The following is a 142,828-nucleotide window of genomic DNA, read 5'->3' on the forward strand; positions in this document are numbered from 1 at the left end:
CGTTTGTTTATACAGAAACGCAACACCCCCGATCGGAGGATGGTACTTCGGGAACCACAGTGCCCGGTGGTACAAACCGCCTGAATGGATGATCATACCAGAAAAACAAACCAAGCTGGGAGTGGTGGAAGAGGGGGATTTGGTGATTTCCAGGGGAAATGCCTCTGTGTTAATAAGGAAAGATGGCTCCATCAGCTTGTCCGGTGTAGTGGCAGTGCTGCTCACCCCGGTGAGCTACGGGGAGTGCGTTTCGGTGGACTCACAGGGATGTGGTACAAACAGCACCGTGTTAGCCCACAGGGTCATTGTTGTATTTCAGTGACGTTGTATAGTGATTACGTATAAACACCTTATGTCACAGGGATGTGGTACAAACAGCACCATGTTAGCCCACAGGGTCGTTGTTGTATTTCAGTGATGTTGTAGTGATTACATATAAACACCTTATGTTAATTAATCAAATGTGTACTTGATGATGTGACACGAACAAAGGGTTTCAATAAAAATTGCTAACAACCTCCTGCTGTCCCTTTTTCATCAGTGTAAACTCTGCTACGGTTCAACCTGTTACCTTTCTTAAATCATGTCACCTTGACATGAAAAACATGTGGAATAGAGGTTGTTATTATATACGTTTACAGAGCTCAATGGTCATGTGGTCATTGATCATATTTAAACCAAACCATGAACACAGTGGTGACATAACCTGCTTCATTTTATTGACTTTTACGGAATACACAGTGTATACAGATTTTTCACCTGACCCTCCTGGGTGTATTGATAGTGAACCGAAAATTGTCATCACTCGGTACCTGGACTATCACTCCTCAATCCCTGAACAAATGGCACAGAAATGCAAAGTGCATTTGCCACAAATGTATTTCTTGCAACCCATGCAGACGGTGCATGTTTTAGCATCCTTGGATCTAGGGCACAGTTGGCATCTCTGTCTCTTCCGTGAAGACACGGGCGACTCCGAGTGTATGCCTCTCATTGTCATCACCAGCGTGCGAGCGGATTCTGCTCGGGGTGTGTGTTCTCTGCGCAGTATGAGCGGCGTTACCAGAGCCTTTCCCAGTTGTCCCAGAAACACCCTCCTGCGATTACGTTTTCCATCCACCCAGGGTGCGTTTCTCTCCATATCACAGAGGCGTTGTAAGCTGACACGTCCAGGATGTTATGGAACATGCCGACGGGCCAGGGTTTGGTCATCCGCCTGCAGCTGTAGGTGGCAAGCAGTTTGTCTAGGTTATCCACGCCGCCTTTGGTGTGATTATAATCCAGGATCGCCTGAGGCTTCATTTTATTGCAGTCGGCGTTGATTTCAGGAGTCGAATGTCGAGTGCTCAGCAGCACAACCGTCTTGTTTCGCCTGGGTACGTACGATATCAAACTAGCTACTTCTGTGAAGCGAACTTCGTCGAGAGGACTTTCCGCCCACGTGCCAATGTCAGTTCTTGGGGTAGCTCCACTCAATTATTTCTGATGGTGCCCAGTAAATCGATGCCGTCACAGCGCAGTCTGCGCGCAAGCTCGTACGACGTGAAGAAATTATTGCATGTAACGAGACGGTGTTCCAAGCCTCGTGTAAGATCAAGAACGACCCTCGAAGCCAGGTTCACCTCTGGCTTAACCGTCGCCCTCTTGCCGGACGTTGAAGGCGTCGCTGACTCTTTGCCGGTGTACGCTTGCATCCTCCATGCGTAACTAGACGCAGCATCGCATGCCACCCACAGGTTTGAGCCCGTACTTAGCAGGCTTGTTAGGCATATACTGACGGAAGGAGCATCGTCCTGGAAAGGAGAAAGGGAGAGAAGATATGAGTAGAAGACATGAATTAGAGCGACTGATATACCTGTAGTGCGAAAGGAAAGGAAAGGAAAGGAAAGCGAAACACTTCCACCACAGTACCTTTGAAAGGGACCATGCGTTCGTCCACTGTAACGGCTGGTCCGGGATTGTAGAGCGCAGGGAGTCGCTCCGACCACTTGTTCCACACCTCTCTGATGGCAGCCAGTTTATCGGGAGGGTTCCCGGCGACGCCTCTGTTTTTCCGATCATCAAATCGCAGTGTTTTCGACCAACGATAAAACTCCTTCAGGGACATGGTCGCTCTGAAAATCGGCCTGCCTTGCTCTGCATCCCATAGGCTCGAGGTCGCTTCGCCTCGAGACCTGTACATCCCTGCCAGAAGAAGCAGACCCACGTACGCTAGCAAGTTAGTCTCATCCATGGTTTTCCACCTTGATCCCTTGCACGTACTCAAACCCTCCCGGTTCGTCTCATGTAACACTATCTGTTGTAGCTCAGTCGTGAAGAACAACATAAAACATGATATAATATCATGGGCGCCGGCGAGCGCTTCACTCGTAGGTCCCTTAGGATACTCTACGACCTTTCTTTCAACCCCTTGGTCTAGAGGCTCTGAGGACCATTCGATTTTCTTGTCCTTAGACATATACGTATCTAGGTGAACGTGAACACTTGCTTCTTCTTCATCTTCTTCTCCATCTTCTTCTTCTTCTTCTTCTTCTTCTTCTTGCCAGTCGCTGTCTAGGTTTGTGTCTGCGTCGCTACAGTGTCCGTAGTCACTCTCATCTTCCTCCTCTGTGCTCTCTATCACATGGTTGTCCTCTACGATCCTTTCCCTAACATCATCACCCTCTGCATCTGTGTAGTCTTTGTCGATAAGGTCTCCGAGGATGCACCCGTCCTGGCCGCTGTCATTTTCACGGGCCTCTGCGCTCTTTTCCCCTACATCACTGTCTTCCGGGCTATCTGCAGTATCATCCTCCTTACGACCCCCCCTATTACACTCAATGCCATGACCCTTTCTTCTAAAGTTGGGTGTAGGTTGAATGGTCTCAACTCCTTTGCACAAGTCATCGTTCTCTCCACTTGAATCCTCCGAGTCACTCCCGCAGGGATCTTTGTTATTGGACGGAGCAAATATCCTATCCAATCTACGTTTTGCTTTCGCCACCTGATCGGCTGTACGATACATGGCAAACGAGACGTCTCAGGACGGTTCGGCTGCAGCACTCAGGCTCTAAATGTATCAACGATGCCTACGAACACATGTAATGATATGGGGCAAATATAATATTGTCTTGGAGTATGGAATGAATGTTATCAGATCTTTTCATGGTATTGTAGTAGAGAGCACAGAGTTAAATAGGAACCCAATACGGGTTCGTGTCATCCACTGCCAGAACATCACAGTCATTACGTGCTATGAAAACCCACATTGTATAGCTTTAACACTCCTGTTACAGGACGCACGTAGTGTACGTTTGAACACATGTGTCGTTCCTCGAGTTTCTTCTTCGATATAGATGACACAATCGAAAGCAGACCTTGTACAACGAACTCATTGCGTTTATTGTATCTTTGTTTCATTTTACTACAGTGCATGCATACACAAAAACTACGAAAGGTCCGTCACGGTTCCAGAGGAGAAGCAACAATCGAAAGCAGACCTTGTACAACGAACTCATTGCGTTTATTGTATCTTTGTTTCATTTTACTACAGTGCATGCATACACAAAACTATGAAAGGTCCGTCACGGTTCCCGAGGGGAAGCACTCGTCATCGGGTCCATTTCCTTCCAGAAAGTGCACCATCCCATCTCGGATGGAGAAGCCGTATTCAGGACTCATTGACGGTCTCTTTAGCTTCCAGAGATCACATACATATTTCAGTGTCTTGAACATCAACTCGCACTTGCTTTCCGTCCAGTGCGTAGAACGGGTCTTAGGCGGTATCTTGGTCAATGTAGCCAGCTCCACCCCAATCTTGTGAAAACGAGCTGATCCTCGAACCTCTCCGTCGACCCCCCCGTCCGCAGGCGTCCACAGTAGACCTGCGAGTCGTGAACACCACTCGGAAAAGAGCTTTCGCTTCTCTATCGCTCCGATCAGCAATCGTCCAATCGAAGTCACACTATAATCAGTCCCGCAGAGTGCCATGAACATGAGTAGCTCCACGCGAATGTTCTCATTGAGCCGAACTTCAGGTTTCACGCGCAGAAACAGATGGGGGCCGCCTCTACACAGCTTGAGAAAGCGAGAGTGGCTGCAAGGGGGTACCCTTCCGTCCATGTATGCCTTAGCTACTTGCTTAAGGCCGCACGTCACCGACTTGTTCGGTTCAGCGGGTACCGTTTCGCGACCTCCCCCTTCTTCGCAGTTCTCAGTGTCACGCTCGTTTGACAGGGTGTCACAATCAGCGCTGGAGTGTTTCCGTTTCCTCGACACTGCTGCAGCCGGGTCGCATAAGGTCGACTCCTTTGTCGACTCGAGGCATAAGGTTTCGAACAGAAACTTCACCGCGCCGGTGTCTGAGCGCTGTTTGGATTTGCTCTTCCTGACTTTACATTCTAAGTCCACAATGCTGTTTTGAGAATGGGACTCGACGAACCTGTCCAGGAAGGAGACGTAAACCGAACCTCTGATCCCACCTCGATAAAGGTATTCAAACACATCATATATAGCCAAGCCTCCGTCGTCTCCTACAACATGTTCGAAAGCCTGGTGTTTTTCCAGAGCTTTGGTCAGCATACAATGCTCTCCCCTGTCCAGGTCGCACAGGATTCTGAAACACTCATTCTGAGGGTCGTGATCTCCCGGGTGAAACTGAACGGGGCCTCTGGCGCCTCGGTGCTTGGCTCAGTGAGCAATCCTCCGAAGATAGAGTCGTGCATCACCCGATCCTCCCGGTAGCTCAGGTTATCCAGCTGGAGGACCAGACCCTCTCGCCCGCTCGCGGTAAGTACCCGCGACTAGATCCAAGTCTCCCGTACACACCGTAATCCCTCCTTCCAATACGTTAGCAAGCTCCATGAGAAGTGTGTCGGCTTCAGATGTCTTACATTTTAGGCACGCGTCGCGTAGTGCCACGACGTCCTCCTGTGTCACGCGCTCTTGATGGAAGGAGACCAGCGCCTCGTTTCCGTTGAGCGAAAGGTCTACGCTCGAGTCGCCCCATTCCGAGCCCGTGACCAGGAACACATTTTCTTTCATACCCATGTCTGCGAGGGTCTTCAGCACCCCGTATTCTATGTGGCGTACATTTTGTCTGCAGAACTGTACATGCGGCGCTATGACACGAGCAGATCTGAGCTCTCTCACGCTAGGCTTCTGTACTCCCGGTCCATCCTTCACCAACACTAGGCGACGGCCGCTCTCAGCCTCTTTCCTGTAATACTCAGCCAGTCTTTTGGCCATGTTCAGCACCGACACTCCATCCTCGCCTTCCACGTAATCCTCAGCCTTCACTTTGTGAATCACCATGAGATGATCTAACAGGATCCAATCTTGCAGATCCTTGGGTTTACGGATCACTTCGAAGGGCGCCACGCTAGGATTGGCGAGCATGGCGTGAATCGCCTGGTGTTTCAAGCCCATGGTGAATGTTGTAGGTGAAACCTTTTACCTTTTGGTTACGCTGAACTGTTTTCATCTGACACCCCTCTTTATAGTCTCAAAGAGAGTCTATCCTGTCCCCGCCTAGGGGACGGTAGTTTCCTATACTCTCTTGCACACCCCGTCATTGGACAAGGAGGTCGCGACCTTGGCTTTTTCTTCATTGAACATGGCGTTTCTGTAGCATAGGTCGTCGGGGTCCACTCGGAATGCCTTGGTGTGTTTACTGTTAGTCACTCGAGCGTTTACGCATGCTGGCGTCAAACAGTTGAGCACATTTTAACCATGGGAACGTGTTGCATAGGCTCCTGGATATCATGGGTCTAAGGCAGCTAGTGATCGTGACCGTATTCGTCCCAGGCCGTATTATCACCAGATAAGCGCTCGACCGTTCCGCTGCGCCTGGGTACGTGAGCGAAAACATCGTCCACGTCAGCCACAGCTGGGCATTGTAACGCCATAAGGTGTGTTTGTGCAATATGTCGTTGTTTCTGGTTTTCAGTTCCAGCAATGCCAGGGTTCCTTTCACCTCATCGTAAGCCACCAGATCCACTTCGGTGTAGAAGCTTTTATCTCCACACAGAGATTCACAGCCGTCGACGCAACCGTTGTGATACGTGTAAAACGAGCTACTGTCTCGGCGCCTGTCAGGTGTAGGCACACCTGCCACTTTGAGCCCCGCGCATACAGGCCGGAGACGCAGGGCCGCCAGTTGAGTCAGTATCACCCGCGAAACGGGGCCTACGTCGGCTGAGGTTTTTTTCCCCATTGAACACGTCTTTGCACTGCGCGTCCACCAGTGTCCCTATGCTCGCGGACATGCTATTTGACGCCCACGCGCGACGACAGGCCAACAGGTTTATATCTCTGTGGCAAAGCGACTTCAATAGGGATTCCCTTAACTTGTGGGCACAGGCTTCCGGGGCGTTCAGACTAACGGCGTACTCGTGTGCCCAAGGGAGCGACGTATCAGGGTTCTTGTTCACCTCCAGAAGGATCTTGGTGAATAGATCCATGCATATCATGTTGGGGCGAGCACGCGTGCGTATACGCTTTCGGCGAGACGCAATCAAGTCCAGTGCCCTGGTAATCCCCTGCACCTTATACCAACGGTGATCCGCGATCGATCTTGCGGTGTCCCCTGGTTTTGAACTCGATGACCGAATCAGGCAGCTTCATCGTATTAAATGTTTGGCGCCGGACAACCGAGAGGTGAGCTACGATCTCCTCGGTCCACACCTCACACGTGAGAAGCTGAAATTGAATAGCGACCGTTAAGGTGTCACATAATCGGAACGACGCGAGTAAACTTCGCGCAAGCAGGCCACTTCAGGCACGAAGAAGACGGACTCCCCAAGAGCAGGCATGCAGCGCGGCAGAACAGGTCTCGTGGGAGGCTTCGAATCCCTGATTTCCACAGGGAAGGAACTGCTAGGTGGTGCGAAGACGACGGCTTCGTCTCATTCCATCCTGAATTCAATTCGATTCAGAGGAAAGCTCGGTGCGGCCATAACCATGATCACCTCCATGACGGTGTATTCTGTATTTGTACGAAAAACGGCCCATAGGGGTGCACTGTGTTGTTATTGCCAATTGGCAAAACAAAGTCCTTATAACTGCCATTACGCCCCAGTATCTCCCAGGGCTCGCGTTCGTAGGCGTCCGCGTCCGCATACTCGCACAGCCGGTACACTCTCAGAAGCAGTGTTTCATCATCCTCATCATCGGTCTCGACCGTTTGTAATTTCCTCGCAATCACCTCGGGTACGTACTGGTGCAGACGGAGCTGTGTGAGAGTGTTCCATATAGAAGACAGACCCCCGGAGGCTCCCTGCGTAGGATGATACTCGTTGGCCCATATGTGCAACGTGTCAACCAGGCATCCTAGCATGTCTACCCTAAACCTTCACCCTCAACCTTCCAGATCCTTGCAGGTTGTATACATCTCATGGTGAATCCCAGAACCCTGAGTGATAGGATCTGCACTCTCAACAGGCATTTGGAGCACGTGGTATGTCAAAGTAATGGTGTCATCGTAGCTTGTGGCTGGTGAGAAAGCCAGTCGACTGTCCCAAACTCATGGAACCTGGAGTCTCGCTCACAAACACCCCCACTGAGTTGTCAGGTGCTAACTCATCGGTCAAACAGTGCAAAGCGAACGTACGAGGCACGAAAGAGTGTACTTGGAGACGAGTGTGCATGTCTAATGTGTTCAACAGACAGCTGTACCCCGCTTGTATTCTGTGCATCATCAGGTTTGGCAGACCAAACGCTGTGCACACTACTCCCAAATATTTCGTTTTCGGTGGCCTTTATGAGCTCATATGCGGTACGTCTCGCCTGACTAGGTAGGTAGACTGTCTATCAGGAGCTCTGTGTGGGAGAAACCATCGTGAGGCGGTGTGGAAAGGTTTATCGCAGGTACGTCTGTTCACCGATTTTGCCGTCCAGTGTTTTTGGTATTTACTATGCGCTGGTAGTGCACCCCCTGGGCCACTTTAGGGTGCAGTTTCACCCCTCCTATTTCCAGGTAGCATCTTTGCCTCCGGCGTGTTCTATCCCCAACTGCCATTGAGTGCTAAGGTTCATATTATTGCCGCTCATAACGTCCAGTATCACTACTTCGGCATGTCCCTGTGTTCTGACATGGTGGTCCCATACGCCGTTGCGCGCGGGGCGGGGTAGTCCTTGCGAGGGATGGCCGAGGTTTTCCGTACGCTCCCTTTTCTTAGCGCTGTAGACAATTGGTGCTCTGGATAGCATTTCGATATTTCTTGATACCTGGTAATTCATTTTGTGAAATGCAGCCCTTTTGGACTGATGTCGCTGTTGCTAAGAGAAACCTCTAGACTTCCACCTGGTACACTCCCCCCGTGCGTTTGAGCGTTCAACGCTGTGACTAGGAAGAGCATCACCGCTAGCGTGAGCAGCTTGCACTGCCAGTCGCCCCTCCCCGTCGTGTAGCTCGACATAGCGCGGCTGCTCCGGGACGATCACCGCTTCACGCTGGGGGGCGTTATCCTGCAAGCCATCATGGAGCTCTTGTGTGTTCAACTGTATCTCCGGCATAGACGCTCCGCCGCCTTCCGAGGTATGGGGATGTTCATTGTCGCAGGATGGGCCTGGGGCGTGCTCGTGGCCCGCATAGGATGTGTGCTTAGGGTAATACATTGCCATAGCACGCTCTAGTATGTTGCCGCCATACATCTCCTCAGTGCTGCTGTACTGGATGAATGGGTTAGATGTGTTGAACTGTGTATCGTGCTCCAACAGCTGTTTCACTACATCCGATGTGTTTATGACTCGTGAGCTTCCTGCACCGGTGCTGCCGCTGGCCTCAGCCCGCTGGGTGTCAGCTCCTCTACGGCTATATGGGCTTTGGGGGTCGTAGAACATCACCTCGTTGGTCGTGAAGTACAATGCCTCAGAGAATCCGCTATGGACTGGTTTACTTACAAATAGGCCGGGGTCGTTGTTCATTAACGTGTCACCGGCCACGTAATCCTCGTCCACACGTTAGCCGCTTCATAGAGCCTCAGATCCCTTGTGCCGCTTCCTAACATGACGCTCAACGTCGACCAGTGTTCTGCATGTGACAACCCTGTACTGCAAAACGCTGATATAGCAAGCTCAATGGTCGAGACCCGGGGCGACAGTGAGTCCATGTCATGATATTCTCGGCCCCATAGGCTCCGTGCGGCACGGCTGCGCTCCCGCTACGCGTCGGTGCGGACGTGTGCTACGCTCATGGCTAACTCCATGCATGCTGTACGGAACTGCAGTTCGTCGCGTTGTAACTGTGAAGCCCTGTAGGTCTTAGATATAGACATGTATGGCAAGAGTGACAAAATATCACCCGTTTGTCTCTGTGTACTAGCAGTGCTCGAGAAAGCGCCGGGACTCCACTCTGGGTGTCGTCCGTATACAGTGTGGAACAAGGCCTCTGGTGTAGCGCACACAGGTCCTTCAGAGAACCTAGCACTCCGATCAGCACCCTGTTCACGATCTCCGGTGTGTAGAGGCGAGCGTAAGGATTTGTGAGCCAAGAGCTTAAAGTGAGCCAGCCTGAGTCTAGAGTGCTGACCACGTGCAGCATGATCGACCCTGGTACGTTCACCTGCTCCAGAACTATGCAGTCCAGCCGAGGTTGTAGTGAGTCGCTCAATGCTAGTGCTCGAAGTGTATGGTGAGATGCTTGCGGACTGAGGTGCATCAGCATGACTTGTTGTCGTGCCTTATATGTTCTCACCGCATTATGAAGAGTTTGTTCCAGGTACAGCCTGGGGATCAACGTGCTCAGAACAAGGTCACCGTATTCAAGTGTGACATTTCCATTTCCCGTATCTTTACGGGAGAACCGTGCCAGGTCTCCTGTTGAACACGGTGGTTTAATGTACGTTGAGCATCCTGTGCCTCGTGATACAGACAGTTGGCTTCCACGAAAGAATACAGGGGCTCAGGTTTTCTAGTTTCGAATGCGTCAAAGGTTGGTGTCCATGCTGCTCCGCTGTGTTGTCCTGTGCCCACGGTAAAGTAAGATGGTATGCATATGCCTATCCCCGAATTACTTTGTCTGTCCTGATATCTCCACCAGAGTTTAAGGAAAGTCATGTTGGTTCTGAAAGGCTCATCCGCTCCATACTGAGCATCCCCCGTGTGACAGGCAGGTCGCTTCGACCCACTCAACGTCCGTAGCAAATGATGAACTATGCCGTTGGTCTCCTGCACGCTTCCGTGAAACGTATATGGTTTCCACTCAACCAAGCTTACAAAAAGCATCACAAAGTATGGTGTGTGCAATGTTGCCAGATGCTCCAATCTCTTCAGGTCACCATCGTTCCACTCTTGTCGAACATGCCCGGGCTTGATCTCCAGTTTGTACTGTGAAGCATTGTCGCTGAAGTAAACACTAGCTCCATTGCATAAAACACAGGAATCATTGCCATGACCTGTCCTGAAAAAAACACTCAATCCCATGGTCTTAGAGAGACCTGCATTCTCTGAAGTATAGAAATAGTCACGGGCTTTGGCTTTCCGAGCATGTTGTTCATCATACATCTGTCCATCGCCGGCATGGAAATTGCACAGATACGCAATTGCTTCTTCCGTTGACCTAAACGTAGGTGCAGTGTGATTATAATCCAGGGCTCTGATATGTAGCGCATTAGCTGCAGTGAGCCATTTTTCAACTTCATCCACCTCAGCCATGTCGGTTGTCATTGCTGGTCTTGGTCATGAAAGCTACTGTGCTTCTATCAATTAAATACTGCAGAAAGAGGACTCTCTCTCTCTCTCTCTGTCTCTCTCTCTCCAATTAAATACTGCAGAAAGAGGATCCTCTCTATATCTCGCTTTCTATGTTACTATCAATTAAATACTGCAGAAAGAGGATCCTCTAACATGATATCTCTCTGGGTGCTGTAATGCAAACCCACACTCTCCTGTCCTGTGTGCAACAGCAGATGTATGGCTCCCTTATGTTGTTGTTCCACATAGAATCTGTTTAATATGATTTGTGTACAGCACTCAGTTCATGGCATGAGGATACCGAACCTTCATATATTTAAGTGCGTTTCAGGTGCTTGTAGTACTGGCGATAAATCAAGGCAAAACAACTGTATCAGTTAGCTAGCCTTTTATGTTTAATAACACATCACAACACAGTACAGGTATTGTATGTAGATTGAGTTATATCAGCAAATGGATTTACAGACACCCTGGGTCTACAAATCACATAAAGACATTACTGCGCTATTAGTTTAGTTGGCATTTGTCTTTCGCTTTCCCCTGACACCTTTACTCCGGTTTGATCTCATCACAGCATTGTTTGTGAGGCGTGTGACGCGCTTCTCGTACCCGACCATAAGTACGTAAAAGCACATCATCTGTATAGCGTCTCGTATGGGCTTAGGGTCTACAATAACAGCCTTTGATATTAGTACGTCGTGTAGTTCTGTGCTTGTGGTCATGAGTTTGATCGTCGGCACTGTATCTGCATTGACCTCTGTTGCAGTCACCATGTCGTAAGGGTCCAGGTGTATCCCTGCCATCAAACCCGGCACTTGTTTTAGCAGGCCATCCAAATCGAGTTGAGACATTTCCAGTTCAAACCTGCATGCTCCTTCCTCCTCGTGGTGGTGAAACAAGCTCCAAAGCTTTGCCTGTGAAGGGCCGGCTGCCTCCTCCTCCTCCTCCTCCGAGCCCTGATGTGAGTGCTCATGTTTGAGCCACTTGGTGTTAGGTTGGATAGAAACAGACTGAACCGCATCAGTCATAAACTGAAAACTATCTTGCACAGTTGACATAAGTTTCCAGTACTGGCTGTGGTCGAAGGAAATGTTATAGATCTCATCCAAGGCTGCCTGGATATCTTGGTTGCTCCTTTCACGGTTCACCGACATTCTGTATTGTAGTGAGTGTTCCGTATGCATGCATGTATAGCGTAGGCTGAATTGGTCTCCAGTCGTCTTCGCCCAGGTCAGCACCTGATCTAGGATACCCAATAGATGTTGATCCCTGAAGTCTTCCGTGTTATTGCTCCTGACACAGTCTTATATGTGCAGTGAATGTGCTGAATACAAAAGTTTGTATACTGTATACCTCTACAGGGCACTGTGGTCGCGGGCCCGGGGAAGAGGGGAGGGCGATTTTTAAAACGCCCCCCGTCTCCGTCCTCAGTGTCTGCGAGCTTGGATTTTCCCTTGGAGGACAGCGGTAGGGTTACTCCTGTGGGCCTGGTACGGGTTCCAGAGGCCTGAGGTGATCCGTCCCGACCTAACTCCTCCTCCCTCTCCCCTAGCCCTCGCGGGTCAGAGAGACCCCGGCCTCGCCGGAGAGGGGAGAGGAGAGAGATAGAGAAAGAGAGGGGAGGAGGGGATAGGGGGGAGGAGGAGATAGGGCGGAGGAGAGAGGAGAGAGAGGAAGAGAGGGGAGGACTAGGCCCGCCCGTCCTCCTTCTCCATGTGTGTGTGTGTGCGTGTGTTGGGAGAGCGGAGAGAAGAAGAGAGGGGAGGGGAGGATAGAGAAAGAGAGGGGAGGACGCAGGTCCTCCTCCTCCTCCTCCCCCCACCTCAGGGTCCTTGTGTGTGTGTGTGTTGGGAGAGCGGAGAGAGGAAGAGAGGGCGGGGAGAGGATACTTGTGGACACACCAACATATTTAATTGTTTTTCAGCTCATTTTAGCAATATTATGACTGAATTGAGCTGTTTTCATCATATTTAGTAGACTTTCACTCAGTTGCAGCTGAATTTTTAGTGTATTAGTATAGTATTGTATAGTGTATAACCGTGAATCAGCAGCATATCTTTATTGAGAGGTCACGTTGCCCCCTCCTATTTATAAGGTAATATATTCCTGTTTAGGCCTACTTATGAGGTAATCATCAGGAAAACTTCTTTTTTATTTGTATCAACATGAGCTGTTGGAGGTTTTTGCCATTTTATTTTTACACAAGCGAATTTTTTTATTCACTTGTGCAGTTATAAGATAATCTTTTTATTATGTTTGCGCTTCCTTTTAGATAAAATGCTTTTATTTTGAACAAAACTCTAACCGGAAGTGTTGCCACTTGCGGCGGAACCAATGGGCGGAAAACGTTTTATGATATTAGCTAGCTGACAGGCTGGCCGTGTGTGGAGGTAACACACAGTCGTACTCTCCGGTGTATCGTCTGCTTTATACAAACGTAAGTAATCAATAATCAACTGGGCTTAATACGCTTAACATATCGTTTCTGTATTTGTATTCTTTTAGCGTTACATAGCAAACGTAGCACAACAGTTCTGGTGCCAGGATTTTAAGTGTATCTAAGTTAGCACGATCTTGGCTGTCACATTAGCACTTTTGTAACAACTCATGCTAACTTAATATAATATGTGGGATAATAGCAAACAGTATTTCTGAGATTTTCCTTGTGTTTTCACACTAAACACACGCTTGTGTTAGCAATGTTTACCTAAGAGCTAATGCTAACGGGCTCCAGGAAGCCAGGTTAATGTTTGAGGGAAAAAGAAAAACAATAAATACGTCTTTGAGGATTAGCGTCGTTAGCTTCCTAACTGAAGTTTAATCAAAACACCACGTCAGTTTTTAATGATAAAAATAAAATTATTCAATAAGCGTCTTTTTCCCGACACTGCAATGTTAATTACACAACTGCTCACTAAGGTGGATGCAGTATTATAGTAATGGAGTTGTACTGGCAACATTATAAACTGAGAACTATTTGAAAGACTATAAATCTGACCAGGCATTCAGTGATAGCTGATTCATGTATATACTTAGGATCACAAGAGTACACAGATTCACCTGTTCTTATTAATTGCTAATATAATAATTATTATTGCGTTACCCTGTGAGATTAGGCACATGTGGGCATGTTACGTCACACATCATAATTTGACTTTGCACTTAGCATTCTTACTGCCAGACAAGTATGTGGGCATTCAGGATGTGCAGGCCCATTCAAGTGCTCATTTTTTCATCAGCTCACCTTTTACACAGATAACTCCTCTCTCAATGAAATCACATGCAGCAGAACCTGATTCTCTGAATCAGTTTATGCTGAAATTTAGGTATTTAAGCAAAAACAGGCAAATGTGTGACAAGGAGCAGCTTGTCACACATTTGCCTGTTTTGAAGTTTCATCAGATTGCTAAAGAGATTGAGTTATGTAAGGTTTGAAAAACATGGGCTCACTGAGTTCACTGACCCCCAGCTCTAACATTACGCATGCACTGCAATCTAAGCTAATCCATTTGCACAATATGGAAAGGCCTTACCTGTATTGTACAATGTTTAAAATGGGCTTCTGTTGTTTTTTCTAGTTTTGCACAGACACAGAGGAGGATGTCTGAGACTGTAAAAAATCCTTTTCAACACCTAGTTGAGCCTCTGGACCCTAAAGATCCAACACGGCAGTTTTTCAATCTCACCAAACTTAAAGATGCCAGATATGGTAATGGCAAATATTAAAGTATTGTTTACATGTGATTGTATGGCTTGGTAGTATGGCTTAATAGCTGATACCTGAAATGAGCTTGACTGTTCTTCTGCTCTTCAGACCGTCTGCCGTTCTCCATCCGGGTCCTTCTGGAGTCAGCTGTCAGGACCTGCGATGAGTTTCTAGTGAAGCGTTCGGATGTGGAGAACATCCTCAACTGGAAGCACACCCAGACTCAAACTGTGGAGGTGCCATTCAGGCCAGCTCGTGTCATCCTCCAAGACTTCACGTATGCCTTTTTTTGTCCTGAGGGTCATTTTTGCTTGAAAGAAAAGGAAGCACTACCAACACAAATGAGTTTTTCATTCTAGTCTACACATCAACTGTAGGGGGAAAAAATGACCAGATGAAGAATCAGAGCAGTTGTCATTTGAAGTGACACCCCGTGGTGACATACTACACTTTACACATATATGCATTTTTTTTGACTGATGCCCTATGTAGTTTTATTCTGCAGTATGTTTTGTTTTCCTCCCTGCTCTGTGCAAACACATATTGCAGATTAGCTTGCTGTATTGTTGTCATGTGACTGCTGGTCACAAGTGAGTTAAGCATTACTTAGAGCTTGTCTTGTGAGGGGTCCTAGTTAAATTTATTATGAGATATAATAAATCCCATGAGGGTCCCATATTTGCAGCTAACACTTGTGATATCCAGCTTCTTTTGGTTTTGTTCAGTTCTGACTAGGAATGGAACGGTTCACTAAATCCAAGGTTCGGTTCATATCACGGTTCTAAGTTCACGGTTTTCGGTTCGGTTCAGTTTACAATGTTTTTTCAACTTTTAACACTCTTGAAATATCAGATGAGCATAATATACAAAGCCTAATCATCCAACATTCAACATATTAAGAATCAGTCCAGTGTTTCCCCTATCCTGCTTGTGAATGCGTTGAGGTGGGGAAGGAGCTCATGGCCGCTGCTTGCCGAGGACAGTAGCCTGACTGCAGAATGATTTCACGTCAGTCTCCTAAAGTCACCAGAGAGAGTCACTAGTTGATTTTGACAAAAAAGGTTTGGAAAGCCGCCAAATGTAGCGAGAGAGACGCCAAGTTGGCAACACTCGTCTTTATGTTGTGGTAAAAATGCCTCCCTGCATTACTTGATGCGCATGTCCAGAACTGAACACAACACGCGCCCCGAACCGAAACACGTGTACCGAACAGTTCTGATTTTTTTCTGAACCGTCCCACCCCTAGTTCTGACAAATAAAGAATTACTCTGTAAAGTGGTGCCTTGACCTTTGCTGTGTCTTTGCAGGGGTGTTCCTGCTGTAGTGGACTTTGCTGCCATGCGTGATGCAGTGATGAAACTAGGTGGTGATCCAGAAAAGATTAATCCAGTTTGCCCTGCTGACCTTGTCATCGACCATTCCATTCAAGTGGACTTTAACAGAAAGTAAGGCCAGGTGTTTCAGAATCACTCCATCATTGCGGCACCATAGCACTGTCACTTCATAGATGATTTATTATTCTCTACTGAGCCTTTAATGACTGCCTAAATCACTTGTTTTCCTCTAGGTCTGATAGCCTTCAGAAAAACCAGGACTTGGAGTTTGAACGCAACAGAGAAAGATTTCAGTTTTTAAAGGTATGGAACTGTCTTAGGATCTGTTTTTTTTTTTATTTCAATGTGTTTTCTAAAGTGATCTCTGTTCTTCCCAGTGGGGCTCTAAAGCCTTCAGGAACATGCGAATCATTCCTCCTGGTTCAGGAATCGTTCACCAGGTGAACCTGGAGTACTTGGCCCGGGTGGTGTTTGACCACGAGGGGTTCTTCTACCCTGACAGCCTGGTGGGCACTGATTCCCACACCACCATGATTGATGGCCTGGGTGTATTGGGCTGGGGTAAGATGACAACATAGGTGTCTGACATATCCCCTTTCAATGTCATCCTATCTTAGAAACATAATATGCACGTTATAATTGCGTAATAGTTCACATAGTCATATAGGGGCCTTTTTACATTGGGGACTAAACCACTGACATCTGTTTTTTTTGTCTGCAGTAGGTAATTAGTAGGGGTGGGGCGGTTCAGTAAAAAAATCCAAACTGTTCGGTACACGTGTTTCGGTTTGGAGCGCGTGTTCAGTTCGGTTCTGGACATGCGCATCAAGTAATACAGGGCGGCATTTTAATCTAAAGCAACTACTGATTCTCTCTGGTGACTTTTGGAGACTGACGTGAAATCATTCTGCAGTCAGACTACTCTCCTCCACAAGCAGCGACCGTGAACTCCTCCCCCGCCTCAAAACACTCACAGCTGGTCAGTCACTGTGGCTTCACGCAGCAGGTTTAGCTGCAGGCAGAGCAGATAAACCCACACCACTCTGCGTCCAATCGTGCGCAAAGCTGCTGCTGGTCCCATCAATGCTTACAGAGCGGGATGTAAATAGCATTTCAATGGCAAAAATAAAAAGAAACCCACGGACATCAGCACCGTTAGCTTAGCCTAGCGTAGTCATAGAGTTCAGGCTATCCAACTAGCATGTTGTTCTCTGTCCGACGGTGGGAGTTTGTGCGCACACATGTCTCCATGCGTGTGTTTGTCTGTGTTGTTTGTGCGCAGACAACAGCGCTGAATTGTAAACGCACAACCACACAGAGACAGAAATGACATGCTGCTGTGCAAATAAGATGAATAACATGAGTTGTTTAGTTTGTTTAATAAAAGAACAAGGTGTAGACCTGTTCTATAGGAAAGTTTATCTTAAAAGGCTTCTGTTAGGATCTGGTGCTATATAGAAATTAAAAAGAAATGAAATTGATTTGACCTGATATAATGATAGGGGAAACACTGAACTGATTCTTAGATATGGTAAATGTTGGATAATTAGGATATATATTTTGTGCTCATCTATGGTATTTCCAGAGTGTTAAAAGCAGAAAAATCCTCAACAATGTGAACCGAACCGAACCGAAAACCGTGACCTCAGAACCGTGATACGAATCGAACTGTGGATTTGGTGAACCGTTCCACCCCTAGTAATTAGCATTCACTCAGGACACAACATCCAATTAAACAGTGCTCACATCTGACCATTCAGTGTTGACTCAAATAAAAGATGTAAAATGTTACCAACATACACATAGTTTCTGGTCTACATACTGTTTTCTGCTCACCTTCAGGTGTGGGTGGAATTGAAGCAGAGGCTGTCATGCTGGGTCAGCCTATCAGCATGGTGCTGCCTGAAGTGATAGGTTACAAGCTGCACGGGACCCCAGACAAGCTCATCACCTCCACTGACATTGTCCTCACCGTTACCAAGGTGATTAAAAATATTTATTACAGTTTGTACAGCAGGGTTTGTCCTACTAAGCATGAATGTTTAATTGCTCTTTGTGTTTCAGCACCTCCGCCAGGTGGGCGTAGTTGGGAAGTTTGTGGAGTTCTTCGGCCCGGGTGTGGCGCAGCTGTCCATTGCTGACAGAGCCACCGTCGCCAACATGTGTCCAGAATATGGAGCCACAGCAGCTTTTTTCCCTGTGGATGACATCAGCATTCAGTATCTGGAGCAGACAGGTAACTATGAGTTTATGCTTTCTTCACATTTAAATCAGGACTGATGTGGGATTATTTACTTTATACCTTGTTTGTGTATTTCCAGGACGAGAATCGGAGAAGCTGGCCTACATCACAAAGTACCTGAAGGCAGTTGCCATGTTCAGAGATTATAATAATGTTTCACAGGATCCAGATTTCACTCAGGTCAGTCTCTAACCCCGCTTTTGATGGTTTCAAGGCAAAGAAATGTGAAGTAAAATGAACCACCATTGGTTCCTGTCTCTGTCAGGTTGTACACTTGGATCTCAGCACTGTGGTTCCATGCTGCAGCGGACCCAAAAGACCTCAGGACAGAATCCCTGTTTCTGACATGAAAGAAGATTTCAAAAGCTGCCTAACAGCAAAGGTAGGTTCTACTACAGCCTCATTTTTTACATTTAAAATCAGAATCAGAATTCCTTTATTTATCCCTGAGGGGAAATTCTTTCTGGCCAAGTGTAAAAAAAATAGATTAATAATGTAAAACATTCATGTTGTTTCCTATATGTGCTGTTTTCAGCAAGGATTCAAAGGTTTCCAGGTGGCCCCTGACCGTCACAGCACTGTAGTCCCCTTCCAGTTCAATGGAAAAGAGTATACACTGAGTCACGGTTCAGTGGTCATCGCTGCCATCACCAGCTGCACCAACACCAGCAACCCGTCTGTCATGCTCGGAGCAGGTGGGTATACACGTATTGATGGATTATCACATTTGATTGTGATTGACTGACAGACTTTTATTTCAGGACTCCTTGCCAAAAAGGCAATAGAGTGTGGTTTGAGTGTGAAGCCGTACATAAAGACCAGCCTGTCCCCTGGCAGTGGAGTGGTCACATACTACCTGAAGGAAAGTGGAGTAATGGACTACCTCTCTCAGCTGGGGTAAGATGCACTTATTTCTATAGCATTAGAAACAAGATCTGACATGCATGCACTGAAAAATTTAAGATTTTGGAACTAAATAGTGACATCAGCTGAGCTATCATAGCCATTCCAGCTGTATTAAATAAGTGACCTTATTAGTGGTCCCCATAGCTGCTATTTACAGTTTAAATATTTAAAGATATATTTTTAGAGTATTTTATTCATTTATTTTTATTCTGAGACCCATGTTAGGTTATATTTTTTTGACAGAGCTTGCATTCAAGGACCATTAGGAAGTTTCTATTCTATGGTATGCATTTTAACCCTAAATAATTAACCTTTGGTGGTTCTTAGGGTTAAACTGTGAAACTAAAACTTATCTACTCACAGTCCAATTTTACCACTTCTAAAAAATCTCTGTTTGTCTCTCCTGTTAGCTTTGAAGTCGTTGGCTACGGTTGCATGACATGTATAGGCAACAGTGGTCCACTCCCAGAGCCTGTGGTAGAGGCCATAACACAGGTACTAATTTTATGGGCACGTCTTTGCTGTATCATTCCACTTGTTTGACTCTTTTCTCCCATCATTCTTATTTGAGAGCTGCTATGTTTTTTTGTTGTTCTCATATTGTTTAAGGTGTTAACATGCTCTCTACTCCAGGGGGATCTGGTTGCTGCAGGCGTCCTGTCTGGAAACAGAAACTTCGAAGGGCGAGTCCACCCCAACACCAGAGCCAACTACCTAGCTTCTCCTCCACTCGTCATAGCCTATGCAATAGCTGGTACTGTGAGGATAGACTTTGAGAATGAGCCTGTTGGTGAGTAGGGTACTGTGCAGTCTTTTTTTTTTTTTTAAATCAACAAGAGCTTCAGGAATTTATTCATCTCTCCTTTTGTAGCCATTAACTCAGAAGGCAAAGAGATCTTCCTGAGGGACATCTGGCCCACAAGGGAGGAGATCCAGGCTGTGGAGAGAACATTTGTCATCCCATCTATGTTCAAGATAGTCTATGAAAAGATTGAGGTAGTGCAGTCAGTTAGGAAGTGCAAGGTTTCCAATTTGAAATACAGTGTGACTGACAAGAATCTTTTTGTTTCTGCAGAAAGTGAATGAACGTTGGAACTCACTGGTGGCTCCCTCTGACAAGCTGTACACCTGGGACCCCAAGTCCACCTACATCAAATCTCCACCATTCTTTGATGGCTTGGTAATTTAAATTTGACCACTATTACCTAGCTAGAGGCGAGAAAACTTTGGGACAGAACCTGCTTTGCAAAGCAAGAATAGAAAGGGTGGTATTAAAATATCTTCTTGTTCTCATGAGCCCCAATATTGGGTATCATTGCATCCCTAAACCTTGCTGCCTTCTCACACACTTGATGTCACACTGTTTTCATTCAGGTCATGCAGCTGCAGCCTCCTAAGTCTATAAACAAAGCCCATGTGCTGCTGAATCTCAGCGATTCAGTCACCACGGATCACATTTCTCCTGCAGGGAACATTGCCAGGACCAGCGCCGCAGCACGCTACTTGACCAGCAGAGGGTGAGTAAGCTCACTGTCATTTTTTCTGTAGGGCATTTTTGATGAGCTACTGTAACTGTGATTTGTAACAGTAAAGTCAATGTTATCTTGGTATTGTCATATTCCTCTCCGTTTCTACAGTTTGACTGCTCGAGACTACAACTCCTATGGCTCCCGTAGAGGTAACGACGCCGTCATGGCCAGAGGGACCTTTGCCAACATACGCCTCTTCAACAAGTTCCTCAACAAGCAGGCACCACAAACCATTCACCTGCCAACTGGAGAAACGGTGAGACTGAAGCACCTCTTCACCACTGTGTTAAACATGTGCACATGTGAATGAAGAGCTCTGTGTGGGTCCCAGTTCCTTTATTCAACCATCACTGAAGTTTCTAAACCCATGCAACATTACTACATTAGACCATCTCCTTACAAACCAAAACAAAAATTCACATTTTTCCGGAACTGTTAACCATGTGATCGCTGTCACAATTAAAACTTCACCGCTGCCTAAATAAATAAGGAGTGTGACAACTGGTTGTACACTAGTTTTTGTGATTTGTGATTCATCATTAATTTAAAAATTAATCATTTTAAATGTTAGCTGTTTATAGTTATTGGGCAAGGCACTTTACCTGCATAGCCTCCAGTGTACTCATTGGTGTGTGCGCTTTTTTTTAACAAATTGCCAACTTTTGTTAGCTGTTGCAAACAAGAATGACATTTTGAGGAGTGGTACAGGATTGTTGCCAAGATGATTAGTAAATATGAGCTGCATGTGATGTGATGGCTTACTGACCTTTTCTTCCAGCTGGATGTGTTTGATGCTGCAGAGAGGTACCAGCAGTCCGGCGTCCCTCTAATAGTACTGGCAGGGAAGGAGTATGGCTCAGGAAGCTCCAGAGACTGGGCAGCAAAGGGCCCCTTCCTGCTGGTAAGTGTCACTCCTCATCAGTCCCTCTGTAAAAACATAATTTCAGATGATGAGTTGCAGCTAAGAACATGTTTGTTTGCAGGGTATTAAGGCTGTTCTGGCAGAGAGCTATGAGCGCATCCACCGCAGTAACCTGGTGGGCATGGGTGTGATTCCTCTGGAGTACCTACAAGGAGACACCGCTGAGAGTCTGGGGCTGACCGGCAGAGAGCGTTATACCATCATCATTCCTGAGCAGCTCACGCCAAGGATGCTCGTTGACATCAAGGTAAGTACGCTGTGGACAGAACAGAGACATGGCTGTAAGTGTGGCACATCACATGACCTGGTGTCTTTTTGTCTCACAGCTCGACACAGGGAAAACATTCCAAGTGAGGATGAGGTTCGACACGGACGTGGAGCTGGCATATTTCCACCATGGAGGAATCCTCAACTACATGATCCGAAAAATGTCTCAAAACTAACATGTTTAACATTTTAATCCAGGAGAACACCGTCCAAAAATAATCTAATCAAGAACTGATTTACATTCATCACAATGTAATCCCTTGTTGGAATGCTGCTACGACACTCAGTGTTGCGAGTGACCTGATATATGCAATGGGACCATGATAGATTGAAAAATGACAACCAATAGTCCTGAAGTATTTCATTACAGCTGATCCAATGTAAAAGATCTGACACAACTGCTCACTGACCTAAAGGTGGCAGTAAAGCTCCAACTGAAGCTGTATCAAATTTGAAATTAAATTTGGGGAAATTGCTTAAGGCAATTATAGTGTCTTGCCCAAGGACATGCAACAGTGACTAGGGAGGAGTTGGGATTGAACCACCAACCTTCCGGTTATGGGACAACCCTGCTATACCACTGAGCCACTGCTGCCATCAAAGTTGTCAGTGGCTGAACACATAGTGTGTGTTATCTAATCCTTTGTGCACAGTAAGGAGCAGATAAAGCACAGTTACATGTGGTGTGGACCTGTAAATCATAAAGGAAGATAATAATACGATACTGATCATAGTAACGGTTACCTGCAGCATTAATGCCATTCCCATTTGTTCTTTATACATTCCAGGTGTCATTGTAATTCTTTTTTTTTCTGTTCATGTCATCGCCTTAACTGAATTGTACCCTGATTATAAAGACTGAATATCATGTTCTTTACAGTCAGAAAGCAAAATACTGATACACTGAATAAAAGCTGATTCTTTTTTGAACATTAATTTCCCTTGTTATTTTATTTTGAAGGGCTTCTTATTCAGCAGTGCTTTGATCATTATTAATAGAAATGTTTTTAAAGTGCTAAGAATAGGAGCCTCAAAATTGTATGTTTTAGTTCCATAAATATCCTGGATCAGTGTATCAGTCCTTGAACACTGATCCTGGAATTTATGTCAAACAGATTTAAAAAAAGCTTTGCTGTCTGCAGTACAACTGCTGACACATAAAGCGGAAGTGGGTACTTTGTGGTTTATGTATACTTCCTGTTGTGAATGTAATGGCTCTTTGTACCTACTAGACTAGAGGATGATTGACAGACATGTGACTGAGGCCCGCTCCCACATGAATACACACTAAACAGATCTCTTTTAAAAATCATAATGTTCCCACCTTAGCTGCACATTTGTAGCTAAACCAGGGCACATGGACTGATAATGGGAGGGTGCATTATCAACTGAAGCCTGGCAGGCAGGGCTCATCTACTGAACATCTGTTACTTCCCGTGGTCATTATATGCACATATTTTAGTTTTGTTCAACAGAGTTGAAAGAAACGATCTAAAACTAACACCACAGCTATATTTACAGTTTGTCAGCAACAGTGCCTCTGCTAAAGGACAAGAAGATGGAGAGGTTTCTTGAAGAACTGATGAAGCTGCTCGGATGAGCAGCACAACATCTTCAAGAAAACTCTACAAGTCCTACTCCTCCTCTACAAGGAGTGAAGATTGGTCTGGTTGCTCTGTAGGTAGTTTCCTATAGGTAGATTTACAACAACTCTGTGTTAATGCAATGTGATTGTGCTGGGTAGAGCCTGCCAGGCTTCAGTTGTTTCTGTTCAGTAGGTTTAGTTTGCAAAGACACAGGCCTGCATTGTTTGCATTTGGCTAGATCAGGTTTTGTTTGTGTTCCACAAGGATGTAACAAGGATATAATCCTAATCCTGTTCTGCACACAGCCAATACCTGCTCTACATCTCTCACCTCTATATTCTCCTTCAACACACCATCTCCCTATATTGTTCATATATGTTTTTTTTTTTATAGAATCAACCAATTTAATTCTTATTCACATGAATTATTATTATTATTACTATACATTTATTCTCAACTCTGGCAATGTCCTATGAAAAAAACACTCAAATCTAAATTGTAATAAATTCTAATAATATAGTTAACATAAGTCAAATATAGATAGAGAAGATTGAAGCAAGGCGTGTATGATGACCTGGATGACTGAGAATCTTCATCAACAAGTCAAATATAGTACATTCTTATAGTGAAATAGACCCAAGCTAATAATAATAATATATTGATATAGGCAAACAGTTAGGGGAACTCTGGCAGATAACCACAGCGAAAACAGAGATGGATACCCGACTGTTATGTGAGGTGTAGGTTTTTAACAGGACCCAGACACAGACAAAAGTAAAGTTCAACAAAAAGGGAGCTTTAATTAAAGCTAAACTACAACAATGATCAGAGGAGCGGGAGAACAAAAGGAGGGCTACTGAACAACAGTGCCAGTCAAAATGCAAAAGACAAAAAATACCAAAAACACAAAAGAAAGGAGGTCAAAACCAAACCTGAGGATGATGGGAGGATGAAGGACATGGGAGAAAAAGGAAAAAGGAGGACAACGAGACAGTGGAAGGCAGGAAATCACAAGGAGAGACGAGCAGGGATTCACACGAGGTTCAAAAGGGGTTCACATGGGAAGAACAGGGCTTAAATAGAGGAGAGACAGCACAGGTGAACACAATTAGGGAGGAGCTGGGAGGAAGTAAAAACTTGCAGGGAGACAAACAGGGAAGACAGGACTACAGAATAAGACAAGGGGAGCACAGCAACACTGAGGACAAGAGGGAGGAAAGAGGGATCAGAGGAGGAGGAAGGCAAATAACAGAAAAATCATAACAAATGGTGAGGGAACAAAATAAACATGACAATCCACAACTTCCTCCTTTATGACTCTTTTATACAACCATCCTCCTGCTCCTTCTCATTCATTTTGTAAAATCCCACTCTGCTGGGCTCACTCACATTTGATCTTAATAGCAGAGTTACCAAACTGTCGTTCTATCAGTTTTATCGGGATCAAAAAAATCTGATTCAGATTCAGAAAACTTTATTTGTCCCAGAGGAGCATTTAAGGCATAAGTGAGCAGCTTGACATATAAAATACAATAAAAAATAGATACAAATATAAAATATAAAGTATGTACAGGTTACCATGTCATAAATGTTATGACTGTTTAAAATGTCCATAAACAATGTAAACAGATTGTATAAATAAAGTGATGCTCTCAATAAAATTGAGGTAGAAAGTCCGTAGAACATCTTTACTGACTCCAAAGGAGCTGAGTTTCCTCAGGAGGTAGAGACGGCTCTCCTACATTAGGACCTATATTTGCCTCATATTTTGCTAGTGGGGAGGCATCCAAAATCTTAGCATACCCTCGTTGAGGCAGAACAAAGCACAACAATCTTTTTATATTGATTCCCTAATAATAACACTCAAACTGCAATTTCATAATGCTCTGATTCTGCCAAATTTAGTGTGACAATGGGCTGGTGGTATATGGTGGAAATAATATCTATTCTTCATAGCTGTCGTCTTAAAATGTCCAAAGTAATACAACCATCCTGCTTTGTTCATATTAACTGCTTGTAGCTGTGTCAGATGTTTTGTTAACACAGCTATGTTTTTGCTGGCTGACCTCAGCTTTAGTTCTTCTTTAAATTTATTTAGTGATATTTTTGACCATACCAAGCTGATTGAACTAAATTACCACAGTATAGTGATTATTATTATTATAGTGTAGTATGTCTTTTGTTTGGTTTGATTACTTAACGAAAATAGATTTTGCTTCCAGTCAGATGTTGTCGGACATCAACCGCACAACCACCAATTCCCAGAAGGCAAGCAGTGATTGGTGGGAGAGCCAAAACAGTGCTACATCCCATAAATCTGTATATTTATGGGATGTATAGTACTGTGTATATTTATTATTATTATTATTATATTTTTAACTAGCCACATGTCACAGCCAGTAATGGGAATGAGTAATGAGAAGTGTGTGGCTCAGAGTAAAAAGAGACAGAGGGATGGAAAAAAAGCTTGAATGTGGGAGGAGGAGCTCAGTTTGGCATAAAAAGCCAGCTGCACTGTCTGCACACGTGCACGACTGACCGCTGCACAAAGTCCAAAGCCCCTTACTGTGTACACGCTCCCACAGGAATACATACCGGGGAGTGCCAGACTGCAAATTTAGAACTCATTTAAAAATATTTGCATTATTCAAACCTTTTACTTTGCATCCACGTCTGCTGTGTGTGACCACTGCTTAGTGCACAGCAGGAAAACACAAGGCAGGGCTGGAGGCCACCTGTCAGCCTCCATGTGGATAAACTTTCATCAGATCTGACCAATACATGACCGTAACAGAGCCGTAGCTCAGCATAAAGCTAGGTTAATATGTTTGTAACAGTAGACCTGCTGTAACTGTGGAAGTCATGGGGGACAGAGCTGGCAGTTATTAAGAGATGTGCTATACATACAATGTATCATATATATATATATATATTATATATTATTTATAATTAAATAATTTTATTGGCCCAACAAACATTTTTATGTGCTTTTAAACAAAAATAGGCATGTGCATACATTTGGGGACCCTCTTAATCACATTGATTTCAAGACATGTGGGGATTTATAGGTTGCAGCACAAAACTGCTTTGATTCGCTCGTTAGAACTTCAGTTACAAAGACAGGTGGAATCAATCATGAAAAGGGTTAATTAACATAGGTAACTGCTGGCTGTGCTTGTCTGGGGCAGCAGTGGCTCAGTGGTATAGCAGGTCACTGTTGTGTGTCCTTGGGCAAGGCACTTTATCCACATAGCCTCCAGTGTACTCACTGGTGTATGGTGCTATTTGCTGGGCTGCCTTAAGCAATTTCCCCATTGTGGGACTAATAAAGGTTTAAATTTATTTATTTTTATTGATTTATTTCTTAGAGACACTGAACTCCATGAGAAGAACTTAAAGCCTACTGTGACATTTGGTGGAGGGTCCATCATGTTATGGGGCTGTGTGGCTTGCACAGGTACTAAAACCTTGTTAAAGTTGAGGGCCACATGAATTCCTCTCATTATCAGCAGATTCTTGGACAATGTTCAAGAGTCAGTCTCAAAGTTAAAGCTCTTCCGGAGTTAAATTTTTCAGCAGGACAATGATCCTAAGCACTGTTTAAAATCCACCAAGGAATTCATGTTCATTCATGTTTCTGCTCAAACTGTCACAAACAGACTCCATGCGGGCCTGACATCCACAAGTGGGGCTTGTGCTTACAGCCCAACACCGTGCAGGGAGATTGGCATTTGCCAGAGAACACCAAGATTGGCAGATTCACCACTGGTGCCCTGTGCTCTTCACGGATGAGAGCTGCTTCACACTGAGCACATGTGACAGACATGACAGAGTCTGGAGACGCCGTGGAGAACCTTCTGTTGCCTGCAACATCCTCTAGCATGACCGGTTTGGTGGTGGGTAAGGTAAGTAAGTAATGGTGTGGGGGAGGCATTTCTTTGGAGGGCCGCACAGTCCTCCATGTGCTGGCCAGAGGTACCCTGACTGCCATCAGGTACCAGGATCATCAGGCGCATGTAGGGAGGTCATACAGGCTTGTGGAGGCCACGCACACTACTGAGGCTCATTTTGACGTGATTATTTTTAGTTAATTATTGCGGTATGTGGGGTAAAATAAAACTTAAAGACATTCACATTTTCAGCTATACAACACACAAAAAACAGCACAAATAGCATTGCTAGCTTGTGCATGCTAGGTCAGGAACATTAGGGTACACCATTTTTCATTGCTATCTGAATGCATGTTGAGTTCATTAAACCTGTACCATGTACTGCAAATGCACAATGCATTATGTTATGTATTGATATTATCATTTTATTTGCTGGCATCACGCTACCTTTCAGTTTACCACAGTGCTCTATAGCATGCCACCATATAATATAATACACAAGTCAACTTTACACTAAGCTTGTTTGATATGTAGCAACAAGCTAACTCTTGAGTTCATCCTATTAAAAAAACAAAACAAAACAGTGATTTATGGTGACAGAAAATGACTAAAAAGCCACAATGCTAAAAGTTGTGTGTGTAATTTATTCAATCAGATTCAAATAATACATACTATTAGTGCTATTTGATAAATCATTGAACATAGGAGGAGGATGTTGTTACCTTTTCAGCATTAACAGAGTATAATTAATCTCCCCATCTAGTAATCCATAATTAATCGCATGTGTAAATAATGTATTAGTTGCTCTTCGGTCACCCCTGAGTACTTCACTAGGTAAGATAGAGCAATCTGTAAGTCTAACATTCACATACTGAATACTGCTTAAACAATAAGAGAATCAAGTCTGACAGCCACAGTCTAGATAGGGGACAAAACCTCTTTGAACCATGGTTCTTTTCAGCAATAGACCCATTTAAATGGGGGATGTGAGGTAGAAACATCGTTATCTGATGAGCCCCACCTGAAAAGTGTTAAAAGGATACAGTGCTTCAGGTTTGACCCTTAAAGGAAGAGGAGCTTTGAAGTTTACTACAACAGCACGATTATCATAAATACCACTCCAGTCCTTTCTGTACTCCAACGTTGCAACAAGCAGCTCCATATTACATCTTTGTGTGCAAAGATGTGATATGTAATGTAATAATTGTAATAATAATAATTGATGTAATAATTCTTCTTTACATCTTTGTGTGCAAGTGAATGCATGTGTGCAGAAATGTGCAGATTTTTTTAAATTATACCATTAAATTATGGTATCAATATACACAGAGACTGTATGACAGGACATGACAGATACACACATTCCCCCAGTTCAAAACACTCATGGTCCAGTGTCAGTGTGTTCTACTTCCTCTTCCCTCATTGGCTCAGGTAGCAGGAGGGGGTCCCTATGAAACACAGCCATGTTGTTTTTAAAACTGAAGCTAAATGTGACACTGCAGATTAAACACACCCATGTATTCTGTGGATCACATTAATGCCCATCGTACACATAATCCAGGTATGCGTTAGACAATATATATCCTTTGGAAAGGCTTACTGTGCTAACATCATTCTCCTCTAGACACAATCCATACTTAAGATGCACAACAAGACGGGATATGATTCCAACTCACAAATAACTATTAGCAACAAAGCTAAACGTAGCTTCATGCAGTTAAAAGCTGAATAAAATAAAGGTGTTAGCTTTCAGATTAGCATTCAGCCTCAGTTTATACCACTGCTATATTCAAGTCGTAGAATTGCTTTCACAAGTAAAAAAAAAAAAAGATCAAGTCAAGTCAAGCTATGCTCCCATGCTAAAATATTTAGCATGGGAACAGTACAACAATTGTTGTACAGTTGTAATTACAACAGAAGTTGTAATTCTTAACTATTTAAAAGGAAACAGAGTTTAAAATTAAAGTTTTAGAAACTTCTTCTTTGTCATCTTTGTATATGTCAAAAGCTGTGTGCAAAAAAAATGCAACTAGGCATGTGTGCTGGATGAACATGCTTGTGTTACCAAAAGATGTAAAAAAAAAAACACTATAGATTCCATGCTAATTTCTAATGTTGTTTTGAAATTCAAAGGGCACTTGCACACATAGGCCTGCATTTCAGTATTATTTGTGTAAATGTGAAATATTTATGCTAACAGTAAATTTTTATGGAAGCCAATTAAGGCCAAATATGACTTTGTTGAATTCTGAGATTTAAGTCTCAAAATTAAGTCATTTCACATTCCAACAAAATTAAAAATAAAATGAAATAAAAAATAAAAAAAACAAATTGCTGTCATTGCAAAACTATTCATTAAGTTCTTAACAAGGAAAACTACGATTCTTTTTCTATGGCTTTTATCTGATAGGCTCGTGTGGATCACATGACATGCCAAGCCATGTCACATATAATGAATACGTCTGTGATACATTAGGTGGATTCTTCTCACGTGTTTTTCCCCCCAGTGATTAGGTCAGTTCCCTTTTATATTTTGTATTTTTTTTAAAAGACATATAGTCCCAATTTATAAATAACACTTTTGTGGTGCATATGCAGTAATGCAGTAAGTGGCCTGTGACATAAGAAGATGGATGGATCGGAGCCTCGTGTTAGATGACAACATTTGCCACGTGCATTGTGGATAGTGTAAATGAGGCTTAAGTAAGTTGTTTCTTCTTTCTGTTTTACTTTATCTTTATGACATAGAAAACACTACTCTGATATATCTTTCACTGGTTTTTCAACCTTAGCTGTAAGCCAAAAAAAGATATGAATGTGTCACTTCTGCAGCAAGCTCTTCACACTGATAAGAGAGCATCGGCTCCAAGTCGTGTGAACATAATGTATGTATGAGGAACTACACCTCAGTGTGAGTAAAACCACACAAACAGCAGATATATTCAGCGCACCATGAATTTACATCACATCCTATCAGCAGGACATTATTATATGCTTTAAATCAAAATGGCTTCTTAAAGACTGAAAGGAGTCTGAAAGGTCTCCTGAAAGTGCTTCACAGTAAAGACTGCTCAGCTATTTCTGTTGTCGCCTGATAGAACGCCCCACTTCCTGTTTCCAGGGTCACTCAGAAAGGGAGGAAGTGAGATGGCATGCCACTGCTCAGGGTGAGTAAGACAAGGTGTGGTTAACAAATGTCAACTAAATCTATGGTCACAAGGAAGGAGAAATGCAAAGGAGAGAGGACCCAACAGTGATCATCATCTGAACTGTTCCCGAATGTTAAATGAATGTTCTCCTAGATAGCAACACAAGAGGTAGTTATTCCCACTGCTCAGACATCCTGTCAGGACATGCAGGAGCAGCTCCGGGGGGTGTTTGAGAACACTCTCAAAAAGGGGCTGGGCCATGTGAGGGATTCAGAATCAGACTATATTTTTGTGCACGTGTGGTTGTGATGGCTCTGAATGTATGTGCAAAAAATGTCTCAATGACATTTCAGGTGCTTCCTGTGGTGGTCCTTTTCCAGCTGCTCTCTCTGGCCTCCATAGATGCAGTTGGCGCGCCAAGAGAACAACACAATAACAGAGACTATAGTGGTCTGGAGAAGGAGCATCACCCCGTAGGTAGAGGCTACGGTAGGTCCAGATAGGCAGGATGGAGCGGTGGGGGGCAACAGCAGGGCCGGGCTGAGCAGGATGGCCCTCACCTCAGCCTTGATCATGTGAAGCTCATCCAGGATGGACAAGAACGTGCAACAGTGGAACCACTGGTGGCTGTGTCCCCAGATGTCGAAGCGGCCTGGGGCGAGCCGTTCTGGGAACTTGCTGATGTTAAATATGGCTGAAACCAGCAGCCAGAGGCAGTGGCGATAAAAGAAGCTGGGCATGGAAGTAGATGCCGTAAAGGAGGACGAGGGGGCAGAGTATGGCGATCTGGTGAGGAGGCGGTAGAAGACAGGCGTGGATGAAACCAGGAACGGGAGGAGGAAAACCAGGGTCCGGATGATGTATCGGTGCTTCCTCCACTGCTGGCGAGTATTGCAGCATGAAAGGACACAAATGATTGCAACGACACACGCACAGGGGATGTAGAAGGTATCAAAAAATGTGCTGAAGTCCGGGCTTGCATAGCACGATGTTGACGAGTCCTCCTTGTCTACTATCCCGGCTCGAGGGTGGATGTAGTAGTAGTATGCCAAAGATGAGCCAACAGTGTAGGCGCTGATTGTACCGTAATCCACGAAGAAACAAACTTCTCTTACCACCAGAGACATGGAGTTCAGCAGGTGGGCCATGCTGCTGGCCATCAGCAGGCAGAACACCCCAATGAAGTAGTTCCACAGCGGATAGAAGAATGGGGCGTCACAGGGAGGTGCGCCTTCCCAGCCAAACACCTCCACAAAATAGTACAAAAAAACGAACACAGGAAGGAAGTGAGTCCAGAAGTTTCCTGTTTCGTTGGTAGGCCTGAACGCCGACAGTAAGCAGTCCCTCAGGCTGTAGTTTGGAAAGCGGTAGCCCGTCAGGATGAAATTCTCTATCACCCGCGGTGGCACGTCCGTGTGCCTCAGAAGAGGCAGCGGCTGACCACAGTTCAGGAGCATAATGAGGACTGGCTGTAGACTTCTTTTTTTAGCTTTTATTGCTTGGATGTTATTGCGATCGCCACCGTGGAACCATGATTAGAATAAGTAAGGCATCGACACGACCTCTCAGCGCAGCTCCGGTTGAAGATTTGATCCCAGCTTTCACTGCAGGCCTCATGAACTCTAATCCACACAGCAGCAGGAGGACACAACACCCACAATTCTCATGACACTAGTTAATTTTTCTGGGTTAATTTGTCCCTTTGGTTCAGTCGTTGACCCCTGAGTCATCCAGACCTCCATCACGCACTGATCCCTATTGTTTTGCATAGGATTCTTTGATCAGTCACACTCACGTGTATTGTCATGCATAGTTTTGCACATAGAGATGAAGGTCACTTGTTACTGTTTTTTACAACAGCGTGTCAGTCAGTCATACAGCAGGGATGTTCTGGAGATGCGTCCATTAAGCCGTGCGGTATGTAGGTCATGCTGCCCGTTGGCACCGTGTCAGGCTGCTGCAGGCTTCTCCGCCAGTGTCTCCGCTACTTTCAAGCTTGTATTCACGTCCGACTATCAATTCATCCAACTCTCGTTCCGTTGCAATGCGGGGCGCTGCCGAGAAGAAGAAGAAATTAAAAAAAAGCGTCGCGCGCCGGTCTTTCAGTCGGTCTTTCAGTCCTGTAACTGGACTGCAAGGTCGCGTTTTATAACCGACATTATGTTCCACGCGTGAGGCAAAGTACACCGTGGAGAGCGCCGTAGCCCGGGAGGGTGAAGGCAGCCGGCATATCTGCGTAAAACGTTGAGCAGAACGGGACTGTTTGACAGCAGGTACAAGCGTCAAGTTAGGTCACTGCAATACTGCACTTCCGGTTAGCACTTTCAAAATAACAACACAAGGATTGTGACGTAACATTTCCTCAAAGGTCAATTTAAAAGTCTCTTCTTTAACACAACTAAATGCATGTAAAAGAAATTCTTTTCAGTTTCATACTTTATTGTAAATTTTTGGGGAATTATTAAGATTAAGATAAACTTTAATAATCCCCATTGGGAAATTAGATCATTATATTTTAGATGATTGTATGTTATTACATGTAAAACCATAAAATAGTTGAAACAAGTAAAAAATAAACCTAATAAAATATAATAATAATAATAATAATAATAATAATAATAATAATAATAATAATAATAATAATATATAGGCTAATAAAAATCTGACTAACACTAAAATAAAAATGTTTAGGGTTTCTGTTTTCATCTTATTGTTATTATTGTACCACAGTTATCATTTATACTGTTTCTCACGTCACGTCAAATGAACATGCACAAAATTAGGCCGACACAAATTCTCCCTGCTTTATTTTGAAGGTAAATCCCTCTAGTTTCTGGTGTCGTTCTGGCTCACTGCGTGCCTTGAGGCTGAGCGGAGTGTTAAACTAATTTAAATATTTCTCTAATATGCGTGTTTTTTTTCTTTGCATTGTGGTCAAGTTTTTGTTGGCAAAGAGACAGACAGGAGAAGAAGACGAAAATGCCGAAGAACGACAGCCGTAAGCCCTGGCCGTGCTCCCGTTATCTGCTTAAAATGCACAGTCCGTTCCTGTTCGGTAATCTTGTTACAGCATCATCTGCTTCACCTGGCTTCCCGCCAATCAATACATAAGGCGCGCCGGATTATTAGGCGTACGGCTGATTTTTAAGAAAATTATAGGCATTTACATATACGCCTTATAGTTGTGGAAAGAGTCATCATCTTTTTTCATGTTTTCCAGCCATTAAAGACACTTTGATTATCCCCCTTTTTGCTCCTGTTGTTTGAGATACTAGCAAAAGAAAAAAGAAGCAGGCCACACTTCAGTGCACAGCAGGCTGAGTGAGACTGCTAATGGATAGAGACACGTCTTTAGTATGTTATGATAACTTAACTTACTCTACAGACTCACTGAAAGGCATTTATAACATTGTAATGATCTTGATCACATTCTAATCTAACAGTATCTGTGAAATGGAAGGATGTAGCCTCTCCGTGATCATGTGATTTCTTCCGGCATCCATGATATTCTTAGAAAGCATGAAAAGCCTCTTTGACTACCAGGTGGCATCTCATGTTCTCAAACACTTCTGGCTACTAACAGCTGATTCTTTGTGCAGAGGCCATGTGTAAACAAAACATCAATTTGTCATAGCAGCGAGAGGGTCACATGGCAAGTCATGTTTTAGGGGACAGGCTACATTTATATATTTATTTTCAGTCCCAAAACCAGTATCACATGGAATTTCCAAGCACCCGTCCACCAGGGCTGACAAAATGAAGCCCGTGTGGAAGTGTTAAAAACTGCAGTTAATGCCACAGTCTAGGCACTTGCTTTTAAACTGAGTGAAGCTAATAGATTACCATGTTAAAAACATCCCACTTTACCACTAAAATAAACATGTTTACAGCCAGCTACTAAAACTTTAAAATTCAATCCATGCGACAATGAAAAAACAAAAATGAAACACGAAGCACAACTAAACACCAGGGGGCACCAAAACTTTTAACTGTACGCTGACCAATTAGACACTTTGAATGAATCAGTCATATTTCTTGAATTCTCTTTTTTAAGGCTTTTTATGTATGCATTTAGAAGACCTGGAGACAGATTACACGTGCTGAAAGTGTGTCATTTGGTCACAGAGATGTTCATTTGGAGAAAGAAAGACGAGGCATTATAACCCAAAGCACACGGTTCCTACAGTCAAACACGGTGGTGGCAGAATAATACACTGTGTGGATGCTTCAATGCATCTGGAACTGGGTGGAAGGAATCATGAAAAAAGACAGTCAGCAGCAAATCTGGGTCTTAGTCATTGTTTTCTCTTCAACAAGCTGAAGCATATGACTATATATTTGATATATATATGATAGTGAAGAACTGCCTCCAGGAGAGCAAGCTTGTAATCCAACTGATAATCTGTAGAGCGGACCAAAGAGGGTCCATGCCAGGAGACCATCATGTCTGGAGGAAGAATAAGCTAGGATTCATAGGAAGATGTGCCTCTAACATGTTGTAAACTACACCAAATGAGTCCAATCTGTTAGCAAAAGAAATAAGACAAAGATACACATGCTAACTGACTGTTCGGGGAGGCTCGTCTAACTTTAGTTTCTGTGTTTAAGGCAAAAAAATATATTCTTTGAGTAAGAAGTGTTTGTGGTTGAAATAGTTGTATACTTGTGTGAACATGGACTAATAAATCATTTCATAACTGAGAGCATTCCTTTGCTGATGACTGCAGGAACACGCAGGGCAGTCAGAACATGTAAAGTAAAGAGTTTAACACAAAACACACCCCTTTTAGCCTGCTGCATTAGGAATCCATGCTTAGGGGGGAATGGGGTAAACTGAGCCACTTGTTACTCTTGCTGTCTTCTTGGCAAGGAATAACATTACAGCATTAAAACAAAAAACCCACCTTCAGTCCAGGGTGTCCCCTATTAATAGAAATGACAAGTATGCGTCTATGTCATAGACTCTATGACAAATGACAATGAAAAAAATAACTGTTCAAAAAAACTTCCCCCACCTTAATCAAGGGTAAGATGATCCAACTAAGCGGTTACATTAAGCCTTTAAGTGGCTTAATTTAACCACTTAGTTGGATCATGGGGGAAATTGACCAGTCCACCCTTTCTCATGTAAAACTTGAGCATAATTTAAACCCAACACAAAGACATAAAAGTCATTCTTTTAAGTCCTACTGTATTTCCCCACACAAGATCAGTCTAAGGCCCCGTTCACACTGGAGAAAGTCAATCCAGCTAGAGTAGGATTTAATCCGGACAGCCTTTAAACTGGATACGTTCAGACCTATATTCAAATCTGGCTATCACGCATACATGTACGCACTCAATCCTGTTGAATTTTTGTTTGTTGTCCTCGGAACCACTAGGTGGCGCCTCATAATATACAGTCTGTTCAGGCTGCGGTGTGTGTGCGCATGCATCGTGCGTTTTTTTATATATTTTCCTCAGCATGCACTATAAGAGACAACATACGCTGAGATGCTATTAATTTAATCTAATCTAATCTAATCTAATCTAATGAATCTATTAATCTAGCTAACAAATCTAGGTGTAATGCTAATTAGCAGTTAATGTATATGATGTATATGTCCTATTTTAGCAAGATTTTAAGAAGTTTTGACAACTTATTATCTCATACAAAACCCCACCCAATATAAGAGACAGGATGTGTGTATAGTAGCTATATGTAGCTCTTAGCGTAAGTTCAATCAGGAAGACTCTGTTTCCCATCATTCACCATTTATCCCTATCCGCTTCCTAATCTTTCTCCCTCTATCCCTCACTCCTCTGCTCCCCCTCTCTTAGTCAGATCAGAATCAGAATCAGAATCCTGTTTATTGCCATATAAGTGAAGGGGGTTCACATTACTAGGAATTTGCCTTAGTGATTGGTGCATACAAAGAACATATAATAATTAACATGCAATAAGATAAAAACTAAGATAAAATTAAGTAAATAAACTAAAGTAAGGCTAAATTTACATGACAGACATGACATAAGAGACATACAATGAACAGAACATAAAATACTTGGCGGATGTAATGGTAAACATAGACCCTTATATGAACGAATGGAACAGTGTAATAATGTAACAGGTACCACATGGATCGGTGAGGTGGTACTCGTGTGCAAGTAGTGCAAGATGGAGTAAACAGTGCAAATAGTCGTCATTGTGCAGTGACTATACTAAAGTGACCTTCTGAAGTGACAGTGCAGAGCAGTGCATTAATTACAGTTTAACAGTCCAACAGCAGAGGGGAAGAAGCTGTTCTTGTGGTGTGAGGTTCTGGTCCGAATGGACCATAACCTCCTGCCTGAGGGGAGTGGCTCAAAGAGTCCGTGTCCAGGGTGAGAAGGGTCAGCTGTGATCCGACCTGCACGCCTCAGAGTCCTGGAGACGTACAGGTCCTCGATAGATGGCAGGCTGCAGCCGATCACCTTCTCAGCAGAGCGCACAACATGCTGCAGTCTGTGCCTGTCCCTGGCAGTGGCCCCAGCGTACCACACTGTGATGGAGGAGGTGAGGATGGACTCAATGATGGCCGTGTAGAACTGAACCATCATTCTGGCTGGCACCTTGAGTTTCCTCAGCTGCCGCAGGAAGTACATCCTCTGCTGGGCCTTTTGATGAGGGAGCTGATGGTGAGCTCCCACTTGAGGTCCTGGGTGATGGTGGTACCCAGGAAGCGGAAAGAGTCCGCTGTGGAGATGGGGGTGTCTGTCAGGGTGAGGGGGGGGTGATGGAGCTGGCACTTTCCGAAAGTCTACTGTCATCTCCACTGTCTTCTGGGCATTCAGCTCCAGGTTGTTGTCAGCACACCAGGACACCAGACGGTCCACCTCCATCCTGTAGGCAGACTCATCCCCGTCTGAGATGAGTCCAATGAGGGTGGTGTCGTCAGCAAACTTAATCAGCTTGACAGACTGGTGGCTGGAGGTGCAGCAGTTGGTGTACAGGGAGAAGAGCAGAGGGGAAAGTACACAGCCTTGGGGGGTACCGGTGCTGATGGTCCTTGTTTCCGAGACATTCATCCCCAGCCTCACATGCTGTCTCCTGTCTGTCAGGAAGTCAGTGATCCACCGGCAGATGGAGTCTGGAACATGCAGCAGGGACAGCTTGTCTTGGAGGAGAGCTGGGCGGATTGTGTTGAAAGCAGAGCTGAAGTCCACAAACAGGATCCTAGCATAGGTTCCCGGGGAGTCCAGATGCTGCAGGATGTAGTGAAGAGCCAGGTAGACAGCATCGTCCACAGATCTGTTAGCTCTGTAGGCGAACTGCAGGGGGTCCAGGAGGGGGGCTGTGATGGTCTTGAGGTGGGACAGTACCAGGCGCTCAAAGGACTTCATGACTACAGACGTCAGTGCCACAGGTCTGTAGTCATTAAGACCAGTGATCCTTGGTTTCTTGGGAACTGGAACTATGGTGGAGGATTTGAAGCAGGCTGGCACATGGCATGACTCCAGAGAGGTGTTAAAGATGTCTGTGAGCACTGGAGTCAGCTCGTCTGCACAGGGAGGAGGGGGACACACCATCAGGTCCAGGAGCCTTGCGGGGGTTCAGTCTCCTGAACAGCCTGTTAACATCCTCCTCCAGGATTGAGAGGGCAGCTGAGGGGGAGGAGGAGGGGGGCAAGGAGGACTCTGATGGGGTATCTTTGATGTGGATGTCCGTGTTGATGGGGTGTGGAGAGGTGTGTGGAGAGGTGTCAGGGCTGGCTGATAGTCCATCAAAGCGGCAGTAGAACTCGTTCAGACTGTTGGCTAATTGCAGGTCGTCAGCTGAGTGGGGGGCTTTGGGCTTGTAGTTGGTGATCTGCCTCAGTCCTTTCCACACAGAGGCAGAGTCGTTAGCAGAGAACTGCTGCTGGATTTTCTCAGAGTACAGTGATTTAGCACTTCTCACCTCCTTGCTAAACCTGTACTTGGCTTGTTTGTAGCAGTCTCTGTCCCCACTTCTGAAAGCGGCCTCCTTCTCTAGCCTCAGCTGTCTGAGTTTAGCTGTGAACCAGGGTTTGTCATTGTTATAACTCACCCTGGTGCGTGTTGGCACAATACTGTCCTCACAGTACTGTATATATGACGTCACAGTGTCTGTATACTCATCAAGACTATCACTTATGCAGTACAGACTGTCTCTGATAGCAGGTTGTATGCAGAAGCATGTTTAGTCTCGTAGTGAATTGTGTCGAAGTGCTGAACCGGTGTTTTGCCCCTTCTGAGCCCTCTGCGTAGCTGTAACCAACAACCAAGCCCTGCAGCACCGTGTGACGCACCACGATGCAGACAGAGAGAGAGTGACAATGTTCTGCTCAGAGAATCATGATGCAAACGTTACACAATGAGTTAAAAACAAAAACAAGAATTGCCTGTTGATTTTGTATGATTTATGATTGTATGATATGTTTGGCTGGCGGGCCAAAAATAACACATTTTAAGATAGAAGCCGCGGGCCATAGAAAATCCGACCGCGGGCCGCAGTTGATTTAGAGCCACAGGCATATTTGCTAAAAACGTGAGATTTTTCATGGCCTGTACTTTTCAGTGGCAGACTGAGCGCACCTCTTGCATCCACTGTAGTTGAACCAACCATATCAAACCACACTGCAGTTTCATTAATAGCTATGATGTTCTTCGGATGGAATTATCCGTGTAGTAAAGTAATGTTTCAATTTAAAGCCACAGGCATATTTGCCAAAAACTGGGGCTGGTTTTGTACAACTCCATTTCCTAAGCTATATTTTGTATTCGGATGGCTCCCTGAAGCATGGTTATAATGATTTGCCATGGATCCATTTGTCCATTTTCTCCCTCCACCACACAGTCTGGCCCTCTTACTGTCTTCTTCAGACAGACATTGAAGTTAAATAATTTTTAATACAAAAAAACGCACATTAGGCTTTGAAGGTAAGGTGTAGGACTTGAAAGCATGAACTTGAAAGATTAAATTCTGGAGGGATGTCAAGCAAGCAGTATCTATCAGACTTTTTTGCGCAGGGTAGAACTGGCTTAAACAGGTGAGCTTTTGGAGAGTTTATACAGCCAAAATCTAAAAAACTCAGACCAGGATTAAAATTGATGCCTGCCTTTATATGTCCAAATCCATAATCGGACCAGGCCTGTAAAAACGACCGGTGTCAGTTCAGGACTCAGCTATAAGTTATAAGTTTTACAGTACTTTTCTGTCAAGCATGTCATGCACATCATGGGAAGTGGGCTTCAGAGAGAAGGTTGGAAAGTATGGGAGGGCCACATTTTTCCAGAGCAACAGCGGGCTCAGCTTCCCCACCCATCTCCCTCCCACACTTTATTTTGCCCTATAAACTGACACACTCCTCTAGCCACCCCCTCCAAGTCCAGCCAAATGGGCTGAGCAAAATGCACATGTAGTGCCGGGGGATGACTGGAACACCCGTGTGGGCGAAATTTACCTGCCCTTTCACCACCCCAGTGACATGTGCCCTGGGGAGAAAATTAACCTGCTCAGGTCTCGACATATCAAATTAAAAAAAAAAATCAGACAAACACATAACAGGTTCAGAGTGTGTGAGCGTAGAGCAAAGTTTATGTTTTCCGACTGACTAGCAATAGCGCAAAGTGTCTGGTTAACCTACTTATGAATTTGTGTTTCGCTTTTGACTGAATGCTTCCACCAATCTGCTGCTGATCTGTGGAAGAGTTTATAAGATTATTTCCAAGAGCCACTCCCCCAAGTGGCTTCTTCAGTTTAAAAGATCACTTCTCTTTTTAGTTTTCTCTTTTAGTTTAGTATTTTAGTTCAGCAACAACTATTAAAGTGTGTGAATCAATGTATGAATAGCAAGGGATCAAGCTCTAAAATAACATCTAGCTGTATATAAATAACATCTAGTTCTCCTTGTCCTTGTCCTCCAGGAAATAAATAATAATAATAATAAATAATAAACATTTTCTTTGTGAAGCTATGTATTTGTGATCTAGGTATATTATAGTCATGTACTAATGTTTCAAAAGTATAGAATGCGTCCCTTGCAAATATATCAGTAAAAAATAACAATCCATGTCTGTGCCAGAGTTTGAATGCATCGTCTGAAACCGAGGCTGGGAAAAAGAAATTATTTGCTATGGGAAAGGACCCAGCTATCTCTCTTAATCTAAAATGTCCCCTAAACTGCAACCATAATTGTTGTGTTTTTACCAGTGATAGTCGCTCCACACAGTTCCCATTTCTATGAGCACACCTTCTACCAGCACCGCGTGGGTACGTCAAATGTGTGCGTACGTCCTTACGTCCTTGTGAGGAATTACTTCTGATTGGCACTCTGATTTGTCCCTCCCTCCCACAAACAAAATTTCCTCCGATTGGATCTCGTCTCCATCAATACATTCCATCTTCATTTTTGGCATTATGCGTTAGCTTATATTTAGTTATCGTCTCATTTTCATCAGCAATAAAAGGTTGTTAATGAAAACTATGATAGCCGTCATTGCCTCTGAGAAGTCCATGGTCTTTACCAAGTTTGTTTTACACATGGCGTGTTCTAAATTGTTGGCAAAGCAGTACAAAAATTGTAGTAAGGGTGCCGTTTAATAATGTGAGCCTGAGGCCAGTTCTACCAAGTGTTGGTCCAAGATGAAAACATATAATATGTACAAAAGTTCGCCCTAGTAAGGAGAGCAGGGAAAACACGTCTTCACATGTCGCCGCCCACTAGCGTCCCCCCACCCCAAAAAAAATACATATATATTTTTTTTTAAATGTATTATTCACAAAGACATGTTTGAGTTTTCTGTACTTGTAGTCATGACTGATCTGTTTCCAGTGAGGTGCAGGACTTAACAGCAACACTCAAAAGTTCTCATTCAAAGGTTTATTTTAATTTTTATTGTTTTCTACATTAAAGACATCAAAATTGTGTATGGATTTATGTGGTAAACAAAAAAGTGTTAAACAAACCAGACAATGTTTTATATTGTTGGATTTCTTCAGAAAATTCCACGCTCTTGGAAATCTCTCAGTCAGCTCCATAAAGCGCCATCATGCCTGCCTTGCTTTCTTAAAGGTAGGGTAGGAAATTTCATTCTGATGCACTTTATGTTAAATTAGTGTAACTTCTCTAGTATATAGTCCGATAGCAACCAATTAGTTAAGCAGTTTCACATTAAAACGAAGAATATTAATCATCTGTGGAAGCTATAAAATGCTAAAAACATCAGCCAATCCTCCAGGACGACCCTGTGCGGAGTATTGGCTGGTTGTCACTCTCTTCCTGCTCTGCGCGGCCATCATGCATGTACCTCTCTGGTGCATGAGAAGTCACAGACCGCAGCTCGTCTACAGGTAATGTGCGTCTATGTGATTGGGAGGCGTGGCTTCGGGGTGAGCCCCTAGAGAAAGGGGCGTGTGTTTACTTTAGAAATCTGGCTGACTCTCACTGAGTTTTCAAAATCTCCTACCCTAACTTTAGTTTAAAGTTTTCTGCAGTGAATAGCTCTATTTAACTACTGTTCAAATAGGTCACTGTCAGGTAGCCTGTGTTGTGTAAAATATGTACTTAAGGATGCATCTCATTTTAATCTTTGTGTTTGTCTTTTCAGTGTGACATCCTCAGAGAAGGTGGACAAGGCCCAGCGCTATGCAGACTTTACATTGCTCTCTGTGCCTTACCCAGGTGAGGAGTAACGTTTTCTGTCATTCATTGTTAGTCCGCCCAGGAAGGCACTGGGTTTTTACTGCCATATTCCCAGTATGTTGCTTGGGAAGAAAAGTATATACATTTATCAAAAAGTATCTTAAAAATACACAACTGTGCAGTGACTTAGGAGTGTTTCACAGATTTTTGCACTGTGTGTTATGTGTTTGTGTGTTTTCTCATACTCTTTCAGGCTGTGAGTTTTTTAAGGACTACAAAGACAGAGATTACACAGCTGAGGGTTTGATTTTCAACTGGAAGCAAGTACAGAGAAATTGTGCTTTGAGTCAGTTCAGTTGTTGATGAGAACTCTACTCTGGTGTATTGATCCAATGCGTCTGTCTGTCACTACTGTCAGGACTATGTGGATGCTCCTTTGACAATCCCTGTGTGCTTTACTCAGAACTTGAACATTGATTGGACTCAGTACCAGGTAAACCTATTCTCTTCTACTCTGTACTCTGCATTTTTGGGACAGGTACTATTTCGTTTGTTGTTTGACCTGTTAAGTGCTTTGTAACAGTTTCACACTCTTACAGACAGTAATAATCTTAATCTTTGTTTGTTTAGTCGTGGGACCTGGTGGAACAGACCCAAAACTACCTAAAGCTACTTCTCCACATCATCAACAGTGATGGTAGGTAGTGGTTATTATAAATCCAATGTGATGCAGTTCTTACTTTTTCCCAACTCTATTAAGAGGTTTCAGAAACAGAAATACTTTATTGATCCCAGGGGGAAATTGCTTGCATTCCAGGTGCTCCATGTATACTAAAAAATATAAAATAAGGTATAATAGTAAGAGTAGAATAAAAATAAAACCTAATAAAATTCTAAACATTAATAAACATTCAAGTTAAATCCAGGCAAGTGAAAACTGATAGTCATATATAATACAATTATACTGTGTGCAGTAAAATCTTACAGTGTCTACAATAAATCCAATATGGATATAATTAACAAGACAGTGTGTTAGATCAGATTGTCTGATCTCAGAGGGAGAAGTTGTATAGTTTGATGGCCACAGGAAGGAATGACCTCCTGTGGTGCTCAGTGGTGCTCAGTGGTGCATTTAGGAGGGATCAATCTAGCACTAAAAGTACTCCTGCACCTCAGCAGCACGTGGTGGAGAGGATGGAAGCTGTCTCCAGGATCCCCTGCAGTTTAGACGACAGCATCCTTCTGTCTGACACTGCTGTCAGGGAATCCAGCTCCACCCCCACAACATCACCGGCCCTTCTGATCAGTTTATTGAGTCTGTTTGTGTCCGCTGCTTTCAGTCTGCTACCCCCAGCACACAACAGCAAACAAAATGGCACTGGCAACCACAGACTCATAAAAAATCCTCAGCATAGTCCAACAGATGTTAAAGGACCGGAGCCTCCTCAGAAAATAGAGGTAGCTCTGGCCCTTCTTGTAGAGGGCATTAGTGTTTTTAGTCCAGTCCAGTTTATTGTCCAAAACCACTCCTAGGTATTTGTAATCCTCAACAATGTCTACACTCTGCCCACCTCGGGTCCCAACCAGCTCCCTTGTCTTTGCACATTGAGCAGCAGATGGTTCTGCTCACACCCTGTGACAAAGCTGTCCACCACAGTCCTGTACTCAGACTCTCCACCTTTGCTGATACATCCCACTATGGCAGAGTATCAGAAAACTTCTGAAGATGACATGACTCTGTCTGGTAGCTGGAATCAGAGGTGTATAGCATGAAGAGGAAGGGAGAGAATTGCAGGTCGTCAGCTGAGTGGGGGGCTTTGGGCTTGTAGTTGGTGATCTGCCTCAGTCCTTTCCACACAGAGGCAGAGTCGTTAGCAGAGAACTGCTGCTGGATTTTCTCAGAGTACAGTGATTCAGCACTTCTCACCTCCTTGCTAAACCTGTACTTGTTTAGCTGTGAACCAGGGTTTGTCATTGTTATAACTCACCGTGGTGCGTGTTGGCACAATACTGTCCTCACAATACTGTATATATGACGTCACAGTGTCTGTGTACTTATCAAGACGATTAATACAGTATCTAAAAAAAAAAAAAAAAGCAATTTCACATATTTCGTTTGTGTTAAACTCATCCATGTGTTTCATGGATAGTCCTGACACAAATTAGCATGTGTATTAGCATGCTAATATTGTGCTACACTAAAAGAACATCCAGTACCAAAAGCAGGAGTCCAGCACCAGCTCCAGAGGAAGGAACTGAGATAAGATAACAAAAAACACATGAAAGACAGAGCGTTAGAAAGGGGTTAGAAAGAAAGTTGGGAAGAAAGTTGGAATGTGTCAACAGGAGAGACAACAATGCATGTAAATGGTCAAAATTTCCCAAGAGGTTTTCACAGAGCTTTTGTTTCTCATTTTTCACCAGAACCTCTGTCTGCATGCAGTTCCCCAAAAAGTCCTAAAGTTCCTGAAACTAGTGATTATGTAAATCAGCCAGAAAACCCGACAGGAGGTGGCACAGTGGCGCAGTGGGATAGCAGGGTTGTCCAATAACCGGAAGGTTGGTGGTTCGATCCCAAACTCCTCCCTAGTCACTGTTGTGTGTTCTTGGGCAAGACACTTCACCCTAGCCTGTGGCGCGCCTTGCTAGTCATTGTATGACACTGCTTGTGCAGCAGCCGTAACGAATTTCCCTCTGGGATTAATACAGTATCTAAAAAAAAAAAAAAAAAAAAAAAAGAAGCAACCACCTCTGATCCCCCATTACATGAAGCTCCCACTGGCAACCAACACCGGAGTTGCTCTTTGTATCAAACAGAAAAAACTAATTCTGAAGGCTGGCCAGGCTAGATATGACTAATGATTTCAAGCACCATTGGCATTGACTTTAACGCATTTGTACAAATCTTCATCTGAACACTATAGCTGCTAAGGGAGGGAGGCTTGACCACCATCTATTAGCAGAATGCTAGATGTATTTTGTTAGGTGTGAGACATCAAAGTGCATTAAATACCAGCATGGGTATGTTGAGGTGCAATACCTATAGAGACCACCAGAAGGAGTTGTGCTTATGACAGCCACTGCCGCATACTATTCTAAATCTGCCTTCTAAGTCAACTAAAGAGTGTCACCCTAAATATAACAGTAACATTTAAATATAGAGCAACATGCTGTAATTTCAAATAACTGTTGACACAAGTACACACACAATAAACATATGTTGTAATTAATTATTCTAAGAGGAGGGGGTTTACACAGCCTTCATGTGTCCCTGTTGTCTTATAACAGCCTTTTTCTGCATGTGTGTGTATCTCCTGGAGGAGTCCTCCCTCCTCTTCCTGCTGTTGTGGGTGCTCTGTTGCAGCCAGTATGTCCTTTGAGCTTGGACCCTCTCCTTATCAAGGACCTCGGTGTCATCCAGGATCTTCAGGCCTGGGATCTGACTGATCACATAGAGCCTAAGAGGCCAAAAGGGAAACAGGCTGTTCATACAGGTTTAATGCAAAGAACTGTATGTAAAGTAAACATGCATATGTTTACTGGATTGGTATAATAATGGTTAATCGGTGATAAGAGTACATAATGTTAGTGAGTGTGGCAATGAGTTTGCTCACTAATGACATCAGATTAGATTAGAAACAAAATCCTTTTTTTGGCCTTGTGTTTTTGCACTACTACACCAGAGGGGGGAGCTATTGTTCAAGTAACAAGTTTAACTTGTGGGAATAAATGGGTTTGAGTGCTGTTTCAGTGGTCTGATTTTAATAGTCTGTAAATAAAATATGACTGTATATGATAGACATTAATCTTACCTATTGAGTGTGAATCTTCATAACCTCACCTGTAGTCTATATACTGCGTCAGACTCCCTCCATTGAAGTAGCTCGGGGCTGCCTTGTTGTTCATCATGCTGAGGATCCTGCAGTTAAACAGAACAGTTCTGTGAGTTAAATTCAGCATTATCTGTACCTAACCCTACAGACACAGGCTCACTTGATGCTGGGGAACTTCCGCCTGATCTCCTCCACAAACACGGGTAGGTTGGTGACCTTGTTCTTGTTGATGCACAGTGTGGTGATGCTCGGCATGTAGGGAAACTTGACGTGAGACGTGTAGTTGTTGCAGTCCAGGATGAGAGTGCTGAGCCTTTCCAGCCGCCCCAGCAGAGCCGGGTTCCAATAAGGACTGAATGAAGGAGAACTCACACTGCTCGGGTTCTGTGCAGCTAACAGAATGAATACACACCGATGTGACCCTGATAGCATAGAAAAAGGTACTACTGGAGCTTGTGTGGCTGTGTGTGTGCGGGCACCACCCAGGCCAACGCCTGGGTTAATCTGGAAAATGTGCCGGGATTTTATCCATGCACTTAATTTAGAGCTGCACTTTTTCATATTTTTACATTACCTATCACCAAAATGATGAAGTGTAATGCAATGTGTGTCTTGTAGTTTCAAATCTACAATGAAAAGAACCCATCCTAGCATCTGTATGTTCAGATTTACACATTGCTAATACAAACTAGCTGGCGATAACATCACTATATTTATCACTATTATTCTAAGAGAAACAGCTTTATTGCTGTGATGCAGCTATTTCTCACATACCCCACATTCCTTCTATGAAATTTCCAGACCTTTCCACATCACGTGATTCTCCAGCAGCATTCCTACTTTTCATTTAACCAACCTGAACAGTATATATTAAGAAAAGGATACTCATCCAGCAGGTTGTAGCTGAGGTCCAACACCTCCAGTGTCTCTGTCTGCGTTAGGATGCTTTCATAGGGGATTTCTGTAAGGCCCTGGTAAGCAAAGGAAAGCCACTGATAGCTGCTGGGGGTGTTGCTGGGTTGGCCGGAAGTTATGCATGCATCCATGACCAAACCACGCACTCCTCTGTTCCTCCCCACTTGAAATGATGAAGGTTAGGAAGAGCAGTCAGATGTATTTCTGGCCATGATCCGCCCTGTGATTACAAAAACAAACAAAGCATGAATGGTTTACAGTGCACCCGGGACAGACTTCTAGATCATTTGGAATGAAAAAACATGCAGGTTTTCTTGTATTAAGAATATCAAGAGATTAATATAGGTTGTACTGTATTACACATTCATGACAACAACCAGGATATGTATACCTGTGCAACTGAAATTAGGACATCCTGTCTGGCATGGATGAGAACATTTCAGGTTTTCTGACGTTTCCAGACCTCAGAAGGACGATCTGATCTTGGAAACAGCTAGCCATACAGAAGGTACTAAATAATATCACAAACCATCTGTCAGCCATTGTCTATCAGAAGCTAAACTAACTGTGAACTAACAGATCACAGAAGAAGCAGCACGGAAAGCTGCAGAGGATCTTTGAACACTTAGTCGTCATTCCCAAGATAATGATTATTCAGAACCACCCACGACTCACCCACAAACACTTAGCTTAAAGCCTTATAAGATGGATTTTTTGCAAGTTATATGTGGGACCTGGCATTAAGTATAATCCTGTTTTGTCTGAAAAACCAAAACTCCTCCCTTAAACACTTAAGTTTTTTTCTAATTTGTGCAGACACCCACAGTGAAATCCAGCTAATCGGGGAATTTTAAGGTTGGAAGTAAAGGAGTGCTACTCCTACGGGCTAAGCTATGCTACTAACCTCCAGGTAAGTATTCAATGAAATGAAATGGCAAAAAAAACAGTACACATTAAATAGTTATATGCTAACATTGAACTAACGGTTGGCTAATAAAAACACTAAAAGTCGATGTGTCACAAAACACTGCTGCTACAGGGAGGATTCTGTACTTATTAGTAAAATATGTTCATACCTGCCAGCAAAGGTTTGATTTAATCATCAGAACATTACAGAATTTCCTCCTGATGCTTTAAATGCTGCAAACAACTTTTTTGTCTGCTCAGTAAATAACAGAAATCTCAAACCTTTATGTGGCTTTATCTTAAACATGTGTGCTGAGTTTGAGCGAGACTCACCGAGCTGCAGAGGATGTGGTCTGGTGTGTTGTTTCACTGCACGCAAAACATCTGAGTACTGCTCACTGCTCAAATAAAAGGCCCCCTTTCATACCCTGGCTTTAGATCACATGATGAGGTTAATCACATTGCTGCACACCTTGTGCTTCGCAGGACCCACTAACCTCAATCTAAATGAACACTACAGTCCTGCATTCTCAAAAACAGGGGTGGTCCAGCAGCTTCTATCCAATTAAAAACTGAATATTTTTAATGATCACAAACACAGCATTAACTTACCTTATTCTGCTTTTTACTATGTATATTGTAAATGCAATATTACACTAAATAAGCAAAAATATTCCCTAATATCTGATCTCCTTTTTATTTTTATGTGTCCAGTTTACATGATCAATAAAGATGTTTAAAAATGAAATAATTTAATTCAAATTCATTTCGTTTTTTTCCTCATTTCATGCATTTTATGAATAACAGTGGAAAATATGGCCAGATCAGCCTTTTTTTATGGACACATGCCCTTTAGCATGTGACGCCTCCTTCTGGCAGTGTGTATCTTTCCCTTTGTCTACACACCAAACCTTTTCTTTTCATTTTTACCTGAAGACACAGCATCCAAAAGGAGTGTGGTTAACTGAAACAAATTTAACATGTTCATTTAAAAATATCTACGATGTAAGCACAATATGAAAACAAAAAGTCTAAAACTCACTCCAAACTCATCACATTTGGATGCTTGATTGGGCTTGTGGTCCACATTCATTGACAAATAGTTCATCCAAATAAATGGTCATCAGATTAGGTCAATGTCAGCCAATGTTGGGGGTAACTTCTTCAGTAGCCTATGAGGCTGGATTTATTGCTGTAGTAACCATGACTGACCAGGAACATTTTTTCTCAACCTAACCTAGTTATTTTGTGCCTAAACTCGACCCAGGAAGCAACTCAAAGTGAAAGAGGGATGCTGGAAAGAGAACCTGACCAAGCATTCATGTGTGATGAGCCATGGGTGAGAATACACACAGACAGTAAATACATTTACACTTTAGATATGTAGCAATACTTTCAGTGGTTATTAGAATAAATGCAGTGTAAACAAAAGCACTTAGGTACTCAGTGTAGCAGGATATGTGACATCATAACTGCCACGTACAAGTTCATAATAAATCACAGGAACAGTTCCCACTGCCCTTTATAGTAGAGTTTAAGCATCCTGGGGTGCAGTCCTTCCTCCTGAGTCTACTGTGAAACAGCATTTTAAGTCTTTATTGAACATACAAAGCGGTGACCTCTGCTCGTCTTGCAGTCCCTGATTTGCCACTTTGCGCGTCTCCACACCAGCACGCACTGTTGCCTCCCTCTCATTTGGGACCGAGGCGGAGTCTTCCTCAGTGGTATAGCTGACAGGTCACGCCAGTCCCCACTCCCAGCGTCCTGCACCCTCTCTGTCATTCAGGCCTGACACAAGGAAAGACAACTCAGCATGTAGCATCTAGGCTGTGAATTTATGTAACTTCTTCTTTCAGACTGTACTAATACACTGCTATTGCTGATCACTTCCTGTATCTCACCATGTTACAGTGTAACTGCTAGCTAGTGTTTCCTTATGCATATTTACTGCCTCTTGAGCTAGTCTGATTTAATTAGGATTACCCTGATAATGTCACGACCTGGTGTTTAGTTCTGGTTTTGTTTCCCTTGTTTTGGGTTTTCCTCTTTATCCTGTGTCCCTAATATCTGTTAGGTTGTTGTTCTGTTCCCTGGGTTTCTGTTTTTGTGATGTTGTCTTGTCTTGTGCTTCCTGTTTTACTTTGGTAGTCCTGTCCTCCCTGTGCATTGTCTTGAGTTTTACTTCCTGTGGTTTCCCTCCTTGTTTGATTACCTGCACTGCCCTCATGTGTGTCACCTGTGTCTCGTTGTCTTCCCTGGCCCTTGTGTATTTAGTCTTTGTCTTCCCTGCACTCCCTGCCAGTTTGTCTTGTCGTTCTTGGTGTCTGTCTGTTTAGTTGTTTAGCCTAGTTTACCTTGCCACGCCATACCTTTTGAACCTGCCTCCCATGATTCTTTGTAAGTGACTTTGTTTTCGTCTTGGAGAGTTTTTTGCCATGCCAAGTGTGATTTTTAGTTTGCTTTGTTTGCCCTCCTGGCTTTAAATAAACAACTGCTTTTTTTGCCTTTTAACCTGCCTGTGTCCTGCGCATGAGTCCTCCCACCACTCAAACCCTGACAGATAAAGGAACGGACATCATTGTGTTATCCCCATTCATCTAGAAGCGCACAAACACACATCCAGGTTAGCCTAACTTCAAGATTTCTAAAGTTCAATCCATGGGACAGTTGTCATGCTTTGAAGTGAATGAGTTGCAGTTTAAAGGGTATATACTAATTGGATTAACTTCTAAATTCCAAATAACCTACCAATCCAGAATGATTTTCTTCCACTGAAGTCCCAAAGCCAGTCCATGTTGACTTTAGAGAGAACACTTGCAAGTGTTCCTTTATATCTGAAGAAAGGACAAAAAGCTGTGTTCATTTTTAAAGTTGAATTTATACCACCACCAACCAATTAAAATATTAGTGTGTAATTAGAGTGTACCTTTCCCTGCAGGCCCTGTTAGCTGTGCTCCATGTGGCCTTGGTCTCAGTAATGAGGATGTAGCAATGGCCCCCATGAAAGGTCCAGCCCTGAGGACACAACTGGGAACCCACCATCTGTATTTTGACAGTAAATTGTCAGACACGTCAACATTTGTAAAAATGGACAATTTCTCTGTGAAGATCCTTACAGAGTCCTGCCGGGTTTTATCCTTGATCCATCACTGTTTTATATGTTTATGTTAGAATTATCCATATGCAGATGACAGCTCTATATAGCTGGATCCCGATTACGTCACCCCTCATGTTGGTGTTACCACAGACTCTGATAATTTTTCTCTCATCTAATCTTTTCACTTGACCAGTGGTGGAGGAAGTACTGAAGCTTGGTACTTAAGTAAAAGTACAAATACCCAGCAAAATATATACTTAAGTAAAATTAGAAGTGCTACATCAACAATCCTACTTAAGTAAAAGTCTTAAGTACTTACTTTTAAATGTACTTAAAGTATTAAAAGTAAAAGTACTCACGCACCGAATATATATTATTGATTTCCATTGCAAAGGATATCTGAACAGGTTAAATAATCAAAGAAATCATTTAAAAGGTAGGGTAGGAGATTTTGAAATCTCAGTGAGAGTCAGCCAGATTTTGGAAGTAAACACACGGCCCTTTCTCTCGGAGCTCACCCCGAACCCACGCCTCCCAATCACATGGACGCTCATTACCTGAAGACGGTCTGTGACTTCGGCCATCATGCATGTACCTCTCTGGTGCGTGCAGAGCAGGAAGAGAGTAACAACCAGCCAGTACTCCACGCAGGGTCTTCCCGGAGGATTGGCTTTTTAGCGTTTTATAGCTTCCACAGATGATTCATATTCTTTGTTTAATGCGAAACTGCCTAACTAATTGGTTGCTATCGGATTGTAAAGAGAAGTTACACTAATTTAACAAAAAGTGCATCAGGATGTAATCTCCTACCCTACCTTTAAAATTAAAATTGACGATGTGTAGTTAATTCACATTTCCAGTACAGAAATCTTTAAAATGTACCCAGAACCAGCTATGGACAGGTTTGTGTGTCATGAGGCAGGCTGTGGGCATCAAGTGAACAGAGAGGCTGGTAAAAAAAATAGGCATTCACCAGTTTTACTGTGTAAGTATTCTTGCTTTAGATTAATGTAATGATTAATGGATGGATTTGTGTTAGCATACAGTAGCTAACCAGTTATAACTGAGCTAGTGCACCGTCATCATGATTAAGGCACATTAGAGAAACACAGCTCGCAGCATGACACCATCTTCATGTCTGACCTGACATCAGTCCAGCAGTATAGTCCAGCACAGCTGTATGAACACAACTGTATTCATAAATGTACTTGTAAAATTTGTAGTGGAGTAGAAAGTACAGATAATAGATTCAAAATGTAATGGAGTAAACGTATAAAGTATTATTTTTACTTAGGTATAAATACATACTTAAGTACAGTAATGAAGTACAAATACTTAGTTACATTCCACCACTGCTCTTCACAGACATTTACCATTTTGTGTAACTGAATACCTGATCAGTTGGTGCCCATGGTTTCCAGGAGACACCGTTGCAGTGAAAGAGCTGATTAGTGGTTTGGTTAAAATGCAGAAGTCCCATCAGTTCTGGCACACATGGCTTGGGGATGTAGGTCTCAGCTGTAGTCTATGGTCCACAGAATGGCACATGGAAATAATGGTACTTTTCCCTTTAAATGGAAAGAAATGAGCTCTTTATTTGTACTCACGTGTTGTTTAGTCGGTCTTTTTTGAGGTTTCAAAGCCTGTATTTGGGAATCCGGCTTGGTAAGCACTACTGACGCCTGCTGCTGTGACCCCATGCTGAGCACCCTGATGTTTGCCTTCCTGCCCTTCCTGGAAGGGGAAGTGTCATCCTCCACTTGCATTTGCATGATTCCATGATACTGTAATAGAAAAGACAGTGGAAACTGACTCTTTTGTTGACACTTGGATCAGCTGCTGTTGCTACTTACAGTGTAAACTACGTCTGTCTCATTGTGAAAAACTGATGAAGGTGCAATCTGAAAGACAAAACAAAGGTGTGATTAATAAGTCTGTGCTAAAAGGCAAAAAAAGAAATAAAATGTCTGAAATACTTACTGATTTTGGAGTGTCTAGAACTCGGACTTTCTTTTTTGAAAGACTTGCTCCTGGCCTCGAGATGCTGTCTCCACGGAACTGGATGGATCCATGCTGGGGATACAAGTCTGACCGGATCTCCGTCCCTCCAAGAACAGGAGCCTTCCGGTCCTCGATAAGCCTGCACTGCCCTGTAGTTAGGTTTTAATTTCTTTAGCTTCTAATGAGAAAAATCTAATGATACAAAAAATTATTATTATTATTATTTTCACCTCTTCCTGAGTCTCTGATGGTGACTTGAGCTCTGTTGATGCTGCCAAGCACTGTGCCTTCAGGAGAGACCAGCAGCACTTCAAATGTCTCATCAACCTCCTCAAGGTGGTCTCCAATAATCTCAGTTTGCCAGCTCCGCTTTGATACTCCTACACACAGTAAAATGTATTTATATTTATTTATTTATTTTATTTTAATTAAGCACTTTAACATAAGAAAACATTGATAATTGGACAGAGACGTACCTTCTGACCACAACTGATAAGGAAGGTGAACCTTAAAATTTAAAGCACCATACAAAATCTCTACCTAGTACATACCTGGATCAAACTGAATGAGGGAAGAAGGATTTATGAGGAAATCTTTTGCAGCTGCTGCAGTCACTTTGTTTACCTGTGTAAAGAAGCGTGTTACAGGAATCTTAGGATCTGCTAATATAATATATATAAGTATATATAATATAATATATATAATATATATAAGAGCTAATATAAATCTGTTATAGTAAAAAATGACTTGCACCTTAACAGTGACATATGACGACTCCGCCAAGTTCCCCTTTCGTTTGACACTCAGTGAAATAGTTCCCTGTTCCTCACAGACAGAGTAGTGAGGCTGAGACAGCTCCACAGTGGACCACCTGAATTCAAGTCTGAAATAAAAAAGGTCAACAATTGTAAAGATGTTGATGTCATGAACAATATGGGTGTATCACTCTTTTTCTTACATATGAGAGGGCCCTGTAATTCCCAGAGGATCGGACACTCTGAACTCCAGGCTGTCTGAGAGGGACTCCCTGTCCTGACTTATGATATAGACAATAGTTCTTTTGTTTAGCTCTGCCTGAGAGAAACGCTGTGGCACGAAACCTCCTGTAAAGGGCAAAGAGGAAGACTATTTTAAATTGAAGTGTAGATGTGAAGTGTAGAAACAAAAGTCTGTTCCACCTGTAGTAATGTTTTCCAAATAACCAAAGTAGGGTGGACGAATGATGCAGAACATGAGCTCCTCTTCTTTGCTGTTGGTGTCCTGAGCCTTCAGCTCTCGAGATGACAGAAAAATGCCATATCGGCCATCAGGTAACAGCTCTGCTTTCCAAAGAGGTAGCAGCTTTACAACCTCAGGGGCTGACTTATCCAAAGGTTTGATCTGAAATTATACACAGCTTGATGAAAAAGAACAGAAGACACACACAGAAAGAACAGTGAACACAACAGAGCACCCACTTGATTCTTCTGATGGAAAACTTGGCTTTAGATTTAACGACCATAACAAAGTTCTAAATCCCACCAATCACTGAATCGACATTCTTCTGCCATCCTGTTGCTGGCTTACATTTGTGTGAATTAGGCATAGGCGTCGCTACCATTATATCAGAGGGGGACGTGTCCCCCTCACATTTTAATACGGCCCGTTTGGAACCCCCCCCCCCCCTCCCCCCACCACATTTAGTGAGTAGGAAACTTTCGATTGCTTGTGAAACACTCCGTTCCACTTGGTTCATAAGAGAATAACCTCACCGCTGAAACCCACTCCATGTTTTCCTGGTTACCACAGCGCTGCAATACCGTTACTATAGTACGGACCTAACAAAGCCAGTGGCTTTCTTCGAGCGAGCGTAAAACACCGTAAAGAGAACCGTCAGTGCTGCTCGAAGCTGGAGGAGGTGACGTCAGTGTCATCCCACAAAGTCCAGCTCATGCTAAAGCCATACTGCTTTGTCACATGGCCCCAGGTGACGTTAGGTTGATGTTAAATCAACTTAGAAAAGTTGGGAGGAAGCTACTGTTTACTTTCAGTTACAGTAGACGGTATTATGTGTCTGACGACATGTTGCCTTTTCTGCTCCCTCCCCACACACAATGGACATGAGGAGATTCCTAACAAAGACACGGAGAGTTAGAGTTATTTTCAGCATTAACCCATATTGTAATAAGGCCAGGTTAGCCCCTGTTAGCCTGCTAGCTTCAGCCTCGCCTAGCCAGTGCACATAGCCACCTGCTCCTATTCTTATCAGCAAGAATAAAACACATGTGATGGACCGTCAGGACACAGTGGAGCATTATATGAACAGGGAAACACTGATGTAGCAGATAAGGCAGTGCGTAACACATCCACAAGGTTTGTTGTGAATTCAGCAGTTTTATAAGCAAATAAAAATAAAGACATGCATCTTTTTGTAAGTTAGTATTTTAGTGTTTCAGTATTATCTGCATTAAGCAGTTTGGTTCATTTTTCTATGGGATTTGCCAGTTTTTTGTCTCTGTAAATGAGATAAGGCCTTAGATATGGAGGCTGTTAGTGTAGTAGCACCAGTATGTTTGACAAAACTGTTGTTTCACTTGGAATTAGTTTCTGTTTGACACCCAGTTTTTGTTGAATCTGTCACTGAAATAGTCATTAAGTGTTTACTTCTGTAGGTAAAATAGTTTAACAACCTGTTAAAATCCACAGGAAATTGCAACTACTTCATATTATTATATTATATTTCATAATATACTGATGTACTTTTTTTCACACGCTCGTCTTGTCTGTGGACAGGATCTAGCTTGTTAACCTGCTTGTTGTTAATGTTGATTTTATTATTTGGCTAGTTTTTAGTTGTCCTGTGGATTTTTTTCTTTTCTTAACATTAGAGGTTACTTGGCACAGACCAATATTACAGCTGAGTGAAAGAGCGAATTCTGATTGTCCTTTTCTTGCACAATTCTCTGAATTGTGAAGGTGCTATATAGGAAAACATACATTTCCTGTGACTCAAACTATATACCTATTACCACCTACCTGAATAGCGAAGAACACAGACTCTGTATGTAACCGACCATCCAGCAGAAAACCTTGACGAGTGCTGTCAAAACCTGTAAAGGTGAATCGATCAATCTGTGACGGGCCCCCATCGTGTTTGTATGTCACATCCAACTCTTTAATGTCTCTCTGGGTGAAGTTTGAACCAGCTGTCAGGGTGGTACCAGCTACCAGCAGTCTGCCATACTGTGGAGGCTGCACGAGGACAAAGGTCAGGGCGCTGGGAGGAGTGTCAGGGTCAGACAAGGACAGACAGTCAGGACCCAGGATCATGGAAGAGCCCTGGGGGACAGTGAGGCCTTTGTTTGAGGACAGGGATGGCAGGACACGATCCACCATTTCCACACCGATCTCAAAGCTTCCGTTTCGGCTGGTCTTACCATTACTCACAACAAACCTGACAAAAAATACAGACAAACAGACCTGGTGTTAAGGTATCTGGCCTCAGAACTGTCTGAGTCTGTAGTGTAAAGAGCTCTATCTGCACGTACTGAAAGCTTTCGGTTTGCACGCTGGCACGGTTGTCATGAACATAGCCTACAAGATTTGCTGCTATGTCCATCTGGCTGAAGGTGGAGATGACCAGCCCCGGATGTTTGATGTACTCTATGTGTCCATGAGCAGGTGGGTTGGTGATGACATACTGAAGCTCCTCTGGCTTATCTGTACCATCTGTAGCTAGCAGCACATCTGTGGTTAGCACCACACGATCACCTCGACTGACATTCACTGGCTTCACAAAGATGGCGATACTTCCTGAAAAACACAATTGGGACATCATCAGTCACCAAAACAGTGTGCCAGTGCATGGAATATACAAGGCTCTCCAATAGGTTAATTCTTAGGAGGACTGGTGGAAGTATAGACATGCTGAACTCTCTACCAGGAGATCTGGGTTACATTCCCATCTTGTGTATCTATACTAAGAGAATCTTACATCCACTAATCTGTCAATCATATTATCTGTAAGAAGTCATATTTTGGCTCCCAAACACTAAGCATACAAACACTGGTTATGTGACCTAGCAGTCATGAGAGTGTCACAAGTCAATAATTTCTAACAAACCAAAGTCCCACTAAAAACACATACCCTTTTCAAGATCTTTCACAGAGATCTGAAACTGCTGCGGAGGTGATTGATTCTTTCCATCCAGCAAGTGGAAGACAAAGAAGTCCTGTGTCTTGCCAGCACTGATGCCCGTGTGTACGTAACGTAGAAGGTTCATGTCCACCATTTCCTGCGTACAGTTTCCCCCTGCTGTCACTGTCACCCAGTTCTGACTTTCCTGAGACGGGATTAGTCACAGTTAGGAGCACAGCACCTCCCTGTATCAGTTTTTCTTTAACTTGTTTTGTGGTATACTATGTAAAATGTCAATAAAATCCTTCCATTCCAGTGTTTACAGTCACAGCTCTTCAAGGTTCAGGGGAGATGGTCTTTTAACACCGTTTTGCCTCAGTAAAGATATAGAATTCCTGATTCCTCAAGAATTCACAACACGCTCTAAAACCCAAACAACTATGTAGTTGTAGCTAAAAATAACTTTACCCTTGAATGATATATGAAATGTAAGGGGTATATACAACATAAAGGTAAATTGTTAGGTTTGTTTCCCCCTTTTGATACTGCCGATAATGACAGTAACATGTATTTAATGTATGCTGGTGAATTTACCTCTGATTGGTTACAAAATATAATCAGGACAGATTATATTAGAGGACAACATACAAAGCTAGATAGCTTGCTAACATTGTAGTGAGATATTGGTCTTATACTTGCTGCAGCAGAAGCTGAAAACAAGGATGTTACTGCAAAATACATGGGCCCAAACACCAAAACAATGAGCCAAAAAAGCTGTGCAGAGCTGGGGGGAACTAGAAAATTCAAAATGGCGTTAGAAATAAATGTCACCTTTAAAGGAACAAGTCACCATTTTATGCAATCGGCAAGTTAGTAAGTTAACAAACACATTTTTGTGTCAATGCATGCATTGTCTTGGTCTGGCGGTGCAACCGTTAGCTTAGCTTAGCGTAGTAAATGAAATCCAGTCTATTCAACTGGCATGACATGAGCAAAAAACCCTTTTTTCCCTAACTACACTGTGTAACCTGTGTAAATACCAACAAGTATAAATGGCAATGCAAATTAACAGGAGGCAATTTTCTAGGCTGAAATAACTTGTGGCTATAATCTGACGACACACTGACACATGGGCACAAACATACCAAGCAGCTGTTCCTTCAAAAGCTTTATGTACCAACCTTAAGCTGAAGTAGTCCCTGTGTTGGAACACTCTCAAATATGTACATGACCTCTGAAGATGGAGTGTCACTGTCCTGTGCAAACAATGCAACACTGGATATTAGCCTGGCCTCCCCTGGTTCCAAGACCAGTCCATTGTTCCTGAAGGCCACAATAACAGAAAATGCACTTTCACACAGCCAGTTATATGGTGACTTGCATTAAATAGGAAGTCTGATGAAGTTATTGGTCTAACCTGACAATGTGAGGCTCCTCATCATTCACTGGCAACACTTTAACCATCACCTGTCTGTGAAGTTGGTGTCTGCCATCAGTCAGCTGGATGGTGAAACTGTCCTCCATATTCTCTGAGTCATCGTGCATGTACATCAGATCCATACCTGTGTGATAATGATGATATACATACACTGGCAAGTGTGATAATGTTCATAGGCCACTTTATAACCCAATCTAAAGGTACTTTGGGATCGCTTCAGTCAGGAGGAGAAGTCACAGTGGGAGGTCAGTTTAAAACCTTCAACTGCTGACCTATTTAGTGCACCCAAACTTTTCAGGTGCATTATGACAAATTATGACTACTGCTGAAGTACAAATGGAGGTCCCATTGTGCATTGTATATATGAGAGATTGGGGTTGAGATTATCTCTAATCTTCATTTAGTAAAATTCACGAAAAAAAGATTAATAGTTTAACATCAAAGTCATAAATGTACAAACACACATGGATAAAAAGAACAAATCTAATGTCTGAAATAAACTTGAAGGCTTACCTAAATTTACAACTTAAAGGTAGGGTAGGAGATTTTGAAAACTTAGTCAGCCAGATTTCGAAAGTAAACACACGCCTCTTTCTCTCAGAGCTCACCCCGAAGCCACTCCTCCCAATCACATGGACGTTGGCATTATGGCATTACCTGAAGACGAGCTGCGGTCTGTGACTTCGGCCATCATGCACGTACCTCTCTGGTGCGTGCAGAGCAGGAAGAGAGTGACAACCAGCCAGTAATCCGCGCAGGGTTGTCCCGGAGGATTGGCTGATGTTTTTAGCATTTTATAGCTTCCACAGATGATTCATATTCTTCGTTTTATGCGAAACTGCCTAACTAATTGGTTACTATCAGAATGTAAAGAGAAGTTAGACTAATTTAACAAAAAGTGCATCAGAATGAAATCTCCTACCCTACCTTTAAATGTCAGAAAATATCAAAAGTTTGCTGCTTATGTGAAAAAGTACCATTTATAAGATCTATCATGGTGAATTCGACCACAAGGGACAAGAGGTCGGCATTTCGCTTCTTGTTGATTTGTTCTCCACTTCTGTAGTTGATGATGCTGCCATGCTGAGGAGGTTTGAGCACACTGAACCGCAGAATGTTCTGGGGGACATCCAGATCCACTGCGTGCAACACTGTCAAGTCCAGCTGCCTCATCTCTCCTTCTTGTGCCTTATGACACAGGAAAATTGGTTAATGTTTGATCATATACAGTGATTTATGAGATTATAAAGACCTACTGTGATATTGTAAGCCACAAACTCTGGGATCTCATCGTTTGTTGGGTTAATAATGATGTAGAAAGGAACGTGGCCTGAACTGTGTTTGCCATCTGATACAGAGAGCATAAACTGGTCAGCAGTGGGCTCAATCCTCAGGTGCCGGGACTGTACATAGTTTACATGGCCATCCATGATGTCTTTGTATGAGAAAGAGGCTAGGGAAAAGAGAGACATGTGAAATGATTACTTTCTTTCACCTGTCTTATGATAATATCCAGTGTATCATGATGCTTACCTATGCTTATGCCTGTGTTGCTTTTCTCAAAGCCGGGACTGGGAAGGACATTTTCAATGTAGCCAAACTGGGGAGCAGAAATCAGACTGAGCACAAGCTCATCCAGGGCTGTGTCTATGTCAGAAGCTTTCAAATGAGACACAGTAATTGGAGCAGTTCCACCTTCATCCACCTTAAAGATGTCACCTGAAAACAAGGAGAGAAATCACGCCAGAGCAGTGGTTCTCACACCTTTTCTGTCATTCCTCACTTAAAAGAAAAAAGTGTCAAGCCCCACCTGTCTTTAAAAAGTAACAATATAGACCTATTTACTGAAATACCTAGTTCTAAACTTTACAAATACATATTTTTTTAGAAATAGTGTATTCTTTAGAAATAGTGTCTTCCAGCAGTTGAAAACAGAAAACACACATTGGTCTCTCCTCCACTCCGACCATCACCATCATTAATCTAAGAGCAAGTCTTGACCATGTCCTTCAGGCTGGCGCTGATTTGTGTGTGATTCTGTTTACACTGTTCCGCCATTATTAGCATGCCACCTAAACTCCCAGTTAATCCAAATGTAAGCAAAGAGGTGGACTACAAATGTAGCTTTTAGCATACGTTCAAGCAGGAAGACTCTGTTTCCCTTCAGTCACCATTTATCCCTATCCACTTCCTAATCTCTCTCCTTCTATCCCTCACTCCTCTGCTCCCCCTCTCTTCCGCTCTCTTAGTCAGGTGCTTAATAGAAAGCACCTCCCTCACCAATCAGCTGTCGCTTTCCATCCCTCTCCTGACCAATCACAGCTTAGCACGAAATTTAAAAGTCTTCGTCTCTTCTCCAGCTGTCTTCTGATCAAACCTGGCAACCCTCCTCCACCCCAAGCACCACCAGATCCATGCCAGTTAAGGCCTCCTATCTCCTGCCCTCCAGCTCTCCACCACCACCAGGTCTAGACCCCGGGGGGATCTTCTGATCCAGCAGCCTCTCCTCTTGCGTTTTCCCCCCTTTTCGGATGTGGTCTTCACGACGGGGTCTAGGACGCCAATGCACATTCAAACTTTGTACTTAATAAATCTTTCTCATTCAGTTCGCTGAGTCTCTCATGATTGAAGTGTAGCCGGCATAAGCAAGCTATTATGTAAGATGTAAGCTTGTGCTGTAGCTGCCTGTCACTCAAATCAGTCATTTTAAAGAGACAAAAGCTCCAGCAAAAAGGATTGTACTAAAATGTTGTCGTCTGTGTGCTGGGTAGACCTCCAAACTTTACTTACCAAGGGCAAAATCTACCTACATTTGGCACTTGATGGGTGTTAATTTTGTACCCTGGTTGCGACCCACCTGTCATGTTTGTTCCCCACTAGTAGTTAAACCCCTACACTTTAAGAACCTTGATGCTAGAACATTATGCTTTACAAACTTTTTCACTTTCTTTGTGGGAAATCACATTTAACAGCCCACCTGTAACCAGTGAAGGTGACTGGCTGTCAACAGGAAGCACTGTGATGTGGAGATCGTACACAGGCAGACTGTCCCGATGCTGAGCTGTGCCTCTGGTCCTGATGGGACTCCCTCCACTGCAGCATAAGGCTGACGTCGCTGTCTCTCCATCAGAGATGACAAAGGTGATGGTGTCATGGCGAGGAGTGAGGCCTATCTCTAATCCTGCAACCAAAATCGTAAAGACAGTATTTATTAAATACATGGTGAAATATTTGTCATTAGGCTCTTGTTTTTAGCTTTTGGAATAATAATTAATTCATTTCAGACAATTACAGCCTTACCACAGCCAACCATTCCATTTTTTTCTCAGGTTGTTATCAGAGTTTACAGTTTCCGGTGTCTACCTGTGTGTTTGTAGGTTATGATGCCTGCAGTAATGTCTGCCTGGATGAAGCGATCAACCACTACACCATTCCGCAGCACCACACCATGAAATGGCTGCCGGGCAATGAGAAAGGATAAGCTGGTGTTGTCACTGTCAGCGTCTGTAGCGTAGATATACTCTGCTGTGATGACTATTTCTTGTCCTTCCTCACAATTGAGAACTGGTTTCAAACCATCAGCTACTACTGGAACTTCATCATTAACAGGCATGACCTGAAATTATAAAGCAGGAATGATAAAGGTGCTATGTAATTTATCTTTACATGTACTTTTTTATTGAATGACAGATGTTACCTTCACTTGCAGAATAAAGCTGGCTGAATTGATACCATCTGTCGCTGTGAATTCAATGCTGTCCTCTGTAGTTTCTGAGCTGTCGTGATTGTACCTGCAGGGGAAATAAATAAAGCTTTGGTGAATCAATATGTATCAATAGGTAGCTTATTTTTTTAATAAGACAAGAATAAAACAAATAATAACACTGATCCAGAGAAAGTAATGCTTCAGGATGTCTGACCTAACTTTATGGCTGTTCATGTCATGCAGACTGAAGGCCTGGCCTGGTTTTAGTGGGAGACCATCTAGCTGCAGAGCCCCATGCTGTGGTTCAGTCTGAAGCTCAATATGCAGGGCTTCTTCTACAGAATCCACATCTGACAGCAGCACATGTTCAGGGCTGAGCCAGCACTCCCCTCCCTCGTCCACAGTCAGAGAGTTTGTGATAACCTGAAACGGAATGAATCCTTCTGATAAAATATATTTCCATAACAACAAAACAAATAAGATTTGGTCTTTTTTCTACTTGTGGTGGCTGGTTGTCCACTGGCATTATGGTGATGTTAAAGCAGATCCCTGTGATTGTTTTGCCCAGATGGTTGGTCACAGAGAGGACAAACTGGATATGTTGAGGGTAGGGACCAATGTCTGTTATTGGAGGCATATAGGCTACTTTCATGAAGTTCACTGCATGCTGAAAGGAGGATAACATGGATAAGTTTTGATTGGACCAAACAATATAGTCCTAAAACAATAAAAATAAAATGATGTACCTGTGTGAAGAGCCTCAGCACTGGTGCATCAGGGTCTTTGGTAAATTTGGGCGTGCTGTCGACCAGGAACAGACTCCCTGCATCTGGGCTGCTGCTGATTAATAAAACATCTCATGGCTCAGACAGAATGTTTACCTATAGTGTGTTTTCTGAAGGCAAGGATGCACTCACCTGTGAGGGCCAGTGTAGAAAGGTGGAGTAGTGATGGTAAATGTTAGCTCAATGTCTGTTGACTCCTGGTCCACAAAGTGCAGCTGTTGTCGTGTTATATGGACCACTTCTGTCTCTTTGACCACAAGACATCGAGTGGACCCAGGAACTTCTTTAGGTGGTTGGTCTGGAACAGGTTCTATATGCACCATCACCACCTTTAGACAATTAGAAGCCAATGAAGAAAATCTATATGAAATTTCATTGTAAGTTCTTTTTGTCTTGTTTTAGATTTTGATTAAGGTTAAGATTTACTTTATTAATCTAGTTTCTAATTTAGTCCAAGTTTGTGAGCACAGCTCTGACAGTCACAGATGAGTTATAGAGTCTGATGGCGGACGGCAGGAATGACTTCCTGTACCGCTCCTTAGAGCAGCGGGGCAGCAGGAGTCTGTTGCTGAAGCTGCTTCTCAGTCTGTCCACAGTGTTGTGGAGCTGGTGGTAGGGATTGTCCATGATTGACAGCAGTTTAGCCAGCACTCTTTCCCTCGCCACCTCCTCCAGGTTGGCAAGCTTAAAACCAACAACAGACCCTGCCTTTTTAATAAGTTTGTCCAGTCTGTTGGTGTCCTTTGCTTTAATGCCTGATCCCCAGAAAACCACAGCAAAGATGGTGCTCGCCATGACAGACTGGTAGAACATGTGGAGCATCCTGCTGCATACATTGAAGGACCTGAGTCTCCTCAGGAAGTACAGTCTACTCATGCCCTTCTTGTAGACAGCCTCAGTGTTTGTTGACCACTCCAGTTTATTGTCCAGTTGGACCCCCAGGAACTTGTACGATGAGACTATGTCCACATCTTTAGGGTGGCGAGGAAAAAAAATTATTATGTCTCGATGGTATTCAAATTTTTTAGTCTAGTTTGCAAACTAGATAAAAAAGGTCAGATTATGGTGATTTAGTTTCTTCGGGCAGGTTTTGTGTCAGTACCTCTGACAGTCAGCCGTCCATGCTGCAGGCCAGGGTGATGCAGACTAAAGAGGGCGGGGGCTTATCCCTGCTGTAGTCCACCACCATCTCCTTTGTCTTGGCCACGTTCAGCTGCAGGTGACTCCCCCCACACCACCTGACAAAACACTCCACAAGGCACCTGTACTCATCCTCCCGTCTGTTCTCCACACAACTAACTATGGCTGTGTCATCCAAGTACTTCTGAAGGTGACACAACTCAGAGCAGTACTGGAGGTCAGCTGTGTAGGTGATGAATAGAAAGGGAGACAGCACAGTTCCTTGTCCAACCCCAGTATTGCTGGTCAGGGTGTCAGACACACAGCTCACAGCCTGTCAGGTAGTCCTCAATCCACAAGACCAGGGGAGCATCTTCTCTAACTTAGTCCTATCCAGTCTCGGCTGGATAGTTTAATGCAGGATGATTTAATGCAGGAAAGAGCTACTGGACATGATATAAGGCAGAAATCTGGAATCCTTGTCTATGGATTTTTAGGGTATGCTAGCAACATGGCTATATAGACTGTTTAACTCCCAGGCCATCATTAAGACCCTCGATTTTAGTAGCATGTTAGCTAAGCTGTTGTGCCAGATGGTGGGTCAGAACTCAAGGCCTGTGGGCAAAATTCCGGCCCACTGCGATGTTCTACCCGCACCACAATATCTACATATACACACTAAATAAAACCACAGTCATACTAATACAAATTATTTATTTTGTGCAGCAAACATAACAGCGAAGAATATGGTGGAAACAAACCTGCCTGCTGTGCAAAAAAAATCATCAAAAATCGTCATCCTTAAGGAAAATAATCTCAAGTGTGATTACTCGACTAAACACAGAGAACAGAAGGATCAGGGAGACAAGAGGAGAAACAACGCACAGTACAGAGTACCAATAATAGTGAGTGATAACTGCAACTTCAAATCCAGTACATCCTGGTTAGGGCTACTCTTTGGTGTTTATCCAAAGAGGTAGAGAATGAGAGATAGTTGTATGCATTTACGCACATGGCACAGCAGCATGTGGCCTCCTGTCAATTTGAGTTTGAAATCCCCGATATACCTTCTTTGGTATGCATAGATGAAGATTAATGTTTCTAACTCCAGAGTATGTTTCTATTTTACTGTTAACTGTTACTGCTACCCACCTGAGGCTCTGACAGGTTCGGGGGATCATGGAAATCTGACAACACCACCTCAAAGGAATCATGGAACACCTTGTTTCCAAGATGTCGATAGTAAACAATAGATTGTGCCAGGTCCTTCTGCAGAAAGTGGCTAACAGGGTATCCTGGATTATATAAATAGAAGCATAGCACTGTGTGGTTAATACAGAATGAAACAAAAGTAAAAAGTAATTAGATCCATTCTCCTGACCTGTGAGCCCTTGTCCTGGGATTTTCATGACCTCTCCTGCCTGTGGAGGACGTGTGATGTTGAAAAGGATGTAATCATCACTGGAGTCCATGTCTGAGGCTTGCAGGGTGCAACCCCTCAGCAGAGCCATCTGGCCCTCAGAAACCTCTAGAAGCATGTTGGCGATGAGGAAAGGTGGGCTGTCGTCTTTAGCAAGGATCTTGATGAGGAATTTGTGTCGGGTCTGGTGGCGGCCATCGGTAATGCGGAAGATAATGAAGTCTTTTGTGGAGTCGCTGTCATCATGATGATAGCGGACTACGCCTGCTCGGATGTCCCTGATTGTGAACATGAAGCCTTTGCCACCTAGTATACACATAAGCGAGGAAAAAAAATTATTATGTCTCGATGGTATTCAAATTTTTTAGTCTAGTTTGCAAACTAGATAAAAAAGGTCAGATTATGGTGATTTAGTTTCTTCGGGCAGGTTTTGTGTCAGTACCTCTGACAGTCAGCCGTCCATGCTGCAGGCCATCCACAGTGATGATGCGTACAGCATTCAGATTGTCGTTATCCACAATCTGGAGCTGCTCCCATGTTATTGGGCGACTCTGACCTTCTAACAAACTAAGACCTACAGTACAAAACAAAATGGGGTTAGAGAAGGTACACTTAGCTAGGTTATACTGTGTATAATATGTGGCTTGCTAGGATTATGGAACCACTATGTAGCATTAAGCGTTGTGCTCAACCATGTATTTATAAATCAAGGATGTCATTTTTGCTTGCCATAACATCACCTACAATGAACTTCCCATAAGTGAGCAGGCACTAGTGAGTGAATGGGTGATTAAAGACACAGCAACAGTGTTTGGATATAGAGTTAGCTCATCTGACACAAAAAAGGTAGCATTTATTTGTACAGTGGTGTATTTTCGGGAAATAAAAATAAATGTTCAGTATTCATGCTCTTTGTATTTAGTCCAGCTTTGGTCTCCACTCTCTCCTGGGACATCATCTTCTAAATGTTGAACTTTTCTTCCTAATGAGCCGAGTCCCTCTTAAGGTTTCTTCCCATTAAGCAAATTGCTAAGTTGTAGTCAACTATTGCATATGAATATGCTAACATACCCATGTTCCAGGACACTCTGGGTGCATTTGTGTCTGCATTTCGTACAGACATGTGGACAGTCATCAGCTGGCTCATCTCAAAGAAAAAATCGTGAACCTCAAATTCCACCTGTATAGAAAAAACTGCAGTGATAACACATAGGCTGTTGGTTGGTTTAGTGCAAATATACATATCAAAAAGGGTTGTGCTACCTCGTAATTCCTACGCTGGGTATGTGAGGAGTTTGGTGGTTGATACCCAATAAGCATGTCATTCAGATCAAGCCATGTAAAGGAGCAGATGGGGCGAGTGTGATCTGACAGATGGGTGATAAAGCCTTCTGCAGGAGGTTTGGTGATGTTGAAAACTAAAAGCTGTTTGGGAGTCTCTTCATCTTCGGCATCTACTGTCGCAGTGGAGAGTGGTGTGAGGATGAACTGGTCTACCTCAAGGATAAACATAGACATGAAGGATGGTTTGGGAGGCTGGTTGGGCATTGCACCGACTATCCGCACTGGAATCCAGGCCTGTTCAGACTACAACATGGTATAGGAAGTGTTTTTTTAAATTGAACCCATACAAGAAAATGTATGTCAGGCATAAGCACAGTGTCATAGATATATGCTAACCTGATATATGCTGCCACTCCGGGTGTCCTTGAGGTCCAATCTGATTGCAATATAGTCTATTTCTGGAGATGGAGGGTCTATGTGCTGATATTTTAGCCCCATCATCAGGAAGTCATCACAGGGAATTTTGGTGAACTTCACCAGCTTCAAACCCTTCAGGCAGTCTTCAGTTTTACACATTGCTTTCTCTTTATTATCTGAACAATGACACAAGCGTGCAGAGGTATAAAACCTTTCAGACGCATCTATGTCAACCTTACAGAGATGTATACTCATGCACAAATAACAACAATGGTTTCAGAACAGATTATGATGCTAACGTGTTTCTTAACTAGTCTTTCCTTCATATTTTATGCATTAACTTACAGATCTGCTAATACAGCGCTACATAAACACCAGTTCTTTTCATCAGTGGTATGATCTAGTTGGCTACAGCCATTGGGACCCAATGGTCAGTTAGTATGGTTTGTATGGTCTGCCGTAGGTCCCCCAGTGTGAGCATCCAGTGGCAGTTGTGGCCAGAGATGAGAGATAATACATATCTAAAGCACTTGTTCCAGCTGATCTATTATAATCACCTTAATAAGAATTCAGGATTTCATAGCTTACCAAGCTGCTGACGGAGGTGAATAAAGCTCTCCGGCTCGTCCCCTCTCTTTGTGGCTTTTTCCAGCTCCCCAGTGACCAGTTGCCCGTGGGCTGGCAGGTGGGTATTTTGGATACTGATGTGGATGCTGCATTCCATGCTAGACCTTCTTTCATAGTGAAAGGACACCACATTGCCGTCGACAGTATTAGAGAGGCTGTAGAATTCAGGCACCTCCAGAGATTTGGGGCCCAGCCTGATGATGCTGCATTCAGGTTCCATAATCTCCACATGGAGGGTAAACACCTCCATATATGACTTTGTCTCGGTTAACCTAGACAAACATTTTTTTAAATAATTAGACTTTCCACTAAACAAACTCACTCTGTCTGTATTAAATACTTATCCAGCATTTGTACCTGTACAAACGAAGCTTGACTGTGTCCTCCTTTAACAATGGACAGCCATTGTGGACATACTTCACCTCATCAGCCAGATAATGGCAATTAAACACCTAAAGAAAATAATGCAACACATCTATAAAGTCAGTATCATGACAGACAAACATAAACATAAACATATGGTGGAATAACAGGAAACTAAAGTACTGCTCATGTTCATATAAGTAAACAAAGTAAGTCAACTACTGTATTACAGTACAGCAGAAGCAGAGATTGCTGTGTTGAAGTACATTCATAGATTACTATAGCAGAGGACCTATATGCTAGCTGGTTTAACTCAAAGTAAACTCCTCCAACAGATAGGGACACTAAGCAGATGACTGTATCCGTCAGCAGAGAGTTATTAGACAGGAGACGGCCTGTCTGCCTGAAAAACAAAAGAAGAAGAAAAAAAAAAGAACTTTCCTCTAGACTCTCAACCTTAACTCTGGGAATATTTAAATGTAATGTGCTGACATATTTACACAGTATTTTTTTAAGAATCTGGTAGGAAATAGAAATAATAGAATCTGCCTGTCTAAAAGGGAAAACAAATAAAAAAACTGAGTTGTCATCATTACAACAGATGATGACATGTGATATATGGTTTCCTACATGTTAGCTGTCAGACAGTGTTATGGAAGTGTAATGTATGCCCTGAAACTATACAGCCATGTTTTAGTGCTCATGGTAACATGCAGGTTTTTATAGAAAGGGGGATTTTTTTTTCACTACCTCAGGCATGAGTTTTCCCACACGTTGAGTTATGGGCTCATTTAAAACCACCTCCACCTTGCACGCATCCTTCTGCTGTGGAATAAGGAACTTCAGGTCCCCCTCCTGCAGGTAGGACGACTGACCCCGTTTCACCTTTAAACCCTTGTTAACTTTCACCAGAGACCCGGCAGATGAGCAGATCAGTCCCAGCAGGATTGGAAGCAGTGTCCAGGACAGCATTTGACCCTGTGAGACCATCACTGTCAGCCACAGCCTACACGGCCTGTCGGTGCTCAGGTCCACACAGACAAAGGGTCAAAAGTCAGAGACTTGGTAAAGCATAGGATGGTTTTCCTCTTAAGAAGATCCAATTTCCTCTGTGTGCATGATGAGCATGCTGCATGTGGCTATGGGTTTTTACCAGGTCACATGATCCTTCAGTAGCTGTAAAAAAAAGTGTCAACAAGTCATATTTTGGCTAGCAGGTTAGCATGAACATTTTAGAGCCACATTTATGATGTTACTAACATGCCAAATTAACAATAATTTATAGCTGTATTGTATTTTCTGACATTTAAATGACACATGTGTAAGAAAAAATGCTAATTTACATTTAGAATATTATTTTAAACTGTCTTTTGGACAATTTAAAGCTATTTACAAGAAAAAAAATGAAAAAAATGTTTTCTTGTAGATGTATTTTAGATGTACTTTATTTATGGCCATTGTAATATTTAAGACTTTACTAACATTAACAATAAAGGGCTGACCATTTATTTTACATCATAGAGAACAGCTAACATCAATGGTATTGCATGTGTTAAAATCTGTGTCTGTCTGATTTGCTTACTCTTGAGATTATCTCATCTTTACTTCCATCATAACTTTTCAGCAAACAATGTCATTAGATGAGACTTCTGAACAAGCAGCGATATGAACACACAGACCAACACTGGTGTTTAATAGTACCTGGAGTTTTTGTAATTATAAGTCAGGAAATAGCAATAGTGGGAATTTTTATTCAGCTTCAGGCATGTTCCACATCTTGTTTTGTTACTGCTCAGCAAGGAAATATCTTCACTATAAACAAATGTTGGCTTTACCCTGAAGCTAAACACTCCTATAATGACATGATGTTTGTCAGTGACCTCTGACCTCTGACATGTTACACCCAACATGGGATTCACAAGACTCGTCTTTAAAGCAGGAAGGAACAAACTTCCTATAATTAAGTGGGCCTAAAATGTTATGTTTAAAACCACTTCCCTACTTCTACAGACTGTTTGTTTTTATTCTATTTTCTGTGGATCAGTTTCCTGCTGCTCCTTTCTCTGCAGGGATCAATAATGTTGTATCTTATCTGCTCTTGATCTTCTCAGGACATTTGCTGGAGCTGTTCTGTATCTGAAAACAGGCTTCAGGTGTCATCCTGCTGCATTCCTTCATCACTTGCCTGGGACACATATCCCAGACCTCACACAGAAAGCGCCTTATAATCAGCCTGCATTGGGGAACATGTTATAGCCTGTCCCTCTGAACAATGCATGTGTTTAGGAAGCAGCAAAGATCATGTTCAGGGAGACACCGAATGGGATTCCACATGGTCATATCCAATTCAGACCGAACTGTGTTTACAATTCATGTACATGTACTAATTCACCTCTGGGATGACTGTGAGCTAGATTATCACCAAACCTCAGTACTATGTGTGAGATAGAAAGCAAACCAAAGTCCAACTGCATGGCTTGACAGATTACATTTCAGGAGATATCACTGACTCCAGCACTGTCGCACTAAATCACTTGCTAATAATCCCAGTGTGACAACACAAAGACTTTCGAGATGTGTCTCGGACAGCCCACTGACTCATGTGAGTCCCAGTGGGAGGCTGCAGATGGGAGTGCTGGGAAAGGTCCCAATTTTAAGCTGCCTGGAGCACACTGAGGGTTCCTGATCCTTCTTCCTGTTTTGGCAAAGCGTCACATTACAGTCTCTATACATCAACAAGATGCATCCAGCCATGCCAAGCTATTTCCTGAAGCAAGGACAAGTACAGACCACCAACCACAACTTGACTTAACCTTGCGTGTCAGGAGTGAGCTGTTTTTTCTGCTGACATGTCAATCATGAGGACCCTCAGCATCTGCTGAGAGTCAAAGCCAGCAGGGCTAATGACAGGCTTCATTTACATTCCATTGTTAAACTCACAGTAGTACAACATGCACTCCTTAATCTAAACAAAACACCGGTGCTGGAGCACCACTCTCTCCAGCTGATTCACACCCTCTGTACTCACAAAGCCTGGCCAGTCGTAATAAATGTAAAATCTCATCTGATCTTTTCGGCAGTTACTTGCAATTTACCTGCTTCTATTTAAAAAAAGGGATTTGTTGAATAGTAAATCCATTTGTCTATTAGTATCCAAGTACAATGTAGTCATCTTAAATATAATAATAATATACAGTAAAAGAGAACATTTTGAATGCTAATGAACATTTTGAATGCTAATATCCAAAACCAATTAGCCTGTTACAGCACAGTTGGCAAAATAAATACTTTTGCCAGTGCAAGAAAGATATCTTCCAATGCTATTGAGGTGTTTGTGTGCTAGTACTTTGCCAACTGACAAAATCATCAAGAGTTAGCTTACAAGCTTATCTGACATTTTCCACCATTTTATTAACCAAATGTGTGCTCCCTTTTCTTGTACTCTGGGTGAGCCTTCTGCTCACTGATAACCACTATGCTACCAGTAGCATGGAATGATTTTTAAACTACAGCGAACGTAGTAATTGAAAATTCCAAACTTTCAAAGCTCGTGATTGAGAGCCAAAATATCTAATGTAAGGACACTGCCATCTTGAAGCCTGAATCTGTGTAGTAAAGGTCAAGAGGTGAAGCTGCAGTGTGGCTGTTCCACCAAAGCACTCTGTGTTAAGAACTGTGTTAATTACTGGACTATAACATTACAGTGGCACAAGAGAAGAAAAGTTATAGAATATTAGGTGTGAAAATCTTGGTATTAGCTTGATTCATTAGCCAACATAGCTGTTACAGCTACTAGAGTAAGTAAGGCTTCCTTCACACTATAACCAGCCCTTCCTTCTTTCTGTCCTTGACTAGTGATGGACCCCAAAAAAGCAGCTGTGTAGGAATGGGATGTGTCATGTAACAAGTGGCTCTGCTCCACAGCTGGGAATGCCGGTTACATCCACTCACAGCATCTTCTAATCTTAATAATGACAGGGTCCTTAGCAGGCAGAAATTTTCAAAGAAAGATGAGCTATTCCGCTGAAAACACACACAATGAGCGGCTAACATTTGGCCTTTGTCCAACACTGTGAGGATCAAGTTTTCTCAAATACTCCCTAACTGCAAGTAGGAGAAACAGTGTGTCAGATATATAGGTGAGAGGCTAGAACACAAGAGAACATTTTCTGCTGGTTTTAGGTGATTTCCCCATTATATGCACCACTGCTGATGATGGCGGGCAAGTGTATATTAAATTCAATGCATATATCTACTTTGAAAAGAAGAAACATACAAACATTAAGGGACAAAAATATCACCTTTTAAATGAAGACATGTTCTTACCTGAAGGACTTCTCGTCTACCTGTCTTCTCTCCTCTGCTTTTAACAGAAACTACCTCATTGACAGAATCTGGCTCACTTTTTAGCAGCAGACTCCACCCCTGGCAGAGTGAGATAAGTAGAGAAAGACAGAGAGAGGGAGGGCAGGAAAAACGGATTGACTCAGGACGCCTTCCTCCTCTTGTTGCTGCGCTGGAATCAGTAATCGGAGCAGAAAAACCAAACAAACACTGAGATCAAAGTAGTGTCCAAAGTGCCTGCTGGTTTGTCATTACTGACCAGACGTAGGCAGAAGATGAAAGGCTAAATAGAACACCTAAGGAGAGAAACAGAGTAACAGATTACACACACAGCACAAAAGAGGTGTAGATAACAAGCAGCAGCATTTTGCCACAAATGTCTGTACCCCAAAAAGTACTGGCTGATTACATATGAACTGATTACTTTGTTAAAGTAAAAGGTAAAACTAGAAGCAGGTAAAGGCACGGTCCAAAAACAGGCAAGATGCAAAAGACAAGAAGTAACAACTAAAACAGTGACAGCACTAAGCCCTATATCTGCAAGAGTAATGAATCAGGTGGTTGAATTGTGATGCAGAGGAATTCTATATGGAAAACCTCCCACTGTCTGATTGTCCTGTTCCATAGGGTATGAGTGAGAGTCCAGAATAAACAGAGTCCTCCTAGGGAACCCAAAGTTGTACAATTCATGGGTTAAAAACTGCACAACAACCTCTGGGGCTGAGACATGAAGCCCTTGCAAAAATTGCAAAATTAAGGTATATTTTTAGTATGCTTTTAGTACAGTAAAGTCAAGCTGCCTAGAAGCATATGGCTCCTTCAAATATTTAAGCAAAATGTTTGAATTTCTCATGTCATAAGTGATTTAAGCTATTTTACAGCTAGGTGTGACTACAAACCATTTCAATCATGAGAGACTCAGCGAACTGAATGAGAAAGATTTATTAAGTACAAAGTTTGAATGTGCATTGGCGTCCTAGACCCCATCGTGAAGACCACATCCGGAAAGGGGGGAAAACGCAAGAGGAGAGGCTGCTGGATCATAAGATCCCCCCCGGGGTCTAGACCTGGTGGTGGTGGAGAGCTGGAGGGCAGGAAATAGGAGACCTTACTGGCGTGGATCTGGTGGTGCTTGGGGTGGAGGAGGGTTGCCGGGTTCGATCAGAAGACAGCTGGAGAAGAGACGAAGACTTTTAAATTTCGTGCTAAGCTGTGATTGGTCAGGAGAGGGATAGAAAGCGACAGCTCATTGGTGAGGGAGGTGCTTTCTATTAAGCACCTGACTAAGTGAGCGGAAGAGAGGGGGAGCAGAGGAGTGAGGGATAGAGGGAGAAAGATTAGGAAGCGGATAGGGATAAATGGTGAATGATGGGAAATAGAGTCTTCCTGATTGAACTTACGCTGAGAGCTACATTAGGGATGTACTCACTTTTGGAGCAAGCCCCTAGTGGCTGCAAAGTGGACTGCACTTTTTAACACTTCGGCACTGGCTTCATGTCTTAGCCCAGGAGGTCGTCACTTGGTCAGTCCCTTCCCTGTATTAGGAGTTTAGGTACCGTAGACTGTGATGCTGCCATTGTGGAGACAGCCGGGTCCTCCCACAGAGACTCAAAACAGCTCTTCAGTATACAATTAGCATCAAGGAAGCTTCGTCAAAGCCTTAGTTACACCTTCTATTATTAAAACAAAAACAACAGATATGATTCCATTTAACATTTCAGATTTCTCAGCCCTGGTTGTATGCTAATAAATGCTTTGTGTATGCTGTGTCTTTGATCTGAAGTCACTCTCAATGGTACCACTACTAATGTTTGCAAAAGGGTACAGTAGTCTTAAGCATTACATAAATGCAGACCATTTACCATAGCCAATACTGTATTAACTAAAAATAAAAAACTAACTACCTTTGTGCTGAAGTGATTATTGCAGCCATTTAGGTCCAGCCCCAACTCACTGACTTTATCACAGAACCCTCTAAGGATATATATTGTAGAGAGGCATGTACAGGAATTTCAGCTCTGGAGAGACTGTGAGGACACAGGAGGGTGAAAATAGTGATAAACAAAAAGACAACATGGTTCAGAAAGGCGATCTGTTTATTGGCCTAAATGCACCTTACAGCTGTCTAATGGCTCACTTCCGTTTGAACAAATAAAGAAAGAAATACGTACCTCAATCATTACTGTTAGAGAGGCCCCATTTAAGTCAGATGGAAACATTTGCTATAAATTCAGGAATTTATTAGCTATACTCTACTCTTCATTAGCACTACTCTAGTAGTGTTTTACTTCTGTGTATAATCATTGTGTAGTATCATTGTTAAGAACAACAGTCAGTCATTATGCACAAATCTAACAGTTGTGCTTCAGCACACCCTGCTGGTAATAATTTGATCTGCATAGAGAAGGTTGAAGCAAGGCGTCTGGACTTGTAGAGTTTTCTAGAAGACGTTTCGCTGCTCATCCAAGCAGCTTCATCAGTTCTAACTGTTTGGTGGGGAAACATGGTTTATATGTGGTTACAGACCTATGTGGGTGGGTCTGGGTAAAACTTAAAAAAAACTTACAAACAATAGCACTAAATGTTTCCATACTTACCTGTGATGTTCTGGCTGACTGGGCCAGGTGTGTCTAACGACTGGCTAACGACTATGAAACTGCCGGAGGGGGTGTGGTTGACAGCCCTTTGTTCTTACTGTGAGTATGTGCAAACTTCCTGGGAATGGATGGAATCACTGCATTGTATGTGGTAGAAAGATGATGTCTGAGGCCACCACCTCTGTTAAGGGAAGGTTTTTCCAGCTTAACATAGATGGCTTCCTTGACTCCTCTTTCATACCACCTTTCCTCCCTGTCTAAAATGTGAACGTTGTTGTCCTCAAAGGAGTGTCCTTTGTCTTTGAGGTGGAGGTGAACAGCTGAGTCTTGTCCTGAGGAGGTGGCTCTCCTGTGCTGAGCCATTCTTCTGTGGAGTGGTTGTTTAGTTTCTCCAATGTACAGATCAGAGCATTCCTCACTGCACTGGACTGCATATATCACATTGCTGTGTTTCTCCCTGGGAATCTTATCCTTCGGGTGAACCAGTCTCTGTCTCAGTGTTGTCATAGGTTTGAAATGGACCGGTATGTCATGGTTGTTGAAGATCCTGCGGAGTTTCTCTGATACTCCTGACACATATGGAATGGAGATGTTCTTTCTCCGCCTGGTGTCGTCCTTCTTCTTGTTGTTGGGGGGTCTTGTTTTTGTGGCTTTGATGAGTGCCCACTTCGGGTAGCCACATGTTTGCAGGGCCTTCCTGATGTGGTGTTGCTCCTTCTTCTTCCCCTCTGAGCTGGTTGGTACAGTTTGATCTGCAGTAATATAATGTTTTTTACAAATTACACCCAAATAATTGACAAACTCACACACATCCATCCTGTCAGGCTCCCATTGAAGACAAAAGTCAATTAAACCAGGCATCTTACAGAAAGCTTATAACAATAAGTATTTAAAGGGGATTCAAAAGCAGATAAGGAATTTGCATGTTATCTCTTCTGAAAGGTTTTTCCAACTAGTTGGGCATCTAATAAAAAAATTCTAAAACTAAGTGGAAGTTAATGTATAGAGGTTAAAATCTAGGTGATGTGTACTCTTTTGCTGAAGTGCATTATTATTATTAGGGCAAAAGAAATACCCTTTTTACATACAGTTATATGCACACACAAAAAAACCCAAGGTTGTTCTCAATTAGAAGTGGAGGAATAAAAACACCAAGGCACATAGCTAGATCATTGGACAAATTGTCAAAATTCATTGATCAACAGAACATGATTGTCCCTGTAGTGCAGTTAGTTAACCATTTCTAACTCAACCAGAAAGTTACCTCACTACCTCATTGGCCTTTTAATAATGTGCAATGTTTTTTCTATCTTACCCTACCTTCTTATCTTAAAGGTAGGGTAGGAGATTTCATTTTGATGCACTTTTTGTTAAATTAGTGTAACTTCTCTTTACAATCCGATAGCAACCATTTAGTTAGGGTTAGGGTTAGGGTTAGGTTTCGCATTAAAACAAATAATATAAATCATCTGTGGAAGCTATAAAACGCTAAAAACATCAGCCAATCCTCTGGGTGGACCCTGCATGGAGTACTGGCTGGTTGTCACTCTCTTCCTGCTCTGCGCGCACCAGAGAGGTACGTGCATGATGGCCGAAATCACAGACTCGTCTTCAGGTAACGAGCGTCCATGTGATTGGGAGGCGTGGCTTCGGGTCAGTTCTGAGAGAAAGGGGCATTTGTTTACTTTTGAAATCTGGCTGACTCACTGAGTTTTTAAAATTTCCTACCCTACCTTTAAAAGGTTGCAAAGAAAGTGCTGTGAGTCCATGACTTGTTCATCATCATCAATCTTGCCAGCCAGCCACCTTTAAAACAGGGGCAGTGACAGCTCTGTCAACAAAGTATCGGTATATTATCTGCGCTTTTAGCAAGTTCAGGCGCTAGCATCTCCATAGTAGCTAGCCTTATTCCCTATGAAAGTTCAAAACATATCATACGGTAGTTGTTTGTATGTTTAATATTTGTAGTTAGTGTAGTATCTGTAAATTACCACATTATAAAATAAACCGGGAGAACGAAAAAGGCAAAATCATTTCACGTAGCTAGCTTGGATGCTAATGGTTCATACTTCAAAACTCACTCACCAGAGAATCAAGCATTCACAAATCCTTAAATCTTGCGAAATGCAACTGTCTGAGCTTGAGACCCGTTTTTAAACTGTTGACATCAAGTAGAAAACCATCTATAGTAGTTTTATCTTATGCTGTTTGATTGTAGTTTGTAATTGCAGCAGTTAGCTAGTTACTACACCGTCCTCACTTCTTCTCAGCACCAGCCTCGCCTTTCCTGATCTGCGGCACCATAATACTACCCTCTGCAGGGCAAACACAGCTACTGCAGATGGACTGGAACTAACAGTTTTCAATGGGTTACACAAATTATTGCTTTTATTATGTTTCAGTAAAAGATTATTTAATATATATTGACATTATGACACATCATACTGAGACTGAGTGTGTTGTTTTCTGATTTGGCTCAGAGTGCATCAGCCCAGAGCAGCACTGAGGCTCATTACCCTCCATGGTGCTTGTCAAAGGGAAGTAACATTCCTCAGCTTCAGAACCACACTGCTTCACTAAGTCCTGACAGCCCCTGTGGTTCCTGCACAGACTGTTACGGCAGCCTGCTGAAAGCTTCGGTATCAGGAAAAAAAAACCGTAGAACGCAGTGCTGAAAAACAACACAAGCTCACAATGATCAGAGCAGTGCGTTCAGGATTTTATTATGACGTGACACTGATTCTCCTCCTGGTGTGTTCCGTCACAAGCTTGCTGCTGAAAAACCACCAAAGAGATGCAGAGGATAATCAGGAGTTCAACAAAGCTATTCTGGAAATGCTGCACATCAACAAAGTGTCAGCAAGCCATCAGGCCAAAGTGCATCCTTACATGAGGAGGATCTATCAGCATCTAGACTCACTGGAAGAGCAGGACCGTGGGAGATCAGATGGAATGCTAGTGCAGAGCTTTAAGAGTGCTGATGGTAAGGATTCAAAATAAACAATGAAGTGATGTTTTGTGTTGTTTACTTTAGTGACCTCTAGTTACCTTAGCATAGCTTAGCATCATACTCATCAGTGACCAGCCACTACCACAATAACACAGAGAAACAGGAATGATACATTTTTGTAGGCTAATGCTAAGTTTAGCATCCTATAGGTTCCCTTGACTATGAAGTGTGACTATAAGCACATGTTCTAAGACACATCAAAATGTAAACAATCACAAGGGAGGTATGAAACTCTGTCTTTGACTTCGAGATAAAAAAAACAGAACCGCTAAAATGCTAACTCATTTCCTAAAGTAAGACTCTGTCCTGTATGCAACCACATGCTAAAATGCTAACAAAATGCTTGCTAAACACACCAGATTAACTGTGTCGATAGATTACTTTAGCAGCTAACAAGCTAACTATGTACAAGCTATGTTAGCTGTTTAGTTGGCTCAGTGAGTACAGTTTTAAAGCTCAGGGATGGAGATTACTCTGCTTAATGCAAGGGCGGTTTATGAGCCTCTGTGGCCAATCAAGGAACTGCAGTTGTGGCACTCCCACATAATCTTCATTTCTCAACCACAGAGGCTCTTACATAAAGTCTGCGTCCTGTCACAGCCCTGTTTGAATTGGTACATTCTACATCCTTAATCTGTCAGAACGTTTTAGGCTCTCACCTTGCAAAGCAAAATTTAATGTTAATTTTAATCATATCATATTCTCTGAATCTCTCAGGTCCACACCATGCTCCTCAGGGGTGGATCTGGTTTAATGTCAGCACCTTGAACCCTTCCATGCTGGGAGCGGAGCTGGTTCTGTTCAGGAAAACCCTCCATCCGCGCCCCCTTAGCGTAACCGTTACCCTGTACAGTCTCACTGCCTCACAGGGAGGCCTTACAGAAAGTCCAGCCCTGGAAGAGAGGCAGCTGACCCTGGAGCAGCGGCCCTCGTCTGGGTATGATGTGTTCGATGTCTCGCCCGTTTTGGCTGTGAAGCCTGTGGAGATGGTGGGCTTCCAGCTCCGCTACACAGATGAGAGTGGGAGTCTGGTCCTCCATGAAGCACTAACACAGAGTCTGTACTGTTTGAACAGAGGCTCTCTGAGTGAACCTTTACTGGTGCTGTACCAGGCACACCCTCTACACATATAAGTGCACTGCTAACCTCTCTCTTTCAGTGTTGTTAAGGAGGAAAACCCACACCAATGCTAATCTGCTTCAGAAGTGGATAGGCAGCACTTGCAATTACTATTACTGCCACAAGGGGAAACTAAACACATGCACTTTAATGATGTATCAATGAATCCCAGTTGGGATCATTTTAGCTGTGTCGCAGAGGGCTTGTATCCTCCAAAGGACACAGGCTATTGATGTGTTTAATATACACCTATAAAGTTTTAGTGTATAAAATAAACATATTTTTGCCTGTACATTCTGACTACTATTATATTTCTGTATTAGTGTTACGACCCAGCTCTGCTAGGGAAAGGGGAAGTAACATAAACGAGATGGTAGTGGTTAGGCAAGATGTTTGGACTAAAATAAAGCAAAACAATTAACAAAAACAGACGGTTACCGGAAAACAAAAAAACACAACAGGGAGCATGGGGTTAACAGAAACTAAATGAGCGCCTCGGCTAGCACTAAGCTAAACAAAAACGAGAGGCATAACACAAAACAGAACGAAGGCTCAGCATAGCGATAGCTACATACCCACGAGTCCGACTGGTTACAACACATGCATCACAGGCACACAAACATAGTAAGCACTCGGGCGGACTGCGTACAACACAGCCACTTTGAAGGAATGCCGGCTTCTTCATTTAAAGCTCCCGGTCCCTCCCGCTGATTGGTCGCGCAGTCTTCATGACAGGTGATGTTCAGCCAATCACCGGGCACCAGGGGACGCTCGTCGTCATCACGCGGATGTAAGGGGGAAGGGTCTACACAAAACTTTTTTTTTTGCTTTATTTAAACATGTTTCAAACATGTATGAAATTTCAATTTACAAAGAACTCATTTGAGGAATACAAAAATTGCTTGCATTCAAAACAGTAGAAATGATAACGGTCAACAATCTATAACAAAACTAAGTTAAAAGAAGAAAAAGAAATAAAACAAAAATTATAGTAGTTACAGGGGTTGACATTTCAATGAAGCTTAAGCATGTACAAGGATAAGGGAATGTAAAATTAAAAGACAAGAGACTCAGACATTGTTTCATATAAGTCATTAATTGACTGATTTTCCTCTATTAGTACTTTTAGGGATGTTATATAGTTTTTAATTTCGTTTTTAAAACCGTTAATGGTAGGCTTGCTGTTGTTCCACTTATTCTTGTGTATATGATACTTTCCCATAACAAAGATAATGTTTACCATCTTAGATATTTTTTTGACAAACCTTCCATATAAATCATCACTTGATGTATGTTAAATGAAGCATTGTTAATCCCAATATTTAACCATCGGTAAACATCCTTCCAAAACATCATTGTGACTGAACAAGAGAAAAAAAGGTGTTCAATTGTTTCATTATTTGTCTTACAAAAAACACATGGATTGACTTCAAAGCTAAACCTTTTTCTTATAGTTTCAGCAGCAGGATAAATATCATTTATCAGTTTGAATAAAACTTCATTTACTTTGGGTGAAATTGGCCATTTAAGATGGCTACAATATTTTTTTAATGAAACTTCATTATCTGTTATATTTATTTTCATTGTTTTTGATATAATGGAAAAAGTTTTTCTTTAAACACACTTCCTATTACTTTGTTGTTACATTTTCTTTCATAAATTTGTAGTTCACCGATTTTTAAATCAGGCAGATTAACGGACACATTTGAACTTGTGAGTATATTTTTAATCGTGTGTTTTAAGGGAAGGGGAATGGCTCTACTGATTTTATTAAATTCTCTATAAGAGCATTTTAAATTGAATCTTTCTGCAAATGAATTAAATTGTAACAGATTGCCATTTTCATCCATCAAGTCAACAACATACAGAACCTTTTTATCATATCATTCTTGTTTAAAGAGAAGTATTTGTTTATGGAAGTCAGAAAGTTTGATCGGTAGTTTAATTATTTCATAGTCATCTTAACAAGAATTCTAAACCTCCAACATTTTGGAAAAGATATTTTGGTATGTGGAACCATATAGAATTTGGTTGTGTCAAATAAGCTTTTATCCAGTTTATCTTTAATACACCTATCATGGATTCAAAGTCGGCAGCTTTTAAACCACCATGTTTATAGTCTTTAACCATTAATGATTTGATTGATTTTTCAAGGTAGTGTGTCTTATTTTTCCATATGAAATTAAAGATGATTGAATTTACCTTTTTAATCATGGGGGGGGGGGGGGGGGGGGGGGGGGGGGGCATAAAGAGATTGAAAAACCTTCTGCTTTAGTTAATAAGATTCTGCCAAGAATGGACAGTTCTCTAATGAGCCAATGGTTAAGAGATTTTTTCATATTGTCTATTTTCCCCTCAATGTTCAATTGTTCTCTCATATTTTTATCTTTAGACATTATTAAACCCAAATATTTTACTTTAGTCTTGACAGGGATGGAACCTACATTTGTCTCAGCACATGGATGAAGAGGTAGAAGAGGAGGTATTTCACATTTTTAGGGCTAACCCTAACCCTAACCCTAGCTTTTAGAAATATTAGTGTGTCATCTGCAAATTGACTTATTCGATATTCATAATCGAAAATGGTAATTTCTTTAATTTGAGGGTGATTTATATGCTAGCATTTGAGTGCATAAAATAAATAATTTGGGCGAAATAGGACAACCTTGTCTAATACCACGTAGAATCTTGATTTTTGATGTCATTCCAGGGTTGAGGAAGATGTAACTGTAAAAATCCTTATAAACATATTTATGATCTTACAGAATCCTTCTCCAAAACCGAGTTTTCTGAGCACCGTAAACATAAAATCATGCTCCACTGTGTCAAATGCTTTGAAAAAATCTATAAATAACACAAGACTCTCTGATTGAATGAATGATTGATAGTCGATCATGTCCAGAATCAGTCGAATATGGTTGTGACTGTATCTTCCTTTTATAAAAGCTGATTGATATTCTTGAATAAGTTTTCCAATTACATGCTTTAGGCGATTTGCATAAACTAAAGCAAGAAGTTTATAATCATTGCATAGTAAGGTTATTGGTCTCCAGTTGTCTAGCATCAATAAATCTTTTTGTGGTTTTGGTAGTAAGGTTATTAAACCTGTTTTCATAGTAGGGGATACATTTCCTGTCTTAATACATTCCAAAAAAGCATTGTATAATAAAATATTTTGATATCCTCCCAAAAATGTTTTAGGAATTCAGATGTTAAACCATCTATCACTGGTGATCTACCGTTTTTGTTTTAATGCATTTTCAGTTTCTATTAAACTTAAATTTTCTTCAAGTATACGTTTATCTTCTGCATCCAGTCTTCATCGATTTCATCAAATAAAAAATTACAATCTGATTGATTAAATTTGGATTTATACAAGTTACAATAAAAAATACATATTTCATCTTGAATTAATTTCTGTTCAATTATAATATCATTTATCAAAAGTTTATTAATTTTTTTCTTAGATTGTCTTTGTTTTTCAAGTCCAAAGAAATAATTTGAACTTTTTTCACCCTTCTTGATCCATCTAGCTCTTGACCGAACATAAGCTCCCTTTGCCTTTGTTGTGTATATGTCATCTAAATGTGATTGCAGTGACTTTAATTCAGTATTGTTTTCTAAGGATAATTGTGTATTACTTGTTAATGAATTTATTTTGTCAACTAGGTTCTTTTGTTTTTGTTTCCTTATACATGATAGTTTTTTACCTGTGTCAACTGCTATTTGTTTGGTCCTAAACTTAAACCATTCCCATTTACTTATATCATTCATGTCTAACCTCCTTAATCTCCAAAGTAAGAGACTGTACCTGATTACAAAATTCAACATTTTGTAAAAAGTCATTATTAAACTTCCAAATATTTGGAGATCTCAGTTGTTGTTTGGATGTTAATAAGTTTAGACTGATCATGCAGTGGTCTGTGAGTGGAGAGGCTGATATTTTACAATCTGAGATATCATTACACAACTCATGTGAAATCAGCCAGTAATTTAATCTTGAACATTGACCATTTCCTGCAGAGTTATACCAAGTATACTGTTGGGTTCAAAGTTCTCCAATAATCGACTATATGTGTTGTTGTACATAAGGACATTTTCGTGTCGCTATATGCAGGTTGAGAATTCCTGTGAGGCAGTCAGTCTAGCCACTACCACCATTAACCAGTGACCTTCAGAATCTTTTTTTGATCAATTATGTTACCTGGAAATCTATTGAATAATATCATGACTCCTGCTCCATCACGAAAGGTTCGCATGGCAAACTGGATGATTACAGGTCTGGCCGGGCATCATGTTAGTAGCTGCATCGTTCTTCTTTCTTAGGCGGTGCACTATGTCTACTGACTCACGGAGTTTCTCCACTGACATCGGGATGCCGATCACAGTCTCTCTTTCTTTTTCAGGAAGGCCCATCAATCTGAGATTCCATCTTCTCCCATACCTGAGTTGCTCCAAACAAGTCTGTTTCAGTAGCTCATTTGCTTTGTTAACCAGCATCGTTTCTTCCTTCACTTGATTGTTGATTTCTTCCTTGTTTGCTCTCACTGCTTGTGAGTTGGCTTCTATTCGACTTTCAAAGATTCTCAATCATTTATCTTGTTCATCAAATCTTTTTATCAAAGTTTGAATTGCATTTAGGATGGTTTCATTTGTAATCTCACCCGGGTGGTTTCTCTCGTCTTGTTTCCTTGGTTTTATTTTTTTGGGGTTTGGACTTGGCAGTGGTGTGTGGTCATGCATCATTTTTCGGGTTTCTTCTTCTATCGCCTCTAGCTCTTCAAGTTCTTCTTCGTCACATGCCTCGCAGGGCCGTCAGGTTGTAGTCGTGGTCTATTAACTTTTGTTAAAGTCGCCGCTTTGCTAATGATAGTCATCTCGTTCTCGTTGTAGACAGAATACCTTAACAAAAGGAAGGAAAAGAAAACACTGTTCCGTGGGACTCAGGCAGTGGCGTAGGAAGCATTAAAAATGTGTGTGGGGGGGGGGGCACCTTCTGTGGGTGGGTGGTGAAAAAAAGTACATCAGTATATTATGAAATATAATATAATAATATGAAGTAGTTGCAATGTTCTGTGGATTTTAACAGGTTGTTAAACTATTTTACCTACAGAAGTAAACACTTAATGACTATTTCAGTGACAGATTCAACAAAAACTGGGTGACAAACAGAAACTAATTCCAAGTGAAACAACAGTTTTGCCAAACAGACTGGTGCTACTACACTAACAGCCGCCATATCTAAGGCCTTCTCTCATTTACAGAGACAAAAAACTGGCAAATCCCATAGAAAAATGAACCAAACTGCTTAATGCAGATAATACTGAAACACTAAAAATACTAACTTACAAAAAGATGCATGTCTTTATTTTTATTTGCTTATAAAACTGCTGAATTCACAACAAACCTTGTGGATGTGTTACGCACTGCCTTATCTGCTACATCAGTGTTTCCCTGTTCATATAATGCTCCACTGTGTCCTGACGGTCCATCACATGTGTTTTATTCTTGCTGATAAGAATAGGAGCAGGTGGCTGTGTGCACTGGCTAGACGAGGCTGAAGCTAGCAGGCTAACAGGGGCTAACCTGGCCTTATTACAATATGGGTTAATGCTGAAAATAACTCTAACTCTCCGTGTCTTTGTTAGGAATCTCCTCATGTCCATTGTGTGTGGGGAGGGAGCAGAAAAGGCAACATGTCGTCAGACACATAATACCGTCTACTGTAACTGAAAGTAAACAGTAGCTTCCTCCCAACTTTTCTAAGTTGATTTAACATCAAGCTAACGTCACCTGGGGCCATGTGACAAAGCAGTATGGCTTTAGCATGAGCTGGACTTTGTGGGATGACAGACGTCACCTCCTCCAGCTTCGAGCAGCACTGACGGTTCTCTTTGCGGTGTTTTACGCTCGCTGGAAGAAAGCCACTGGCTTTGTTAGGTCCGTTACTATAGTAACGGTATTGCAGCGCTGTGGTAACCAAGAAAACATGGAGTGGGTTTCAGCGGTGAGGTTATTCTCTTATGAACCAAGTGGAACGGAGTTTTTCATGAGCAATCGAAACAGCTTTAGGTGGACTCACTAAATGTGGGGGGGTCCAAACGGGCCGTTTTAAAATGTGGGGGGGGACACGTCCCCCTCTGATATAATGGTAGCGACGCCTATGGACTCAGGAGTCGTTCGTGTAGTTTTGTTTAGTTTGTGCAGTTGTTGTTGTTTTCTTTTGTCTAAGGATAAATGTCTAGGACAGTTTCAAAACGCTTTAATACAGGAGCCTGCAAAAAACGCCGCTGCTCGCCATCTTAACTCCTCTCCTGTCACCTGTCACGGTCTACACAAAACAACAGGGGGGAATCAAACCAAACCCTCAAAATAACTAAAATGTGACACTGCACTATAACAAATACAAGATAATATAATAGAGAAATAATATAATAGAGAAACACAAGTGATGTCATGTTCACTGTAGTTATAATTACTTATTATTGTTTAGAAAAATAAAAGCACCCAGAACTACTTCCTTCAGTTTAGCTTTTAGCTTTCAACTTGCTTTTCCCCTCCTGAGTAGTTAGCTATTAGAGTTGACTGCCCTCTAGCGTCCACACTAGCTAAAATTACAGCGTTAATAAAAAAAAATAATTGTTACATACATTAATATAAATATAACTATTATTTATTGTTATCAGGACGTTATCATAGATGTGAACCAATGCTGTTGTTAAGGTTTGGGTCAGATATATAATACAATATAATACAATATAATATATATATATAATAATATATAATAATAATATAATATATGTGTGGTATTGTCTTTATACTATATATTATTTTAATTTAATATTTAATTTTATAATTGTAATCAAACTTTTACAGTGTTGATTTTTATCATTTGACATAAAAACATTTCATAATATTAAAGTAATACACACATAATATAAAACAACAATTATTTGAATGTTATTAGTTATTATCAGATTACTAATAATGATATTATAGCGTTAAAATACAAATATGGGAAAACATTAATTTGATCAAATTTAAATATTTTAATTATAGTAATATTATTATTATATTACGTACTATAAAGGATTTTTTTAAAATGTATCGCTATAATTGAAAAGACGACAGGAAATGGCTGGTCAGGAATCCGCTCTTGTGATTGGCTGTCCTTCCTGTCTCTCCACTTCCTTCCCTTAGCCAATCATTGACGAGCTGCTTCAGAACGTCTACGCCCCTCTCTAAGCGTAATTTGCCTGAGACTCGGAGGATCATCTGTGTGTGTCTCCGTTACATTCAGCGCCTTAACGTAAAGTGTATGTTTTATTAGAGCAAGCTAGCGCCGTGTGTGTCCCCGGCCATGCGCTCGGTGTGGATTTGAAGCGGACAAGCAGACAGAGAAGAGATGCGTCCCCGGAGCGTTGAACCTGTTCCCTCCCGCGCAACACAAAGCCTGTGAAGCAGGCCGTATTTTCTCCTCACACACACAGCTCGCTGACGATGCTCAAACATGTCCGGGAATCATTTCAAAGGCCACGAAGTCAGCTGCTGCATCAAGTACTTCATCTTTGGATTCAACATCCTCTTCTGGGTAACAGGCCTTTTATTTCCAGATCATGTCAGATTATTTATCATGTCATGTATATCAAATATCGAGGAAGGCCCGGATCATCCTCACCTCTGTATCATATGATGTTTGACTTTATATTGAGAGTCAGGTGGGATGATGGCTGCTTTGTTGTGTCCGCTAATGTCCGTAGGGAAGCAGCTGCGGCTCACACAGCGACCCGCTAATCGGCTTTTTGTAGCGTAGAGTAATGACAGCTGAGAGCCTGAGCGTCAGGCTGCTCCACCTCACACACACACACAACTACAACACCACACAAATACAACACTTTCATTCTCTATTATTATTATTATTATTATTATTATTACAGTGAAGGGGAGATTTAGCTTAAAGTGCAGGCTGGATGATGCATTTTTGTCGTCCAACCAGCAAGTAAGCCTCTCATTGGTTCCCATCCAATAAACAGATAAACAGAAGGATTTTTACCATTGTACTCTGGATTATTGCAGCAAACGTGTTGTGAAATATACTTACACATTTGTTTAGCGAGTTAACAGACATATAGAAATGTAAACGATCATCAACAGAAAGAAGGAGTTGCTAAAATGCTAACATATTTCCTGGGTTTAGCACCCATTCTCAATGCTAACAATGCTACCTCTTGACTTTTACGCCTTACATTCCAGCCAATGTTAGCTATGTGTTAGCAAGCTACTTCAGTTTGCTAGTGTACTTGCAAACATTAAACTGTGCTACCAAAGCTAGCCAAGCAGCCAAAAACATAGCAACCTCAAACTAATGTTTACGCATTTCGGCAGTGATGAAATGCTAAGTGCGCCTCATGTAGAATGCACACCAAGCGTCAGAACCTCGCATGTTGCACACTCTCACTGCTTATGTATCACACTTATCGCCTGCCAATAATTTCACAATTATGATCAATGAATCGGCAAATCAAATGTGTTGCACAGTGTTAGCACTCATTAGCTGCTAAGATTAATAAGCTTGTGTTAACCAAATAGCTTGACTTTGTGACGAAGGACTTGCTAACATGCTAACATATTTCCTAGTTTTAGGACTCATTCTAGAAGTGCTAAGATGCTAATAGCATGCTAACAGTTGCTAAAGAGCTGTGAAAGATATACATCTTTGCCACTTTTTAATGTGACATCACAGAAGAGTGTCGGAATTATTTGTGTGTTCTCATTGAATAACACTGACACACCATTGTCATCCTGCATTAATGGATGTGCTCAGTAATCAGATATGACTGGTGTCTTACAGCTGCTGGGCATGGCCTTAGTTGGAATTGGACTCTGGGCATGGAGTGAGAAGGTGAGCAGGCACACACACACACTCTCTCACTAGAAATAAACACAAATACATCTTAGCAATAAGGATTTTCTCTCTGAATTAACCAACACTTTCCCTAATATTATTTTTATGCATCTTCTTATTCCATACTCTAGTTCATAGTTTATTATCAACAGTAAACACATTTTTTTGTTTTATGACCCAAAAACTTTCTTAAAATCAGATAAGCTCTAATATAGTCAATGTGCAAAGGAAGGGAAGGAAGCTAGCTTTAACTAGCAAATTAGCTTTACTTAGATAACTTAATGTACAGTAGCTTCTAGTAGCTAAAGAACTACATATTTTGAGATTAGAACCTATGCTAACATAATGTAGTTTCTAGCCAAAGAACCACAAACTCTCCCATAAAGTGATGAGATTAAATTCACCTACAATGTGCTAATAGCTGACACACTAAGGTAGCTTCGTTGTCACACAGAACGCTACAGGAAATCTTTCCTGCCTCATGCTGTAAGACTGTATAACACCTCATCTCTGTGCCAGAGATAACACTGACTCACTGCTGTAAGGGACAGGTTTTGTACAAGATTCTGCACAAGGTTTTTTTACTTTCAAATTGCACACTGTTGTTCTTGTATATCACACATTTCATACCAAATTGCACAATCCGATATAGACTATATGTATACCTGCATTACAATTGCACATTTGCTTCTGCACCTATGTTTATTTTTTATCTTGCTGTAAATAATGTTTATACTGTTTAATTTTTACCATTAGAGGTATATTTTTTAGTTTTTGGTATGCTTGAGTGACTGTTTTTTGCTGCTGCAACAGTGAATTTTCCCAGCTTGGAATGATAAAGTATTTTCTATTCTATTCTATTACCTTGCTAACCTAATGTAAGCTAAAACGTGGCAATGGACTCCAATGCACCACCCTACGCTAATAGCAGACAAAGATAGCTGTTACCTGGCGAATTTAATGTAGCTTCTAGTAGCTAAAGAACCACAAATATGTAGAGAATACAAATGTAGCTGCTAGATAGTTAAATATGAAAATGTTTGCTAACGTAATGACTGAATAAGCCAGCATTTTCCGCTGCCCCCTGGTGGCCAAAAATAAATGAATCAAATTTTAAATATTAGAAGAAATTAAATTAAATGTTTGAAAAAGAGATTTAATCTAAATTAGTACTGCTAGATGTAACTAGTCCAAAAATATTCTATAAATAAATGCCACTTGTAGCATTTCTGGCTCTCTTCATTCATGTTCCAGGCTATTTAATATCACTGTGACCCCTTTACCAAAACATGAGGCGCAGCTGCCTGACTCACTCTGACTGTTCTGTGCCCCATCTCTCCTCTCAGGGGGTTCTGTCCAACATCTCCTCCATCACAGACCTGGGGGGTCTGGACCCTGTCTGGCTCTTCATGGTGGTCGGGGGGGTGATGTTCATTCTTGGCTTTGCAGGATGCATTGGAGCCCTGCGGGAAAACACATTTCTTCTCAAGTTTGTATGTTCCATGATGAGATTTTATTTTATTTTTTATGAAAGAGTTATGAATTATAGCCATAGCTGTGACGTGTCCTGTCCTCCTCCGTCTGCTGCAGTTCTCCGTGTTCCTGGGGATCATCTTTTTCTTGGAGTTGACGACGGGGGTTCTAGCATTCGTCTTTAAGGACTGGATCAAAGACCAGCTCAACCTGTTCATCAACAACAACATCCGGGCGTACCGGGACGACATCGACCTGCAGAACCTCATCGACTTCACTCAGGAATATGTGAGTTCACAGCAGCTACGATGTGGTTTCATGATATGCTAACAAACTGTGCAAACAAATCCCACCTCTGTCTGTCTGAGTGCAGTGGGAGTGCTGTGGTGCATTCGGGGCAGACGATTGGAACCTGAACATCTACTTTAATTGTACTGATGGCAACCCCAGCCGGGAAAAGTGCGGAGTCCCCTTCTCCTGTTGCACCAAGGACCCGGCAGTAAGATCGCACACACACACAGACTAGGGGTGGGACAGTTCAGGAAAAAAATCCGAACTGTTCGGTACACGTGTTCTGTTCTGGACATGCGCATCAAGTAATACAAGGAGGCGTTTTTATCACAGCATATAGACAAGTGTTGGCAACTTGGCGTCTCTATGCTTAACCTAGCATAGTCATAGAGTTCAGTCTATCCAACTAGCATGTAATGAGCAACACATGTTCTCTGTCCAACGGTGTGTGTCTCTGTGTGTTTGTCTGTGCATGTCAGTGGGTGCAGCAGCGCAGACTGAAATGACATGCTGCTGTGCAAATAAGATAAATAACATGAGCTGTTCAGTTTGTTTAATAAAAGAACAAGGTGTAGACCTGTTCTATAGTAAAGGTTATCCTAAATGGCTTCTGTTATGATCTGGTGCTATGAATGAAATTGACTTGACCTGATATAATGATATGGGGAACACTGAACTGATTCTTAAATATGGTGAATGTTGGATAATTAGGATATATATTTTGTGCTCATCTATGGTATTTCCAGAGTGTTAAAAGTAGAAAAAACCTCAACAATGTCAAACCGAACCGAACCGAAAACCGTGACCTCAGAACCGCGATACGAACCGAACCGTGGATTTAGTGAACCGTTCCACCCCTAACACACACATATTACACACATTCTACATGATGTAAACACAGCATCGTTGACGCAGTTAGATTATTGCCTCGATTTAAGCTAATCGTCGCTATTTCATTCACTAATGCTAAATGCTCTTCTTCTTGTGTTCAGGAGGACGTAATAAACACTCAGTGTGGATATGACATTCGAGCCAAACCAGTGAGTAACATCCATTTGTCCCATTAACCCTTTTTTAGTAGCATTTTGCGTCATATGTTACATTATGATCACACAGGACTCGGAGCAGAAGGACTACATCAACATAAAAGGCTGCGTGCCACAATTCGAGAAGTGGCTGCAGGACAACCTCACCTTAGTGGCCGGGATCTTCATCGGAGTCGCACTACTGCAGGTGAGAACACACACTGACTGACAACAACAACATATTTTGACTACATATGATTTTTTTTCTTCCATCCTTCAGATTTTTGGGATCTGTTTGGCCCAAAATTTAGTGAGCGATATCGAGGCAGTGCGGGCAAGCTGGTGAGAAAACATCCTTTCATGTATCCTCATATATGCATTATCACTTATGAACTCACCTCCAAGTACACATGTTTGAATAACAGCTCTAAATTCAATACATTTACATAACAAAAGGTAATAATCTGTGTGCCAGACTTTTTTGGAATCAAAATTTAAAGGGAAATTCTGTGTAACCGCCCGAAGCTGCTGCAGGCTAAGAGCATGTTACTCAAAGATGTTCTGAAGTCACTGGCTGGCTGTCTTAAAGGGGAGTAAAGGGGAGTAGGGTTACCATCATGATTGCCAAAACTCACCTTACACCTCCATTCTTCCTCCTCCATGCTTCATCAGGGTGCCCCCCCCTCTCTCCATGCGTCGACTCCCTCCACACTCCAGCAAGAAAGCATCGGCTTACTACTCATGAGACACACACACATGCTGTAATGTGTGTCTTGTAGCCGGTGGGTGTGATGGATCCATTTGGTCATTTTGTTTGTGTGTGTGAATGATGTTTGGTGTTGAGCTGTGTTTACAGATGAGGTCCAATTAGAAATTCCAATTGTTGTGTGGAAGTCGGAGCATGTCTCACTATTTATTTATTTGAACTAAACATGATTTTATTTTAATATTTAATTAAAAAACATAAGATCCAGTCAAATTGGTATAAGACACTTATAAGCAGCAATTGGCTTTACACATGACCCCCCACCAACAGCTAGCCAGTCATAGATGCTACATTTTTTGCTCTCCATGCAGCATTTCCTGTATCATTATTATGCCATATTAGCTAACTAGTAGTTAGCTAGAGGGTTAAAAATACTGTTGAGTGAGTTGGTTAGCAACTTGCTATCAAGTAAGCAAGTACTTGCTGGTAGTTAGCAATGTAAAAATCTAATGTTTTGGGTTAGCAACTTGCTAGCAAGCTGTTGGTATCAAATGTATGTATTTTCTCACTCAAAAAGTGAGTGGTTAACTTCGCTAGTAAAAAGCTCACTGTTAACAGAGCAAGTTAACAATTTACTAGACATAATCTCGAGTAGATTAGCAATTTGCTAGCAAGTTGTCGCATCAAGTGTATACAGAAATAGCCTAGCTAGCTGGTATTAAGCTGTAGTTAAACATCTACACCATTGAATGAGTGGTGTAGCAACTTGCTAGCAAGTTGATGGTATCAAATGTATGCACTTTTAGCAAGACTAAGCCCCGCCCCTTCCTTTCAACAACATTAGACCTTCATCTGGACAAAGTATGCACGGTGGTCTGTGAAACAACTCTCTAGAGCTGCATGCTAGCTCTTATAGAGAATGTGGTAATTCTTTTTAATGATCTATTTTTCCTAAATAAAAGATGATAAGATTCCATGTTATCCACCGGAAAAGACGGGACTTTGTCATCCGAGTCAGTTTCATTTTGATCCATTTCTTGCAGTGTTAGAACTGCATTTTCCAAGAGTTTAAATCGAGGCAACTGGACTCATGGATTGTTTTTTTGAAGACGTTTTGCCACCCTCCCAAGTGGCTTCTTCAGTTCTGCTACTATTCTGGTTGGGAATCTTAAGTTTTATGTGTTCAGGACCTCTGTGGGTGGTTCTTGCAGGAACTCACATGACTAAGAACCCTATAGTTGGTTAATGGTCAGTTAACAACCAGAAACTGTGTCCGGGCCATGTGCAGGACTAGTTGATGGCCCATCGTTAGAGTTTGAATGGGAGTGAAGTCTGCTGGGAAGGGAAGCCTCGATTTAAACTCTTGGAAATGACTATGACCTGGATGAATGAGAGCATCCACAGATATATGTTAGAACTGTAGCTACAGTGACACAATGTGAATTCAACACTGGTAAATTCTGCAGCAATGCATGGTCATGTGACTGCAGAAAGAAAACATTCCAAATTAGATACATGACTTACAATGGAATCGGCCAACTATTTACATTCTGTATGGAAGTCATTTTCACTGTGACTGCACATCACTGTGATCCTCCCACTGATCTACAGAGTTTGGGCAGGCTTGGAGTCATGTGACTTAAACAATCCTGCTTTTTCTTTCCTGCACACTGTGCCTGTTCAGCTCTCTGTCTTTTGTCTCCAGACCTCCTCACTGTTCTCTACTTTCATTTGAACCTTTTTAATTCTCTGCTTTCTCTTTTCCAGTTTTTTTACTTAATGCTGAAGCAGCATGTTCATTCTAACAGGTAACACTGCCTTTGAAAAACTCTTTATTTAACATTGGAACAGAATAACAAAGGGTTAAATCGGTACGTTTCGTTTTGTCTTTAAACTCAGCTCCATCTTTGAACATACCATCAGAGGGCGCCCCTGATCACCTGCACCACTGAACCAGCACCTTTCATCAAGGCACTAATAACATGTACCGTAATTAGCTCTGTATATAAACACTGTGTGAGGCTACTGTTTGAAAATTTTGGGGTGGGATGGTGACGTATAGTTTTGATAGCTATGTGTAGACACAGTAGGAGTTTTTATACATCTTTTTGATATTAGATGTGTATTTTTCTCAGAACCCATCATGTGAAGTTGAGTGCTTTGCTTCATGTGTTGACTGAAGTATTGAAGGGTTAATCTACAGACAGAACAACCCACACTAGTTTTCAAAATGTAGTCACATTACAGCCGCTGTTCAATAATCTGCTTTGTGTACAGATTTAAAAAAGGAACTCTTGTTGCACTAACAAGGATTTATAGTCCCTGTTCTGTCAGACAGCAGTGTGGATACAGGCAGAGATAAAGTCTGAGAGAATTCCGGGATTATAATCAGATTCCCGAGTCCGATTTCAGGGATTAGAGACCTGAGATTCTGAGGAAAAAAATTGAGGGTTTAAATTCTGAGATTAAAATTAGATTGAAATCAGAATGATGGGATTATAATCAGATTCCTGAGTCAGAATTCAGGGATTAGAGACCGGAGATTCTGAGGAAAAACCTGAGGGTGTAAACTCTGAGATTAATGTTAGATTGAAGTCAGAATTCTGGGATTATAATCAGATTCCAGATATTTCAGGGATTAGAGACCTGAGATTCTGAGGGGAAAAACTTGAGGATGTAAAATCTGAGATTAAAGTTAGATTGAAGTCAGAATTCTGGGATTATAATCAGATTCCTGAGTCAGATTTCAGGGATTAGAGACCTGAGATTCTGAGGAAAAAAATGAGGGTTTAAATTCTGAGATTAAAATTAGATTAAAGTCAGAATTCTGGGATTATAATCAGATTCCTGAGTCAGATTTCAGGTATTAGATCCATGAGATTCTAAGAAAAAACTTGAAGATTTAAAATCTGAGATTAAAGCCAGAATTTCAAGGGAAAACAGTTATGAACCCCTAAACATTTTTACAGCGGCGCTAACCGTAATCTGCAACTAATGAACTTTTCAGTTAGTTATTTGTTTAAAATTTTACAAATCCAAAATCAGGATCGATAGAAAACATCGTTGTATGGATTATATAATCCCTGATTTTAATCTGCTTGTTTTTAGACACGCATTCTTCTTTTTTAAAAAAACAAAACTAATCTGATACTTACACAAATTACTTACTTCCACTTACAAAAGACTCCTCCTCCCATCACAACACATACGTAGACCTGAACCCAGGGTAATCCACAATCCACATCTTAAAATACATTCATACAGTCTTTCCAGTCTGAAAGGTACATGGCTCCAGGAAACAAACATGTGCATCCACATTGTGCAAATAGCACCCACACACACTGCAACCAACCAACAACCTGCTGAAAGGATGCAAAGGAGGAGGAGAGTGCAGATTACATGATCCTGTAGCACACGTGTGGACGTTTGAGTAGTGTAACAGGACATTTAGTGCGTCTAGTCTATGAAAAAGTAAAAACACATTTTATTGTAACTTCCACTTTTGTTTTTTGTGAAAGCAGACTTTCCCCTCAAGCTGATGTTGCTGCTTCACAGCTTCAGTGAAGTTTAGCTTGTTGGAACACTGATGATTTTTCATACAGTCTAACTGGACTTTTTTCTACATTTCCAGTATTAAAACGTGCATTTATACGACTTTTATGCACTTACTTGAATGAAGTTTGGCACTTGTACCCCCCTGATTGTTGTTGATCAGTAGACACAACATTGAAACATTGAAAAATCTGTTGTTTTTTTATTGATTATTTGCTCAAAGCATGCATTTGTAGCAGAGTATTTAGAGTATTTTTCCAGGCGGTGGTCTGGGTTGGACTGAGCTGCTTCTAAAGGGGGAACAGCGCTGTTTTTATATGATATTTATTGTACGTTGATTTGTTTTTTTCTAACACTAACAATACTACTGACGGCGGTCTGTCACTCTTAGGGGGTTGTAAATGTTGTAACCAGGATGTTCTGCAGCGGCCTCTCGCTCATCACTACCTGTATCACGCTATACCCCCCATGAGCATTGTAATGTAACTACCTCCTCTCACTTCCCTGATATTGTGTGTCCTGTGAAAAGTTGGACTGGTTTTAATATAAAGTGGAATTAATTAATAAAGCTTGACAAACATGCCAAAGAGTGATCCTATCCTCTGTATTTTCTGGGGGCGTGGAGACAAACCAATGTGTTTATGCATTACACTTCCCACAAGCCATCTGTCGCCGTTCCTGCATGTCTTTGTGTGCCTGTTGCTGCCAGTGCAAAAGTCTGCTTATTCCAGACAAACGCAACGTGGACAAGATTGTGCTCATAATGTCGTCTATGATACCTATGAGCACAGCAATCGAAGGCAAAGATGTCCGCCTGGCATTTGCAGAGATGGCGAAAGCATCATCAAAAGAACAAGAGAGAAGCCGCTTTAAATTGCTCATGACGTAAAGTCAGAAACTGAAACTGTCCTCACCACCTACTGAAAGCACCTATTTAGTTAAACGTGGTGGTCTGGGGCAGCAGGAACAATAAACACTGCTCAGCACTAGGGGGATCCTGCAAAATACAAAGAGGTCCTGTTCCACACAGCAGAGACCTGAGGGCTGTGTTCGAAATCACTCCCTGCTCCCCATATGGGGAGTTCAGTGTAGGGCACCATATAGTAAACTCATTGTGAAAGCATGTTTGGACATTTTGGACACTACCTCCTTCATTGGTGTTTGGGTGGTACATAGGGCTGGGCAATATTGGCAAAAAAATTATTCATGATTAATTGTAGCATTTAGCCGATAACGATTAATTTGACGATTAATTGATGACAGTTGCACTGACATGTTTTTGACTCTAAATCACCACATTGTTCTAAAATGATTCTGACAAATCATTAGTCAAGTTAACTCCTTCATTCTAACAGGTTAAAGTAGTGATTAGGCACCAACCAGCCATGTTTGAAATATGTATGATAACAGATGCACAAACTGCTTCAAAATAATAATGAAGCAAATATTTAAAGTAACTTTGTCCTTCAAATGTTCTTATCTTAAGGTCACAGAGGAGTGCATGTCAACATTAAAATTAAACAGGACAAAAGTCACATCAGTGATTATTTCAAGTTAAAAATGTGTCTGTGACCTGTGACTGGAATACGTCGCACACTAGTGCATGTTTTCACTCAGACCGTAGAACAGCAGCACAAAAACAAACAAATCGGACAATTCCACATTTAAATGTATGTCTGTGCAAATCAACCTGCGTTACGTCCTTCCAGCGCTTTGGTCGTAAGGAGCACGATGACTAAATGTACCGTGGATTCTTTCCAACATCTGCTGGAGGCTTTGCTGTTGTAATGTTTCCTGTCTTGCTGTGAAGTCCGTAAATAAAGATCGGGAGGCAGCTTCTCCAGTCGGAGTTCATTCTTTTGATATGAGCAAACATTAAGTTACCTGGCAACAACCAACGCTTCACACCTAATGCATGTCGCGTATGCATGTGCGGCACTATATACTACAGCTGGAGCCGGCGTTGTGACGTTGAACCTCTGTTAGGAACGTGCTGGTCCGCATCATTTCACTGAACACCACTGCCTTCCGCCGTTATTGTTATTGTGGGCTCACATGTGCGCGCTTGCAGGTGATGGTGAGAGTACGTCGCACACAAAAATGCGTCATCATGACGAGACACTAATCGCCGTAATCGATAAGTGGCAAATATTAATCGGTGACAGTTTTTCTGACGATTAATTGCACACGATACTTTACCTGCAAAATTGGCACCCTTGAGTTTCTATCAGAGGCAGTAATCTATTTAAATTAGCAACTAGCGTTAGCATTTTATCCTAGCAAGCAATGCAATGTTGCATACCGAGACAAAAGCAAGCAGAAATATTGCATTCAGTTAAATTTGCTCTTTAAGAAGGTGCTATCTCCTAAATAAGACTTAAATATGTTTGTTAATAAATGGATAAAAAATAAAATTTTCACATATACACAAGACATATATGACAATAAAAAGACATCAACCATCACCAGCTATCATCTTTTAATTATCTGCTGAGTTACAATCCTCCAAATGTACAACTCATGACATTTACAACAAACATTTATGTTTATAATATTTTACGCAGTTACTATGGATACATCTCCACTTGTATGTATCTTAAGAAGAGCACATATTTGATAAATAACCATTAATACAAAAAAATAAAAAAAATAAAGCGCGGGCCCAGACCAGGAGACACACCGTGGCATGTCATTTATGAGAGAGAGAGAGAGAGAGAGAGAGAGAGAAAAAAATGGACACTATCTGGCAATAAAATTGTCAATTTTCAAAAAAAAAAAAATTACCAAATTTACTGGAAAAATCTTTCCTAGAAAAAGAATTAAATGTGCCTCGTTTTAATATTTTCTCACACATTTCTGACTTTAAGGTCACATTATTTTTTTTGTATGCATTTTTTTCTTATAAAATAAAACTAAACTAAATTTGAAACATTTTGTTTGTGTTTCCTAATTATTTTTGATAATTGTTTTTGGGCTGCTCCTCATAGCTCACTTTTCTGCCCATCCAAAAATATTCAAAATAATGTTAATATTTCCTTTATTTCTGTCCACAGCACTACAAACTAAATCATGTATCACAGAAATTTTGTCTATGTAAAGTGTCAAACTTTTAATGAGGCAACTGTACTGATGTTAAACTTTCTCTATGAGCTGGGATAAAATATGATTAAGTATGACCAAGAATGGTCTTAATTCAGGTCAGTGCTTGTGTAGACTTATGTGGTTTGTACTTAATGAAGGCGAGCTTCCTCTGTCAGAGTCTGGCTTATTTTGAACATTCTCGCTCCTGGATACGGCGATGCTAGACCATGATACACTGATGTAGTGAGAGCTCCTGCAGAAAGCTTGTACATCTGTGTTTCCAGTGGGAAAGGCACACATCCAAATTCCTATTCTTCCACCTTTACATGCGCCGCAGGCTTAATCTGGATGAATGAAGACTTGATTTGTCCGCTTCTTATGTGATTCTCTTTAGGTAAATAATGAATATTTAGTCTATCACTGTACGGCTCGGGAAGAATGACCAACAGTGGAATTAAAACTCTGAATAAAATCTCTAGAAGAACAAAGAGTGTACGAGACCGGAGGTGTGGGTAGAGGAGGGGGGCAGGCTGTACTTCTGAGAGTGGTAGAGAGGTAAAAAATGAACACTGGCACACCTTCAACAGGACTAAAACATGCACAGTTTCTAGTCAATTTATACTCGAGCTACATGGGACACGACTAGACACATCATGGATGGCTGCTTTTTTGTTTGTTTTTTGTTTTTTTTTTAAATGAAAGGAAAATCACAACAGGAAAGGGTTTTTTGTGTGTGCACATTTTCACTGGTGGGTTTACCGGCGGATGGTATCACAGCTATGGTCGTAAAAGAGTGTCGTCTCTTCATCTATTGCGTTAGGCTGTCTATGGCGCGTCAGCTCCTGCGGAGCTACTTGTAGCAGGAGATGCATGCACAAGTAGAGGAGGGGCCTTGGGTTAGACTGATGTTTGTTACAAACAAACAAACAAAAGATACCAGCATGTCAGTGAGTCCACTGAGCATGGGTGTGTGTAAAGCCTGAAATGAAGCCTGCCTCAGCCTGCCTTAAGGACCCGCTAACCCACCTAAATAAATCTCATATTATGGCTTTCAGAGGAGAGTTTTGGTAGTCTAAAAACAGTTTTGGAGGCTTTTCACTCTTGACAGCTATTCATTCTGGGTGGATTTTTGTCATATAAAAGAAAAATCATTGAAGAAATGGTCAGATTTTATGAATGTTTAAACATCAGTCTAACCCTAGCAGGTTGTCGGGGGCAGAGAGTCGGGGAGGCAGACACGACTGTATGTCTGGCTGGCAGTTAACGTGACATAGTACCTTGGCACATGACGATGGGGCACAGGAGAGATCGAGAGCAGTCATGAGGTGTCGTTGGGTGACAAGGTGGTCAGGCAGGCATTCGGGTGGGTGTGGGTGTGGGTTGGTGTGTTGGACACAGTCATTTAGCTCTGGGCAGTTAGCCGCTGCTCCGTGAGCGACGCCTGGTGCGATACCGTCTTGTTTTCGTGAGCCCTCAGCTTGGACACCACGTCGATGAACGCCAGGCTCTGGACCTCTTTGTGGAGCGGCTCTGAGGATGAAATGAAAGCAGCCGATTTAATCAGAACGACCTCTTCCCAGATCAACATGTGCTTATCCTCAGAGGAAGTACAAACAGATGTTGGCGATAATGTGATTTATTCACAATCAGCGTGATTGACAGAGTGTTCATCCAATCAGCAAAAACTGACAAAAAATCTGACACCTTCACAGGTGCCCTCACATTAAAAGCCTACTATGACATTTGTGGCCCTTTTAAACAGGAAGTTTATTAATAATGTTAAATTTTCAGATGTGGAAAAAATCAATTGCATTGGAGGTCCATTGTGAAACATACAATAGTTAACATTTGTAGAGGATCAAAAATGTCATCTAAGACAAGAACAGGTATTGTTTAAAATTCAGGACAACTTTGATGAAATCCACTCCAAATGCTGACCACTGTAGTTACAGCAATATTTTCATCCACCGATGATGGACAAGCTGCAGTCTTCTTCTCCTTTCAGCTGTCGGACCATACGGACCCGAATTTATAGTCCAAACAGCAGGTTATTTTTTAAAACCTGACGAGGCGCTTCTATTTTAACTGCCGCAGCTTTCATTGACTTTACGGTAGTGGTTTAGCGCATGAGGAAACGCACAGACCAATTGCATACGAGTTTATCCATCCCACGTGACAACTCTCAGCCAATCAAATCTGGGCATTTCAGGTGGTTGCGACTACAATACAAGTTGCAGACAGATTACACCTGTGAAAAGACGAGAGAAAAGAAAAGAAAGACAGCGATACACCCGGATTAAGGTGGGCCAGAACGGCCCCGTACGGCATTCCGGCAGCTTCTATAAATAGATATGTGTTCGCAAAACGATTAAATAGTCTTATAGTAATGTTGTAATTTTTCGGAGATGCAAGTTGTAGTTTGGTCGTTTCCGTCACGCAGATATTCAATATATCAACCAATTAAATCCCCTCTCCCTCTCACACACTCACCACTTTGTTCTGCTGTACCTGTGCATGCAAAGGAAGTTGCATTCACAGTTTCTGTGACCTGGCACGGTATCAGTGCATTCAGAATTTAGTACAGGGCTCAATAACCAGCATTGGATGGAGGAGAATGAGGAGGAGAGGACCCAAACAGAGGATTACAGATTATTTGCAAGCATACTGAATGTAAATGAGATTTGAAAATTTTAGCAGGCACAAGTTATGTTATCTAGAGGTGGATATGTAGCAAAGTATTGTTCAAGTTAAGTAAATTAAACAAAAACTTTGTCTGAGGTGATACTATTTCCAGCATTGCAATGAACATACACAAAAATATTATGGTGAACATTATATAAGTAACAAACATACACCTCCTCCTTTCCCCTTATTTTAAAATGCAACCCTACTTTTATGTAATTATTGAAAGAACATTGTACAGCTCTATATTATGTGACAAAAGTATTGTCAAAGTTTTTAAATTGTACTGTATTGTACTGGACCTCTTTAACTTGAAATTGAATACCCCTGTACTATAGCATACACTGACCTGAGCCCATGACTGCACAGATGAGGATCATGGAGTTGTACTTGATCTCTGGTGCACTCCTTTCATCTGACAGCAGCTTGTGAAGCACAGACACCAGGCAGGCTCCCACAAAGTCCTTCTCAGCTGCAACTGAAATCCAGTGTGTTGTTGTTAGCGTGGCAAACGCTGCTGTTATTTATGCTACAGATGGGATTTGTGCTCTTTGGCCTCATTCAACACTCTCAAACGGTTTAAGGCTAGGCATAATTTTATTAGAAAACATTAAAGATTTTATTTCATCCTTTGTTGCTCTTACCTAAATCCAGCGCTGCTATGAGACCCAAGGCCACCAGTGCTTCATTCTGCATGATCATATGCTCACTGGTTGCCATGGTAACTAAATGCTTGACTCCCCCTCCTTGGATGACAGTCCTGACGACTTCCTATAAAACAAGAAGGCATTTTCAGATTATGACATAAGTTACAGTAAATAGTATACTTCATTATACTACTGCATCATTCCTCTTCACTGAGTTCTTATTGTATTGTCTGACCTTGGACTTGCTGTGTCGAATGAGTGCCGACAGCAGTCTGTTAGACTCGCCCATCACTCCTGCATGATCTTTGGCTTCACACCACTCCACTAGCCTCTCCACCAGTTTCCCATTGGTTCCCAGCTGTTCAGCGGCTTCACCTGAACCAACACACACAGCAGGCAAGCACAATCACTGTCACTTATTTTTGGTGTGCAGCTCTTCAGCAGCTGTGGCTCAGCGGTGAGGCTGCTGCCTGTTTTGCATGTGAAAAGGTAAAGGACAGAGAAACGTTGCCTACCTTGTGTGTCGATGAGCATACGTAATGTTCCTAGCAGTTTAAACTGGACTGGAGGCATCTCTGATTGCAAAAACTTCAACACAACATCTGCTACGCCTGCTGACAACATCTTGGATTTATTTACCACTGGAGAGAAGGAAAACATTACAAAACAATTGTTGAACAATTATCATACCATGATTGTGCTGCTTCCATCGAGGTTAAGTACAATAAACTCACAAAAAAAACAACAGGAAAAAGGCCAAAAACCTGATTGGGTACAGGTACAGCAGGGTTTAGAGGGTTAACTTCAATTAAAATATGGAAATATACTGTATTCTCATATTCTCAGCTTGGGTGCCGACATTCCTCACGCTCACGGAAGGGCAAGGAAAATCACACTGTGAAGCTTCATTTGACCTTAGCTGTTAAAGTGAGGACAACATGCTTAAGACTTCAGCATGTTGTTCAGCACAGTGCCAAATATGCAGGCTACAACTAGTGCATTTGTTTAACAGTGCAAAAAAAGAGACCAGTAACCAGCAAACTTAACGGCCACAACTACAAAATAAGTACAAACATTCTTTGTAGTCATAATGTTGCTAGGCTATTGGCTATTTTTGGTACCTGATGGAGCAAAAATCTAAAAAGCAGATTAAAGTCTGAAATAATGATACGTTGCTTTTCTAATTGTGTAGCAGCTCACCAGGTATGGCCAGGTTCCGCAGAGCGCTCAGGGCGGCGTGTTGAACGGTGACGTTGCCCTCCTCAACGTGCCGATCCAGCAGCTCCAGGAGCTTCTGCACTATTCCAGTGTCCACCATGTGGATGCAGTTCCCATCTACACACAGCAGAACAAGATGAAGGCTGAGCGGTGCTGGGTGCAAATGTCTTTCATCGTTCTCTTGGACTGCAGCTTACCATTGCGAGCAAAATTAGCGATGGCCAGAGCCCCAGCCAGCTGCAGCTGATGGTTATGAGATGGTATCCAGGATAGGACTCTCTGGAAGACACTGCCCTTTCCTCCTTCAAACAGCTTCTGCATGGACTCGTCTTTACAGAGGAAGGAAGACAGATTAGATCACAGGAATAAGTAATATTCTAAACCCATTCTCAGCTATGTTGAGTTATTGCTTGGTCGCAGGAATGAATCAAGTGGTTAGCGTGCATGCATATTTATAAAACAGCACACCACATCCAGGTCCATTCTCACAGTGGAATATTTACATAAAGGCTGAATATTCATTCTCTACATCAGTGCAGGCCAGAGGACCCTGTGGGTTTATAGTTATGCTTGCATACAGTAGGTACAGTAGGAAAATTAAATTTTCCAGGCATTTAAGTCTCCGTGCAGTCATGTACAGCTGTGTACTCAACACATCTTGCAGCGTAATGTGGCCGTTTCTACGTACTGCATTGTTAAAGCTCCAGGTGTTTACCTCCCAGCAGCAGGAGCACCATGAGGTCAGAAGCCGTCTTGAGCTGAGCAATGTCCTCCTCACGCTCTCCATCCACAGTTTGAGCCACGACCTCCAGCAGACACTCCACCAAGCCTGCCTCCACCAGCTGCAGCTTTATCACATCTGGAACAAAAAGCAAAAACCACAAACACATCCGTTCATTGGTTTTGCCTTTCGCACAGCTCTTACAGCATGCACAGTACATGAAGAAATAATACATATCTTTGCAAAAGGAGATTTATGTCTAACCTAAAACATTCTTCGCTTTTTTCATCATTTAAGGACACCATCACTACTAAGAAAAACTTTAAAGTCCAAACCTAAACTGATTAAATAAAATTAAATAATACTAATACATAATTAAATTGTGTGTTTAATTGGATTAAAATGTGGGAAAATGCTAAAAAATTCATTGTGGCTGCCTTATAAGTCTGACCTTTTCACAGAAAAAAGTAAGTAAAAAGAGTAGTTGCTTATCCGGGTCCGGGTCGCGGGGGCAGCAGTCTAAGCAGGGACACCCAGACTTCCCTCTCACCAGACACTTCCACCAGCTCCTCTGGGGGAATCCCGAGGCGTTCCCAGGCCAGCCGAGAGACATAGTCTCTCCACCGCGTCCTGGGTCTTCCCCGGGGCCTCCTCCCAGTGGGACATGCCCGGAACACCTCCCCAGGGAGGCATCCAGGAGGCATCCGAACCAGATGCCCGAGCCACCTCAGCTGGCTCCTCTCGATGTGGAGAGGCAGCAGCTCTACTCCGAGCTCCTCTCGGGTGACTGAGCTTCTCACCCTATCTCTAAGGGAGCGCCCAGCCACCCTTCAAAGGAAACTCATTTCGGCCGCCTGTATTCGCGATCTCATTCTTTCGGTCACTACCCAAAGCTCATAACCATAGGTGAGGGTAGGAACGTAGATTGACCGGTAAATCGAGAGCTTCGCCTTCCGGCTCAGCTCCTTCTTCACCACAACAAACCGGTACAGCGACCTCATTACTGCGGAAGCTGCACCAATCCGTCAATCTCCCGCTCCATTTTTCCCTCACTCGTGAACGAGACCCCGAGATACACAAACTCCTCCACTTGGGGCAGGAGCTCTCCTCCCACCCAGAGAGGACAAACTACCTTTTTCCAGTCGAGAACCATGGCCTCAGACTTGGAGGTGCTGATTCTCATCCCAGCCGCTTCACACTCGGCTGCAAACTGTCCCAGTGCACACTGGAGGTCCTGGCTCGATGAAGCCAACAGGACAACATCATCTGCAAAAAGCAGAGATGAAATCCTATGGTTCCCGAACCAGATCCCCTCCAGTCCCTCGCTGCGCCTAGAAATTCGGTGACAAAGAGGCAGCCCTGCCGGAGTCCAACATGCACTGGGAACAGGTCTGACTTACTGCCGGCAATGCGAACCAAACTCCTGCTCCGGCCATACAGGGACCTAACAGCCCTCAGCAGAGGGCCACGGACCCCATACTCCCAGAGCACCTCCCACAAGATGCCGCGAGGGACACGGTCGAACGCCTTCTCCAAGTCCACAAAACACATGTGGACTGGTTGGGCGAACTCCCATGAACCCTCCAGCACCCTGCAGAGGGTATAGAGCTGGTCCAGCGTTCTGCGGCCAGGACGAAAACCACATTGCTCCTCCTTAATCCGAGGTTCGACTATAGGCCTAATTCTCCTCTCCAGTACCCTGGCGTAGACTTTCCCAGGGAGGCTGAGGAGTGTGATCCCCCTGTAGTTGGGGCACACCCTCCGGTCCCCCTTTTTAAAAAGAGGGACCACCACCCCGGTCTGCCAGTCCGGCGGCACTGCCCCCGATTGCCACGTGATGTTGCAGAGGCGTGTCAACCAAGACAGCCCCACAACATCCAGAGACTTGAGGTACCCAGGGCGAATCCCTGATCCCTGAAGCCCCTCCATGGACCGCCACCTTACTGTGGTGGAGGGGTTTGAGTGCCCAGATGATCCTAGGAGCTATGTTGTCGGGGGCTTAATTAATTAGTTAGGGTTTATTAGGGTCTCCCAAGGCAAACAGGTCCTGGGTGATGGGCCAGACTAAGAGCGGTCCAAATACCCCTTATGAAGAAAAGAAAAACAAGGACCATGACGTCGCCCGGTAGCCGGGCCTTTCCCCACGGGGCCCGGCCGGGCTTAGCCCGAAGGAGCGACATGGGGCCAACCTCCGATGGGCCCACCACCGGTGGGAGGAACCGTAAGGGGCCGGTGCAGAGTGGATTGGGTGGCAGTCGGGAGCCTCGGCGACCTGATCACTGGACACAGAAACTGGCTCTGGGGACATGGAATGTCACCTCGCTGGGGGGGGAAGGAGCCTGAGCTTGTGCGGGAGGCCGAGCGGTACCGACTAGATATAGTCGGGCTCGCCTCCACACACAGCTCGGGTTCTGGAACCCAACTCCTTGAGAGGGGTTGGACTCTCTTCTATTCTGGAGTTGCCCATGGTGAGAGGCGGCGGGCTGGTGTGGGCTTGCTTATAGGCCCACAGCTTAGCTGCCATGTGTTGGAGTTTTCCCCAGTATGTGAGAGGGTCGCCTCCCTGCGGGTTGGGGAGAGGTCTCTCACTGTGGTTTCGGCGTATGCGCCGAACAGCAGTGTAGAGTACTTGACCTTCTTACAGTCTCTGGGAGGGGTGCTGGATGGCACCCCAACCGGGGACTCTGTCATCTTGCTGGGAGACTTCAACGCCCACGTGGGCAGTGACAGTAACACCTGGAGAGGCGTGATTGGGAGGAACGGCCTCCCCCGATCTGAACCCGAGTGGTGTTTTGTTATTGGACTTCTGTGCTGGGCATGGTTTGTCCATAACGAACACCATGTTCGAGCACAAGGTTGTCCATCGGTGCACCTGGCACCAGGACACCCTAGGCCGGAGGTCAATGATCGATGTAATCGTGTCATCTGACCTTCGACCTTGTGTTTTGGACACTCGGGTGAAGAGAGGGGCTGAGCTGTCAACTGATCACTACCTGGTGGTGAGTTGGATCCGTTGGCGGGGGAAGAGGCTGGACAGGCCCGGCAGGCCCAAAAGTACTGTGCGGGTCTGTTGGGAGCGTTTGGCCGAACCCTCTGCTAGGGAGATCTTCAACTCCCACCTCCGGGAGAGCTTCACCCAGATTCCGAGGGAGGCTGGAGACATTGAGTCGGAGTGGACCATGTTTTCCACCTCCATTGTCGATGCAGCTGTCCGAAGCTGCGGCCGCAAGGCCTCTGGTGCCTGTCGTGGCAGCAATCCCCGGACCCGGTGGTGGACACCGGAGGTCCGGGGATGCCGTCAAGCTGAAGAAGGAGTCCTATCGGGCCTGGTTGGCTTGTGGGACTCCTGAAGCAGCTGCTAGGTATCAGCAGGCCAAGCGTGCTGCAGCGAGGGCAGTTGTAGAGGCAAAAACTCAGGCCTGGGAGGAGTTCGGGGAGGCCATGGAGGAGGACTATCGGTCAGCCTCAAAGAGATTCTGGCAAACCGTCCGGCGCCTCAGGAGGGGGGAAGCAGTACTCTGCCAACACTGTATTCAGTGGAGGTGGGGAGCTGTTGACCTCGACTGAGGGGGTGGTTGGACGGTGGAAAGAGTACTTTGAGGGTCTCCTCAATCCCACCAACACGCCTTCCATTATGGAAGCGGATGCTGCTGCGGAGCGGAGGGGCATGATGACTCAGCATGACTCACACTTACAGGATAATTTCTCATACAGTAGGTGGTGGACATGATTTACATGGACAGGGATGAGAACACTGCAGTCTGACAGTTTAGAATCTCATCCCATAGCCTAGATATGGCCTTGTGGAACACCTAAAAATTATCCATGGGAGATTAAACAGAAGTCATATTACCGTTTTCTGCAAGCGGAGCCAGAACCTCAAAAATCATTTCCTTCTTCTCGTGCTCTGACTGCGTTTGGAAAAGACGCACCAGCTCCTCAGCGATATTGGTGGAGGCAAACTGCTCTTTGCTGGACTCTGAGAACAACAGTGTAAGCACAGATATCAGAGATATTGCTATAGCCCAGACTGCGTGCAACTGGGCTTCACGTCTTTAAGCTGTCCCATTACTGACTTACTCCATGTTACTACAGCTGCTAATTGTTTACTAATCCTAAACCAAGAGATTATAAAAAATACCACGAGCTATACAATTTTAGATATGGAATCATCAGCTTGGGTAAACACTTATGTACTCACCAAGCTCAGCCAAATTCCCAAAGGCAATTAGACACATTTCTGTCAGGGCTGTGTTGTGGGAATGAATGCCTAGCAGCCTCACCAGAGTGGGAATCACACCCATATTGATCAGCTGGGCTTGTAAGGAATCTGCAAAAAACAAAGAGACAGAAAGACAGGCAGTCGATCTATTGTTCTCAACATCAAGAAAGTCTGTGGAAGAAAAAAGCTGGTGATATGTTTGGTTCCTTAAAGGGAGACAATGAAGAATTCATTCCTGATCAACAAACTCTCACAGAGACTTGCATTAGACTATTCTTCCCAGAGGGGCCAATTGGTGATGTGCTGTAGCCAAATTATTTTCTTTACTGTTAGTAAAATAAAAACAAAGCTATCAAAAATGTACGTTAGCTTAGCTTGGTCAACTACAAGACACCCAGACAACCAAAATGGTTTATGTGATGCATATAATAACTGCTGTACTATGTTGCAGCAAAGATGTTTGCTTTTCCTGATGCGTCATTGCTTGTTTGGCATATATGTGGGTGGATGATGAGAGGAGTGAATGCTTCTGTTGGAGGTTTTACTGCAGTAAAGTGTGGCGTCATCTGAAAGAGCTGACACAAGGAATTTAGATCCACGTCTTTACAAGGTGTTACGGTACAGGTGCTGAGGGCAGCCAAAAAGGGCAAAGAAAAGGTCCAGATTTCTGTAATTACACATTTTTTGATACTGTCTATACTTGTATAATGTATAAAGCATTATATTTATGAACATATTTAATATACACTCAACAAAAATATAAATGCAACACTTTTGTTTTTGCTCCCATGTTTCATGAGATGGACTTGAAGATCTAAACTTCATTCCAGATACACAATATTACCATTCCTCTCAAACATTGTTCACAAATCTGTCTAAATGTGTGATAGTGAGCACTTCTGCTTTGCTGAGATAATCCATCCCACCTCACAGGTGTGCCACATCAAGATGCTGATCTGACATCATGATTAGTGCACAGGTGTACCTCAAACTGCCCACAATAAAAGGCCACCCTGAAATGTGCAGTTTTGTCTCACAGCAAAATGCCACAGATGCCACAAGCATTGAGGGAGCGTGCAATTGGCATGCTGACAGCAGGAATGTCAACCAGATCTGTTGCTCGTGCATTGAATGTTCATTTCTCCACCATAAGCCGTCTCCAAAGGTGTTTCAGAGAATATGGCAGTACATCCAACCGGCCTCACAACCGCAGACCACGAGTAACCACACCAGCCCAGGACCTCCACATCCAGCAGGTTCACCTCCGAGATCGTCTGAGACCAGCCACTCAGACAGCTGCTGAAACAATTGGTTTGCATAACCAAACAATTTCTGCACAAACTGTCAGAAACCGTCTCAGGGAAGCTCAACTGCATGCTCGTCGTCCTCATCGGGGTCTTAACCTGACTCCAGATCGTCGCCGTAACAGACTTGAGTGGGCAAATGCTCACATTCGATGGCGCCTAGCACGTTGGAGAGGTGTTCTCTTCACGGATGAATCTCGGTTTACATTGTTCAGGGCAGATGGCAGACAGCGTGTGTGGCGTCGTGTGGGTGAGCGCTTTGCTGATGTCAATGTTGTGGATCGAGTGGCCCATGGTGGTGGGGTCATGGTATGGGCAGGCATCTGTTATGGACGAAGAACACAGGTGCATTTTATTGATGGCATTTTGAATGCACAGAGATACCGTGATGAGATCCTGAGGCCCATTGTTGTGCCATACATCCATGAACATCACCTCATGTTTCAGCAAGATAATGCACGGCCCCATGTTGCAAGGATCTGTACACAATTCTTGGAAGCTGAAAATGTCCCAGTTCTTGCATGGCCAGCATACTCACCGGACATGTCACCCATTGAACATGTTTGGGATGTGCTTGACCGGCGTATACGACAGCGTGCACCAGTTCCCACTAATATCCAGCAACTTCGCACAGCCATTGAAGAGGAGTGGACCAACATTCCACAGGCCACAACAGACAATCTGATAAACTCTATGCGAAGAAGATGTGTTGCACTGCATGAGGCAAATGGTGGTCACACCAGATACTGACTGGTTCTGAGTCCCCAGACCGCCAATAAAGCAGAAACAAAATGCACATTTCAGGGTGGCCTTTTATTGTGGGCAGTTTAAGGTACACCTGTGCACTAATCATGATGTCAGATCAGCATCTTGATGTGGCACACCTGTGAGGTGGGATGGATTATCTCAGCAAAGCAGAAGTGCTCACTATCACACATTTAGACAGATGTGTCTATGTTTGAGAGGAATGGTAATATTGTGTATCTGGAATGAAGTTTAGATCTTCAAGTCCATCTCATGAAACATGGGAGCAAAAACAAAAGTGTTGCGTTTATATTTTTGTTGAGTGTATTTCAGATGTTTCTGATGTTACTGACTATAACGCTGACCATGTTTATAGTCAAATACAATTTTGCATATTCACAACTGTCACTTGAAATTTGACTTTTTGGACCTCTGTATTTGTTAAATCCTGGCTATGATCACAGTGAAATGAAGTGTGATAGCACATTTAATATCTTCAAAAAAACACATTTGTCATATTTACACACAATAATAATGTAAATTTTACATTAATATTCAGAGCAGGTTTTGCCTGTATTAAATAAGCCACCCATAAAGTGTTTTTAACTTCTCACCTCATATGATTAGTTAAAAACAGTCAAGCAATTTTAAGAACTGAGATTCCCAAAACATAGAAAAGAAAGATGTTGTGCTGTATGTCATTTGATGGCAAGAAGTGGTAGTTATTAAGAAGCACCTGAAGAATGAAAGGAAAGCATCTCATTTTTTTTCATATAAACACCAGAGTAAGAATTCAGAATCAGAATCTATTTGCATTCAAACTGGACGCAAATGTACAAGCTGATTAAAGACAAATATAAGAAAGAAACTAAACTTTGACCAGTTTTGTGCTCGGAACTGACTCACACACATTGCTACATACTGTTAATAAGCAGTAGCGAACGTCGGGGAAAAAAATCCCATCTAGGTGGAACTGCCACTGACCCTGACCATATGTATACTTTATGTGTCTACATCACTGTCATTCATTTTAATTAGTGAGGTTCTCTTAACAGTAATTAGATATGAAGACTCAGCAGGATGCTGAAAAGCTGCAGAAAGCCACAAAAACCATCCATTCTGTTAGCGTGACCGCAAACCTGTCACACAGGCAAATACATCCAACCATAATCCAGTGCCAGCAGATATCTTGGCAGAAGCTCTGAGCCTGTCACATCACATCCTCACTGTTCTTAATGACTCTTGCAAAGATGTCCACTGCAGGACAGTCCAAAAAAACAGCCGTATGTATGGATACACTGGGGGGCAATTTGACTTTTGTTAACCATGTTAATTATGTTAGTAGTTTTTAAGTGAGTCTGATGTAAATTTTCATTACAAATGTAGGTATAGTTTTATTATGAAATGGTTAAAGAATAACACATTTACCTACTATGGACAGCTTTCAACTATGATCCCTAAAGAAACAGTACAACAAGTACAGAGGCGAAATCAGGACATCAGAAAAGAATAAGATACAAGATATGTGGCTTATATCTGGAAGCTATCACCCCTGACATCCAAGATAAGTACTTTTGAAGACGCTAACGAAACCACATTATGTAAATATAACCTGATGAATATAAATGTGAATAATATTTGTCTTACCAACAAAAGAGGTCTGCATTCATCCATCCACACAAAACCATAGATATAGCTTGTCACCTTTGGAGGACGTGGTTAGTTTAGCTTAGCATTAACAGAAGGGGGCAACAACATGGATATCAACATCACTACAGGTCAACAACACAGTTTTCCTATCCTTTAATAAGTGCTGTGTCTCAAATCAGAAGCGTGTTTACCACACAGCACTGCAACATGCAGTCCACAACCTCTACCCACATAGTATACTTACAACAGTTAAAAATTACTGCCAAACATGACTATCTCATACTGAAACACATGTAAATATACTGGGAGTATCTGAAATTAGACACTAGACATTAGACTACAGCTATACTAACAGCTCTATATGCTATGGGTTTTCTACACACTATATGGGCAATGCTATTGGTACCATTAGTGTTCCACATAGTCACGATCTGATATTAGCATGCTAGGTTAACAGATACTAAATACTGCTGAAGGTAATGTCATTTGTTTATCAAGTAAATGGATGAAAACAAATTTTATGGTAATCCAGATTGTCACTCCACAAATGTCAGACTCATTATATTTTTACATGAAACTTGAAGAATTCCCCAATGAAGAATTCCCCGATGAAGCCTTGTAATTATGAGTGTAGTCTCAGTTTAGATTTTCAGATGTTTTCCCCAGATGCATAACAATCGGTTGGTGGTGCTAGACAAAACAGGAAAAATCTCATTTCTACAGCACATAAAGAGCTTCTAGCTAATGATTATGTTGTACCTGCTGAGTCTATTAACAAGGCAAACTCACAGGGGTGAAGTGGTGGGAGGAAGGTACAGCTAGGGTGAAAGCTGACTCTTAGCAAATATTAATAACGGCAGATTACCCCAGGGGTGAATTGAAAACAAGAGAAAGCGTGGTAGAAAGAAAAGAACAAAGGTCAGCCCAAACCAGAGTCTTCTAGTTCAGTTTAGCCCTACTGTCTGTGTACAAGAAAGAGAACATCCGCTGATTAGTTGAGATGAGTTAGCAATGGTTCTTGGGGGAAGGATGATCATTACCATTATCATTGCTATAGTTCATCAGCATGCCACAAAAGACAGTCAAGAGCTTCTCATTTTCCGGCTCAGTATTTTGGGAGAGGGATTTAATGTGTTCAGCTACTATCTGAGCCCCTCCTGCCAGGTCAACTGCACTCCTGCCCTCATCTGCAAAACAAAGAGGCCAGGACACAAATCAAAGAACGGAAAGTAAAGCAAAATATCCTGAAAACACACAGGAAAGGAATGTTAATAAAACACAGACAAATCAATGCAAACTCAGGCTGCAAACAGTCAGTGCTGAATAAAAAAGGGAAATAATCATGACAGCTTTCTGGCATTAAGCAAATCCAAGTAACCTGACTGATAAGGACTCGTATGAGGTTTGATTTAGTTGGATTTCTCCAATGCCATAATTCTTCCCTCTTCTTGTGAATTTTATATCCATATAATGTGACAGAATGACACAGGAAAATAACAAAATCAAAGTACAACAATCTAATAAAAGAAGAAAAGAAGCTTGAATCAAATAAAACAACTAGTATGTCCAGCAAAATCAATGATTTTCATTTTTTTTAAAGAAACTATAAGTGCTCAGTAGTGACAATTGTCTCGTTGTGGGAGGGCTTTGTCTGGCAAGACAGCTGCCAAAGAAAACGTTATGAGTCAGTAATCTCTCAGGACATTCGATACTCTCATTCATTATGGGTGGCATGCGACACGGCAATGGCATGTGATGTGCACAATATTACTCAGGAAGCTGCTGACTTGGCAATGACCTAACTGGCTCGTGGTGGAACATGCTACTTATAAAATACCACATCCTGAATGGCCAGGTTTAGAGTTATAAGACACATTCCCTGAACCCTCTGTTCTGGTATTTGTTATAAAAAAAAATTATGTTACTAATAAAGTGAGCATGTAGGGCAGTGACATTGTGACCAAGTCCTGGCTATAGAGTGTTTTGTTACATAAGTGTTGTGAGTCCCTTTGGGTGGCCCTGACTGTCCACATGTTGACAGTGTCAGAGCCCACCTAAACTCACATAACTACTAAAGAACCAGTCTGTAAACAAGACAAGAACTCTGCTGTAACATGGAGGCCTATGCGGACTAAACTGCGGTTTTTGGACTTCATTCATCAAAACAGAAGGCCGCTGCTTGGTCATATCATTAGCTTGTTTGTTGGCCAGATTTCATCAAGGTTTTTGCTGACTGAACGGGAAGAGCAGTGAACTTGGTAGATGCTCTTAATTCTGCTCTTTCTTGTGGTACATCTTTAATATGTGTACAATTCAAAGTCTACAAGTTACACACAACTGAATAATATGTGGATTATTTATAACAAAGAATAGCTGTCAATTTCATCAGTACTAAAGACTTTAAATGACCTTGTTACATCAGTCACACAATGCATCTTTGTATTATGTTATTAGGTAGAGGCCCTTTTTAGTGAGCAACAAATTATAATTGATCTTTAATGAAAGTGGTTTCCTCTTTCATGTATCATACTCAAGTGGCTAGGGTGATGTCCAACATATCACAAGTATGTGTGTGTGTCTTTAAGGTAGTGAGCAGCTGCGTCTCCACAGTACATCTATGATAAAAACCGTGCCAGTCCGCAGAGACCCCCCTCCACTCCGACAAATGTCACATCCCTCCAGATTCCACAGATACCCAGCTTTTCAACAAGGCGAGAAGCCGTGCAGCAGAACTGACAGCTGTGATTAAAGACTCTAAAGCTGCCTGCAAAATCAGGCTTAAACTCTGCGATGTGTCCCCGAGGTCACTGCTCAAATACTACACTGGTACACTGACTAATGAAATTTCTTAGAGGAGACATTTGAGAAGTGCTACATGAAGCAGATTATACAAAGTAATACCATTGTTTTTTCTTGGGGGAAAAAATAAATCAAAGCTTAATACATTTTTCATGGCATCAATCATTATTTTAACATCAAACAAAAATCAGTTTTAAAAAGCAACTAATACACACTTAGCCCTGCAGTAGGAAGAAGCCATTTTGGACTGTGGACCTTCAATTAACCTTATAGATCTTAGAACGTGTCATCTGTATCCATCAACAGAAAACTTTAGATCTGTGAGACTACAGCCCCTGCAAGGCACATTTCATGCATATAAGCAGGTGGACACCAACATGGCAGCTCCCATTTATGTCACATGGTCATGAATCAGATATACAGTGGTGCTTTTGTTTGCGAACCACCAACTCAGTTGTAATATGATGTTCGACAGACAAACTATACACACAACTTGTATTGCAAGACAAAGCTCATTTATCATGTTGAAATTTATTATCATGTTGAAATGTATTATAATTATTTGCTCGACTAGCTGCTGAATACACGGTTTTGTTGTGTATTCCATTTAGGAGCACATCCTGAAGTCCATCCATTGTCTTAACCCGCTTGTGCTGTACAGAATCACGGGGGGGTTGTAGCCTATACCAGCTGTTAATTGGCAAGACACAGGGTACACCCTGGACAGGTTGCCAGTCCATTACAGGACAACACAGACAGACGTTGACAATAAAATGCAGTTTATTTTTGGCTGTGTTCAGCCTGACAGTATGCACATACCAAAAAAATCAACATTTGTCAAGGCTAAAGATGTGCACACAGTGTATAATTAGAGGCAGTTTCTTAGTCATTTTTTTAGATGCACGACCACTTTAAAGTCAGGCCGAAATTCAGCCACACCAGGCTAGGCATTGTCTGCCATGCACTGTTCTGGAGGGATTAAAGGACCAACTTTTTAGCTGTTCCTAAATGGATCACATGCTAGGATAAAAATCATTTTTGTCTAAAGGACAGTTAAAGCAGAACTAAAAGTCTAACTGTGCTAGGTGACTAGGTCAGGGGTCGGCAACCTGTGGCTCCGGAGGCGCATGAGGCTCTTTCATCCCTCTGTTGTGGCTCCCAGGCAGCGAGCTCATTTTCGGAAAAAAATAATAATGTGGATAAATGGCTTTTTAATTTAAATGTATTTTATTTTATTCATTTAGTTTTTTCATAGTAATAGTTGTTTCTTTGGAGATTGAGATGCTCTTGTGATATTAAAATAAAACTTTTAATATTTTGTCAAAATATGCGTCACGGTTGCGTCCTGCGTGTGCGCAGCACCTGTGACACCGGACAAACTCGTGCTCGACAGCCTACATGAAATGACATTCCTGACACTTATATGAACATATATGACGCTTATATGAACATGGGAGTTTGCATTTGGAGTCCTGTTGATCTTTGACCCTCATACTTGTGCGAGCTGGTGTTTTCCATCATGAACTACATTAAAAGTAAACACCACTCCAGCCTCACAGATCAGAGCTCAATCCTTCGTGAAAATCAAAGTGACGTCTTACAGCCCTGAAATGGATACGATACGCTGTGCAGTGAAGTTCCAGAGCAGAACTCACATTAACCAGGTGAAAGAAATAATTACACAAGCTGTTATTCTGAAAATATATATTTTTATATCGGACCCTGAACTAACGTGTTTCATAATTCAGGTTGACTGTAGCCTACAGCATGGAGGACATGAATGACGGCACACTGAAATCAAAATAACATATAAACTGGCATTTTTTGTTCAGATAAATATTATCTATATCTATCTAAATTAGGCCTATATATAGATTAATATTACCTTCAATTTAGTGGTCAAATAGGTGTAGATTAGTAGTTAGGGGTTTGTGGCTCCGAGTGTGCTTTATTCAGTGGGAAACCGGCCCAAATGGCTCTTTTAATGCTGCTGTTGCCGACCCCTGGACTAGGTGAATACAAATATGGAGGTCAGGTCAAGCTGTGGCAACAGCATTCATGCCTTTTTGACGTTTCCTGCTCTTTCCATCATGACCGATATGAACAAGAAAAATGTAGCTGACATTGTTCAATTGTCTTTTTAGAATTATTGGCAATACTAGCAAATTATTCTGAAAGTTTCAGAGCTGTCAAACAACAACAGAAGTTGTATTCTGTAGCTGCTGTAGCAAAGCAACGCAACCACAAAATGTATCAAATAAACATGCAGTATGTTGTGCAATGTAATAAGACATTTTATCAATAAGACATTTTTCTGTTTATTTTGGTTACTTTTATAATACATACTTTTTTTCACTTGTCTGGAGCCTCCAGAATCTCTTTGGAGCTCCCTGAAGAGTTCCGCCTCTGGCTCACAGGAAGTGTGGACCATCTGTCATATGTTCTCAAAGCCTACTTCAACAACTCCCTGAGCAGTGACATCATTCCATCACGCTTCAAAGCTACCCCCTTTTAAAGGAATTTTTTAGGGTCCCTCAACAATCAGCCTTATCATGAGGCCCTTCTCTGGATCTCCTGTTCCCCACTGTTTAACAGGTGACACCAAAAGGGCACTGAGACGTGATTGGGTGACCTTATTCAGTCTGTACAGGGATTAACTTCTCCAGTACCACAACTGTGAACACTGAGGCTCCCCAGAGCAGTTCCTTTGGCTTATTCACAACTGTGCAGAAATGCATAGCTCTAATTACATCAACTATGACACAACCATGAGGGGTTTCAGCCAGAACATAGAGTCAGCATACATGGGGGCGTGCAGAAGTTAGCAGACTAGTACCATTACATTTGAAATACATCCTGTTAAGGTAAAGCTCAACATCACTTTTTTGTACACATCCCAAGTAAAAGAAGGTGTCTGATACATGACAGCTTTTTCTACTGCAGCCCAAACCTGCACCATTTTTCCCCACTTATCTTCTCTTCGCTCTGTGATGGTGATGACAAGGCTCAACAGGGATTCAGTGAAAGCAAAGCAAATTCCTACTTACGGCTGTCATAACAGATGTTGCCAAGAGCTCGGCCAGTCTGCAGTAAAACTTCGTGGTCAGTGGAGTTTAACAGCTGAATCAGAGGAGGGATGAGGCCAGCTTCTACGCAGGGACTCCGCATGAACTCTAAAAAAAAGGTAATAATGAAAGACATCAGGCCTGCATGGACTGGTTTTAAAGCAATTGTGTTTACAGTACACATTTATATGGAAAAGGATCAGAGCCTGGGAGCCATGATTGCCTTTTTTCATTATTTGTCATGGGAATTAGAGATTTGTCACATTGTAACTTTTTCTGTTGTTGCTTTAATCAGGAATTCTGTGTGTGCGTTTTCTCAGAACTCTAAGATTATATTCAGAATTCTGATGCTTTTCTATTTGATCTTCAACCTCAGAAATCTCAAAGAATACTCAGATACATTTTTACAGCAGCCTTCAACTTCCATACATATAAACAGTAAAAGTTCATAACCTTTATTATTCAGATTTTGAATATCCATCCGAGTTGCACAGTTTAACATCTTTCACACAGGCATGAGTGCTTCTATGGCTTTTTTCACAGCTTTACTCATCAATTTATACATTTCTTATTTGTACTTTTTGTACACAACATTATTAACTGACATTTCAGACCCCTAATGTTAGCTCTGAATAAGGCTGTCAGTCTTTATTCTCTCGATAAATAGATAATAACAAGGAAAGCCGCCCTGGGCGGACAATCACAATGCCAACACACATGAGAAGCAGCATGTGGAGGTATTTAGGTTTCTACACATTGGATGGTAAAGTCACGTGTTCTCATCAGCAGGCAATATTGTGAACAAAAAAAGAGCCGCACGTGATCCCGATCACATTGATAAACTTGTGTTTCTTGCAAATAATATCAGAAAGTGATTCGGTTAGTAAAGTTTGACTGTTGCTCTGTTTAAACTTGCTCCAAAGCTGTCAAGGCGCCTCCCGTTATCTGTGATATATGTTTGGTTCAGGGAGTTTTTTTTCAGCTGCTCTTCCTCCGACACCGGTAATACAGTGACACTTTGACACTTACAGCGACAGGCATTGAAGCTGGATCCAAACTCCACAAGAACAGAGAACTCCCTTCCCCCTGCCGACATTAGGCCCACAGTTACGTCATTTTTCTCTCGGACCACCCGCTGTGCAGCGCTCTCGGACACATAGCCCGGGCAGAACTTTTTCTCTCAAGGCTGTGCGTCAACCATTGTGATTGGTCGGAATTTATTGTGGGCGTGATGAATGTGAAGAAGCGCAAGAGCTTCTTCAGGTGCAGAACACACAGACAGAAGGAGGAAGTACAACGACGATGGACAGTTTAGATGAGCAGCTGGCAAACAGCTCCTGGAAGGAGAAACACGGTGCACAGAGCAGAGTGTCTGTCCAAAGGGTGGCGATAAAAACTAATCCCAGTATTGATCACGGCGTTACAGTGGCTCAACGCACATTAAACACCGGGAGACAGGATGTATTATTGCAGACAGTCATCCAAATGTTCACAGAATTAAACTCACACAGACCAGAGGTCTGCTACAGTCAGCTGTACTAATCTTCTATCCATTGTCATGCTATACGCCCTCTTCCCTGAACATTATCAGCTCGTTAGGCAAGGTAACCACGACTGTGCTCACAATTTGCAATACAAATGCATTGTCAACCTTTTGTGTGTGACGTGCGCTGCGTCACACACAAACTGTTATTTTTTAGATTCGTTCAAATGTGATTTTTTAAAAAAGTGACAACACTAGCTCTGAAAAGGTGACTATAAGGCAGTTCAGTGCCAATACCGCATCTCAGAAATCCACTGTCTGTTTCTAGATAGTGGGGGTGACAGTGGCTGATAGGATTATCATCTGATCCTTGCATCCTAGTTTACCTTCCAAACTGCTTTGTGAGGATTTTTATGATAGGCTGTACAGAATGTATGAATAGAGAGAGAACAATTTAATGCAGAAGCGTTGGGGTTAGTAACTGCTCTCAGATATGTGCAATTTACATTTGCTGCCATGTTCTCTTAGTATGAAGAATGCACCATCCATGTTTTTGCATCCTACTGTATAAACTGGGATTTAAAGGGAATGAGGCACTATGTTATCGTCTTACGCTGAAAAATAAATTTTAACATTTAATGTTCCATTGTGTGGCTTTAAACGATCGTCAGACAGAAAGGGAATTGTCTTTAGCCCAGCACTCACTTGGCTGATTGCAGACATTTCCGGAAGCAGTGACAGATAAATGCCAGCGGGTTGTTGCCAAGCTTGGCAAACTGCTGGGGGAGTGATCATTAGCTGCAGTCTTGCAAGCTGCTAAAAACCCATTCATTATTCTAACCTTTTCTTGCCCCAAGTTCTATCCCTGTCTGTTTTCTTTGGCTTTAAAAGCTCTCCCTGCACTCACCATGCGAAATTATGGAAAATGGACGGCCTCTGACATACACAGGGTGCGCATCCTCGCCGTGCAATAAGTGACAGGCTGGCTCTGAAAATGCCAGCTGTTCTGCTAAACCCAGCACTGGTCTGGAAGAAGCATGTTATAAAGAAAATGGCATACTGACAAAAGGAAGAGAAAGTTGGAGTGCTTTCTGCACATTGTTTGAATAAAAAGTGAAGCTCACCATTTTTGGCCAGCTCAGCAATGATGTTGGCTACTTTAGGGGTGCAGGAAGACTGGGGGTTTAGCAGGTTGGGCAACAGGGGAAGGATGCCCATCTCTTGGATCTTCATGCTGGCCTCAGTATCTGGAGGAAAAACCACACATTTAAGGTTAATACTGCCCATCTAATAGCCATTTCTAAGAAAACATTTAACACAGGTACAACCCATTGGCAAGTATTGAGAGTATGTCATACCTTGTCTTGTCAAAGTAAAAAGCTGTCTAATGGAGTAGTACCCTATCCAGCAACATTTTCTATTCATTTATATGGGATAACAATAAACGACAACTGTGTGATAGTAGAGACTCACATGAAAACAAACTGTGGAACGGTCGAGGTGAGAAAGAGCAAGAAATCTTCAGTCTAGCCTAATTGATATAATATTCAGCATTAGTATGTGCACACAGCATATGTAACTTGCACATTGTGAGCGCTCCGTTAATGCGGTCTCAAACATTTCACATCCACCTTCCATGCAACACAACAACTGTAATTTCCATGTGGTATGCTAGCAAGAGCTAATGCAGCCTGCAGAGAGCTCACTTCTCGTCTGCTAACTGTAGCAATGACATCAACAAAAGAAGATATAAATAAATCAACAGCTTCCTCCCGTCATGTTTTATAATGTAGCAAAACAAAGCTTCAAGCACAGGTCTAAAATGTTCTTGTATTCTGATTGGTTCCCAGCTGCAGCCACATAGAGAATTCAGCCTTTTGATACATCCCATGTTGGATCACCAAAGCTCTAACCCAGCTGTCTAAACTCTTCTCAGTGTGACGTAGGACCACTCTACTTCTTCAGGATCTTTAATCTACAACGTTTATCTAGGGACAACCTGGTTTGGATAAAATTTTGTAATAGCAAAGCCCCCACTTAGATCTGCTACACGATCAGCTCACTTGATGCGAGAAGTGAGACGTTTATTCTTACATATTAGTCGGGCAAATGCTGTCACACTGCCCAAAAATGTGGTTTCAAGCACACAGGATCACTCATTCTCTGATATTCAAGCCTAAATACTAAATATGATGACTTGAGTCAAATTAAAAATAATACAGCTGAATTCTGGAGCTAGATTAGGCCAGAGTGGACGCGATGCCAGGGGGATTTATAGGGACAATCAGAAAAGGCTTGCTACTGTACATGGTGTGTAGAGGAATACAGCAATCCTTAAGTTACATTTAATATTTTACTACCTTTAATTTTTTTTTAAACCATCACGACATTGAGTTGCAAGTGGTAATAAAAAACCTTTTGTAATGTGTACTCTGTACTATTTTGACATAAAATGCTATATACATAGTAGATTTCGAGACTTATTAACATAGCGGTTGTTGCTGGTTGCACTAGTTTGTGGTGGTGGTGCAGCAGCACAGAAAGTGGAGAGTGGAAAAGTCAACTGCTATCGCCGACCGCGCATGTATGTTTAGTGGACTGCATATGTGACTGAAGTGCGTTAGCTCCCATCCAGTTGACAGTGAAATGTTTTTACAAACCGAACATTAAGCCTGCCGGTTATTCCTCTCTACAGGACTGAGCCAGTCCTTAAATGCTTGGTCTTCCACCCAGCTGTCAGAAAACTTGCATTTGCCCATGACGACTAGGCCTGTCACGCGATAAATTGCCCAGCAAAATTGTTGCGATAAGCAATTATTATTGCTGTTTTAAGACCATGCAAGTACACCCTTTTAAAGATCAATAAACTTTAATTTCTAAAGAACATTTAACACTAGGAAGGTTACCCAATCATTATTATTATTATTATTACGAGTAGTGGTAGGCCTATTGCCATAGCTTATCTGAGCATAGTCAGTGGAGTTAAGTCAAACAAACTAGCATGTCATGAGCAACAGAGAGCCAAACAACATGCACTCTCTACCTGCTGGTGGGAGTGGGCTCACCTGCGCACACGTGTCTTTGTGTGTGATTGTGTGTGCATGTGTTTGCGCGTGTGCATCGACAGTGCAGGCAGCTGCAGTGAATTTTAAAAACGCTTGTTCTCTCTCTATTCATACATTCTGTACAGGTTGTATACATAAGCATGCTGAACCGGTGTTGTGCAGCTTTAGAGCTCTCTGCATTGCTGTAACCAGCATCCAAGCCCTGCAGCACTGTGACGCACTGTGGCGACGCAGACAGCGAGCTGACAGTGGTCTGCTCAGAACAACGTTACACAATGAGTTAAAAAATAAGAACTACCTGTTGATTTGACACATTTTAAGACAGAAGCCAGGGGCTATATTAAATCCGACGGCTGGACTTTGCACAATTTATACGCTGCAACGCACCGGAGTGACACCTTTTGTTATCCAGTCTCTTTGGCAGGGAGAGAGAGAGAGAGAGAGAGGAAAAGCCCACCGTTTAAAACTTTAGCAGATTATCAATCAAAATAGGACACCTCAGAGTCTGAAAAATAATAACTATTTTAAAAAAAATAATACCTCTAAAACAAATTTTAACACTTTTAATGGCCTTAAATATTTAAATTTTAAATTATCACCTTTTAATACTTTTTAATACCCTGTGTGTTACCTTGTACTCTGTACTTACTGTTGTTGGCGAGTGCTTTGAGCAGGCAGTCCAGACAGCTCTCTACACTGTCAGTGGCGCTGTCTGTAGATGCTAGCTTCAGCTTCTCCAGGGCTTCACTCAGGTTGTCTGAAAGCACACACATTTTTCATTACTTTTCATTCACTGTTGGACATGATTGTTAAAAATCCCCATATCCTACAGTGTGTCAGCCATTGTAAAAAGGACAACATAGAATGGAATGCTATTGTATGGTCAAGCAGGAGACGAGTTACAAGCTGCATGTAAAGGCAAGGCCAAGTTTCCCAAAACCATTGTCTCTGATTGATGATACAATGTGTGGGTTAAATACTGATTGGTTAAAAATCTTTATAAGTACAACCACACAAGCACGAACAAGTGTAGGATACATTTACTGCAAACTTTCCGATGCTGCCACTAAGTGACAGCAGCTAACTACAACATCCTCTTAAAGTGTTTCACAATGCTAATCTCTTACTACGCTACCTTTTGGTTGGGAGAAAAAAAAGTCTTCACACTCTTATCATAAGACACCACTAATAATATGTCACACAGAGTCTGTATGCTCATTATAAAATGATGCTTTTGGTGTAAAATCAGCACCATTTCCCCATTAATGAATCCCACTGCAAAGTCTATTTTAATTAGCTCCTTCATCTATCTATCTAAGCAGGAAGTGCTGCTGAGCGTCAGGAAGTAAAGGAATAAGAAAAGTGAGATGAACTGCATTTCATCAATGATACAAATAAGCCATCTTTATATATTGATTTTACAGGAAGGGCTTGATGCTCTGTGAAACATGGATAAATGTGTGTAGATTGGCTGTTGACCAAAATGAGTTGCACAATATCAGGTAGGGTTGGGTGGTATCCAAATTTTGATACCGTCAAACGCCCTCCACATTTATACGTGAATACCGTGCGGTGGGCCGTGCATAAGTGGATTGCATTTTTTTTCATTGACGGTATTAAAAATGATACCGTCGCTACCTGTGTGCCCCGCTGGTATACCTTAATACCGCCCAACCCTAATATCAGGTATTAGTAAAAATCCAATATTGTGGCACAGATAAAATCCCCAGCAGCTGAGATTATAGTCCTCACATTAGCGGCTTTGATTACAGCCTGCGGCACTAATTACTTCCTGTCTCACAAAATATCTAGAAAAACTCCAACATTACGCATCTACTTTCTTTTCATTGTACATTTTCAATTTTTAGGTCAAAATATGCATATTTTTCCTGTAAATGTTAATCTTGAGGGTTTTATGATCTCCTTCCTGTTATATATATTTGATTTCTTACCTGTTATATATATTTTTTCCCCATACGTTCTTAATACACCATCATAGCATCCATTCCCTCTGTGTTTCAGTTTCACCTCTGCTTACCATCCCCTTCTTTTAAATCCTATATGATTTGTAACCACTGCACATTTACTAAAATGATGCGGTTATTAATGAGACATCTTGTAGTAGTGGTTCTGAGCTACAAGAGAAGCATACCTCTCTTCACTGGACCTAAAATCAATCAATCAATAAACCAATCAGTCAAGTCAATATACTCATTTTTGGTCAACTTGAGAAGAACTGCATTGTTTTTTTTAACTCAGAAGGTTTATCATTTGAAACGCTGAGATTTTCCTCCAGCTTTGTGCCAACAAAGCAGGTATAGGGAAATTGCGTAAGGATTGCAGCCACTGTTGCAGTGACCTGGTTGTTGCTGTCAGCTGGTAGTGCACTGCAAAACCCACACATTCATCCATCCCTGGATGCTTATTGGGGAGGAGGGATTAAACCTCAAATATCCCAGGCTGCTCCTGATGTGAATTTACAGCAACTTTTCTTTATTGCCAAATGTTATGCACGACCAATCAGTGCGTGTCTATCATCAAGGGCTACATCACAGAGGGTAGCGCAATACAAACAGCAACACACAGTGTGCTGCTGGATCTTATTGCATAACAGCTGTGGAGATGGAGGAGTGCCATCTACTCCATCAGCAGCACACTGCCATTTCAGACGGGGGGGGGGGGGGGGGGGGGGTGCACATTCATTTTACGAGTGGCACCTTCAAGCAGTATTCACGTCACGCGGAGGAAGCAAAAGAAGGCGATGACAATGTGCAGAAAGGCAAAAAAAGAAAAGAAGCAGCCGTGTGTGCGGACTGGATGGAGAGTCAGGGAAGCTACCCCACCCGAGCACTGAGCAGACACGCGCACGTACACAGCAATGAGCTTCAGTCGGCTTTCCAGAGGACTAACCTCACAATAATAAAAACTACAAATGCAACAAAATGGGGTGGTGTAGTGACAAAAAATATGCTACACACTACTGAACATGCGCCGCTTCTTACAGGCGCTTTTATAACACTCATAATTCTTTTGCTAAATGGTACAAATAGTTCTAGTTGCTAATTCGGCTTACATAGAGTGGGCTGGTTAGCTAGCTGTCTACTCACCCATCTCTGCAGGATGTTGCTCCTGAAATATTAATATTAAGCTCCGCGAACCGAGTTTAACTAGCCGGATGTCCCCGTCGTTCCTTCAAACGCTTCCTTTTAACCCGCCTTAAACTGGTGAAGTTAGCAGAATGAGGTTTAGCTAGCTAGCTAGCCCGTATGTAGCGACAGCAGCCACCGGGCCGGGGTTTCAGGTTCAGACAGATGCTGCTGTGCAGCGGCCTGTACGACGGGACACTACCGAGTTAACGCATCTGACTTCCTCTCATATCCCACACCGACAGTCAAGACCTGTAGGCTGGCGCTCCCCTGGACGGCTGGCTCAGTCTGACATGGTACGGTCAAGTCTGCCAGGCGCAATGAGTATTACGATTTCCGGCCACAACCTTCAAAATAAAATCTTTTCAAACAACATGGGTCATGACCAGTAGGTGGCACCAAAGCACACATTACTGTGGAGCCTCACCTACACCTATATCTACAATTATAGCCATTACCCATTCTCAAATAGACAGCAAATATATGCTGAACTGTTATATATATTATTCTCTGTTTGATGAACAGTAGCACCTCTATTTATTTATAATGTTTATTACATAAAAAGAAAACAGAAATTAAACACATTTATAAATGTATTTCTAGTCTAATATTGAGTCTGAACTACATGTAAATGTGACTTTTTTTTAGGTTAGGATCAGCATTTATCTCAATCTTAATTTTTTTTCTTTTATTGTATCTATCTATCTGGAAAATAAGCCCACCACCTAGGGACATATAGGTGAAAATGTCAGAGCCACCTTGTATGGGGGAAGGGAGGGGGAAGGCGAAGGCAAAGACTCTCCCGCTCTCCCTCCTTTCTTCTTCAGTAGCTCCAGTACACCCACACACACACAGACTCTCTCACACACCACCGTTTGCCATCAGCAGCATCTGACGGCTGCATCTTTTTGCTGTTGCAACGCGGCGGCTGCTCCTCCGTACTCCTCCTCTGGCTCATCTGCATCTGACATCCAGACCGCAGAAGTCTTTTGTGTCTCCACAGGGGCCATTGTTGTTTCTTCCACCCTTTTCTTAAGGGGGAAAAAAAGCAACAACCATGGACATGATGGGCAACAAAGAGCGACGAGGCGTGAATTTCAAAGGCTTGCTGAAGAGGAATTGGCTTCTGATTGCCACAGTTTTATCAGTGCTGCTCGGTATGTGAAAGCTCCTTAATGTCTTCTCATCTGTGCTGAGGGAATAAGGCATTTTCACATCCATTCATTTAACTCATCCTGCTTTCTGCTGCTGTCGGTGTTGAAATAAATTAACCCCTTTTGCATCAGCTGGCTTACAGCAGTAGCAACAAAACATGTTAGATGTGTGCTGAGGAGCACATTTTATAATTTTATGTCATGATACAGAATGGAGGACAGCTCACAGTGTGGTGTTGTTGAAGACATAGTCTCTTGTGTCTGGAAAGGTGTCTCAGTCAAACGTGACCAGACTGAAGTGACAGCTGATGGTGAACTGTGTTAAGAGCACAGCACAGTGCTGGTGCGTTTACTTAGTTCATGTGTGAGTGTAAAGCAGCTCTGTCAGTGCTGTGGGCTGTAAATGCATCTCAAGCTAGGTCTACAGCAAATACAGCTGTTTGTTAAAGAACCTTAATTACTACTTTTAAATTGTGCCTTCTGGTTATCAGATTTTCAAAAGTCACAATGCTACACAAACTCACTAAGAGTGCAGCATCACACACATGTCATACAGCCCACCTACACTACTTTGTCACAGATGCTTGATCAACTTTCCTGAGTGTCACACTGTAACATAACAGGTACCCTTTAAGCATTGTTATAGACCTCTATGGTTGTAACTTCACTGTCGCTACTTGACTGCAGTGAATCATATATTACATGGGTCAGGACTTGTTACCATGGCAACCCAAATTGTGCTCTTTTTCTGAACTTCATCATTTGTTATATTACCTGAAATGGTCTGTATACCCCAAGGAACAACTGAATGGATGTGTTATCTGTAGCCACTGTAATCCTGGGACGAGCCCAGTGATTGGTCAGCATCAGCAACCAATATTGACCCCACAACATGCCTCCCTTCCTTCCTGTGTGTGCTCTAGTCATGCACAAACCTGGCCTGAACACAATGTATTGCTAATGCTAAACCTTATTGATATGTTTTGCTTTTTCTTAGCTAATTGTTACTAGTACATCTAGATAATGCTAACTGTAGTCACATTTGGTTGTTTTTACAGAATTATTATGACAATAACTAATATTATCTGAATCTATGAAACTAGACAGTATATGACTATGTGTGGAGTGTCCCAGACATCACCCATAGGTTATTAAAGAGCTGTTTTAGTCTCTGTGGGAGGGTCCAACTGTCGCAATGTTGGCAGCATCTCAATCAACCTTAACTCCAAATACAGAGAGAGAGTGCAGGCTGCAAACATGTTTATTTCTGCTGTAAAATTGGAAACTTTAGGGGATTAGAGATTAGAGAGCCATTTTTTAAATTTTGCTAGCTTTTCAGAATGACCTACCCTGGCTTTACTGTCTAAACCTGTCTAAACCTAACCAAGTAACCACAAATGTGACAAAGGCCCCGTTCACACTGGAGAAAGTCATTCCAGCTAGAGTAGAATTGAGCCCAGACAGCCTTTAAGCTGGATGCGTTCAGACCTATTTTCAAATCTGGCTAGCACACAGTTGTGTCTGCACTCAATCCGGCTTCATCCAGCGTGTTTGCTGTTCTCCAAACCACTAGGTGGCGCCTCGTAATATGGCTAATAATGTGGCAAGCCGGATTCGCTAGCCACATTTGCGTTCACACCTGAGCCACATTTGAGCCAATCCTGCTAGATCCACCTCTCGAGGGTGGATCTAGCCGGCTTGAAATCAAACTGGATTCAGCTGGATTGGAGGTGTTCACACTCGGAAAAAAACACATCTGGATTGATCTGGATGCGGCCAAATCCTGCTTAAGCCACATTTTTTCCCCAGTGTGAACGGGGCCTTAATGAAAGGTCAGAGAGGAGCTCCTATATGAGCATAACTGTGCCAAAGCCACTGGTGTTGCTCCTATTATAACTACTGATGTGTCAAATAACAGGACCAAACTACAGCAATTGACTCTCCCTCCCTAACCTTCTAATAGTCTTTTAAGGTCTCTGTTGTTGTTTTGTACTCCACTTGAGGTCACTTCTCAAAAAGATCACAACACCATAACTGGAGGAAACTCCCTGGTGCTGTTACATTGTAAAGTTCTTTACAGCCTCTGTAATCACACAGCAATCAAGGCCAATTAACACTGTGTGACTGACGCAAAGCACCCAAGATCCACACTCCACACCTACAGGTCTGACAATAGTCAGACCTGTAGGTGTGGAGTCTGGACTTGGTCATTTGTGGATTTTAGTGCTGCTAAACAATCATGTGTCATATATTTGATTTTGGAGGAGTCTTCCTCCTACTTTCTTGGAGAGAGAACCACACAGAAAAGATTGATAAGTTGGCAGTGGAACTAACAATGAAATATTATCAGTGGTGTAGGAAGAACTGAAACTTGGTACTTAAATAGAAGTACAAATAACCAGCAAAATATATACTTAAGTAAAAGTAGAAGTGCTACATCAACAATCCTACTTAAGTAAAAGTCTTAAGTACCGGTACTTACTTTTAAATGTACTTTAAGTATTAGAAATAAAAGTACTCATGCACTGAATACATATTTGATGGTGATATTGGATTTCCATTGCAAAGGATATATGAAGAGGTTAAAATAATCAAAGAAATCATCTTAAAATTAAAAATCAAAATGTGTAGTTAATTTACATTTTCAGTACAGAAGCAGCTTTGGACAGGTCTGTGTGTCATGAGGCAGGTTGTGGGCATCAAGTGAACGGAGAGAGGCTGCCAATAAAAAATAGAAATTCACCATTTTTACTGTGTAAGTATTCCTGCTTTAGTTAAATGTTATGATTAATGTTAATCAGACATTAATAGATGGACTTGTGTTAGCAGACAGTAGCTAACTAGTTAGCTAACTGAGCCAGAGCACCGGCATCATGATTGAGGCTCATTATAAAAACACAGCTGGCAGCGTGACACCACCTTCATGTCTGACCTCACATCAGTCCAGCAGTACAGTCCAGTACAGTTGTATGAACACAACTGTATTCATAAATGTACTTGTAACTACAGACACTGTAAAAATGTAGTGGAGTAGAAAGTACAGATAATAGCTGGAAAAAGTAATGGAGTAAAAATATAGAGTATGCACTATTATTTTTACTTAAGTAAAGTATAAATACATAAGAATGTACTTAAGTACAGTAACGGAGTAAAAATACTTAGTTACATTCCACCCCCGAATATTATACAGTAAGTCTGATGCTTGATGTGCATAAACTGACAAACAGTAAACCACAATATACAGGAAGGTTTACAATTCCATGGTCCAGGGGTCAGCACTTTTGGGTAATTCCTTGTTGATCTTAGCACCATGGCCTAACATAACAAATGGTGCTGAAGATTTTATATCTATATATATATAGATATAAAATATGTATTTTTCATGTTGAAAAAAGGAGGAAATAAAAGCTACAAGTGGCACATGAGCCTTGGGTTGTCCATTCCGGCCATAGACAGCAATATACATCAAGATGCCGTAAACATGGAGTTCAAACTATTCTAAGCAGGTTAGTGGCTTGAGATGTGGCCAACTAACCACAACTTTGACAATGTTTGTGTCGCAATCAACACACAACCAAGTGAAGTCTGGCTCAGTCATACTGTATATGTACACATTAAAATAGCTAAGCTACAACTTCAATTGCTCCTGTGTCCTAGGTGCCTATTAACATTTAATGCAATGGTCCTGGTTAGCATGAACCAAACAGCTCCACCTTGTGGACAATCCCCCTAATCTGAATGATTACACAGTATATAAATCCTGGTTTGATGTCCTGCTACAATTTATAAGCATTTTTAATGGTGGTCTGGTGTATACAATAACACATCACAGAAATCACTGAGTGGATATGTGGCATTTACAACTGGAGCATATGAGCTGTGCCTCATGAAGTCCATATGATAAACAACACTGACCTATGAATTAATGGGATGGTGGGAGCTGCACTTACACTTACAATCCTGCCCTAGGTAAAAAAATACCTAATACACTTCTAGATCTACATGTGTCTGTGTTTTGGTCTTCCAGGGATCGCTCTGGGTGTCGTGGTCAGAGAGTATGCCTACCTCACCCATCTCCAGAAGCAGTATTTTGGCTTCCTCGGAGAGATCCTGATGCGGATGCTGAAGCTGGTCATCCTGCCACTCATAATTTCCAGCATGATAACAGGTAATGTCACACACGAAGTATTCCTGTCTACTAGGATGGAATTTACACCCACATTCAGATAACAGATAACTCCAACTCCCATCACCTGCTCCACAGCAGCAGCTCTTTGCATAAATGCAACATGGAATCTGTCTCTTAACATTACAGTGATATACCTACAGCTATAGGCATGGAGCTGATAAAGCAACATTTCCCTGGAGCTTTACCAGCTGTGTACCTTTGCTTAAGGCTATGTGTCATTGGGAATTCTCTCTTAAGTTTGAACCTATTCAAGCTTATTTGAATGTTATACCATAATCCTCAGTCACACTCAGTGCTGGGGATTGTGATCAGAACTAGTTTTAAATCCATCTTGGTGGCTGCTGAACCCTCTTAAAATGCACAAAAAGGTGGGCAGACACAAGAAAACTGCAGTGTCTCCCTTATAAAACAATCTTAATATTATATAAAATGTGTCAGCCCACTCTAAGGTAAGACATAGGCCCCGTTCACACTGGAGAAAATCAATCCAGCTAGAGTAGGATTGTATCTGGATAGCCTTTAAGCTGGATACGTTCAGACCTATTTTCAAACCTGACACATGCGTGTCTGTGCTCAATCCGGCTTAACCCGACTTGTTTGCTGTCCTCCAAACTGCTAGGTGGCGACTCATAATATACAGAGTCTGTTTAGGCGGCGGTAGGACAGCGTGTGCATTTAAAAAGCAGTTTATTCCTTTGTAGCCTTATTGAAAAAAAAACTCAGGGCAATGCTGTCATAGTTCGACGGCTGTTTACATACAGCTTTTGTACACGACCCGGACACTGTCCCTGTGAACTGGAAGTATCACGTCGCTAGCCGGATTCGCTAGCTGCATTTGCATTCAGACCTGAGCCACATTTGAGCCAATCCGGCTAGATCCACCTCCGAGAGGTGGATTGAAGTCAAGCTGGATATAGCCGGATTCGCAGTGTTCACAACTATCAGGATATATCCAGATATGGCCCGAATCCCGAAATGGGGCCATACAGGTGGACTGACTCACATTGGGGGGTCAGCTTCAAGTGGTCAATCAAGGAACTGCAGTTTTTTGACACTTCTTGAATGTTGGACTTTTGAGCAGTCTGCCGATTCTCACACATGAGGACGTGGTCACACATGAAGACATTTTGGTTCGGACACAAAACAACTTGTTTAGCCAAAAAACGAGGCAAAAAATCTCCCATCTGCAAGAAGCCTGTTCACCCTTTTTATGGCTAAGACTTCCGTGGTGTCACTCATAGGTTTCCAAAGAGTAGTACTGAAGTGCAGTGATCTGAACCCCACATTGTGCACCTAGACCAATCAGATCAGAGACTCTGCTAAGGGTTCCACATAATCCACCTGTACACACAAGCAATTGTATTGTTCTCATCACGTGCCAAAAAAAGTTATATTGTACATGACTTATGATGCTTACAATAAACATATACGGTTTCATGCATGCACAGTAACAATGCTTGTTGTCAACAGGAGTTGCAGCCCTGGACTCCGAGGTGTCAGGAAAGATCGGTCTGCGAGCTGTTATTTACTACTTCTCCACAACCATTATTGCTGTTATTCTTGGTGAGTTCCTGCTCCGAAAACCACTGGTGTATCTCTATCTCAATTACATATCATGTAACAAGGGCAGCAAGGGCTCAGTGGTATAGCAGGGTTGTCCAGTAACTGGAAGGTTGGTGGTTTGATCCCAACTCCTCCCTAAGTCATTGTTGTGTGTCCTTGGGCAAGGCACTTTACCCGCACTGCCTCCAGTGTACTCACTGGTGTGGTGTGCCTTGCTGGTCATTGTATGACACTGCTTGGCAGCAGCCTTAAACAATTTCCCTCTGGGATTATTAAAGTATCTATACAAAAGTAACATATCTTTTTTTTTCATCATCAGGAATAATTTTAGTGATGACTATAAAACCGGGGGTCTCTCAGACAGCTGAGCACATCGACAGAGCCGGCACCACACCCAACGTTACTACAGTCGACACTCTCTTGGACCTCATCAGGTGAACCTCTCACCAAATGAAGCTGCAAATGTTCAAAATAGCTGGCAAAAGTGTCATACTTCTGGCTGCTTCTCAGTGTGATCCACTATGAGCATTTTATCACATCCCCATGGGTGTTACCAATGTGAACTCCATTTGCTATAGCTATTTTCCTATTTGATAGGTACTTACAGCTTCTACATGGCAGTTTAATCTTCAGTCAATTGTAGAAATTAATCAATCAGTGTATTTTACATTTTATGGACAAACCAGTAAAAAAAAGTCCTGAAATTGTTTTAAATTTCCACTAACTGTGGCAGCTTTAGAGCATGTAATGAGGATTTAGATGATGCTTTTTGTGTTTGTTGACCTTCAGTTCAGTTTCAACAAGGCTCAAAAAAGCTCCAAGAAATGATCCTCCCAGTTTGGTGTACAAAAACCTGTAGGTCCTAACCTCATCACGAGGTCAGGACATTATGTCATACCTTTGAAAGCTACTAAAAGTTCAAACCTAGAAGTCATGTCAACTTAAAAAAAGTTTTTTGTGGTGTCAGGCAAAGGGTTTAGTCTGTTATCTTCCACTCATTTCCTTGTCTTGTCTTGTCCTATCTATAGAAACATGTTTCCAGAAAATCTGGTGCAGGCTTGTTTTCAGCAGGTAAGCGCCCATGTGTTCCATTTTTACACATTTTAGGTATGCTAACTTGTCAGTATGTTACCATAAGAATGACACTGTAAAATGCTTCCAACTTTACTCCAGTACAAAACCAAGCGTAAAGAGCTGGAGTCTCCCAGACCTGCAGGCAACACCTCTACAGTTCCACCACCTCTTACAACTACACTCTCAGCAGTAGTGGAGGTAATCGTGCACTATAAAGTACTTCGTAGTCAAATATGTAAATTTACACTGGACTTGCACCGGTGTCTTCTGTAGACATCCAGGTGGGGACAACAGTATGTCCTTGTAAATCCACTTTCATGTTTCCGCACCTGGCAACCAGCATCTGATCTAAATGGAACAGCAGAACCAATAATGAGTCATAAGTAGCCACGGGTCAGTGGGCTGTAACCCCACAGACAACATTTGCACAGCTCATCAATGGCTCCTAAGAGTCGGCTAATGTGGTTCTGAAAGCAGTGTCCTGGCCTGGTCTTGATTAACTGAATGAATGGCCACTTTGTTTCTTGTGTTGGCAGAACATCACTAAGGAGTACAAAATTGTCGGGACATATTCAGATGGAATCAACGTATTGGGGCTTATCGTGTTCTGCGTTGCTTTTGGCCTTGTCATTGGGAAGATGGGAGAAAAGGGTTGCATCCTCCTGGAATTTTTTGATGCTCTGAATGAAGCAACTATGAAGCTAGTCCAGATAATAATGTGGTATGTACAAGAATATTTTGTATGTTCAAAAAAAGCAGACACACGAGTCAATCCAGTACTGCACCAGTGAGAGAAGTAACAATGTAGCAGTGAGTTGATGTAACACTAGCCACCACTGTAAGTCTCTTTTGCTATTAAATGAGGCAAGCCATGTAGACATCTGGAACTATGTATCTATGAAAACAAAGAAAGATCCGTCCCTGATCTCCTATTGCATAGCCTACCTAATCCTGAACATGTCTGTAGTTCCAACAACTATGATAAAATCTATAATAATCTTATTTGTGATAAAATGCACCTATTTATACTAAGAACTTTTGCTTTTTGCCATGAAATTCTGAAAATGGAAGGCTAGTTTGACTTGTTCTCTTCCTTCCTTTACTGTCTAAGCTAAATTATGTACAGGTATGTAAAGGTACAAAAGTGTGAAACAATGGACACTCAGTTGTCACCTTCTTGGCTACATGTTAATGATGGTAAAGCTGTGTGTATTTTTCACTATGTTGTTGTCAGAAAGAAGCTATCAGTATTAGCAATCTAGGCTAAAGCTTGTGCTAGCTTGCAATGTAAGACAAATTAGTAAAATTTGCCATTATTTTGTCATTGGGCATTTCTATAGTATGAGAAAGAACTCTTTGGATTTCAGAATATTAAAGTGGTTGAACTATTTATCAGCTACTGTATTTCAACTCAAACAATGCTCAAACGTAAGTTGTTTTCCAGCTACATGCCAGTAGGGATCCTGTTCCTCATCGCTGCCAAGATAATTGAGGTGGAAGACTGGGAGATCTTCAGGAAGATGGGTCTTTATATGGTGACGGTGCTGAGTGGGTAAGTTGTATCATCATTCTGTATCCGCCTGTTCCAGACACAGGCGGAGGATTTATGGGTGACATTTAGGCCAATTCTCCCTCCAGTGATACAGTAATAGCCGAGCTCTGTGTGGGCACTGATAAGGGCCAAGGACATTTAAAACTGCTCAACCTGCAGATGCAGTAATGAAAGCAGCGTTCATTCCTCTAAATCTAAGTGACACCGTTAGAGAGTGTACTGTAAATCCCCTCCAGTTAGGTCGGAGAATGAGTCCAAGGTTCATCATTCTACTTACAATTCTACTGGCAAGTCAACTTCGATATACCTATAAATGGACACATCCTACTCAGTCAGATAGCACATGGTTAGACATAGAACAAACTAATTAGTAAAGACTTCCATGTCTGAGATTTGCCATTTCTTAGTCAGACAGTAAAAAAACAGCCGTTTCCAAAGCCCTACCTACAATATCATCCACTCTGACAGCCTGATGGAAATTCTACAAAATCACCAACTCCACTTTGGTGCCTTCTTTCTTCAACCTGATTTGGCAAAACCTGGATTTCCTGTGTTAGGGTTGTCTAGTAACTGGAAGGTTGGTGGTACGATCCCAACTCCTCCCTAGTCACTGTTGTGTGTTCTTGGGCAAGACACTTCACCCTAGCCTGTGGCGCGCCTTGCTAGTCATTGTATGACACTGCTTGGCAGCAGCCGTAAAGAATTTCCCTCTGGGATTAATACAGTATCTAAAATAAAAAATAAAAAAATAAAAATTAAAAAATAAAAATAAATAAACAACCCATAAACATAAACACATGGATAGAGAAAGGGATCACCCATCTTAAACACATCATTCAAAACAATGCTGGTTCCACTGTCTGTCCTGGTCCAGAATTTCAGCATTGGGAGCCATCAATTTTTACAGTATTTACAAGTGTTAAAGTCTATCCATTTAAAAACAAGAACATGCCCAAGATCTTCAGCCTCTGCACTCATTAACATTTCTTCTTCAAATAAACTTCTTTCTAAAATCTATAAATTCATATTACAGGCTAACGCAACACTGTCCTTACCCTCAGGAAAATGGGAATCTGATCTCCCCATTGCACCCAACGCCGACCAAATCTGGCAAAACATTAACTTCATGACAATAAATGCTAATGAATATGGTTATCATTATTATTTCTAGAATCGTGATCAGTAGGGTCAGTACCATTATTGTTGCTAAGTAGTAGTAGTAGTATTGTTATTATTACTCTGACTACCATCTTGTTAATTCATTTAATTTGATTACATACTTATTTATGTCGTATCTATATTATATTTATTATTATTGTTTTTTTCTATTATTCTATAATTATTTACTATTTCTCTATTTGGGTCTAGAAGAATTTCTCAGTGATCAGCACGCATACACAGACATGCTGTCAGGGTTTGTGGTGTGGGAGGACACAGTTGCAGAACGCAGAGTGGTTTAAAGTCCAAGAGTCTTTTATTTAAAGCCAGGGGGGCAAAACAATACAAAAACCAAAAACCAAAAATCACACGTGGTCAAAAGAAGAGTCCAAAATAACTAACTAAAAATCACACTGCGTGGCAAAACTAGATTAAGAAAAAACAGGCACATGGCGAAAAAAGGCAAGAACAAAAAACAAAGCATCAACAAGGCTTCTACCTGGAGCACGGTGAGGTCAGGCAGAAGTACATGACATCGAAGGCGAGGATCAAAGCAAAGCAAAGCATAGCATAGCATAGCATAGCATAGCATAGCATGGCATGGCATGGCATGGCATGGCATGGACAGAAACAACCCTACACCAGACAAGACGAACAAGCAAAGACAGAGGGGACACAGACTATATACAAAGGGACCAGGGAAGACAACGAGGCACAGGTGATACACATGAGGGCAGGGCAGGTAATCAACAAGGAGGGAAAACACAGGAAGTAAAACACAAGACAATACACAGGGAGGACAGGACTACCAAGGTAAAACAGGAAACACAAGACAAGACTAGACAACTAAACACACAAACAAAACACCAGGACTACAGGAAAATAACAATAACTAAACACAGATCAAACTAAAAACCCAAAACACACATGATTTAGCCTTGTCATATATATTAACAATCATTATCTTTTGTTCTGTCTGTTTTGTTTTGTTCTGTCTCATTCTTGTTTATCATGTTTTATTAGTCATCATATTTGTTGTATGTCTTGCTCTGTTCTTGTATTACGTGTTTGTCTTGCATGAATTGAAAAAAATGTTTGAAGTGAAAGGTTGACAATTTGAAACTTTACTCTTTGATTCACATCCCTTTTGCAAATGGCCCATGAGTGATACTAATAAGTGTCAGACCATGACTGAGCCAATAAATATTTATAGTAGTGACAGACAAAATTGCCACCCAGAGTCACATGAATATGTAAGGATTATGCTATACGGGATTGCTGTGCATTATTTTGCTTAATACACCACTACTCACTAAATAAATCAATAATTTTACACAACATATTGATCTACAATGAAGTTTACCAGACATTCATAGCAACTTTACACAATAGATGTGACCCTGTAAGTGAGTAACAGAAATGGATGGATGGAACTGGCTCACAAATTCATTTAAAGAAATCACCATATTTTGGCAAAATGTTGAGCTACATTTACTTTACCAGACTTCCTATACAAGTTCGATGAGGCCTTCCCCAGTAAAATGGAGTCGCTTCTTCTGCAGATTGCCAAAATTGACCAAGCAGACATTTGAGCATCCTGCACAGCCCTATGTAGTACAGTAAAATGGACCTGTGGTTATACATTTGCCATAATAACATGTCTGTTTTGTTCCTCAGCCTAGCTATCCATGCAGGCATCTGTTTGCCACTGATCTTCTTCATCATCGTGAGGAAGAACCCCTATACATTTACTCTTGGGATGGCTCAGGCCCTGGTAACAGCACTCATGATCTCCTCCAGGTCAGAAACTGCACCGTGCCACACATTTATATTTATTTATATTTATTTACACAGCAGCAGTTTTCTGTTCATACCAGAGGTCAGAGGAGTTTATTTGAGTTTATGTACTTTACTGCCACCAGTGTGATATGTGGCGTCAGCATTAGACAAACCCGTGCTGTGCCTGTATCATTCGGTGTAATCAGAATACAAAAACATCATCATCAGGACATACTTTGGACATACTATGTGTTCTTAACCTCAGATATTCTGCATTCTGCATTAGTGGATGGTTGCCATTTCCTCTGTTTGGAAACCATGTTTCTTTCCAAACGCAGCCTATCAGATCAGTACATGGATTTAGATGAGCTTTATGCTAATGCTATGAGAAAATTCCTACACTATTTATACATGACAGTAAGTTTAAAACCATTGATGATTAGGCGATAACTCAAAGTAACAAAAGAGATCATGACCTCCTATCCTATTATGTCTTCTAGCTCGGCTACCCTACCTGTCACCTTCCGATGTGCTGAGGAGAACAATCGCATTGATAAGAGGATCACACGCTTTGTCCTTCCAGTTGGTGCCACCATCAACATGGACGGCACAGCATTGTACGAGGCGGTGGCTGCCATTTTCATTGCTCAGCTGAATGACTACGCTCTGGATGTGGGCCAGATTGTTACCATCAGGTACATCATATATGCAAAGCCATATTACTAGAGGCAGCTGGAATGGTTAGTATTCTAACATTGTGTCTTTTTGTATCAGTATAACAGCAACTGTTGCTAGTATCGGAGCAGCTGGAGTCCCCAACGCTGGGCTTGTCACCATGGTGATAGTCTTAACAGCTGTGGGATTACCTGCTAGTGATGTCACTCTGATAGTCGCTGTGGATTGGCTGCTGTGAGTTTTTAATTATTGTCTTCTAGATGGTCTTATAGATATTGTCTTATAAATTGACTGTACATATATTTCAGTGATCGCTTTCGTACAATGATCAATGTTCTGGGCGATGCTTACGGAGCGGGTATCGTTCAGAAACTGTCCAAAAGGGAACTGGAGAGGATGGATCTGATGTCAGACGTAGACGTCGCCAACCCATTCGCTCTGGAGGCCACCATGGATGACGAAGAATGTGAGAAGAAATCCTACGTCAACGGAGGATTCACTGTCGACAAGACAGATGCAATCTCCTTCACGGAAACCTCCCAGTTTTAGCCTTGAGCTGGTTCACAGGAGCAGAGAGAAAGTGCCACGCTGCTATGGATGTAAAGCTTCCATGTGTATCAGCACCATGATGAAGGAAAAACTATCCAACCAGGCCCATCCAAGCTCGAACATTAGCAATAGCAGCATCCATAAAGCTTATCCAACATGATCAGCCTTCATGTTGGACATTTACCACTCGATTAAAGTGCTTCCTTCTTACACTCAAATTGTGCCAAGATTAAGAAAAGTCAATTTTCTTTTCTCTGAAAGTGTGTTTTTTTAATGTACTTAAATTAAGAGCTCTATGTGTGTGTGTGTGTGTGTGTGTGTTTGCATGAATGTATTGATGAGAGTTTGTATTTTGCTAAAAAAAAAGTACAATTGAACAGATAAACAATAAACTGCTCCTTGATTAGATAATAATGCTTAATATCATCTGAATGATCCTTTAGGGTGGCTGTTCTTGAATATCTATGTTCCATAATGCACTGCTTATATATCTATCTATATATTCAAACTGTGCCAAACATAAAAAGAGTTTTTCACCAAGCTGCATGAAGCAATATGTTAAAGAAAGGCTGACCGCTGGCTGCAGACTCATTTTCTACGGGGACTACACAGAGACTGGAAATAGTCAATGCTGGCTTATTGAAGTCAATGAACACTGTGAAATTTGAAAAAAATAACATGTTTTTCAGAACCAAATCACTAGCATTTATTGATGTAATTGATTGAATGATGTTATTTGATTGCAAAATTGCAAATTGCAAAATCGCACTTGTCATTGTATAGTAAAGTTACAGAATATTATACACTTCCAAATATACCTACTCAGCCAAGGCCATTTTAACTGTCAGCTAATGAGTTTATGTGCTAATAGTGTCTTTTTAAAGTGCTTTACCACCATATTTTCACTGTGGTCTAAGATCAAAAATCTTTTAAATTTAGCATTTTTGTTGTAAAGAAGACATAAGATGAAAAAATTAACTTCAGAGCACTTTAAGTTGACTGGTGGCCATAACTTGGAAGTTAACCTAGCTAATGTCTTCCTGCCTACAGCCCTACTTACTTTCAGTAAAAAAAGAGCAGTTATGTTATGTGTTATGTTCAGATTTAAAACCAAGCAGCTCCTAGATTAAGTTAGCATGAAGCCTGGGGAAAGCAGGGAACATGTAGGCTATGGCCATAAAAGTGCTTCACCACTTTAGTTTTACAGTTGAATACAGTCTTGGGTCTTTGGCTAAACTAGCTAATAGCTTCCTGACTAGCTCTGCCATATATTGCATTTTTCACCTAGCTTGCAGTGAAAAACATTTAGCTACAACGGCTTTTTCTTTTAAAGCATGTTTTTCTGTGATAGTTAATCAAATGTTGGAATATATAGAAGCTAAAACCTTCAAATTTGGTTTGTAGCCATTTGACTTCCACTGCACTTTGGACCCTGTGTAAAAACACAACATTCATCAAAAGTGCAGTAGTGATCTGTTTCAACAACCTTTTTTAATGTTACTTCCTTTAAAAGCCACAATAATATTATACATTATTTAATGAACACTTATGGTAATCAGTTAAACATCCATCAAAGCCGGAGGACTCCTGCTATCAAACTGTTGTAAAAGCTAACCTGCGAGATGCCAAAGCTTTTTTCTTTTTCTATTTCTTCTGTAGTTCTTTCTTCATCTGTTTTGTCGTCCTACACTTCAAGCCTAGATGCCTAGCTAGCTTCTCACTAGCCCAATGTTTGTGCAGGCAGTTGTGGCTACAGGTCAAAATACCATCCATGTTTCTTGGACAATTCTTTATCAGGTTAGTTGGGACTGGCCACATATATGTGTGGTTTGGCTGTTAACAGCTTTATCTGTGCCATGACTATATTGTGCTAAAGATGGGAATAACTTCAAATGCCATGGGGCCGTAACAATCTGAAAACCAATAATCAATGTAATCAATATTGAAAATAAATTACATCATACAGAAAGGGGGAAATACCCCTTCCAAAATGTGAGGATTTGCCTTTTTTAGTGTAAGTGTATATTAAATCAGATTTGACTTGGACGTGGATTTTAGATTTCTCCTTTTCTTCTCAACATTTTTATAATAAAGATCAGAATTCTGACTTTAACTGCAAATTCCTGATTTTTCTTCTCCTCACTTAAGTTATGCGCTGTTTTATATATGTGTATAAATGCGTCCATGTCTGTAACCAAGCACTATGTACTGTGTACTCCATGCAGTGGCTGCATACTATGAATCCTGTACGTAGCTTTAGATTTTGTATTTGTGTGGTTTGCAGCTTATGAAGACGATAATGTGGGATGCCTTTTCTGATTTGTTTTTTTTTTTATTTTTAGAGCAAAACACCTTTCCAACCTTCATGTCATATTTTAAGCTACCAGGTCACCCAAACAATACTGGCAATATACAGGAATTGGTTGAATTTGGCATGAATTTGTTATTTGCATAAAAATAAAATGTAAGACAATATCATCCTGTACAATGTGTACAACCCCCTGCTTGCTCTATGGCCAGTTGCCACATCATTTCTCTGTCTATGTACTGTACTGCTCACAAACTACCAGCAAATGCCGCAATGTTCTTAGAAGCTAGATCGGTGCAGCTAGATTTGTGACAAATGTTTTTGCTTATCTTTATCTAAGTATCATGCATTATTTTGATAGATATATGGTCATGCCGTGTCTTTTTTCAGAATAATAATTAAAAAAAAGTTCCTCCTTTAGAGTAAATTTACTTCACTTGCCTATGTTTCTTGCATGAGCATAACATCAAAAATATCCTTATTGTTCCCCTTAATCATGACCTATATATACACTGCCAAAAACAGCCATATATCAAATAAAATATGGGTGAATGAAGGTGTTTGTTTTTATTGATGTATTTCAATATACATCAGTGATACAATGCAGATAGTACTCTCACCAATCAGGATATATTCCACATGTCAAAAGCACACTTTGATGGCATCCACTGACACCTCTCTTTACAGACTTGAGTACCTGCAGTATGTGATTTAACATGTGCTACATTATGTGTAAGCAAGCAAATAAAAGAATGTTGCTAATTCTCTGTCTTTTCTTGATGTTCTGATTTGAGAATAGTGACAAAGAAGTTCATACAGAATCCCTATTTTATGTGGCCTTTATTAAAAGTGTAATTAAGTTAAACTGATGAATTTTTGGAATATTCTGGATGGATTTTTTAATCACAGATAAGCCCGGAAGGGCTGGCTCCAAAAGCAAGTTAATCCCCTTAGTCTTCCCACAGTGGTCAGACTGTATAACAACAGTATCACATAGGACTGCCACCTGTATATTAAATTCTACTACTACTCCAAGCAAAATTCTATTCTATTTCTTATTCTTAATTCAATTTTTTTAAATTTTATTCTAGTTTATGTGATACTCTGTGCCTAGATTTTATGCTACTCTTCTTATTTGTTCTGCTGCTATAACGACTTAATTTCCCTCCGGGGAGCAATAAAGTCTTATCTTATCTTATCTGACAACTACAGCAGAAATAAACATGTTTACAGCCTGGAACACAACAAGTCATTTTGATAACTTACAATTTGAAATCTTTTGTGTGATTCCACAATTATTACATATAATTTTATTATTATTAATTAAATTGGAATATTATAAAGGGAATATTTGTTATATTTTACTTGCTTGCTGTATTCTAGTTATATTATATATGACCACCATTTTGTCGACTTGAGCTTTTTATTACTGTTTAGAATTATTTTATTTTATTTAAATGCTTTTTTACCTCACCTTGTTTTATATGTCTAACCTGTGTGTTTCTGATCATGCATGGAGCACCTGGAAAGTAAGCAATTTCCCCCTGGGATTAATAAAGTATTTCTGATTCTGATTCTAAAATATCAGACTATGTGAAATACTGTATGGTACTACTCGTTAAAGTCTATTTTATAATGTATATATCTTTTCTTAACTTATCCTTTGCTGTCTGTATCTGCTGTTGCAAAAATGCAATTTCCCCATTGTGGGACTAATAAAGGTTTCTTAGTCTTTCTTAATCTTAATCTTAATCTTAAAATGAATGCTGAAATGTTGTAATGCACCTGAAACATGCAGATTACATGAGGGAACTCCTCCAACATCTCAGATTGCAGCTGTTCTGTATGAAGAATGGGCTAAAATTCCTCCAAGCTGCTGTGGATGACTGATCAGCAGCTAACACCGACTTGGTTGTTTTATTGCTTCACAACAGATACTTCTGTCTTTCACATACTAATATTGGATCATATTCCGGATCAATACATGACAAGGTGAAATATTTTTGTTTTATTTGTTTGATTAGGTTCTCTTTTCCAACTGTCAGGAGAAATCAGCTTATGTTTTAGGTCATATTTACGCAGAAATACAAAATTCTAAAGGGTTCACAAACTTTCAAGGAGCAC

At 42.0% G+C, this 142,828-nt stretch overlaps 8 protein-coding genes, 1 long non-coding RNA gene and 1 pseudogene across 16 annotated transcripts; 5 read left to right on the forward strand and 5 right to left on the reverse strand.

Annotated features, from left to right (window-relative positions):
- Positions 1-820: 820 nt before the first annotated feature.
- On the reverse strand, positions 821-3,004 carry LOC114435950 (piggyBac transposable element-derived protein 4-like; annotated as a pseudogene).
- A 9,966-nt stretch (positions 3,005-12,970) lies between these two features.
- On the forward strand, positions 12,971-22,513 carry aco1 (aconitase 1, soluble). Its single transcript, XM_028406804.1, has 21 exons — positions 12,971-13,108; positions 14,250-14,380; positions 14,486-14,654; positions 15,685-15,822; positions 15,945-16,014; positions 16,089-16,272; positions 17,554-17,693; positions 17,776-17,947; positions 18,033-18,133; positions 18,219-18,335; positions 18,489-18,648; positions 18,715-18,850; positions 19,270-19,354; positions 19,493-19,649; positions 19,731-19,855; positions 19,935-20,039; positions 20,234-20,376; positions 20,497-20,644; positions 21,167-21,289; positions 21,372-21,557; positions 21,637-22,513. Exons 2-21 carry the CDS (start codon positions 14,272-14,274, stop codon positions 21,751-21,753), a joined length of 2,685 nt encoding a protein of 894 aa, XP_028262605.1. The 5' UTR covers positions 12,971-13,108; positions 14,250-14,271; the 3' UTR covers positions 21,754-22,513.
- A 6,563-nt stretch (positions 22,514-29,076) lies between these two features.
- On the reverse strand, positions 29,077-32,480 carry paqr9 (progestin and adipoQ receptor family member 9). Its single transcript, XM_028406844.1, has one exon. The coding sequence runs from the start codon at positions 31,657-31,659 to the stop codon at positions 30,541-30,543; it is 1,119 nt and encodes a 372-aa protein (XP_028262645.1). The 5' UTR covers positions 31,660-32,480; the 3' UTR covers positions 29,077-30,540.
- An 8,508-nt stretch (positions 32,481-40,988) lies between these two features.
- On the forward strand, positions 40,989-42,525 carry LOC114436471 (uncharacterized). Of its 2 annotated transcripts, XR_003670687.1 has the most exons (5): positions 40,989-41,256; positions 41,792-41,865; positions 42,080-42,150; positions 42,245-42,319; positions 42,457-42,525. It is a non-coding gene; the product is annotated as an uncharacterized LOC114436471 (long non-coding RNA). The 2 variants fall into 2 exon arrangements; XR_003670686.1 differs by lacking the exon at positions 40,989-41,256 and having other exon boundaries at positions 41,601-41,865.
- A 2,063-nt stretch (positions 42,526-44,588) lies between these two features.
- On the reverse strand, positions 44,589-47,869 carry LOC114436280 (leucine-rich repeat-containing protein 72). Of its 4 annotated transcripts, none has more exons than XM_028406468.1 (5): positions 47,814-47,869; positions 46,545-46,794; positions 45,820-46,002; positions 45,668-45,745; positions 44,589-45,284 (listed from the first exon to the last, which is right to left on the reverse strand). In XM_028406468.1, the coding sequence occupies exons 2-5, from the start codon at positions 46,703-46,705 to the stop codon at positions 45,077-45,079; spliced, it is 630 nt and encodes a 209-aa protein (XP_028262269.1). In that variant the 5' UTR covers positions 46,706-46,794; positions 47,814-47,869; the 3' UTR covers positions 44,589-45,076. The 4 variants fall into 4 exon arrangements, with proteins under 4 accessions (XP_028262269.1, XP_028262267.1, XP_028262268.1 ...); XM_028406466.1 differs by having other exon boundaries at positions 45,820-46,011; XM_028406467.1 differs by lacking the exon at positions 47,814-47,869 and adding an exon at positions 47,763-47,790 and having other exon boundaries at positions 45,820-46,011.
- Positions 47,870-48,495: 626 nt separating this feature from the next.
- frem1a (Fras1 related extracellular matrix 1a) lies at positions 48,496-72,289 on the reverse strand. Its single transcript, XM_028407207.1, has 37 exons — positions 72,181-72,289; positions 68,605-69,030; positions 67,849-67,943; positions 67,453-67,763; positions 66,844-67,040; positions 66,427-66,750; positions 66,235-66,343; positions 65,606-65,737; positions 65,125-65,469; positions 64,896-65,038; positions 62,757-62,953; positions 62,586-62,676; positions 62,339-62,506; positions 62,054-62,262; positions 61,831-61,924; positions 61,497-61,749; positions 61,111-61,314; positions 59,667-59,852; positions 59,390-59,586; positions 59,111-59,321; positions 58,113-58,257; positions 57,877-58,018; positions 56,705-56,900; positions 56,106-56,370; positions 55,594-56,011; positions 53,757-53,958; positions 53,537-53,681; positions 53,332-53,461; positions 53,130-53,202; positions 52,809-52,958; positions 52,558-52,727; positions 52,431-52,478; positions 52,185-52,361; positions 51,971-52,102; positions 50,407-50,522; positions 50,229-50,314; positions 48,496-49,268 (listed from the first exon to the last, which is right to left on the reverse strand). Exons 2-37 carry the CDS (start codon positions 68,842-68,844, stop codon positions 49,219-49,221), a joined length of 6,351 nt encoding a protein of 2,116 aa, XP_028263008.1. The 5' UTR covers positions 68,845-69,030; positions 72,181-72,289; the 3' UTR covers positions 48,496-49,218.
- Positions 72,290-77,489: 5,200 nt separating this feature from the next.
- LOC114435951 (uncharacterized) lies at positions 77,490-78,938 on the forward strand. Its single transcript, XM_028405939.1, has 2 exons — positions 77,490-77,778; positions 78,523-78,938. Exons 1-2 carry the CDS (start codon positions 77,490-77,492, stop codon positions 78,936-78,938), a joined length of 705 nt encoding a protein of 234 aa, XP_028261740.1.
- A 7,215-nt stretch (positions 78,939-86,153) lies between these two features.
- tspan5a (tetraspanin 5a) lies at positions 86,154-95,473 on the forward strand. 2 transcript variants are annotated; one of them, XM_028406476.1, is made up of 11 exons: positions 86,154-86,515; positions 87,776-87,826; positions 89,176-89,322; positions 89,420-89,590; positions 89,676-89,801; positions 90,586-90,633; positions 90,710-90,826; positions 90,899-90,960; positions 91,291-91,400; positions 93,092-93,132; positions 93,224-95,473. In XM_028406476.1, exons 1-9 carry the CDS (start codon positions 86,435-86,437, stop codon positions 91,361-91,363), a joined length of 876 nt encoding a protein of 291 aa, XP_028262277.1. In that variant the 5' UTR covers positions 86,154-86,434; the 3' UTR covers positions 91,364-91,400; positions 93,092-93,132; positions 93,224-95,473. The 2 variants fall into 2 exon arrangements, with proteins under 2 accessions (XP_028262277.1, XP_028262278.1); XM_028406477.1 differs by lacking the exon at positions 91,291-91,400.
- A 1,865-nt stretch (positions 95,474-97,338) lies between these two features.
- On the reverse strand, positions 97,339-125,016 carry rap1gds1 (RAP1, GTP-GDP dissociation stimulator 1). 3 transcript variants are annotated; one of them, XM_028406307.1, is made up of 15 exons: positions 124,906-125,016; positions 122,207-122,314; positions 119,617-119,739; positions 116,992-117,117; positions 112,186-112,332; positions 107,427-107,555; positions 107,079-107,204; positions 103,220-103,363; positions 102,702-102,833; positions 102,487-102,621; positions 101,802-101,927; positions 101,522-101,661; positions 101,284-101,410; positions 100,989-101,117; positions 97,339-99,487 (listed from the first exon to the last, which is right to left on the reverse strand). In XM_028406307.1, the coding sequence occupies exons 3-15, from the start codon at positions 119,723-119,725 to the stop codon at positions 99,360-99,362; spliced, it is 1,698 nt and encodes a 565-aa protein (XP_028262108.1). In that variant the 5' UTR covers positions 119,726-119,739; positions 122,207-122,314; positions 124,906-125,016; the 3' UTR covers positions 97,339-99,359. The 3 variants fall into 3 exon arrangements, with proteins under 3 accessions (XP_028262108.1, XP_028262107.1, XP_028262109.1); XM_028406306.1 differs by having other exon boundaries at positions 124,665-125,011; XM_028406308.1 differs by lacking the exon at positions 112,186-112,332 and having other exon boundaries at positions 124,665-125,011.
- Positions 125,017-125,760: 744 nt separating this feature from the next.
- Positions 125,761-139,004, forward strand: slc1a1 (solute carrier family 1 member 1). Its single transcript, XM_028405673.1, has 12 exons — positions 125,761-125,860; positions 129,885-130,025; positions 131,517-131,609; positions 131,929-132,043; positions 132,638-132,680; positions 132,783-132,881; positions 133,220-133,404; positions 134,128-134,235; positions 137,071-137,193; positions 137,673-137,867; positions 137,947-138,081; positions 138,156-139,004. Exons 1-12 carry the CDS (start codon positions 125,761-125,763, stop codon positions 138,394-138,396), a joined length of 1,578 nt encoding a protein of 525 aa, XP_028261474.1. The 3' UTR covers positions 138,397-139,004.
- The last annotated feature ends 3,824 nt before the right edge of the window (positions 139,005-142,828 follow it).

The sequence above is a fragment of the Parambassis ranga genome, chromosome 5 (assembly GCF_900634625.1).
Source record: "Parambassis ranga chromosome 5, fParRan2.1, whole genome shotgun sequence".
NCBI classification, from domain to species: domain Eukaryota; kingdom Metazoa; phylum Chordata; class Actinopteri; family Ambassidae; genus Parambassis; species Parambassis ranga.

What these genes read in the sequence shown, in the direction of transcription:
- LOC114435951 (XM_028405939.1), top strand. Translation starts at nt 77,490, where the DNA reads ATGATCAGAGCAGTGCGTTCAGGATTTTATTATGACGTGACACTGATT. An exon ending in GAGCTTTAAGAGTGCTGATG is followed by an intron (nt 77,779 to 78,522) that starts GTAAGGATTCAA and finishes TGAATCTCTCAG; the next exon opens with GTCCACACCATGCTCCTCAG.
- rap1gds1 (XM_028406306.1), bottom strand. An exon ending in TGCTGAGCTGGCCAAAAATG is followed by an intron (nt 117,118 to 119,616) that starts GTGAGCTTCACT and finishes CCTTTTTTTTAG; the next exon opens with AGTTCATGCGGAGTCCCTGC. An exon ending in GGTGCTCCTGCTGCTGGGAG is followed by an intron (nt 102,834 to 103,219) that starts GTAAACACCTGG and finishes TCCTCTGTAAAG; the next exon opens with ACGAGTCCATGCAGAAGCTG.
- LOC114436280 (XM_028406465.1), bottom strand. Translation starts at nt 46,220, where the DNA reads ATGAAAAAGTGCAGCTCTAAATTAAGTGCATGGATAAAATCCCGGCAC. An exon ending in CGGAAGTTCCCCAGCATCAA is followed by an intron (nt 45,746 to 45,819) that starts GTGAGCCTGTGT and finishes GTTTAACTGCAG; the next exon opens with GATCCTCAGCATGATGAACA. An exon ending in ACGCAGTATATAGACTACAG is followed by an intron (nt 45,285 to 45,667) that starts GTGAGGTTATGA and finishes TTGGCCTCTTAG; the next exon opens with GCTCTATGTGATCAGTCAGA.
- paqr9 (XM_028406844.1), bottom strand. Translation starts at nt 31,659, where the DNA reads ATGCTCCTGAACTGTGGTCAGCCGCTGCCTCTTCTGAGGCACACGGAC.
- frem1a (XM_028407207.1), bottom strand. Translation starts at nt 68,844, where the DNA reads ATGGTCTCACAGGGTCAAATGCTGTCCTGGACACTGCTTCCAATCCTG. An exon ending in CCCAGGACAAGGGCTCACAG is followed by an intron (nt 65,039 to 65,124) that starts GTCAGGAGAATG and finishes TATATAATCCAG; the next exon opens with GATACCCTGTTAGCCACTTT. An exon ending in CATAACCTACAAACACACAG is followed by an intron (nt 61,315 to 61,496) that starts GTAGACACCGGA and finishes TTTTGGTTGCAG; the next exon opens with GATTAGAGATAGGCCTCACT.
- slc1a1 (XM_028405673.1), top strand. Translation starts at nt 125,761, where the DNA reads ATGGACATGATGGGCAACAAAGAGCGACGAGGCGTGAATTTCAAAGGC. An exon ending in CATTATTGCTGTTATTCTTG is followed by an intron (nt 131,610 to 131,928) that starts GTGAGTTCCTGC and finishes TTTCATCATCAG; the next exon opens with GAATAATTTTAGTGATGACT. An exon ending in CACTCTCAGCAGTAGTGGAG is followed by an intron (nt 132,882 to 133,219) that starts GTAATCGTGCAC and finishes TTGTGTTGGCAG; the next exon opens with AACATCACTAAGGAGTACAA.
- aco1 (XM_028406804.1), top strand. Translation starts at nt 14,272, where the DNA reads ATGTCTGAGACTGTAAAAAATCCTTTTCAACACCTAGTTGAGCCTCTG. An exon ending in TTGTCCTCACCGTTACCAAG is followed by an intron (nt 17,694 to 17,775) that starts GTGATTAAAAAT and finishes TTTGTGTTTCAG; the next exon opens with CACCTCCGCCAGGTGGGCGT. An exon ending in CAAAGGGCCCCTTCCTGCTG is followed by an intron (nt 21,290 to 21,371) that starts GTAAGTGTCACT and finishes GTTTGTTTGCAG; the next exon opens with GGTATTAAGGCTGTTCTGGC.
- tspan5a (XM_028406476.1), top strand. Translation starts at nt 86,435, where the DNA reads ATGTCCGGGAATCATTTCAAAGGCCACGAAGTCAGCTGCTGCATCAAG. An exon ending in TCTGGGCATGGAGTGAGAAG is followed by an intron (nt 87,827 to 89,175) that starts GTGAGCAGGCAC and finishes CTCTCCTCTCAG; the next exon opens with GGGGTTCTGTCCAACATCTC. An exon ending in TCGACTTCACTCAGGAATAT is followed by an intron (nt 89,591 to 89,675) that starts GTGAGTTCACAG and finishes GTCTGAGTGCAG; the next exon opens with TGGGAGTGCTGTGGTGCATT.